The sequence below is a fragment of the Ranitomeya imitator genome, chromosome 3, assembly GCF_032444005.1.
Source record: "Ranitomeya imitator isolate aRanImi1 chromosome 3, aRanImi1.pri, whole genome shotgun sequence".
NCBI lineage: Eukaryota > Metazoa > Chordata > Amphibia > Anura > Dendrobatidae > Ranitomeya > Ranitomeya imitator.
The window spans coordinates 800,042,772-800,186,950 of NC_091284.1; the positions used below are offsets into that span (position 1 = coordinate 800,042,772).

General features: G+C 47.6%; 2 protein-coding genes and 1 non-coding gene across 5 annotated transcripts; all 3 read right to left on the reverse strand.

The window, feature by feature from the left end:
* Positions 1-21,236: 21,236 nt before the first annotated feature.
* On the reverse strand, positions 21,237-111,517 carry CEP295 (centrosomal protein 295). Of its 3 annotated transcripts, XM_069759228.1 has the most exons (30): positions 111,395-111,517; positions 88,580-88,721; positions 86,645-86,845; positions 78,570-78,694; positions 76,523-76,616; positions 64,556-64,672; positions 63,761-63,901; positions 63,380-63,563; positions 62,861-63,028; positions 62,577-62,765; positions 56,649-56,755; positions 55,128-55,301; positions 52,900-52,997; positions 52,619-52,725; positions 51,870-52,510; positions 51,018-51,144; positions 50,058-50,261; positions 49,734-49,937; positions 43,752-43,846; positions 43,016-43,133; positions 42,418-42,597; positions 41,608-41,762; positions 41,402-41,519; positions 35,572-36,122; positions 25,403-25,534; positions 25,050-25,149; positions 24,475-24,666; positions 23,675-23,783; positions 23,371-23,470; positions 21,237-22,102 (listed from the first exon to the last, which is right to left on the reverse strand). In XM_069759228.1, the coding sequence occupies exons 2-30, from the start codon at positions 88,700-88,702 to the stop codon at positions 22,070-22,072; spliced, it is 4,887 nt and encodes a 1,628-aa protein (XP_069615329.1). In that variant the 5' UTR covers positions 88,703-88,721; positions 111,395-111,517; the 3' UTR covers positions 21,237-22,069. The 3 variants fall into 3 exon arrangements, with proteins under 3 accessions (XP_069615329.1, XP_069615328.1, XP_069615330.1); XM_069759227.1 differs by having other exon boundaries at positions 51,870-52,725; XM_069759229.1 differs by having other exon boundaries at positions 51,870-52,725; positions 88,580-88,716; positions 111,395-111,456.
* Positions 43,605-43,673, reverse strand: LOC138673262 (small nucleolar RNA U2-19). Its single transcript, XR_011319916.1, has one exon. It is a non-coding gene; the product is annotated as a small nucleolar RNA U2-19 (small nucleolar RNA).
* LOC138671774 (uncharacterized) lies at positions 98,852-109,242 on the reverse strand. The gene is made up of 4 exons (XM_069759922.1): positions 107,368-109,242; positions 105,925-107,273; positions 99,525-99,627; positions 98,852-98,919 (listed from the first exon to the last, which is right to left on the reverse strand). Exons 1-4 carry the CDS (start codon positions 108,236-108,238, stop codon positions 98,852-98,854), a joined length of 2,391 nt encoding a protein of 796 aa, XP_069616023.1. The 5' UTR covers positions 108,239-109,242.
* Positions 111,518-144,179: the final 32,662 nt, after the last annotated feature.

Here is a 144,179-nt window from a genome sequence, read left to right on the forward strand (position 1 = left end):
TCGACTCTGCCCTCTCTTTCAAGCCACATATCCAAGCCCTTGCCTCCTCCTGTCGTCTCAAACTCAAAAATATTTCCCGGATCCGTGCTTTCCTTGACCGCAACACTGCAAAAACGCTAGTGCATGCCCTTATCATCTCCCGCCTCGACTACTGCAACCTCCTACTCTCTGGACTCCCCTCTAGCACTCTGGCACCACTCCAATCCATCCTACACTCTGCTGCCCGACTAATCCACCTGTCCCCCCGCTATTCCCCAGCCTCTCCCCTGTGTCAAGCCCTTCACTGGCTTCCTATCGCCCAGAGACTCCAGTTCAAAACCCTCACACTGACATACAAAGCCATCCACAACCTGTCTCCTCCATACATCTGTGACATGGTCTCCTGGTACCTACCTACACGCGACCTCCGATCCTCCCAAGACCTCCTTCTCTACTCCCCTCTCATCTCTTCTTCCCATAACCGCATCCAAGACTTCTCCCGTGCTTCCCCCATACTCTGGAACTCTCTACCCCAACACATCAGACTCACGCCTACCATAGAAACCTTCAAAAAGAACCTGAAGACTCATCTCTTCCGACAAGCCTACAGCCTGCAGTGATCCTCAACCTACTGAACAGCCGCACAGCCAGCTCTTCCCTCTCCTAGTGTATCCTCACCCACCCCCTGCAGACTGTGAGCCCTCGCGGGCAGGGTCCTCCCTCCTTATGTACTTGTGTGCCTTGTTATCTGCTCATGTTTAATGTAATTGTCTATATTTGCCCCGTATTCACATGTAAAGCGCCATGGAATAAATGGCGCTATAAAAATGTATAATAATAATAATAAAAAAATAATAATAGAGTAGGAGGCTTCTTAAAGGGACTCTGTCACCTGAATTTGGAGGGAACAATCTTCAGCCATAGGGGCGGGGTTTTCGGGTGTTTGATTCACCCTTTCCTTACCCGCTGGTTGCATGCTGGCTGCAATATTGGATTGAAGTTCATTCTCTGTCCTCCGTAGTACACGCCTGCGCAAGGTAAGATTGCCTTGTGAAGATTGATCCCTCCAAATTCAGGTGACAGAGTCCCTTTAAAGAAAAACTAACCGGTCTTTGAGAGCCAGAATTCTTGCTGGTTGGTAGGTGATCAAATACTTATTTCATGAATAAAAATGCAATTTAATTATTTTTAAATGTGATTGTTTTTTTATTTTTTAACCCTTTCACAACATGTGCCGTACTATTACTGCGCATGCCGTGTCACCCCCTTTGATGTGGGCTCCGGCGGTGAGCCCACATCAAAGTCGCGACACGTCAGCTGTTTTGTACAACTGACATGTACGCGCAATAGCGGTGGGTGAAATCGCTATTCACCCGCCGCTATCAACCTGCTAAAAGCCGCTGTCAAACGCAGACAGCGGCATTTAACCAGTGCTTCCGGGCGTAAATGATGTCATCGCCGACCCACGTCACATGATCGGGGGTCGGCGATGCATCAGGATGGTAACCATAAAGGTCCTTGAGACCTCTATGGTCATACCTCCCAACTTTTGAAGCTGGGAAAGAGGGACAAAGTTTGCGGCGCGCAACACGGCAAATTTTAGGCCACGCCTCTGACCACACCCATTCACTAGTCACACCCATATCCACATCAACCACACCCATTTAGCACTGCTGATCACACTGTTCATAAAGAATAATTATAAACAAAAAAATATGGCCACACATGATGCCCTATACTGTATAATGGCCACACAGTGCTCCATACTGTATAACGACCCCACATGATGCTCCATACTGTATAATGGCCACACAGTGCTCCATACTGTATAATGGCCACACATGATGCTCCATACTGTAACGGCCACACATGATGCTCAATAAAGTATAATGACCGCACATGATGCTCCATACTGTATAACGGCCACACGTGATGCTCCATACTGTATAATGACCGCACATGATGCTCCATACTGTATAATGGCCACACATGATGCTCCATACTGTATAATGACCGCACATGATGCTCCATACTGTAACGGCCACACATGATGCTCAATACTGTATAATGACCCCACGTGATGCTCCATTCTGTATAATGACCGCACATGATGCTCCATACTGTAACGGCCACACATGATGCTCAATACTGTATAATGACCGCACATGATGCTCCATACTGTATAACGGCCGCACATTATACTTCGTACCGTATAATGGCCACACATAGCTACTCCTACACACGCGGCTGCGCTCCGTACACTTTGCACACATGGCTCCACTCCATACATCTCATACACACACACGGCTCCGCTCCGTACACCTCGTACACATTCAGCTCCGCTCCATACACCTCATACACACACGGCACTACTCCGTACACCTCATACACACACCGCTCCATACACATTGCACAAGCTGCTCCGCTCCGTATACCTTGCACACACACGGCTCCGCTCCATACATCTCGTACACACACGGCACTACTCCGTACACCTCATACACACACCGCTCTATACACATTGCACACACTCCTCCGCTCCGTATACCTTGCACACACACACAGCTCCTCTGTGTACACCTCATACACATACGGCTCCTCTCCATACATCTCGTACACACGCTGCTCAGCTCCGTATACCTCGTACACACGTGGCTCCACTCCATACACCTTTCACACTCTGCTCTCATCCGCACACCTCTTACACACACGACTCTGCTCCATACACCTTTCACACGCTGCTCCGCTCCGTACACACGCGGCTGTGCTCCGTACACCTTTCACATGCAGCTCCGCTCCGTACACCTCTTACACACGACTCCGCTCCGTACACCTTAACCCCTTACCGGCATCGGACGTACTATACCGTCCGATGCCGGCTCCCCTGCTTTGATGCAGGGCTCCGCGGTGAGCCCGCACCAAAGCCGGGACATGTCAGCTGTTTTGAACAGCTGACATGTGCCCGTAATAGGCGCGGGCAGAATCGCGATCTGCCCGCACCTATTAACTAGTTAAATGCCGCTGTCAAACGCAGACAGCGGCATTTAACTACCGCTTCCGGCCGGGCGGCCGGAAATGACGTCATCGCCGACCCCCGTCACATGATCGGGGGTCGGCGATGCTTGTGAATGGTAACCATAGAGGTCCTTGAGACCTCTATGGTTACTGATTGCCCGTCGCTGTGAGCGCCACCCTGTGGTCGGCGCTCACAGCACACGTGCAATTCTGCTACATAGCAGCGATCAGCAGATCGCTACTATGTAGCAGAGCCGATCGTGCTATGCCTGCTTCTAGCCTCTCATGGAAGCTATTGAAGCATGGCAAAAGTAAAAAAAAAAGTTAAAAAAAATGTGAAAAAAATAAAAAAAACATAAAAGTTTAAATCACCCCCCTTTCACCCCAATCAAAATAAATCAATAAAAAAAATATCAAATCTACACATATTTGGTATCGCCGCGCTCAGAATCGCCCGATCTATCAATTAAAAAAAAGTATTAACCTGATCGCTAAACAGCGTAGCGGGAAAAAAATTCGAAATGCCAGAATTACGTTTTTTTGGTCGCCGCAACATTGCATTAAAATGCAATAACGGGCGATCAAAAGAACGTATCTGCACCGAAATGCTATCATTAAAAACGTCATCTCGGCACGCAAAAAATAAGCCCTCAACCGACCCCAGATCATGAAAAATGGAGACGCTACGAGTATCGGAAAATGGCGCAATTTTTTTTTTTTTTTTTTTTTTTAGCAAAGTTTGGAATTTTTTTTCACCACTTAGATAAAAAATAACCTAGTCATGTTAGGTGTCTATGAACTCGTACTGACCTGGAGAATCATAATGACAGCTCAGTTTTAGCATTTGGTGAACCTAGAAAAAAAGCCAAACAAAAAACCAATGTGGGATTGCACTTTTTTTGCAATTTCACCGCACTTGGAATTTTTTTCCCGTTTTCTAGTACACGACATGCTAAAACCAATGATGTCGTTCAAAAGTACAACTCGTCCCGCAAAAAATAAGCCCTCACATGGCCAAATTGACGGAAAAATAAAAAAGTTATGGCTCTGGGAAGGAGGGGAGCGAAAAACGAACACGGAAAAACAAAAAATCCCCCGGTCATGAAGGGGTTAAACATGCTGCTCCGCTCCGTACACACGCGGCTGTGCTCCGTACACCTCGTACACACGACTCCGCTCCGTACACCTTTCACATGCTGCTCCGCTCCGTACACCTCGTACACACGTGGCTCCGCTCCGTACACCTCGTACACACGTGGCTCCGCTCCGTACACCTCGTACACACGTGGCTCCGCTCCGTACACCTCATGCACATGGCTCCGTACACATCGTACACACACACGACTCCGCTCCATACACCTTTCACACGCTGCTCCGCTCCGTACACACGTGGCTCCGCTCCGTACACCTCATGCACATGGCTCCGTACACATCGTACACACACACGACTCCGCTCCATACACCTTTCACACGCTGCTCCGATCCATACAACTCGTACACACACGGCTCTGCTACATCCACACTGTAAACACCTCCTGACCTCACACATACACTGCCTTACCCTCCTCCGGCGCCATGGCAACCAGCAAAGTCCTGTACACGGAGGTCCTCCTCCCGATCATGTGACCCCTGACTCCTCCCATCCTGTGACCTCATCACAGGTCCTGTGCACAGAGCAGCCATCATGTGGTTTGCTGCTCTGCAGGCCGGGTGCAGGGACTCGGAGCTCTCAGCTGACCGGGTGATATCACATACCTCCCAACCAGTGCGGGACAATTAATGTCCCGCCCGGGATCGCGGGGCTGTCAAAATCAGGACAGTCCCGCTGGATCCAGGACGGTTGGGAGTTATGTCTATGGTTACTGATGCCGGCCTGCTGTGAGCGCCCCCAGCACACCTGTATTTGAGCTACATAGAGAACTGATGATCGCTGCTATGTAGCAGAGCCGATCAGGCTATGCCAGCTTCTAGCCTCTCATGGAAGCTATTGAAGCATGGCAAAAGTAAAAAAAAAAGTTAAAAAAAATGTGAAAAAAATAAAAAAAACATAAAAGTTTAAATCACCCCCCTTTCACCCCAATCAAAATAAATCAATAAAAAAAATATCAAATCTACACATATTTGGTATCGCCGCGCTCAGAATCGCCCGATCTATCAATTAAAAAAAAGTATTAACCTGATCGCTAAACAGCGTAGCGGGAAAAAAATTCGAAATGCCAGAATTACGTTTTTTTTGGTCGCCGCAACATTGCATTAAAATGCAATAACGGGCGATCAAAAGAACGTATCTGCACCGAAATGCTATCATTAAAAACGTCATCTCGGCACGCAAAAAATAAGCCCTCAACCGACCCCAGATCATGAAAAATGGAGACGCTACGAGTATCGGAAAATGGCGCAATTTTTTTTTTTTTTTTTTTTTTTAGCAAAGTTTGGAATTTTTTTTCACCACTTAGATAAAAAATAACCTAGTCATGTTAGGTGTCTATGAACTCGTACTGACCTGGAGAATCATAATGACAGCTCAGTTTTAGCATTTGGTGAACCTAGAAAAAAAGCCAAACAAAAAACCAATGTGGGATTGCACTTTTTTTGCAATTTCACCGCACTTGGAATTTTTTTCCCGTTTTCTAGTACACGACATGCTAAAACCAATGATGTCGTTCAAAAGTACAACTCGTCCCGCAAAAAATAAGCCCTCACATGGCCAAATTGACGGAAAAATAAAAAAGTTATGGCTCTGGGAAGGAGGGGAGCGAAAAACGAACACGGAAAAACAAAAAATCCCCCGGTCATGAAGGGGTTAAACATGCTGCTCCGCTCCGTACACACGCGGCTGTGCTCCGTACACCTCGTACACACGACTCCGCTCCGTACACCTTTCACATGCTGCTCCGCTCCGTACACCTCGTACACACGTGGCTCCGCTCCGTACACCTCGTACACACGTGGCTCCGCTCCGTACACCTCGTACACACGTGGCTCCGCTCCGTACACCTCATGCACATGGCTCCGTACACATCGTACACACACACGACTCCGCTCCATACACCTTTCACACGCTGCTCCGCTCCGTACACACGTGGCTCCGCTCCGTACACCTCATGCACATGGCTCCGTACACATCGTACACACACACGACTCCGCTCCATACACCTTTCACACGCTGCTCCGATCCATACAACTCGTACACACACGGCTCTGCTACATCCACACTGTAAACACCTCCTGACCTCACACATACACTGCCTTACCCTCCTCCGGCGCCATGGCAACCAGCAAAGTCCTGTACACGGAGGTCCTCCTCCCGATCATGTGACCCCTGACTCCTCCCATCCTGTGACCTCATCACAGGTCCTGTGCACAGAGCAGCCATCATGTGGTTTGCTGCTCTGCAGGCCGGGTGCAGGGACTCGGAGCTCTCAGCTGACCGGGTGATATCACATACCTCCCAACCAGTGCGGGACAATTAATGTCCCGCCCGGGATCGCGGGGCTGTCAAAATCAGGACAGTCCCGCTGGATCCAGGACGGTTGGGAGTTATGTCTATGGTTACTGATGCCGGCCTGCTGTGAGCGCCCCCAGCACACCTGTATTTGAGCTACATAGAGAACTGATGATCGCTGCTATGTAGCAGAGCCGATCAGGCTATGCCAGCTTCTAGCCTCCCATGGAGGCTATTGAAGCATGGCACAAGTAAAAAAAAAAATGTTTTTAAAAATATGAAAAAAATATAAAAAATATAAAAGTTTAAATCACCCCCCTTTCGCCCCATCCTAAATAAAACAACAAAAAAAACCTACACATTTGGTATCGCCGCGTTCAGAATCGCCCGATCTATCAAGAAAAAAAAGCATTAACCTGATCGCTAAACAGCGTAGCGAGAAAAAAATCCGAAACGCCAGAATTACGTTTTTTTGGTCGCCACGACATTGCATTAAAATGCAATAACGGGCGATCAAAAGAACATATCTGCACCAAAATAATATCATTAACCCCTTAGCGACCGCCGATACGCCTTTTAACGGCGGCCGCTAAGGGTACTTAAACCACAGCGCCGTTAATTAACGGCGCTGTGGAAAAAGTCCATAGCGCCCCCCAGAGGCCGATTTTCTCCGGGGTCTCGGCTGCCGAGGGTAGCCGAGACCCCAGAGAACATGATTCGGGGGGTTTTTAACCCACCCCGCATTTGCGATCGCCGGTAATTAACCGTTTACCGGCGATCGCAAAAAAAAAAAAAAAGCGATCTCTTTTTAATTTCTCTGTCCTCCGATGTGATCGCACATCGGAGGACAGAGAAAAGGGGTCCCAGGTGGCCCCCCAATACTCACCTAGCTCCCCCGATGCTCCTCGTGTCTCCCGGTGGGCGCCGCCATCTTCAAAATGGCGGGCGCATGCGCAGTGCGCCCGCCGGCCGGCACCGGGAGAATCTTTGGGGTCTCGGCTGCCGGGGGTAGCCGAGACCCCAAAGAGCACGATCGGGGTCGGTATTACCGACCCCTGTTTTGCGATCGCCGGTAATTAACTGTTTACCGGCGACCGCAAAAAAAAAAAAAGTAAAGTGTAAACAGAGAAATAGGGGGATTCGGGGACCCTAGCATACTCACCTAGGTCCCTGGATCCTCTTGCTGCTCCTGCTGGCCACCGGCAGCAGAACATGGCGGACGCATGCCCAGTGCGCCCGCCATCTGTCTCCATCTGCCGGCCGGCAGGAGAACAGCAGTTGGGGCTAAAATTAGGGGTAGGGTTATGGTTAGGGGTAGGGTTAGGTTAGGGTTAGGTTAGGGGTAGGGTTAGGTTAGGGGTAGGGTTAGGGTTAGGTTAGGGGTAGGGTTAGGTTAGGGGTAGGGTTAGGTTAGGGTTAGGGGTAGGGTTAGGGGTAGGGTTAGGGGTAGGGTTAGGTTAGGGGTAGGGCTAGGGTTGGGGCTAAATTTAGGGTTAGGGTTGGGGCTAAACTTAGGGTTAGGCTTCTTTCACACTTACGTCGGTACGGGGCCGTCGCAATGCGTCGGCCCGACATACCATAAAGACACAGATGATTGGCCTCGGGGAGACCAAAACATCCAACACCGCGGAGACACCATCACGTGTTTCTCAACGCAGTGATTCCAGAACACTGCCCCCATCCCTTATGGGAAATATGCAGATGCATGTAAAGAAGCTGCGGAGACACCATCACGTGTTTCTCGACGCAAGCAGTGAATAGCCAGGCCTTTCCCCGGGAAGGAACAACCACGGGAAGGGCAGCATCCTATGAAGGAAAGCCACCTATGCCAAGCATGGTATCCATCCACAGACAGCTGTTTCGGGGTTTTTGCCCCTCATCAGTGTGGAGTAGGAATCTGGCTATTAGGAGCAGTGCCTAGTAAAAAGGCTATAAAGACACAGATGATTGGCCTCGGGGAGACCAAAACATCCAACACCGCGGAGACACCATCACGTGTTTCTCAACGCAGTGATTCCAGAACACTGCCCCCATCCCTGGCCTGGCTATTCACTGCTTGCGTCGAGAAACACGTGATGGTGTCTCCGCAGCTTCTTTACATGGCCCGACATACCGACGCACGTTGTGAAAATTGTGCACAACGTGGGCAGCAGCTGTAGTTTTTCAACACATCCGCTGCCCAATCTATGTCCTGGGGAGGAGGGGGCGGAGTTACGGCCACGCATGCGCGGTCAGAAATGGCGGATGCGACGTACAAAAAAAACGTTTCATTGAACGTTTTTTTGTGCCGACGCTCCGCCAAAACACAACTGATCCAGTGCACGACGGACGCGACGTGTGGCCATCCGTCACGATCCGTCGGCAATACAAGTCTATGGGCAAAAAACGCATCCTGCGGGCACATTTGCAGGATCCGTTTCTTGTCCAAAACGACGGATTGCGACGGAATGCCAAACGACGCAAGTGTGAAAGTAGCCCTAGGGCTAGGGTTAGGGTTGGGGCTAAAGTTAGGGCTAGGGTTGGGGCTAAAGTTAGGGTTAGAGCTGGGATTAGGGTTAGGGTTTGGATTAGGGTTCGTATTAGGGTTAGGGTTGGCATTAGGGTTACGCTTGGGATTAGGGTTAGGTTTGGGATTAGGGTTAAGGTTAGGGTTGTGATTAGGGGTGTATTGGGATTAGGGTTAGGTTTGAGGTTAGGGTTGAGATTAGGATTAGGGGTGTGTTGGATTTAGGGTTTTGATTAGGGTTATGGTTAGGGTTGACATTAGGGTTGTTTTGGGGTAAGGGTTGTGATTATGGTTAGGGTTAGTGATTAGGATTATGGATGAGGTTGGGATTAGGGTTAGGGGTGTGTTGGGGTTAGGGTTGGAGCTAGAATTGGGGGGTTTCCACTGTTTAGGTACATCAGGGGGTCTCCAAACACGACAGCCAATTTTGCGCTCAAAAAGTCAAATGGTGCTCCCTCCCTTCTGAGCTCTGCCGTGCGCCCAAACAGTGGGTTACCCCCACATATGGGGCATCAGCGTACTCGGGATAAATTGGACAACAACTTCTGGTGTCAAATTTCTCTTGTTACCCTTATGAAAATAAAAACTTGGGGGCTACAAAATCTTTTTTGTGAAAAAAAAAATATTTTTTATTTTCACGACTCTGCATTCTAAACTTCTGTGAAGCACTTGGGCATTCAAAGTTCTCACCACACATCTAGATAAGTTCCTTGGGGGGGTCTAGTTTCCAAAATGGGGTCACTTGTGGGGGGGTTACTACAGTTTAGGTACATCAGGGGCTCTGCAATCGCAACATAATGCCCACAGACCATTCTATCAAAGTCTGCATTCCAAAAAGGCGCTCCTTCCCTTCCGAGCTCTGCCGTGCGCCCAAACAGTGGTTTACCGCCACATATGGCGCATCAGAGTACTCGGGATAAATTGGACAACAACTATTGCAGTCCAATTTCTCCTGTTACCCTTGTGAAAATAAAAACTTGGGGGCTACAATATCTTTTTTGTGGAAAAAAAAAATTTTTTTATTTTCACGACTCTGCATTCTAAACTTCTGTGAAGCACTTGGGCATTCAAAGTTCTCACCACACATCTAGATAAGTTCCTTGGGGGGTCTAGTTTCCAAAATGGGGTCACTTGTGGAGGGTTTCTACTGGTTAGGTACATCAGGGGCTCTGCAAACGCAACATAATACCCGCAGACCATTCTATCAAAGTCTGCATTCCAAAACGGCGCTCCTTCCTTCCGAGCTCTGCCGTGCGCCCAAACAGTGGTTTACCCCCACATATGGGGTACCAGCATACTCAGGACAAATTGGACAACTTTTGGGGTCCAGTTTCTCTTGTTACCCTTGTGAAAATAAAAATTTGGTGGCTAAAAAATCTTTTTTGTGGAAAAAAAAAATATTTTTTATTTTCACGGCTCTGCATTATAAACTTCTGTGAAGCACTTGGGCATTCAAGGTTCTCACCACACATCTAGATAAGTTCCATGGGGGGTCTAGTTTCCAAACTGGGGTCACTTGTGGGGGATTTCTACTGTTTAGGCACATCAGGGGCTCTCCAAACGCGACATGGCGTCCGATCTCAATTCCAGCCAATTCTACATTGAAAAAGTAAAACGGCACTCTTTCTCTTCCAAGCTCTGCGGTGCGCCCAAACAGTGGTTTACCCCCACATATTGGGTATCGACGTACTCAGGAGAAATTGCACAACAACTTTTGTGGTCTAATTTCTCCTGTTACCCTTGTGAAAATAAGAATTTGTGGGCAAAAAGATCATTTTTGTGTAAACAAAAGCGATTTTTTATTTTCACGGCTCTACGTTATAAACTTCTGTGAAGCACTTGGGGGTTCAAAGTGCTCACCACACATCTAGATAAGTTCCTTGGGGGGTCTAGTTTCCAAAATGGGGTCACTTGTGGGGAGTTTCCACTGTTTAGGTACATCAGGGGCTCTCTAAATGTGACATGATGTCCGATCTCAATTCCAGCCAATTCTGCATTGAAAAAGTCAAACGGCGCTCCTTCACTTCTAAGTTCTGCGATGCGCCCCAACAGTGGTTTACCCCCACATATGGGGTATTGGCGTATTCAGGAGAAATTGCATAACAAAATTTATGGTTACATTTCTGTTTTTACACTTGTGAAAATAAAAAAAATGGTTCTGAATTAAGATGTTTGCAAAAAAAAGTTAAATGTTCATTTTTTCCTTCCACATTGTTTCAGTTCCTGTGAAGCACGTAAAGGGTTAATAAACTTCTTGAATGTGGTTTTGAGAACCTTGAGGGGTGTAGTTTTTAGAATGGTGTCACACTTCATTATTTTCTATCATATAGACCCCTCAAAATGACTTCAAATGTGATGTGGTCCCTAAAAAAAAAATGGTGTTGTAAAAATGAGAAATTGCTGGTCAACTTTTAACCCTTATAACTCCCTAACAAAAAAAAAATTTTGTTTCCAAAATTGTGCTGATGTAAAGTAGACATGTGGGAAATGTTATTTATTAACTATTTTTCGTGACATATCTCTCTGATTTAAGGGCATAAAAATACAAAGTTTGAAAATTGCAAAATTTTAAAAATTTTCGCCATATTTCCGTTTTTTTCATAAATAATCGCAAGTAATATCGAAGAAATTTTACCACTAACATGAAGTACAATATGTCACGAAAAAACAATCTCAGAATCAGCGGGATCCGTTGAAGCGTTCCAGAGTTATAACCTCATAAAGTGACAGTGGTCAGAATTGCAAAAATTGGCCTGGTCATTAAGTACCAAATTGGCTCTGTCACTAAGGGGTTAAAAACATTAGCTCGGCACGCAAAAAATAAGCCCTCAAACGACCCCAGATCACGAAAAATGGAGACGCTTCGGGTATCGGAAAATGGCACCTTTTTTTTGTTTGTTTTTTTTTTAAGCAAAGTTTTGAATTTTTTTTCACCACTTGGATAAAAAATAACCTAGTCATGTTAGGTGTCTACAAACTCGTACTGACCTGGAGAATCATAATGGCAGGTCAGTTTTAGCATTTAATGAACCTAGCAAACAAAAAACAAGTGTGGGATTGCACTTTTTTTGCAATTTCACCGCACTTGGAATTTTTTTCCCGTTTTCTAGTACACGACATGCTAAAACCAATGATGTCGTTCAAAAGTACAACTCGTCCCGCAAAAAATAAGTCCTCACATGGCCAAATTGACAGAAAAATAAAAAAGTTATGGCTCTGGGAAGGAGGGAAGTGAAAAGTGAAAATGCCAAAACGAAAAAGGGCCACGACTTGAAGGGGTTAACCCCTTCATGACCTTGGGATTTTTTGTTTTTCCGTGTTCGTTATTCGCTCCTTCCCAGAGCCATAACTTTTTTATTTTTCCGTCAATATGGCCATGTGAGGGCTTATTTTTTGCGGGACGAGTTGTACTTTTGAACGACATCATTGGTTTTACCATGTCGTGTACTAGAAAACGGGAAAAAAATTCCAAGTGCGGTGAAATTGCAAAAAAAGTGCAATCCCACACTTGTTTTTTGTTTGGCTTTTTTGCTAGGTTCACTAAATGCTAAAACTGACCTGCCATTATGATTCTCCAGGTGAGTACGAGTTCATAGACACCTAACATGACTAGGTTACTTTTTACCTAAGTGGTGAAAAAAAATTCCAAACTTTGCTAAAAAAAAAAAAAAAAAAAAAAAAAAAATTGCGCCATTTTCCGATACTCGTAGCGTCTCCATTTTTCGTGATCTGGGGTCGGTTGAGGGCTTATTTTTTGCGTGCCGAGATGACGTTTTTAATGGTAGCATTTTGGTGCATATACGATCTTTTGATCGCCCGTTATTGCATTTTAATGCAATGTCGCGGCGACCTAAAAAACATAATTCTGGCGTTTCAAATTTTTTTCTCGCTACGCCGTTTAGCGATCAGCTTAATGCTTTTTTTTAATTGATCGGGCGATTCTGAGCGCGGCGATACCAAATATGTGTAGATTTGATTTTTTTTTTATTCATTTATTTTGATTGGGGCGAAAGGGGGGTGATTTAAACTTTTATATTTTTTCACTTTTTTTTTTTACTTTTGCCATGCTTCAATAGCCTCCATGGGAGGCTAGAAGCAGGCACAACTCGATCGCCTCTGCTACATAGCAGCGATCTGCTGATCGCTGCTATAGATCGCTGCTATGTAGCAGAAATGCAGGTGTGCTGTGAGCGCCGACCACAGTGTGGGGCTCACAGCCACCGGTCATCAGTAACCATAGAGGTCTCTAGGACCTCTACGGTTACTATCCTGATGCATCGCCGACCCCCGATCATGTGACGGGGGTCGGCGATGACGTCATTTCCGGCCGGAATCGGTAGTTAAATGCCGCTGTCTGCGTTTGACAGCGGCATTTAACTAGTTAATAGGTGCGGGCAGATCGCGATTCTGCCAGCGCCTATTACGGGCACATGTCAGCTGTTCAAAACAGCTGACATGTCCGAACAGCTGACATGTCCCGGCTTTGGTGCGGTCTCACCGCGGAGCCCTGCATCAAAGCGGGGCTTCTGACCTCGGACGTACTATCCCGTCCGAGGTCAGAAAGGGGTTAAATTCCGTCTCACAGTTGGTGTACTTACAATAAAAATGGCAGACCTCTTCATTCTTTGTAGGTAGAAAAACTTGTAAATTCGTCAAGTGTATCAAATATTTATTTCCCCACTGTATGTATGGAGCGTTCTCTTATATAGTGTCCTCTGTTATATACAGCACCGTCCAATATTACATAGTATTGTGGTGTTATGTACAGCATCATTCCTTACATAACAAATTTTTGTTTCTCACATCGCCCACTCTTTATTGCCTAGGGTCTTCTCATGTTAGATATAAAATGACTGCTGATGGAGCAGCCATTGACCAGAAGAGAGATTATGTAATAGAGGACATTAGTATACATAATGACAGAGCATGATGTAATAAGGGACAGTAGTATACATAATGAGAGAGCACTATGTAATAGGGGTCAGTAGTATACATAATGAGGGCACTATGTAACTGTATTATACATAATGAGAGCGCACTATACAATACGGGACAGTAGTATACCTAATGAAAGGGCACTATGTAATAGGGGACAGTAGTATACATAATGAGACAGCACTATGTAATATATACAGCATATATAATCTGTTGCTTGATCCCCAAACACATTTTGTGCACAAGTGCCACAATCTGTCAGTGTTCACTCCTGACCATCAGTGCCTAATAATTGCAATTATCCACCTGAACATGGGCATACATAGAAGTAACAGGCGTCCCATAGTAAAAGTCCTATCATGTCACAGTCAAAGAAGGGCATCTCTCGCAACATTTAAGGAAGGGAGGATAAAAATTGCAGCACTTACAGTTATTTTGCTCCAAACTGAAGCCCCCAAGTTGCCTCACCCATTATGATAACCCTTTCATGACCCCCATAGAGTATTATCCCCCAATCAATATGATCATCCCAAACAGTACGATAGACCCACAAACCCCACTCAGCCGAGGTTGTGAGTGCCGGGATTTTTGCATAAGGTGCTTATACTTAACCCCTTCCCGACCTGTGACACAGCGTATGCGTCATGAAAGTCGGTGCCAATCCGACCTGTGACGCATATGCTGTGTCACAGAAAGATCGCGTCCCTGCAGATCGGGTGAAAGGGTTAACTCCCATTTCACCCGATCTGCAGGGACAGGGGGAGTGGTAGTTTAGCCCAGGGGGGGTGGCTTCACCCCCTCGTGGCTACGATCGCTCTGATTGGCTGTTGAAAGTGAAACTGCCAATCAGAGCGATTTGTAATATTTCACCTAAAAAAATGGTGAAATATTACAATCCAGCCATGGCCGATGCTGCAATATCATCGGCCATGGCTGGAAATACTAATGTGCCCCCACCCCACCCCTCCGATCGCCCCCCCAGCCCCCCGATCTGTGGCCCGCTCCCCTCCGTCCTGTGCTGCGCTCCCCCGTCCTCCTGTCCGCTCCCCCGTGCTCCAATCACACCCCCCCGTGCTCCAATCAAACCCCCCCGCACTCCGATCCCCCCCCGTGCTCCGAACCACCCCCCCTGCACACCGATCCCCCCCCCCTGCACACCGATCCACCCGCCCGCACACCGATCACTCTCCCCCATGCTCCGATCCCTCCCCCCCCGTGCTCCGACGCCCCCCCGTGCCCTGATCTCCCCCCCCTGTGCCCTGATCTCCCCCCCTTATACTTACCGATCCTGGCGGGGTCCGTCAGTCTTCTTCCCCGAGCGCCGCCATGTTCCAAAATGGCGGGCGCATGCGCAGTGCGCCCGCCGAATCTGCCGGCCGGCAGATTCGTTCCAATGTGAATTTTGATCACTGTGATATAATCTATCACAGTGGTCAAAATAAAAAAACAGTAAATGACCCCCCCCATTTGTCCCCCATAGATAGGGACAATAATAAAATAAAGAATTTTTTTTTTTTTTCACTAAGGTTGGAGTTAGAACTAGGGTTAGGGTTAGGGGTAGGGTTAGGGGTAGGGTTAGGGTTAGGGTTAGGGGTAGGGTTAGGGGTAGGGGTAGGGGTAGGGTTAGGGGTAGGGTTAGGGGTAGGGTTAGGGGTAGGGTTAGGGGTAGGGGTAGGGTTAGGGGTAGGGTTAGGGTTTCGGTATGTGCACACGTATTCTGGTCCTCTGCGGATTTTTCTGCAGCGGATTTGATAAATCCGCAGTGCTAAACCGCTGCGGATTTATGGCAGATTTACCGCGGTTTTTCTGCGCATTTCACTGCGGTTTTACAACTGCGATTTTCTATTGGAGCAGTTGTAAAACCGCTGTGGAATCCGCAGAAAGAAGTGACATGCTGCGGAATGTAAACCGCTGCGTTTCCGTGCAGTTTTTCCGCAGCATGTGTACAGCGATTTTTGTTTCCCATAGGTTTACATTGAAATGTAAACTCATGGGAAACTGCTGCGGATCCGCAGCGTTTTCCAAAGCGTGTGCACATACCTTTAGAATTAGGCTATGTGCACACGGTGCGGATTTGGCTGCGGATCCGCAGCGGATTGGCCGCTGCGGATCCGCAGCAGTGTTCCATCAGGTTTACAGTACCATGTAAACCTATGGAAAACCAAATCCGCTGTGCCCATGGTGCGGAAAATACCGCACGGAAACGCTGCGTTGTATTTTCCGCAGCATGTCAATTCTTTGTGCGGATTCCGCAGCGTTTTACACCTATTCCTCAATAGGAATCCGCAGGTGAAATCCGCAGGTAAAACGAGGTGCCTTTTACCCGCGGATTTTTCAAAAATGGTGCGGAAAAATCTCACACGAATCCGCAACGTGGGTACATAGCCTTAGGGTTAGGGTTGGGTTGGAATTAGGGTTGTGGTTAGGGTTAGGGGTGTGTTGGGGTTAGGGTTGTGGTTAGGGGTGTGTTGCGGTTAGGGTTGTGGTTAGGGTTACGGCTACAGTTGGGATAAGGGTTAGGGGTGTGTTGGCGTAAGAATTGAGGGGTTACCACTGTTTAGGCACATCAGGGGGTCTTCAAACGCAACATGGCGCCACCATTGATTCCAGCCAATCTTTTATTCAAAAAGTCAAATGGTGCTCCTTCCCTTCCGAGCCCCGACGTGTGCCCAAACAGTGGTTTACCCCCACATATGGGGTATCAGTGTACTCAGGACAAACTGGGCAACAATTACTGGGGTCCAATTTCTCCTGTTACCCTTGAGAAAATAAAAAATTGCTTGCTAAAACATCATTTTTGAGGAAAGTAAAATGATTTTTTATTTTCACGGCTCTGCGTTGTAAACGTCTGTGAAGCACTTGGGGGTTCAAAGTGCTCACCACATATCTAGATAAGTTCCTTGGGGGGTCTAGTTTCCAAAATGGGGTCACTTGTGGGGGGTTTCTACTGTTTAGGCACACCAGGGGCTCTGCAAACGCAACGTGACGCCCGCAGACCATTCCATCAAAGTCTGCATTTCAAAACGTCACTACTTGACTTCCGAGCCCCGACATGTGCCCAAACAGTGGTTTACCCCCACATATGGGGTATCAGCGTACTCAGGACAAACTGGGCAACAATTACTGGGGTCCAATTTCTCCTGTTACCCTTGAGAAAATAAAAAATTGCTTGCTAAAACATCATTTTTGAGGAAAGAAAAATGATTTTTTATTTTCACGGCTCTGCGTTGTAAACGTCTGTGAAGCACTTGGGGGTTCAAAGTGCTCACCACATATCTAGATAAGTTCCTTGGGGGGTCTAGTTTCCAAAATGGGGTCACTTGTGAGGGGTTTCTACTGTTTAGGCACACCAGGGGCTCTGCAAACGCAACGTGACGCCCGCAGACCATTCCATCAAAGTCTGCATTTCAAAAGTCACTACTTCCCTTCTGAGCCCCGACGTGTGCCCAAACAGTGGTTTACCCCCACATATGGGGTATCAGCGTACTCAGGAGAAACTGGACAACAACTTTTGGGGTCCAATTTCTCCTGTAACCCTTGGGAAAATAAAAAATTCTGGGCTAAAAAATTATTTTTGAGGAAAGAAAACGTATTTATTATTTTCACTGCTCTGTGTTATAAACTTCTGTGAAGCACTTGGGGGTTCAAAGTGCTCACCTCACATCTAGATAAGTTCCTTTCGGGGTCTAGTTTCTAAAATGGGGTCACTTGTGGGGGGTTTCTACTGTTTAGCCACATCAGGGGCTCTGCAAACGCAACGTAACGCCCGCAGAGCATTCCATCAAAGTCTGCATTTCAAAATGTCACTACTTGACTTTCGAGCCCCGACATGTGCCCAAACTGTGGTTTACCCCCACATATGGGGTATCAGCGTACTCAGGAGAAACTGTACAACAACTTTTGGGGTCAAATTTCTCCTGTTACCCTTGGGAAAATAATAAATTGCAGGCTAAAAGATCATTTTAGAGAAAATAAAATTTTTATTTTATTTTCATGGCTCTGCGTTATAAACTTCTGTGAAGCACTTGGAAGTTCAAAGTCCTCACCACACATCTAGATTAGTTCCTTTGGGGGTCTAGTTTCCAAAATGGGGTCATATGTGGGGGATCTCCAATGTTTAGGCACACAGGGGCTCTCCAAACGTGACATGGTGTCCGCTAATGATTGGAGCTAATTTTCCATTTAAAAAGCCAATTGGCGTGCCTTCCCTTCCGAGCCCTGCCGTGCGCCCAAACAGTGGTTTACCCCCACATATGGGGTATCAGCGTACTCAGGACAAACTGGACAACAACATTTGCGGTCCAATTTCTCCTATTACCCTTGGCAAAATAGGAAATTCCAGGCTAAAAATCATTTTTGAGGAAAGAAAAATTATTTTTTATTTTCATGGCTCTGCATTATAAACTTCTGTGAAGCACCTGGGGGTTTAAAGTGCTCAATATGCATCTAGATAAGTTCCTTGGGGGGTCTAGTTTCCAAAATGGGGTCACTTGTGGGGGAGCTCCAATGCATAGGCACACAGGGGCTCTCTAAACGCGACATGGTGTCCGCTAACAATTGGAGCTAATTTTCCATTCAAAAAGTCAAATGGCGCGCCTTCCCTTCCGAGCCCTGCCGTGTGCCCAAACAGTGGTTTACCCCCACATATGAGGTATCGGCGTACTCTGGAGAAATTGCCCAACAAATTTTAGGATTCATTTTATCCTATTGCCCATGTGAAAATGAAAAACTGAGGCGAAAAGAATTTTTTTGTGAAAAAAAAAAGTACTTTTTCATTTTTACAGATCAATTTGTGAAGCACCTGAGGGTTTAAAGTGCTCAATATGCATCTAGATAAGTTCCTTGGGGGGTCTAGTTTCCAAAATGGGGTCATTTGTGGGGGAGCTCCAATGTTTAGGCACACGGGGGCTCTCCAAACACGACATGGTGTCCGCTAACGATGGAGATAATTTTTCATTCAAAGAGTCAAATGGCGCTCCTTCCCTTCCGAACCTTACCATGTGCCCAAACAGTGGTTTACCTCCACATGTGAGGTATCGGTGTACTCATGAGAAATTGCCCAACAAATTTTAGGATCCATTTTATCCTGTTGCCCATGTGAAAATGAAAAAAATTGAGGCTAAAAGAATTTTTTTGTGAAAAAAAAGTACTTTTTCATTTTTACGGATCAATTTGTGAAGCCCCCGGGGGTTCAAAGTTCTCACTATGCATCTAGATAAGTTCCTTGGGGCGTCTAGTTTCCAAAATGGGGTCACGTGTGGGGGAGCTCCAATTTTTAGGCACACGGGGGCTCTCCAAACGTGACATGGTGTCCGCTAAAGAGTGGAGCCAATTTTTCATTCAAAAAGTCAAATGGCGCTCCTTCCCTTCCAAGCCCTGCCGTGCGCCCAAACATTGGTTTACCCCCACATATGAGGTATCAGCGTACTCAGGACAAATTGGACAACAACTTTCGTGGTTCAGTTTCTCCTTGTACCATTGGGAAAATAAAAAAAATGTTGCTAAAAGATAATTTTTGTGACTAAAAAGTTAAATGTTCATTTTTTCCTTCCATGTTGCTTCTGCTGCTGTGAAGCACCTGAAGGGTTAAAAAACTTCTGGAATGTGGGTTTGAGTACCTTGAGGGGTGCATTTTTTAGAATGGTGTCACTTTTGGGTATTTTCATCCATATAGACCCCTCAAACTGACTTCAAATGTGAGGTGGTCCCTAAAAAAAATGGTTTTGTAAATTTCGTTGTAAAAATGAGAAATCGCTGGTCAAATTTTAACTCTTATAACTTCCTAGCAAAAAAAAATGTTGTTTCCAAAATTGTGCTGGTGTAAAGTATACATGTGGGAAATGTTATTTATTAACTATTTTGTGTCACATAACTCTCTGGTTTAACAGAATAAAAATTCAAAATGTGAAAATTGCGAAATTTTCAAAATTTTCGCCAAATTTCCGTTTTTATCACAAATAAACGCAGAATTTATTGACCTAAATTTACCACTAACATGAAGCCCAATATGTCACGAAAAAACAATCTCAGAACCGCTAGGATCCGTTGAAGCGTTCCTGAGTTATTACCTCATAAAGGGACACTGGTCAGAATTGCAAAAAACGGCCAGGTCATTAAGGTCAAAATAGGCTGGGTCATGAAGGGGTTAAAGGGAACCTGTCACCTCCAAAATCGAGGGTGAGCTAAGCCCACCAGCATCAGGGGCTTATCTACAGCATTCTATAATGCATTCTGTAATGCTGTAGATAAGCCCCCGATGTATCCTAAAACGTAAGAAAAAGAGGTTACATTATACTCACCCAGGGGCGGTCCCGGTCCGGTCCGATGGGTGTCGCGGTCCGGCGCCTTCCATCTTCATCAGATGACATCCTCTTCTGGTCTTCACACTGCGGCGCAGGCGTACTTTGTCTCCCCTGTTGAGGGCAGAGCAAAGTACTGCAGAGTGCAGGCGTCGGGAAAGGTCAGAGGCCCAGCGCCTGCGCACTGCAGTACTTTGCCCTCAACAGGGAAACAAAGTACGCCTGTGCCGGATCCGCAGCATGAAGACAAGAGGACGTCATCCTATGAAGATGGGAGGCGCCGGATCAGACCGCCCGCGTGAGTATATTATAACCTCTTTTTCTCATCTTTCAGGATACATCGGGGGCTTATCTACAGCATTACAGAATGCATTCCAGAATGCCGTAGATAAACCCATGCTGCCGGTGGGCTTACCTCACCCTTGATTTTGGGGGTGACAGGTTCCCTTTAATACTGAATAAATCGAGATGTGTAAAAATTTTGGATTCTATTTCTTCGCCAGTTGCAGACCATTAACCCATCTATCCATCCTGTGGTTTCTATGACCTTTTCTTCTTGGTATTGTATACGTCAGTGTTGAGGAGTGCAGATACGCTGCGATCACCTCCAGACATTATGGGGTCTGCAGGGAACAGCAGCGAACATGGATTCTGCCTTCTTTACATGTTTAAGGATTTTTTTCAACAATTTTACAACTGCTTAGAGGGAAGGGATTGATATTTCGTTATTATTGAAGTGTTATTTATCCACGCCAATTCCTCGCCGCTCGGTTGGTCTCTTCCCAGACCAGCAGTGGTCAACCACTTTGCATTTTTAGAAACTTGAAAATATGTTCAGCAAGATGTCTCCACATGGAAAGACACGTGCTCGATCTTGTGAGCATTTACACATAAGGACCCAATGGAGTCTGTCTGGTTTTCTTCATTGTGTCCCAGTTTTCCAGCATATTGTGCTTTTTGGGCCGGGAAGGAGACGTCGGATGGATCTTCTGACGAAGATCTTAACAGAACCTAAAATCCTGGAAACTTCATTGTCGTGAACAAAACACAACGTGACTTACACACAAACATTTAATAAAAGGAAAATTTTTAAAAAAAGAATTAAATAGTGAGAACGCTGAATGTCACAGAATCGTTACACCCCATAAATAAAATAATCACATTATATAAAACTTCTTTACATAAAATACAATAACGCTTGTAAGAAGTGACAATACAGATGAGGTTCTGATAAAATCTACGGAGAACAGAATGATTGAGGCCGGTCTGTTACCAGCCTGGAAAGACAACACTGGAGGGCGCTATAAAGGGCTTTCTCTTCTGACCACATCATAAGGTAACATTGATGGCCGCCCAGAAGCAATTTACCAGGCGACATGAAAACTCTGTGTAATATACGAGTAGAGGACAGACGGGGGAGTACGATTGAAGGATCAAACCACATCTAGTCGTGTAGCAAGAAGGCGCAGTGTACAACTGCAGGGTCTGACTACGAGAGAGCTTGTTTGTAGTCTGTAACCATGGAAACACACAAGAGCTGTAAACACAAAGCTGCTAAATGTCTCCGTTACCATGCACTGCAGCGGCAGAAGTGTCTCCCATGTTATATATTAGATGGAGACCTTCAAAACATAGGAGGAGGGCGCTTCCTATTACAATACTACGAGCCTTGTGATCAATAATCAAAATGGGCCGAAACGTGGAGTTACACGCCATCACACTCTGGATATAGCCGCCTCCATTGTTTCTTATGACCAAGTGCACTGGATGTAAGTAATAAGATGTGTCGTGGCATCAAAGGGTTAAGGCTTGTAGATTTCTTCTTACAAGTTCTCATTTGCTCGCACTTTCCTGAGTCTTCATCATTTTTTTCTTCTTTTTTCGAAGTTCTCATTTTTTTGCTCTTAACTTTTCCAACGTTTTCTGCAAGTGATAAAATTTAGCACAATCAGCCAAAGTGTGCTGTATACGCGCTAATCAATACCCTCAGGAATAACAATATAGTATAGGAAGGAGAGTTCCCCCAATCTAAAAACTTCATTTTATCGGATTTAGTAAAAGTTAACAATAAATGACAATCACAAAAATAAAGAGCGCGTGCAAACCAGTGCTCCAGTAAAAATTGGTTCGGTCTCGCCAATGGAAACGGACAAAGGTCCATGCAGGATCTCCGCTAATTCATCCAGGGTAAATGGTCCACGAGGAGAAAAAAAAAAGAGGTGGAGGGGGGGAGAAAAGTATATAGGTTGTAGATCTTCTATGTCCCGGTCGGGGGGGGGGGACAAAAATATATAGGTTGTAGATCCCCTATCTCCCGGTCGTGCCCCCTGCAGTACTGCTGCCATCACAAGGACAGGCCCCAAGTGAACCCTGCTATGGGCAATCCACCACCAAAATGAAATATGCAATTAGGTCTCCTGACACGTTTCCTCCCCAGTTTCGAGGATTCATCAGGGGAGTTTTAGTTAAATATGAGCCTATGCCCCCCCAAAAAAAATTCCCAAGGAAACTAAAGTATTAATATAAATATTGTAATTACAAAACAGCAAAAGAGGCCGAGCACACTTAAAAGGGTTATCCAGGACTTAAGGGTTTTTTGCTTTGGGGCTAAGAACCTACTGACAGGAAGTTGCTGACTACCTGCCTGCTCTGCGACGATCTGACTTGGGTCAGAGCGATCACTGACGGCTCCTACAGGCGATTCTGGTGACCTCACGTCAACAGAGCAGATCCTTCTCTTTCAATCTGCAGACAGGATGTCTTTGCCGATATCATGCTGATTGACAGTCGGCTCCCTGTTACCCAACTGCGGGGAGCCAGCTGTCCATCAGCATAACGCCCTGTAGTAGTGGAAGTCCCCAACAATTGCTCAATGACCAGCGCTGATGAGCGTTGCTCAGGAGGCCGAGGGGCACAACTCCTGCATGCAGTGTGAACACAGAGCACCGTACAGCCTGAATAGAAAGTCAATGGATCCGTACAGCGCTCCTGTGTGTGCACTTCAGCCTCCTGAGCAGTGCACATCAGAGGTGTTTGAGCAAATAATGAGAGTCCCAGAACCTCACCCATCAACAACTCGTGTAAGGGGGCATAAAAAAATCCAAAATGATAGGTGCACTTTCAGGTAATGAAGTGGTGACAAATACATACACAGATCAGATACATGAGACCAAACCCTAATAATTCCTCACCTTCTTAAACTCTCGTGCTTTCTCGCGATTCTTTGCATACGTTTCCTGCCGCATCTTCTCTTCTCTCTGAGTTTTAACCTCATGGAGCTGATTATAGAGCCTGGAGGGGACAAATACACAGGATATAACAATGCATGTGGTGCCACAGAGGTCATCCACGTTATGTCCCTGCTTCACATGCTTCAGAAAATCCAGCCTCCGATTTCTCCATTTAAAGAGATGTCCGCTTTAGGAACTCTGTGTGTTCTCCAGAAAACTACAAATCTGAAGCATCTCTTCTTACACCCCTGCAGGCAATGGTTACCGTATAGTGCGCTGGTGCATCGCTATCTCAGACAGTCTGCGATCTTCTGGGGTGCACACTCGGACCTCAACCACTTTCTTCAGCTGTCCTCCAATAGAAGAAACCAAACCTGTGAAAATAACGTAAAAAGTTACAGATATTTTACAACACATCAATAGAGAAGGGAAAAAAAATTAAAATTTGCGCCGTCCTTGAGATATTAACACTTGTTTACAGCTCATTGCCTAAAGGTACCGTCACACAACGATTTCGTTAACGATATCGTTGCTTTTTGTGACGTAGCAACGATATCGTTAACGAAATCGTTATGTGTGACAGCGACCAACGATCAGGCCCCTGCTGGGAGATCGTTGGTCGCTGGGGAAAGTCCAGAACTTTATTTTGTCGCTGGATCTCCCGCTGACATCGCTGGATCGGCGTGTGTGACACCGATCCAGCGATGTCTTCACTGGTAACCAGGGTAAACATCGGGTAACTAAGCGCAGGGCCGCTATTAGTAACCCCATGTTTACCCTGGTTACCGTTGTAAATGTAAAAAAACAAACACTACATACTTACATTCCCGGTGTCTGGTCAGGTCCCTCGCCTTCAGCTTCCCGCACTGACTGAGCGCCGACCGTAAAGTACAGCGGTGACGTCACCGCTGTGCTGTGCTTTACGGCTGACCGGCGCTCACCAGTCAGTGATATTTTTTTTTCCACACACACACACACACACACACACACACACACACACACGTGGGAATTGCCCTTGAGATGAATTCTACCGTGCTGTAATGGAGGTGGAGTAGAAGATCTCACCGGAGCCGCTCTGTGGGTCTCCCTGGATGTCGGACACATGGGATAGGTCAGGCATCTGATCTTCCTCCTTTGGACTTCTGTCTTTCTTCATTTCTCGGACTCTTTGTGCAGAATTCTGAATGAAATGTCTCTTCTTTCTCATTAAGGCTTCCTGCAGATTTCCCGGAGTGGACGTAAACTCAAGACTCATTTCTGAAGAGACACACGAATATAACGGATAAGGTGACCACTGATCCAGTGTTTTCGGCTTCCCCTCTCTTTACCCCTCTCTGACATGACCAGTGAGTGTGTCAGACGACCGAGGCAGGCGGCAGCGGCATATAGGGGGAAGAAGAGGGGACACATTCTCATTTCAATGTTCAGGACACATGTAACGGGAAGGAGGTTGGTGTTCATGATGCCAACAGCTTCACATGAGGCCCGGCCATCTCTGGTTCAGCACCGCGGGACCTGCATGGTGTTCTCCAGCCCTGTGGCGCCTCCAGCAGCAGCTGTACAAGGAGCTATAACAACCCCCATCTGGGCTCAGTCCCTCTTCCCCCGCTCCTCTGAACATGATGGCGGTATTTAGTTACCTGCAAATTGCTGAGATAAAGACATAGTGACCGTAGACTGATCTGCTCCATCATGAAGGCCTGAAGTGTCCACCTCTGGTTGGAGCGGCTGAAAAGTGCTCTGCCAAGAAATAAGAGGGTGTGATCTTGTTATAATCGGGAGGACATAATAATATCAGTCATAAGTTATAACTTATTGGCTGAAGTGATGAGAATCATGTGATCGCCTGCGCTTTTGTGCTTCGAGCTGACATTTTTATTGATTTAATTTTGAAGGCACATACATTGGTTTGATGGGGTTTTTCTAGATTTATTTTTTCTTAAATTTTTTTAAAAATTAATTTCGATAAAAGAAAAGCTGTAGAGCGCTTTACCTGGGACGTGTTCACACCCTGATGATCTGCACTCAGGGAGACAGGAGGCTCAGATGAGACCACACTGCTGTCATTCAGGCTGATGAGAGTAAGATCTGGTTCCTCCAGGATTCCCCGCATCGACTCCGAATCCTGAATCAAATAAAATATATATACCGTATATACTCGAGTATATGCCGAGATTTTCAGCCCATTTTTTGGGGCTGAAAGTCCCCCTCTCGGCTTATACTCGAGTCATACCCAGGGGTCAGCAGGAAAGGGGAGTCTAATAACACTCACCCACTCCTGGCGCGGTCCCTGGTTCTCCAGGCGCCGGCAGCTTCTTCCAGCGTTGAGCGGTCACATAGTACCGCTCATTACAGTAATGAATATGGACCCAACTCCACTCCCATAGGGGTGGAGCCGCATATTCATTACTGTAATGAGCAGTAACAGTGACCACTCAGTACAGGAAGAAGCTGCAGCGCCGAAGAACCAGGGACACCGCGCCAGGCGCATGTGAATATAATGGGGAGGGGGAGCACTGCGCAATATTCACCTCTCCTTGTTCCAGGCGCTGCTCCGTCTTCCGCGTCCTCTGCAGTGACGCTCAGGTCAGAGGGCGCGGTGACGTGGTTAGTGCTCGCCCTCTGCCTGAACGTCAGTGCAGAAGATGCTGAAGATGGAGCAGCGGCTGGAACAAAGAGAGGTGAGTATAGCAAGTGCCGGGGGCCTGAGAGGGGAGTATGTTATTTATTTTTTTTTTTTTATCGCAGCAATAGCATATGGGGCAAAGATCTGTATGGAGCATCTTATGGGGCCATAATCAACGTTTGTGCAGTACTGTATGTGGCAACTATCTTTATGGAGCATCTTATGGGGCCATTATTAACCTTTATGCAGGATAATATGGGGCATATTTTAATATGGAGCATCTTATGTGGCCATCATGAACTGTAAGGAGCATTATATGGGGCTCCTGATTCAATATAGATATTCAAAAACACTTAACATACTGATGTCTCAATTAATTTTACTTTTATTGGTACCTATTTTTACTTTTGAAGTTTACCGGTAGCTTCTGCATTTCCCACCCTAGGCTTATACTCAAGTCATTAAGTTTTCCCAGTTTTTTGTGGCAAAATTAGGGGTCTCGGCTTATACGCGAGTATATATGGTATGTACTCATATCTATGTATCAAAAACACAAAAGAAAGGGAAGCAACACTAGCCCATATAATGAAAGAAAAACAAACTTTATAGAGAATCATAAATATACATGATAAAAACTGAAGGTAAACTAAATCAAATTTGCAGACGATGCAAAGCTAGTAGGGATAGCCAACACTAGAGAAGATGGAGAACGGATTCAGAAGGATCTAGAGAAGCTTGAACAATGGGCAGTTATTAATAGAATGGTATTTTTCAGGGAGAAATGCAAGACTACATCTGGGCAGGAAAAATGAAAATTACATCTACAATGGGAGGAATAGAACTAAGCAACATCACGTGTGAAAAAGACTTGGGTATACTAATAGATCACAGACTGCACAGCAGTCAACAGTGTGATGCAGCCGCAAACAGTTGACGTCCCGATGGGGGCAGGCTTTGCAGCACTGAGATTCTCTCGTCCCCAAGCCCCATATAATGCTGCATAAAGGTTGATTATGGCCCCCATAAGATGCTCCATAGAAACATATGCCCCATATAATGCTGCATAAAGGTTGAGTATGGCCCCATAAGATGTTTCCACATAGAAAATGTGTTCCATATAATGCTGCATAATGGTTGATTATTGCCCCAAAAGATGCTCCATAAATAGGGATTTTTGTGTACTCACCGTAAAATCCTTTTCTCCGAGCCATTCATTGGGGGACACAGACCATGGGTGTATGCTGCTGCCACCAGGAGGCTGACACTAAGTAATACAAAGAAAAAGTTAGCTCCTCCCCTGCAGTATACACCCTCCTGCTGGCTCCCAGCTAACCAGTTCGGTGCAAAAGCAGTAGGAGATCAATAACGACATATAAGCGTAAAGCATGTCACATTATATATAAGAGTATAACATATCAAAAGATAAAAACAAAGCATAAGCTAATAACAGGGTGGGAGCTGTGTCCCCCAATGAATGGCTCGGAGAAAAGGATTTTACGGTGAGTACACAAAAATCCCTATTTCTCCTTCGCCTCATTGGGGGACACAGACCATGGGACGTCCCAAAGCAGTCCCTGGGTGGGGACAACATCACTTCAGGCCGTGTAGCCGCTACTTACAAGTGCGCCACCGCGGCCTGCAAAGTCCACCTGCCCAGACTCACATCTGTGGAAGTGAGTGAAATATAGTGCTTCAAGAATGCATGCGGCCTGGAGAAATTCGCAAGCCTGCGGTCGTGCTTGCCGACGTCTGGCGCCTAGAGCCCTCAGACAGGGAGATAGGCTGGCATCTAGCGCGAAAGGACTCCTGGATGGAGAAAAGAATCCACCAGGCTAACGTGGCCGAAGAAAAACGGCTAAACCCTTCCTGCGACAGTCAGGAAGCCTACTTACCATCGAAAAACCCGAGTAAAATGTCCAACCTTTGGAAGGACGTCGTCCTCGATACGTACCCACTCGGAGCACTCGCTTCTTCCAGATTATGGAGAACCCATTCCGCTTTGTGGACTAGAGCCGAAGGAGATGAGAGGACGATGCCCCTGCAACAGTGGAGATATAATACCCCTTGGCAACGAGGGAAGGGGATGGCTAGAGGGCAACCTTGCCTTGAAGGTAATAAGGAAAAAAGATAAAGAACAGAGCGTCGAGATCTGAAGACTCATCAGGAGGACAAGAGCGCAGAGAAAGAAGGGGAGAGACCCTCCCTGATAGAAAAGTCTATCCGGATCAGAAAAGGAGTCCACTGTAAGATGCCCAGGACCATTAAGGTCCCACGGATTTAACGGTACGCGGTAGGGAAGAACTACAGGTTGAGGCCTGCAAGAAAGACCATATTTCCAGCTTGAGACAATAAGCCGGAAAAATACTAGTACCGCAAGCGAGAAAAAAACCTGACATGGTCAGTGCGGGTCTCCCGGGATCACTGGGGCCCTACCCGCTTCCGAAAAGGTTTCAAACGCAGTGGAAGAGGGGTTATGAAAATTGGTACCATGGAAGAATAGATCATGCACTGCAATGGTCTTGGATCGCGAGGCCAAACCATGAACTGGAGTACATTGGCGTTCAGTTTGGACGCCATCCGAACTACCTCTGGAGTACTCCAGTGAAGGCAGGTCCGATGGAAGATTTCCGAGTGAAGTTCCCACTCACTTGAGGAAAAACCCGGACGGCTGAATATGTCTGCCGCCCAGTGTTCTACTCCAGGGAATGTACTGTTGAGATCACCGAAGATAGAACTCGGCCCATCAGAGAGTGCGAGGTACCTTAGCCATGGCGCTTGACTGAGGGTACTTGCTAGATGGCTAACTTGGGGCACAGCCGAGGCATTATCCAACTGAAGACCCGCCAGAAGGCAGAGGGCCTGCTGAAGGAATAGCCGTACCGTTCGGATCTACAGAGAGATGATCGGGAGAAGAAAACTGGCAATGGTATCTCCCAATAGCCTTTGGGCCAGGAGAAGGCTCTGGAAGAGAAAGGAGCTCAGAGACTACCCTTTGAGAGCCTGATAGACTTGCAGAAAACGAGCGCAGCGAAGGAAACTGCTTCCGTAGACGTCCTTTCCCTCAGAACCCTCCTAGCGAATTGAAAGAACCGAGGGAATGAGAGATCGAGTGCGCAAGCTCCCTGTAGAAGGGCCACGACCTAGACCCGAGAGAGAATAACCATCCTTCTTGGGCAGGATCATCCTCAAAGAGGATCTGCTGGGCTGAGAATGAGGAAAAAAAAAAAAAAAAAAAACTTGTCTAAGTTTAGCTGCTAGCCCAATAGAGAGGTAATTGCAAGTGATATGGACGACTCAGCGTAGTCCTAGGAGAGCGGCTACAAAGTCGACCAAATAGGGCAGGACGACCATGCTTCTAAGGTGCAAGAAGAACATGACAACCGTCATGACCCTTGCGACCACTCTGGTGTGGTAGCCAGGCAGAAGGGCCAGGTCGTGAAAATACTGTTCGCGAATGGAAAGGCGAAGAGATTATAGTAGAGAGGAGAAATAGGTATGTGAGGGTAAGAATCCCGAATGACGATGGATGCCAGAAAACAACCACGTTTCTCTGTTGAAGAAGTGGCTGAGCGGAGGAACTCCATCCGAAAAAAGAAAGGGCCCTGTCAAAGGTTGTTAGAAGTTTGGGGTCCAGGAATGGAGATACTTTTCATTCCCTCCATTTTGGAACCAAGATCCCTTAGATCTAGACTGTCCTGGCCAATGCTTCCACTGCTGGTTGAGCCTGAAGAAGAGATACGATCCCTTGCTAGTCTCCCGCTCAGAAGATTTGATTGGCCAGCTATACTGTGGAATGAAGTAGATAAGGTCTGGGACCCGGAGACTTTCATTCTCTCCCTTTGGTCAAGCAACCCATGTGGCGGCTAAGGAAGGGTAGAGCGCTGAACCCGAAACCACAAGACGGAACGAACTAGATTTGCTATCCGACCGTCTGTGGAATCTTAATTGATGATACACCTGCCAGGATACTGGTAGGAATACCGCAAGAAATTCTGCCCGGCGAGTCTGCCAAGTGACAGGATGCGGGACTGTAACCAGCAGGTCTCTGCCATCGTCGTGCAGAGAAGAAAATAAGGAAAAACCTCGATCCACCATCTTCTTAACAGGGAAGTGGAGAGGAATCGTCCATTTTCTTGCATCTGATACAAAGGGGGGAAAACCTCCTTGTTGGGACGCCACAAATGTGGACGCCACATCCCCAGAATTGAGGTTTCCGAGTGGACAGGGCAGGTTGTGGCGATAGACCTGGATGCAGAAGAAGATACATGGAGGCGACACTCCGTGTGCTCGTCTGTTGAAGGTGTGGGGGGAAATCGGAGCCCTTTAAGGGACCCGTCGCCCATAAAATTCCGACCAGGTATGGTATCCTACTTAGAGGTCTTCCAGTGCATCACCGTCAAATGTTGATGGAGATTTTCTAGAACCTGTACGTTTTTCTAGAATACTTGCGGCCCCTGCTAGCCGACGGCTCCCATTGTAGGAGAGGGAGCATGTGAGTGCTCCAGAGCTCAGTTAGGGTGACCAGCTTAGGATAGATGATGTGCCCTTAAGACCAGTAAATACTGGTCATGCGCCTTTAAGGCTAGGGGTTACTGGCCATGAGCCTTTAAGACCAGGGAATACTGGTCTTGTGCCTTTTGTAAGATGACATACTGTTCATGTGCCTTTAAAAGCAGGGCATGCTGAAATCCAGGAGATAATGGTCATGTGCCCTTAAAACCAGGGTATGCTGGTCATTTGCGTTTAGGACCAGGGCGTACTGGTCCTGAGCCTTTAAGTCCAGGGCATAATGGTCACGTGCCTTAAAGACCAGGGCATACTGGTCGTGTGCCTTTAAAAGCCAGGGCATACTGGACATGAGCCTTTAAGACCAGGACGTACTAGTCATGTGCCTTTAAGACCAGGGCATACTGGTTATTGCTTTTAAGACCAGGGGATACTGGTCACGTGCCTTTAAGACCAGGGCATACTGGTCATGTGCCTTGAAAACCAGGACGTACTAGTCATGTGCCTTTAAGACCAGGGCATACTGGTTATTGCGTTTAAGACCAGGGGAAACTGGTCACGTGCCTTTAAGACCAGGGCATACTGGTCATGGCCTTGAAAAACCAGGACGTACTAGTCATGTGCCTTTAAGACCAGGGCCTACTGGTTATAGCGTTTAACACCAGGGGATACTGGTCACGTGCCTTTAAGACCAGGGCATACTGGTCATGTGCCTTTAAGACCAGGAAATACTGGTCACGTGCCTTTAAGACAAGGGCATACTGGTCATGTGCCTTTAAGACCAGGGTATACTGGACACGTGTCTTTAAGACCAGGGGATACTGGTCACGAGTCTATAAGACCAGGGCATGCTGGTCACGTGCCTTTAAGACCAGGAATACTGGTCATGAAAGGAATGTTGGAACAAGTGCCTTAAAGACCAGCAAAGCTGGTAATGTGCCTTTAAGAACAAGAATGCTGGTCATGCTCCTTTAAGACCAGGGATGCTGGTCATGTGCCTTTAAGACGAGGGCATACTTGCCATGTGCCTTTAAGACCAGTGCCTACTGGCCCTGTGCCTTTAAGACCAGGGCATACTGGCCTGATTAAGTACTAAGGAAAAGGAGACCGGCTTCTGGCAGAGCAGAGAATGCTGGGGATGTGACCCTTTTAAAACTAGGGGACCCTTAAGACCAGGGAATGCTGGTCCTGGGTTTAATAAAAAGGCATGGAAAGCTGGGGATGCACCTATGGGCCCAGCGACTACCGGGCAGAGTATTAAATACCAGGGAATGAGTCATGAGAGCTTCATTGCTGGGAACTCACAGCTCTCTGTTTGCAAGCCTGCACACTGTACTATACATTCTGTAGTTGCAGGAGCACCAGAGATTGCAGCCTTAAGTATATAAAAAAACAGGGAAAGCTAGTCCCTTAATGCTGCCGGGATGCGTGCCGGGGGGGGAGATATTGGGGCGATTCACCTTACTCAGGTTCTGAGTCCCCCGTCTGGAATAGCGCTGACTTCAGCGCTGAAAAACCGCCGGCCGCAGCCCCCTCCAGAAGAAATAGTGACCGCAATGGAGGAGGAAGAAGATGGCCGCCGAGATCTCGTCTGGAACGAGAAGCGCCTGAATAGGGGGGCGGAGCCGCTAGAAGGGAGCAAGCGGTGGGCGGGGCTTCCCGGGATGCGGCCTAAACAGGGCCGAAGCCGGGGACTAAATTTATGGCTTTGGCCGGCGCGCACCCGCAGACTGAGGGGAAAAGAGCCGCGAAGCTCTGTGGGGACCCTGTCGCTATGGAGCCCTCCTCTGACCGCCGGAAAACCCAAATCTCACGGAGCACTTACCCCAATATGGAGGGGTGGCAGATGCTGCAGGTAGGAGCTGTGCCCGGGTAGATAGGACGGTGCAGGGTTGGGGAGCCTCCATCCACCATCCCTGCAGAAGAGGGGTGGAGAGGAACCGTCTGCCTCCTTCCATCATCCGCTTTTTCAGTGGTGATGCAGTGGGGGCTGCTCGGACGCCACGCTGGAAGGTGCCTCTGTACAGCCGAGGGTAAAACCTGGTGGACAGGGCTGAATGTCCGGCTATAGGCCTGGCTGCAGAAGAGGATACTGAAGGTGAAACTCCAGTGCTCGTCTGATAAGGGAGGGGGGAGATCGGTGCCCTAGAAGGGGCCCGTCGCCCCTAAAATCAGCTCAGGCAGTGGCTTCCCACGTCGCAGGAGAGGATACGGAGAGGTAAAACTCCCGTGCTCGCCTGTTGATGGTTCGAGGAGATCGGAACATGAAAGAATCCGTCGCCCCATTCGACCGTAGTAAAAAGTAAAAAACGGTAAAAAAGAGTTCTTTGGGTCTGAATAGCAGACCTGTCCGTGTGCCTCCTACGGACACTAAGCAAGAACTGGTTAGCTGGGAGCCAGCAGGAGGGTGTATACTGCAGGGGAGGAGCTAACTTTCTTTGTATTACTTAGTGTCAGCCTCCTGGTGGCAGCAGCAGCATACACCCCATGGTCTGTGTCCCCCAATGAGGCGAAGGAGAAAAACATTTGCCCCATATGCTGCTGCTACGACCAAAAAAAAAAGAAAAAAATGACATACTCACCTCTTGTCCTGAGCAGGCGGGGACACCGGCTCTTGCGATATTCACCTGTCCCCATTCCACCGCCGGGCGCAGCTCTGTCTTCCGCGTCCTCTGCGGTGAATGTTCAGGCAGAGGGCGGGGCGCACAATAAACACGTCATCGTGCCCTCTGACCTGAACGTCACAGCCAGAGGATGCGGAAGACTGAGCGGCGTGCTGCGGTGGAACGGGGACAGGTGAATATCGGAATGCTTACCCTCCCCCGTTATACTCACCTGCTTCCGGCGCGGTCCTTGGCAGCTTCTCACTGACAGATGGTCTCCGGGAGCAGGCAGCTTCTTCCTGTGTTCAGCGGTCACATCGTACCGCTGAACACAGGAAGAAGCTGCTGGCGCCGGAGAAACAGGGACATGCAGAGACGCGCCGGGATCAGGTGAGTATGATGGACAGCTGCCGCTTCCCCTCTGACCCGGAGGGTCCGGCGATGACCCACTGGTGGTACTGCGCAAGGGCCTGGTACCACCAGCGGGTGCCATATTGGAATACCCATCACTTTGGTATACCAATAAGGCGGTCGTTGTACTTCCAATGCGGCGCAGTGGATTGTGGGATTCGAGGACGTCCAGATGGAAGTGGATGACAGACAAGTTAAGGCAATTATATAAATAGATACAAGAACGGAACCAATATCACACGACGAGGGATATTATTACAGGACTTGGAACCTAATGGCACGACAGACATTATTACAGGACAGGCGGCCAGAATTACTACATGTAAAACAATAATACTGTTTAGTGCAAAAAAAAACAACAACTTTTTTCAAAATTAAAGTATGAAAAAATAACGTAAAAATATTTGGCAACAAAAAATGCTGTTTTATGTAAAAACTGGAAAAAAAAAAAGAAGACCTGTACCATAACCCATATAAAGAACAGCATTAAAAAGAATAAAAACAATCCAAAAATTAAAGAAAACAAATGATGATCAAAAGTCACATAGAAAAATAATGGTGTTACTGAAAGAGTCATCTTCTCTAGCAAAGACCGTGGGGCCCTTCATAGTCACATCTTTTCTATTTGCGGCCCATTTACCCGGCTGGGTGCGAGACCCCTGGCTCAGCTCCTACACCGCAGCCTAATATTAGTGAAATGGGGTCGTGTTACACTTGCCACGTTGCCGCAGCACCAACGCATTCACTGACCCGACGCTGTGATGTAGCAGCCGCAGAGCGCAACGTGGTGTCACAGCAAGAAGTTGCCACCGCCTAAATAAGCTGTTCAGACATTTTTTTGTGCTTCACTAAACTTTTGTTTTTTTTTATTTTTCTTTTACGCCATTTATCATATGGTAATAGTGACCCGGTAACACGATTCACCACGTCAGTACAATTAGGACCAAAGTGTGGATGGAGCCGGGTGAGGACTCGCTTTGATTTTATTTTCATGGAGAGTTGAGGTTTTCGTTGATGTCACTTTCGGCTACTGTCAAGGTTTTGATTGCTTGTTTTTTTTTGGGGGGTGGGGGTTGAGGGGGAAGAAGCAAGGACCAAAAAAAGTCAAGGCTTTCTTTTTTTACGGTCTTATAAAGTAATTTGCTGTGCGGGTTAACTTACATTCTATATTTTTACGGATCAGACGTTTACCGATGACGCGATAAAACAAGAAACACTAAGCATATTTTGTAAGGGGGAAAATGGGTCAGATTCTATTTTTTTTTACTATCGAAAAACGTTATTTGTACTTTACCTTTTCTTTATCCATATGGGACATGAACCTGCGATCGTTTGATCACTTTCTCAATATACAGCAATATTTCAGTATACTCAACATGTTACTCTGCCCATCCACAGGCATATGAGCCATGGGGGTCTCCAGCACATCCCCGAATGCCATGACAATCTATTAGCACCTCGCAGTCGCCTCGTCAAGGGCCGATACGAGCTGCTGCATGTGCGTCTTAAAACATGGCCACTTGAACGCAGCTGTCGGTGATTGATAATGGCATTAAAATGATAACACAGCAGTCATCAGACCTAGCTCCGATCGCTGCTGGCACCGGCTGAGCAACAAAATTACCGGCTACTAGTCCGCGAGTGTGGGGACCGGACATGTGTGCTATGAAGGCGTTAAAAATGAGCCCATGATGGTCCTAAAGTAAAAAAAATAAAAACATGTTCTGGACCCTTTCTGCTGATGTCTTTGCTTCCTTCCTATACCAGTGGGGGCATAAAGAGCCCACTGCAGCTAATCAGATGCTACTGAATGGCTGCAGCCAATCACTTGACTTCTCCCTGTGTCTTTTTAGGCTCCACAGAGTTGTATGGAGCGGTCACATGGCCAAGTGGTCCTCCAATGCTTATAGACTATGGGGGGTTTCTGAGGCCTGACCCATGCCTATAGAGAATAGACGAGTGACGTTTTATCTCCACCAGGAATACGATAGACTAGGTTTTTGGTCATTTACTTACCCAGGTACGGATAAAGCTTGGCAGGGAACCAGCAGAAGAACCTATAGTTAGGCTGGATAAGGACTGAAGAGCAGATCTGGAGTGAGACGTGTGGGCCAAGACTTCGGATTTTGGGGTCCGATTCAGTGAACCAGTGAGATTAGAGCCTTCATCAATATCTTTAGGGTCCTCACTACCTGCGCTCACTTCTCCATGCTGATCTTCCGGTACGGTGGGCAGCTCCTCGAAGTGAACGCTTTTCACGCTGTTCCTTTCCAGGGATTCAGAAACCGGATGTTCAGACAGTTCAGAATCATCTGCCGTCATCTGTGCTGCCGCAAGTTCATGGAAAGATCCGCTCTCCTCGGCTGCACTCGTAAGGATGGTAGAGGAGCGCTCACCAGCAAAAGGTCTGCGAGTGGCATCGAAAGACTGTAAGGCACCGTTCCGCCAAGGATCTTCACTGACCTGATCTTGACCAGAAATGACACAGGACGGCTCATCACGGAGGCTTAAGTTTGGCTCATTAAGCGTGCTTTCCGGGTGTAATGGAAGAAAAGATCCAGAAAAATCTTTAAAATAAATGCAAATATAAAAAATAAATAGTTTATTAATTAAGAACCTGTATAAATTACCATTACTGCATATAAATGTGGCATTCACACCCATGGCAGCGTTCACACTAGACTGGATAGACTGACCAACCAAAGCATTTGCAGAAAGTGTTTCCGGCTGTGGCCACTAGATGGAGCTCAGGAGCAGTGTAGATCAGTAATTCAGTATGCAGTGAGCTCCCTCTAGTGGCGGCAGCAGGAAACCAAAATCTTAGGTTTTAAAACTACGTCTATACCGTAGGCCTCCGATCTTAGAAAATGAAGCATCAGCAAATGCACACATGGCCCTGATTAGTCAATAGGACCAGAGTATAAGGCTGGGCTTATATCAGTGTTGGGGCATGCATGCAGTGGACAGATCTGTGTCCTATAACCCCATTGGTTTTACAGGAGTATGCCATGCTCTGGTACTAGAGTCTCAGGTCATGTGCATAATGTGACATTTCTTCTGGGAAATGAGAAATTTGACAAAGTTTCGAATACAGATGTGAAACAAAACTTAGGCCTTCAAAGACATTTTCCATTTTTATGCAGCTAAAGGTTTAAGGCCATGTAAGTAGCCTTTGCACAGAATATGTCTTTATATTGTTCATTTGCTTCCTAAATGCAAAGTTAAGCAACTTTCAAAATAGTCTTCATTTAACATTTTCATCTCTTATCTAGATCAGTGGTCTGCAAACATGTTACAATCCATCAGTGCTCCTGACCGCTCTCTCTTCTCTCAGTGTTACAAGTAGCAGAAAGTAGAAGGAGGGGGTTATACAGAGTTTTCCAAAGCACGGAGAGGGTAGAAAGGATCTAGAGTATTACTTTAGAGAGAAAACAGGTTACAGATGAGAGAGAAAGCACAAGAGGAAATATGTGCAGGAAAGAAGCTGTACTGAGACATGCAGACCTCACATCCAGCCTATATTCCTGTGAGAGATGCTCCCAAAGTAAAAGAATCTGAAACTTGGAACAGACTGCAAAACTACATATCGGCGGGGTCTAAAAATGAATGAAATCAAGTTCGTAGACTGAAAGTGCAATTCTATTAACTAAAGGTAACCACTAATATGTAAAAAATCATTTTACCCCTGTCAAAGTGTCCATAGCCGTTAAAGTACCTTCACAGCTGGGGTCCAACTATGAACTAGGATGCATGGGGTCCTACTGTCTACTAGGCTCCAGTACAGGAGCAGTCACTATACGACTCATTCCCCCACTAAAGACAGGAGCATGCCACTCCGCCTGCATAGATATGGTCTCCTTACACCGGCACGTCACTCTCAATAAGGAGATGTTACCACTTTGCCCTTAACCCCAGAGGCTTCTCATCCAGCCAAATCAGACCTTCTGCTTTGCACTAATGATAGGCAAACACCCGAAACACGTGTCTGCAGTTGGAGGATCTGGGTTGACTTTTTTCTTTCCCCAAGTAAGGTACGTCAAAGGGTCAATTTTCACTTTTAGGATTGTTACATCCCATAGATGGCACTAGAGTTCTAGTCCTCTTCCTCTCTAAAGAGACAATTTGCTTATTCAGTTTTCCAGAGGAGCATGCATGGTCTATAAGTCTCTTTACGATGGCTTGGCGCTCTCCACTGTGCCATGAAGAGTTCTATGGCTTACTAATAGACTTTGGAGTTTAGCACCATTTTTCAAGGTCTCTGCTTGCACATATACCGTATATACTCGAGTATAAGCCGAGATTTTCAGCCCAAATTTTTGGGCTGAAAGTGCCCCCCTCGGCTTATACTCGAGTCACGGTAGCGGTGGGGTCGGCGGGTGAGGGGGTGAGGGCGCTGAGGTATACTTACCTAGTCCCAGCGATCCTCGCGCTGTCCCTGCCGTCCCACGGGCTTCAGCGCTGCAGCTTCTTCCTCTCTTCAGCGGTCACGTGGGACCGCTCATTACAGAAATGAATAAGCGGCTCCACCTCCCATAGGGGCGGAGCCGCTTATTCATTTCTCTAATCAGCGGTGCCGGTGACCGCTGATAGAGAAAGAAGCTGCGGCACCGAAGACCAGGCAGAGGGACAGCGCGAGGATCGCCAGGACTAGGTGAGTATGTTATATTCACCTGTCCACGTTCCAGCCGCCGGGCGTCGCTCCATCTTCCCGGCGTCTCCATCTTCCCGGCGTCTGCGCTCTGACTGTTCAGGTCAAAGGGCGCGATGACGCATATAGTGTGCGCGGCGCCCTCTGCCTGATCAGTCAGAGCAGAGACGCCGGGAAGATGGAGGCGCCGGAACGAGACGCCGGGAGCTGCAATCAAGGGAGGTGAGTATGTGTTTTTTTTTTTTTATTGCAGCAGTAGCAGCGGCAGAACAGATTAATGTGGAGCATCTATGGGGCACAATGAACGGTGCAGAGCACCGTATATGGCACATCTATGGGGCACAGTGAACGGTGCAGAGCACCGTATATGGAGCACATCTATGGGGCACAATGAACGGTGCAGAGCACTGTATATGGAGCACATCTATGGGGCACAGTGAACGGTGCAGAGCACCGTATATGGAGCACATCTATGGGGCACAGTGAACGGTGCAGAGCACCGTATATGGAGCACATCTATGGGGCACAGTGAACGGTGCAGAGCACCGTATATGGAGTACATCTATGGGGCACAGTGAACGGTGCAGAGCACCGTATATGGAGTACATCTATGGGGCACAGTGAACGGTGCAGAGCACCGTATATGGAGCACATCTATGGGGCACAGTGAACGGTGCAGAGCACCGTATATGGCACACCTATGGGGCACAGTGAACGGTGCAGAGCACCGTATATGGCACACCTATGGGGCACAATGAACGGTGCAGAGCACTGTATATGGCACAGCTATGGGGCACAGTGAACGGTGCAGAGCACCGTATATGGCACATCTATGGGGCACAGTGAACGGTGCAGAGCACCGTATATGGAGCACATCTATGGGGCACAGTGAACGGTGCAGAGCACCGTATATGGCACACCTATGGGGCACAGTGAACGGTGCAGAGCACCGTATATGGCACACCTATGGGGCACAATGAACGGTGCAGAGCACTGTATATGGCACAGCTATGGGGCACAGTGAACGGTGCAGAGCATCGTATATGGCACACCTATGGGGCACAGTGAACGGTGCAGAGCACTGTATATGGCACACCTATGGGGCACAGTGAACGGTGCAGAGCATCGTATATGGCACACCTATGGGGCACAGTGAACGGTGCAGAGCATCGTATATGGCACACCTATGGGGCACAGTGAACGGTGCAGAGCATCGTATATGGCACATCTATGGGGCACAGTGAACGGTGCAGAGCATCGTATATGGCACATCTATGGGGCACAGTGAACGGTGCAGAGCACCGTATATGGCACACCTATGGGGCACAGTGAACGGTGCAGAGCATCGTATATGGCACACCTATGGGGCACAGTGAACGGTGCAGAGCATCGTATATGGCACATCTATGGGGCACAGTGAACGGTGCAGAGCATCGTATATGGCACACCTATGGGGCACAGTGAACGGTGCAGAGCACCGTATATGGCACATCTATGGGGCACAGTGAACGGTGCAGAGCATCGTATATGGCACACCTATGGGGCACAGTGAACGGTGCAGAGCACCGTATATGGCACATCTATGGGGCACAATGAACGGTGCAGAGCACTGTATATGGCACAGCTATGGGGCACAGTGAACGGTGCAGAGCACTATATGGGGCACAGCTATGGGGAAATATGAACGGTGTAGAGCACTATATGGCACAGCTATGGGGAAATAATTATCTATTTTTATTTTTGAAATTCACCGGTAAATGCTGCATTTCCACCCTAGGCTTATACTCGAGTCAATAAGTTTTCCCAGTTTTTTGTGGCAAAATTAGGGGGGTCGGCTTATACTCGGGTCGGCTTATACTCGAGTATATACGGTAAGTCAAATGTACAAAAGTACGTGCCCCCTCCACATTTCCCCTTCAGGAGATTTTCTGACCTCCGCTTCCGCATCCACAGAGGGTAATATGGAGTCGGCCCCTCTGCAGATATAACGGTTTCCTCTCTTCTGGGAAGCTTTTCTGCAAGATTTTGGAGGCGTCTGTGGGAATTTTTGCCCCTTCATCCAGAAGAGCATTATTGAGGTCAGATACTGATGTTGGGGGGAGGCCGGGCTCAGTGTCTACATTAGAGTTGTTGGATGGGGCTGAGGTCCGGGCTCTGTGCGGCCGCTCATGTTCTTCCACCATACTCCCCCAACCATGTCTGTATGGAGCTTGTGCTCTGGGCGCAGTCATGGGGGGCAGAAAAGGGTCTTCCCCAAACTGTTCCCGCAAAGCTGGAAGCTACAATTGTCCACAATGTCTTGTCCTGCAGTATTAAGATTTCCCTTCACTGGAGCTGAGGGGCCGAGGCCGCCCCCTGATAACAGCCCATAGTATTATCCTCCTCCACCATCTGTACAGGGGGCATGGTGCAGTCAGGGGGTAACGTTCTCCTGGGATCACCAAACCCAGACTCCTCCATCAGACGCAGATAGAGAAGTGTGATCCGTCACTGCACAGAACACGTCTCCTCCAGAGCCCAGTGGTGGCGGCTTTACACCACTATATCCGACGCTCAGCATTGTGCTTGGTGATGTACGGCTGCATGCAGCTGCTCGGCCAGGAAGCTCACGGCGGGGGCGCAGTGTTTGTGCTGATCTTAATACTAAAGGGGGTCTGGACTCTGCAGTTATGGAGTCAGCAGAGCATTGGTGACTTTTCTGCCCCCTACTCCTCAGTTACAGGATCTCCACTTCGTGGCAGAGTTGCTGTGGCACCACACCAGGGATTTAGGGGGTGTTTGGGCAAACTACTGGATGTAATTCAACTAGGGAAAAAGTGATTAAGCCGTTTGTCGTAACACTTTTGCCCATATAGTGTATATACCATAGGAGCTCAGATCAAGTGTATGAACCCTCATATATAAAATGATCGGGGACAACAGATGTCATCACAGCTCAGTTTGACAGCAATAAAAACAAAAAGAAATCAAAACATCCAACATACACTTTAATATTAATATATATTATACATATACACACACACGCACCACTTACCTCCTACCACTCTCTCTCACACACACACACACACACACACACACACACACACACAGTGAGCTCAGATCAAGTGTAGAAAGCCTCATTGCATGAAATGCTGGCGACAGCTCTGTGTTCATCACGGCTCCACTGCTCTTTGCAGCACATCGGCTCTGCTCGCTCACCTTCTTTCGCCGGCCTCCGAGGTGACCGCCTCGCTAGCACATGTGAGTGGAATAAGCCGCTAGAGGATGGAGAACTTCTATACGGCTGCGGTTCTCTGTGGCTGCTGTTACTGGAGCTCTGGAAACAAAGTACAGAATACAATTATCCGATTGGGATGAAACGCGATAGCAGCAGATCATCTGAAACGGACACAGAGAAATCGTACCCGACTCAGGTCCGGCAGGCTTTGTGGAGTGATGGTGGCATCTGATCGGGCATAGGATGGAGTGGAAATATCAGAGTCCAATTTTGGATCCAGTGAGTGAAAAGTATCAGACAGGTGGTCAGCCTGAGATGAAATATCAGTGGCAACAGAAGGAGCTGGAATAAGTGAGGAGAAGGGAAAAGTGTAAAACACCGAAAAGTTTAACTTTGCTTTCCTGTAGTGAAATGGGAACCATGCAGACATCTTGCTGCAGCTGCATCCCCCTCCTTTCCCCTCCTGCCATTACTGGTTTACACTAGGTACTGCAGACTGATGGTAGGTTAAACAAGAAAACACGTCTTCCCCAAGAAGATTTAAAGGGGTTGTCCAGATACTAGAAACTGAAGACCCAACACTAGGATAGGTGATCAGCACTACATGGGTGGGGTCAGTGAGGAGACCTGCAGATCAGCTCCCATTTACATAAATAGAAGCTGATCTGCTGCACACGGGAACGGCTGCTACACATTGAAATGAGCTCATCGGTGGGAGTTCTGGGTTCGGACTCCCACCGATCTGACAGTGAACATGAATATTAGATGCCTGGAGAACATGTTTAATACAGATCCATGTGAAATGTCCCCCAAAGGCCGGAGTAGAGAGGACTGCAGCATGGCATCTTCGATCGATGTTAGTTTCCAGAATATAGTTTTTGGAGAATCTCATCTTCAAGTAGCTGCAGGGCCCTGGTTACACGAGCAGAATGACACACAAAAGCCCACCTGCCCAAAAGCCAATACCCCCATATTGTCCCATCCAGATCTTACTTACAGTGAAAACTGACGTTCCTTCCCAAAGAAGCGCTGAGATCTTTGGTGTATTTCTCTATGATTTGCTGGATGTGGCCATCACTTTTCACGGGACACAAATAATGACTCCATGTTGTTGCCGTTGATGGACTGGTGACGTCCTTATTTTCCTCGATATCTGAGTAGTTACATCTCTGGAGGTCTAAATAGATCATTACGATATACATTTAATACATCGAAAATGTCTTCCCGGCCCCCTGTTCTACGTCTCTCTGAGGAAACCGATACTAAGAGCTTGTAGGTTTTATGTAGACTCGTCAAACTTGTTTCCTTGTAGTTTCCTTGAGGAGACGTAATACCTAGAAATGGAAATCATGGTGCAGCCACAGCCGATAAATAATCCTTACTTGGACCTTGCAATCTGCAAACCTCCAGGTACCTGTGGGGTAATCTAGACGTTCCCTAAATTCGACGCAGTCACGATGATCAGACAAACGATCCATGGGCAATTGAATCCAAAGCAGGAGGAACCGCAAGATGGAGAGATCCAAGCCACATGCCAAAGCGAAGGCTTTGTTCACACCACGTCATAGTCCCCAGCACACGATGCCAACACCAACCTGAGATCACAGGACTTGTGTCGGTCCTCTCGCTGGTCAGGAAGCTGCCGGATGATATGGTTGTCGTGGACAAGTAATCGCAGGCTGAAGTCGGGCTCCTTCCTTGTCCAGTTGGCCCCTGCACAGAAATACGGATTTATACCATTCCCCAAACCACAGAGCATTTAACATCCACCAACAGTCTGAGCTCAGATCAAGTGTAGAAACCACCACAAATAGTGTCTGGTGAGAAGAAGATGCATCATGGCTCAGATTAGACACAGGACGGATACACCCGTACAACAGGGGCACTTCCACCGGTACCTGGTGGTATGAATGTCTCCTGACCGTCGCACATCTACACGCCGGTGAGTTTAGCTGCATTCTCGGTTTTGCCATGGAAGAAGTTCTAGGAAAGTATCAGAACTGCTTCTGCAGAAAACCGCAACTGTTGGATGTCGTAGATTTCCAGATCGATGAGGAATTCCATGACAACATCACAAAAAAAGGTGCAGCACCGCGACGGCAGGGGTCACAACTGTACTTGTGAAGGTGCCCCCAACACTCTCACAGGACCCAACACCAGGCTCACACGATAAAACCATCGGCTTCTCCACTCTGGATACATCACGTACCGAGGTCACCGATACTCAGATTTGGCTATTTTTCATCACTGATCATTTTTCAGAAAAAATGACCTCAGATAAGTCAGAGTTAACAGTTTATAGATCCCCATGGGTGCTGTAGTTTTACTTACGAGGCCAGAAGCGCCTTCCTCCATAAAAAGGCGTTTAGAGGATGTGTCCTCGTCACTGCTAAGGATCTCGTGCAAAACTGGAAGAACAGAACGATCTGAAGAAAAAAAAAAAAAATAGATGGAGCTGAAAATGCCTCTGAAGCTGAAGGTCATTATTACATCACTGGATTATTTGGCATAAAAAGGGCAAAGATTATATTTTATGATCTATACAATGAACATGATATTTAACCCCTTCCAGGCATGCGTTGTCCATGTTAGAAGTAGGTGTATGCAGCGGACTGAAGAGCTGAGCCTGCACCACGTCTGCCGATACCATTAGGCTATGTCCGCACGGCGCAATTTTTTTTTCCCTAAGGCTATGTGCACACGTTCAGGATTTCTTGCAGAAATTTCCTGAGCAAAACCGGACATTTTCTGCAAGAAATCCACATGCGCTTTATTTTTTGCATTTTTGACGCTTTTTTTTCCAGAGCTTCCCAATGCATTAAATAGCGGGAAAAACGCGACAAAGCCGCAAAATTAATGAACATGCTGCGTTTTTTACTGTGATGCATTTTTTTGGGCGTAAAAATAGAAAACCGCATTTAACCTCTGCATGTGTACCAACTTAAGTTAAGCTCAATTTTGTGTTTTTCTTCTGTGTATTGTTGCATTCTGTGCAAGCCGGGGTGTGGCCTCCCTGTTTCTGAGCTAGAGACTATATAAGCCTTCCCTAGTCTAGTGTTTCACTGTTTGGGCTCAGTCCTTTCGTCTGCCCTTATTCACACTGAGGTCAACATTGACACATGGTAAGGCTTTAATATTAGACAGTGTAGGACTGTCCCGATCAGAGTTACCGTGATGAGGTGGGATGGCTTTTGTGCTATTTATTTTTAATCAAAAAACAGTATTACTAAAAACTACGGTATGTGTTATTTAAATGCACTTTTGCTTTTTTACTTAGTTACATCAGGGTTTTCGTTTACTTTTTTCTCTTGTAGGTTTTAATGTTTTGTGGCCAATGTGAACATGCGTTTAACCTCTGCATGTTTTTGCAGTGTTTTTGTCAGGATAAATTTGTCTCTTGTGCATGCTGAACGCTTAGTGTAAAAAGAAAAATAAATAAAATAAATCAATCTGATTCTACTTTAATCAGGTTTTGGCACCAAAAAACAAACAATAAAAATGCAGCATAAACGGATATCTGCATTTTTGCACCACTCACTGCTTTCAATGAGTGAAAAGCATAGCAAAAAAAATGTCAAAAAACATCACTGAAGACGTGCGTTGGTAATGTGAGCTGGAGTTTGGTAGGCTGTATCTTTTTGGAAATTTTGATCAATGAGCCATTTTGAACAGTCTACCTCACACGGATTTTCTGATAAACATCTATTTTGTTCAAAGATCTACAAAACATTTAATCACCCGACTTTCCCCCTTTTATATTTACAGAAACAAACATTCAACTTCTCCGCATCCACAAAGTTCAATCTGTCAAAATAAAACAACATTTAAACTAATATGGGAACGCACAAAAAAAAAAAAAAAACACGCTAAGGCCATGTTCACACAGTGCGTTTTTTACTGCGGAACCGCAGCGGTTTTGCCGCTGCGGTTCCGCAGCTGTTTTCCATGCAGGGTACATAACAATGTAACCCTATGGAAAACAGTCACTGCTGTGCACATGATCCGGAATTTCGTTTAAAAAGCCGCGCAGAATAGCTGCGGCAAAAAAGAAGGAGCATGTCACTTCTTTTTCCTGAACGGCAGCGGTTCTGCACCCATAGACCTCCATTGTGAGGTCAAAACCGCAGTAAAACCCGCAGATCAAAAATATATCTGCGGGTTTTACTGCGATTTGATGTGCAGAACCGCTGCAGCAGGAAGTGCGGGGGAGCGGGCGGAAGTGCGTGGGCGGAGTGTGGCTGCCCCCCCGTGCTCCGATCCCGCCCCCCGTGCTCCGATGCCCCCCCCCCCCCCGTGCTCCGATGCCCCCCCCCCGTGCCCTAATCTCCCCCCCTTATACTTACCCGGCGTCCCGGTGTCCAGCCGGCCGTCTTCTCCCTGGGCGCCGCCATCTTGCAAAATGGCGGGCGCATGCGCAGTGCGCCCGCCGAATCTGCTGGCCGGCAGATTCGCTCCAAAGTGCATTTTGATCACTGAGATATAACCTATCTCAGTGATCAAAATAAAAAAATAGTAAATGACACCCCCCCCCCCACTTTGTCACCCCCATTGGTAGGGACAATAAAAAAATTAAGAATTTTTTTTTTTTTTTTTTCCCACTAAGGTTAGAATAGGGGTAGGGGTAGGGTTAGGGGTAGGGTTAGGGTTAGAAAACTGCATTAAAAAAAAGGATCAAAAAACGCATCAAAAAAGGACAAAAAAGGACCAAAAAAAGGACCTGCGTTTTCTGCCAAGAGCTGCAGTTTTTTAAAAAAAACAGTCCTGAAAAAAAAAGGATGGAAATCCTGAACGTGTGAACATACCCTAAAGGTTTTTCTGTACCTGCTTTTGACTGAAAACATACAACAAAAAGTGATCAAAACATAAATAAAAACGGCGACCCAGTAGAAAAAAAAAAGCACACGTTCATTGATGGAAATTTAAAAGGTTCTCAGAAGTAGGCAATAGACACCACACTTAACAAAAAAAAAAAAAAATTCCGTGTTTTTCTTTTCCACCACTAGAAAAGGATATTTTTGTGTACTCACCGTGAAATCTCTTTCTCTTAGCTTCTAATTGGAGGACACAGGACCATGGGTGTTCTGCTGCTGTCCACTAGGAGGCGACACTATGCATAATCTGAAAAAGATTAACCGTGGCTCCTCCTCTGCAGTATACACCCCTGGACGGTGTCAGCCTTCTCCAGTTTTGTGCAAAAGCAGTAGGAGGAACGTAACATGAATAACATAGGCATGCCTATAAGAAGGCAACTATGTACGAGCTCAAGAAAACAATATGAGAACTCAACAGTAACAACGGCCTGGAAGGGCAACAGGGTGGGAGCTGTGTCCCCCAATTAGAGGCTAAGAGAAAGAGATTTTACGGTGAGTACACAAAAATCCCCTTTACTCTGTCGGCTCATTGGAGGACACAGGACCATGGGATGTCCCAAAGCAGTCCCTGGGTGGGAAGCAATGGACGAATATTGTGCAGACAGGCCCCTACACTTGGGGCACTGCCACCTGCAGAACACATCTACCCAGGCTCGCGTCCGCTGAGGACTGGGTATGAACCCTGTAGCGTTTAGTAAACATGTGAAGGCTAGTCCAAGTGGCCGACTTACACACTTGTTGTGCCGAATGGCCCAGGAGGCCCCTACCGACTGTGTAGAGTGTGCCGTAATACCGGCTGGAAGTGGAGAATTCTTAAGGCGGTAGGCCTCTTGTATGGTGGATTTGATCCACCTGGCAAGGGTAGCTTTGGAAGCTGGCAGAGCCTTGCAGCCGCCTTCCGGAAGAAGGAAAAGAGAATCAGACTTCCGGAAAGACGCAGTCCTAGACAAATATATACGCAATGCCCTGACAAGGTCAAGCGTATGCAGAGCCTTCTCCACTCTATGAACCGGGACCAGACAAAGGGAAGGCAGAGAAATTTCCTCATTGAGGTGGAAGTTGGACACAACCTTAGGAAGGAAGGATGGGACCGTACGGAGAACTACCTTCTCCTGGTGAAAAAAACAGGAAGGGCCGTCTGCAGGAGAGTGCTGTCAGTTCAGACACCCTGCGTAGCGAGGTGATTGCCACCAGGAAAACCACCTTCTGGGAGAGAAGGCGGAGCGGGACCTCCTTAAGGGGCTCGAAGGGTGTTTCCTGCAATGCTGTCAGGACCAGGTTAAGGTCCCACGTTTCTAGTGGTTGCCTTTGAAAAAGCACTGAGAGGGCTGACACTTGGCTCTTAAGCGAGCCCAGGGACAGCCTGGCCTCCAGACCCGATTGGAGAAAACCAAATAGTTTGGGGAGGGAATAAGGGAATGGGGTCTGGCCACGAGATTCGCACCAGGTAAAGAAAGCTTTCCAGGTACGGTAATAGATCTTGGTAGAGGCTGGCTTCCGTGCCCTGATCATGGTCCTAATGCAGAGGACCCTACAGGGGCGGCTACGCAGAGGATCCTATAGGGGAGCCTTATAGGGAATATGGATTCACAGCCGAGTAAAAAAACCCAGCTGTGATCTTACCCCACCAGTTTGCCCCTAGCTTCAGCGCCGAAGATCCACAGTCCCGTGCTCCCCGGAGACTGGCCAGCCTGGTCCTGCTGACCGGGAGATGCAGGGTTAATCCTTGTCCTGCAGCAGAAATGGCCGCCGAGAAGAAGAGGAAGGGGGTGGAGAGCTGAAAAAGGGCGGCAGAGCTGTGTAAAAAACGCGCCCTTTCTGTCTCGATCCGCCCCCTCTATGACACTGTAGAGTGTCATATTTGCGGAGAGGAGGCGGCGGCTTCAGCTAGGCTCCAGGCCGGCGCAAAAGTCCAGGAGGGGGTCGGATCTTAACCGGACCCCCCCCGGATTTAAAGGTAGGATAGCGGTGGGGCTATAAGCGGAAGGGGGGCCCGGTGAGGGGTCTCCCTGAGGCACTATAGAGCTGGTGCTGCCGCAGATACAGGGGCGCAAGGAGCCCTGTGTCTCTATTATGCCATGCCTGCCTGCACTCCCCCCGGCCCCGACAGGAGCCCGCAGCTGAGCTGGGGTCCCTGGATGCAGGTGCAGTGTGCTGGCCCATTGCTGGGAGCTGCAGAGTGCTGCCTGTGCAGGCCCTACCTGAGGCGTCTCAACCTAATGCCCCCAGAGGGATTAGGGAGGGCGCTGCTGTCACCATCAGGGGGTTTTATCCTCGCCTCGACCCAGAAACTAAAAGGAATTGGGGAAGGAGGGGGAGGGATCTTGACTTCGAACCAGCACCCGAGGGGAAGGAGCGACATGGGGAATAGCCATCTCGACTTCAACCGGTCTCACAGGAGACCCACTTTTCTTCATCTGTAATCCCGTTGGAAAAAACGGAGTAAAAAAATGTTTTAGGTGTGCCTCCTATGCGACACTAAGCAAAAACTGGAGAAGGCTGACGCCGTCCAGGGGTGTATACTGCAGAGGAGGAGCCACAGTTAATCTTTTTCAGATTATGCATAGTGTCGCCTCCTAGTGGACAGCAGCACAACAACCATGGTCCTGTGTCCCCAAATGAGGCGACAGAGTAAGCTTGTTTGTCATCGCCATAAATCATGATGACGGTAGCCTGTTTTAAGATATTAGACAGTAACAGTTCAGCTTATATTAGCCTTGTATTTTCTGTAATTTTCCAAACACCTGGAACGCATAGCTCCTTTATCAATCTTTAGTGGGAAAGCGTATGTTTATAGTATCATCCAATTACTGCATAGTTTTGTTATCCATTGTTTAGTGAGAAATGTCGTGTTTAAACATTTGGTACCAGGAGAGCCAATGTTGATTGACGTCTAAAGAGTAGGCTACTCCGCCAGATGGATACTATATCGGACAAACAGAACTTGGTAGGGGCATGTGTGATACTTGGTTACGAAAGCATTTGTTTCTAAACAAGATATAAGTTGGGAAAGACTTCAGCTAATACAGAAGCCCTGTTAACTGGTGGCCTAAAAAGGGGACGCCCATGACGGTACAGTGTGGATCCCAGGAATTTCTCTGTCTTCACTGTTCTGCTTCTCACAGCTGATGATCACAGACAGATGATGTGCTATTCTAGGTGAAGTTTTTCCTGTGTAGTGTGCAATGTAAGTACTTCACCTTTGTGATTTATATTATGCAAAAGTGTATGCAATATCACACTTTTTACTATTTTCTCTAATCATTTAATCATTCTAATAAAATGAATCACCTTGTGTAAAGCCGTATCCGCCCCCTTTGAATACTTTTCTAATTTTACAGTACATTACATGGTAAAATAAATGGGTGTCCCCCGGGCGTGCACATTATTCCTGCTCACTGTAGGGTTAATGTTCCTTCAAAGACATGTTGCATTATCTCACCTGTGACGGCTGAGTCATGGGACCCCTCTAACGCCAGGGTCTCTCGCCACGATAAGGTCCCCCGACTTTGGTTTGCAGTCTCGTCGCTGATGCTGGCCGATAGCCGGGACAGCTCGCCTTGCAGTAGAGTGGAGTCACTGCTCATCCTAGTGATGTCGGGATGACATTGCAGAGCATCGCCGTGTCCTGATCGCTCATTCCGACCTAAAGGATATTGAGCATAGAAAACTATGTCAGTATTTCGCAGAAGAAAAAAAAAATGAATGAACCAGAAGGCAACATGGTATCTGGACAGAAAACCCAAGGAAATACTGGGTTCTCTACCAGTTTGGCTTTCTCGAAGTTCAGAAATCCCTGTGCTGGAGCGTCGTCCGCTGCCACTGGGCGTCTCCACCTCCATGATGGCGCTCAGCTCGTGCTGCTGCAGGAACGGCCCCAATTTGGTCTTTGTGACCGGCGGCTTGGAAGGTCTCCACTTCTGCTCCCTTCCGGCAGGTCTCAGTAGGTAACCATTACTGGACTCAAAATCTAAAAACACAAGGAAAAAAAAGGTCTTTGATTTCTTTCCTGGAGTGAAGACTTACCAAACATTCACATAACCACTGCAGCCAATCACTGGCGTCATCAGTACAGTACATGGCCACGCAGACCAGTCACCGATCGTAGCAGTCTGTCAGTATGGCAAGTGTACACTCCAAAAAATAATGAGTAGTGGTGGTCGCTGTGCTGATGTGTTTGGGAGAATTTAACAGGAATCTAATGTTTGTTTTTCCACATTAGATTGTTATTTTCATTTTTTATGTCAGTATAATATAAAATTTATAATGTATATACAGGTAAGATTGTACAGGAGGAGGTGAGCGGTGACATCACATTGTGAATGATGGATCCTGTGTTACCTACTGTATATAGAGGTGTTATCATTCATTGTACAGGAGGAGGAGGTGAGCTGTGACATCACCTATTGTGAATGGTGGATCCTGCGTTATCTACTGTATATAGAGGTGTTATCAGTCATTGTACAGGAGGAGTAGGTGAGCTGTGACATCACCTATTGTGAATGGTGGATCCTGCGTTATCTACTGTATAAAGAGATGTTATCAGTCATTGTACAAGGGGAGGAGGATGTGAGCTGTGATACCGCCTGTTGTGAATGATGGATCCTGCGTTATCTGCTGTAGAGGTGTTATCAGTCATTGTACAGAAGGAGGTGGTGAGCTGTGACATCACTTAAAGTGAATGACATATTCCATGAGTTTGCAGGCAGCCAAGTGCTTCACTTACTTGTAACCACAGAGTGGACTTCCTTTTCCTCCTCCTCATCCAATGCCTCCAGCAGTGCAGACATAAATTGGTATCGTTCCCGCTCAGGAACCACGGTGAGATCAGCAGGAACTGCCCCCTCTCCAGGCTTAAGAACAAATAAAACACCACAATTATTAAAGGTAACTATAAAAGGATATTTAAGGGGTGTTCTCATCATACAATCCTAAACGCCTGACATGAGGGTATCGAATCCTGCCCAGCTATTTCAGAACTCTCATAGAAGTAAACAGAGAAAGCTGTGCCTGTGCGGCTACATCACCACTCACATCGGCACAATAAGGGCCCCGCTAATGACATAGGTGGGTGTGGGTGTGTGTGTGTGTGTGTGTGTGTGTGTGTGTGTGTGTGTGTGTATGTGGGGGGGGTGTCACGGAAGTGACAACCGCATCAATCAGACATTTACCATATCCTGTGGATTTACAATAAATGTCTAAGACTTTGCATTTTCCAGTTTTTCCTCTCCTCCTCTGAAGCATCACAACGGTTTTAAATGGTTTGCTGACATCACCGTATGACGGCTTCTTTTATGCGCGATGAGTTTTAGTTGTGAATGACACCATTCATTTTACCATATAATGTGCTGGGAAAAAAAAGTGGGATGAAATTGTGGGAAAAAAACAAAACACTCAAAAAGAGTCCCCCAGCTGCTATTGCAACCTAACAGTGTGATGAATGGGGAAAAGATGGCGGAAATCTATTAGGCCTTTTAGATGCCACTGTGAAGCTTTGACAGCGGCATAGAGGCTAGACTGGTGCGACAGGAGCTAGCGTAATGTATGTTGCCTAGGGGTTTAATATCCAACATCTCACCTCTGCAGGGCCAAGGAGCTTCTCCAGAGACTCTTGATGCCTTTGAATCTGTTCCTCCAGCTCCTTCTGCTTATGTAGGAGATGTTGCTCTTGACTCTTCTGCTTGGACAGTAGAGATTCTCGTTGCTCGTCCAGCTGGATCTGCATTTCCTTCAGGTGGTCCTGCTGGTTACGGATCTCTGCAGCAGAAGATAGAAGCCTCTCCCGGAATTCTTGAACATTGGAAAAGTCTTCTAGGAGTGGAGGACATCTGCGGTTTACTTGTTCTTCAGGAAACATGAAGGAGATGTTTGGCTCGGAGAAGTCAGTCTCAGGTAGTCCTAAAGACAGTGCTCTAGGAAGCGGGAGGTACGATGTACCGGAGGAGGAGTCGTGCTCTCCTGGACTGGACGCTGAAGACAGTTTTTCAGAACCGGTTACAGTAACTCGGGCTTCATTTGGACTGTGAGATAATAGTCCCTGAGGACTTCTCCCTCCAAAAAGGTGCGGGTGTGAGGAGTCCACACTAACAGGACTCTCGGTTCTAAGTTTATCACTTGCAGATGACGGAGCAGGCTCGAGTGTCTGTGAACCATTTCTAGGACTTATCTGTTGTGCACTTACTAGTCCTTGTGGCTGCTTTTCTATAGTCGGAGATTGAGCTGATGAGGATAGTAAGGCAGGAGGTGACGGAGCAGTGTACGGCCGGTCATTTTCTGATGACTTAGTTTGCAGAATTTGAGCACCTCTTGTGCTTTCTTCACCCCTACCTGGACTTTCTTTGTACGACGTGGATAAGTGAGGATACCGATTCTTCAGCAGTAACTGGTATTCCTGCAAACGTTTGCGTGCATCATCCAGGGATTGCTGGTGAAGCCTAAAACATGAGAAGTACAAAAACCTAAAAATGTAGAATAACGTGAAGAAAGAATATTCATTGGGGTACATATATTTATAGCTTGCTGATATTACCCCCAGAGAGTAAAAGGAAGGGAAAGCATCCATGACTGCAAGACGAGTCGCAATGGAAACAGCTTTTCTTAATATATACCTATTCTGTTCTATCAAGCGCTGCTGGTATTCCCGAATCATCTGAATATGCAAACTTTCAGCTGACGTGTTTAATTGGAAGACTGTGCTTGCAGATTCCTAGAGGAAAAAAATTAAACAAAATGAATCCATAAAACAAAAAAAAAGTGACATTCCACAAGTAAAGCGTGTTTGTTGTATAGGTATAATGCATAACATTGTGTATAGTAAAATATATTCGGCTCTCCTTTATGAAGGATTTTACAAGGACCATATGTGGAGCACAGGATTTAGTCTCTGCCAGACGTGGAAGCAATGCAGTAGTGTAGGTGTCCCCGGCGCTGTGCTCTGCACTCCTCCTGCACTGGCTGTGAGCACAGCGGCCGGAAAGCAGAGCGGTGACGTCACCGCTCTGCTTTCCGGCTGACCGACGCTCACAGCCAGTACAGGAGGAGTGCAGAGCACAGCGCCGGGGACAGACAGCGGTCGGTAAGTATGTAGTGTTTTTTTTTTTTTTTACTTTTACGCTGGTAACCAGGGTAAACATCGGGTTACTAAGCGCGGCCCTGCGCTTAGTAACCCGATGTTTACCCTGGTTACCAGTGAAGACATCGCTGGATCGGTGTCACGCACGCCGATCCAGCGATGTCCACGGGAGATCCAGCGACGAAATAAAGTTCTGGACTTTGTTCAGCGACCAATGATCTCCCAGCAGGGGCCTGATCGTTGGTCGCTGTCACACATAACGATTTCCTTAACGATATCGTTGCTACGTCACAAAAAGCAACGATATCGTTAACGATATCGTTATGTGTGAAGGTACCTTAAGCGACGCTGCAGCGATACCGACAACGATGTCGATCGCTGCAGCATCGCTGTTTGGTCGCTGGAGAGCTGTCACACAAACAGCTCTCCAGCGACCAACGATCCCGAAGTCCCCGGTAACCAGGGTAAACATCGGGTTACTAAGCGCAGGGCCGCGCTTAGTAACCCGATGTTTACCATGGTTACCAGCGTAAACGTTAAAAACACTACATACTTACCTTCAGCTGTCTGTCCTCCAGCGCACTGCTTTCCTCTGCACTGTCAGCGCCGGTCAGCCGGAAAGCAGAGCGGTGACGTCACCGCTGTGCTTTCCGGCCGGCCGGCGCTGACACAGGATGCAGGAGGAGTGCAGAGAAGCACAGCGTCGGGGACAGACAGCTGAAGGTAAGTATGTAGTGTTTTTAACGTTTACGCTGGTAACCAGGGTAAACATCGGGTTACTAAGCGCGGCCTTGCGCTTAGTAACCCGATGTTTACCCTGGTTACCAGTGAAGACATCGCTGGATCGGCGTCACACACGCCGATCCAGCGATGTCAGCGGGAGATCCAGCGACGAAATAAAGTTCTGGACTTTCCTCAGCGACCAACGATCTCCCAGCAGGGGCCTGATCGTTGGTCGCTGTCACACATAACGATTTCCTTAACGATATCGTTGCTACGTCACAAAAAGCAACGATATCGTTAACGATATCGTTATGTGTGAAGGTACCTTTATTGAACAATCGAACAATGAGGGGATTACCTTCCCCTAATCCTGTGGGACAATGCCCTGAAATAAGAGCTGGCCCTGGCTCCTGTCAAAAGTATGACTCTATAAAACGTCAGCCAAGGAGCCACGGTTACAGATGGTGGATTACCCAACAGCTCATCACTTAGCCCACAAAGACTTTGGAGAACCCAGGTTGGGACGTTCAGGTCACCTAGCCAATACTGTACTTGGTCAGCATCCTAAGCTTGCCGCTACCTCCTCTCTGAGGGTGCCTGCAGAACGCAGGGTGCTGCTGGTTGGGATAGTTGGCCCTGGATGCCCCAAAGTCACAGAGGTTCTAATCCCAGGCGAGCCAGTGGAAGGGTGAGACTCTAATTTGCACCATCTTGTGTCCTTGCTGGGAATGTACTATATGTTGTTGACTGTTGGTGACCCAATAGTCTTACGGGAGTGTTGTACCTTCACCGTGGGTTATCGGAGTGTTCTGCCCACTGGAAAGGAGTATGGACGTTAAATAGGGATGGGCCCCGGCCCGTGCAGTCTTTCTTAAGACAGCCAGGCCTGTGGACGAGAGCACCCATTGACCCTCGTGTCTCCATAAGCGTGTTTTAACAACCACATCCACATGGTTTGTCCATAATCTGCAGTGTGTGAATTCAGACTAACTTCCAGCAAACAGAAGGCTTACTTTGCATTAAAAGAAAACAGGCCGGTACCTTTGGTTTTCCATCCACCACTGCTGGCTCTGGTTCTTCCTCCTTTGCCGTTACACTGCTCCTCTGTTCCCCTTCCCGCATTCTATGGAATTCGGCCTTTAAGCTTTCTCTCTCGTCTTCCAGTTTCCGTATCAATTCCAGTTGCTCCCGCTTCTGGCGCTCCAGTTCTTCCATCTGTAAAAGCATAATTACAGTAATCAAGAGTAATCTTTCATTAATACATTTACGTAGATGAAGCAATTGTTATCCTAATCACCGGCCCATCACCGTAATAACATGCCCCGACACTCTACGCCATCTGTATTGTGAGCCGATCTAATAGAAAGCGTAGGAGCGGCCGAGCTACACAGAAAGTGAAGGCGCAAGACGTCCTCAACTTTGACCACAGCGGCGAGTGGTTAATGCTATATCTGTAGGTACAGACAAATCACTTTAGTACGCTAGAAATTAAAATTACAAAAGCAGGAAGGAAAAGTTGTGGGGTCATGGAAATCACAGGACAGATAGACGTGTTACTGATCTGCAAATGAGGGGGAAAAAAATGAAACCAAATTTTCAAAACCGCTCGATTTATTGAGCTTCACGTCCCCAAGTCCCGGCACTTGCAACCTCGGCTGCGATCAATGAAGTTATTAATGGTTGTTTGAGGAATGTTCTGCAGCTCGGAGCAAATCATCAAGATCCACTGCTGGCAGCTTTTGTGTAAAATCACCGAGTAATGATGTCCTAGATGTGCTCAATTGGAGACAAGTCCAGAGGTGCTGCAGGCCTGGGTGGCACATTATGGCCACACAGGTTGCTCACAGTAACATGAACAACATGTACAGTGGCTTGAGGACGTATTCAAACACCTCACTCTGCCTCCTTGGCTTTTTACCTATACACTCCAGATCGTCCTCGTTCTCCCAACCACTTGGGAGAACTATGTTCACAATGTCGGGGTGAGAAACCAAAGTCCCTCGGATCCGCCAAGTGGCGATTACTGGCGTATTGATAAACATAAGGCATCGCACAATCATCCCACAAGACTTGATCTGATTTTGAGGTTTGATCTGGCTAAAAAACAATTACGTAGCTTCCCATCTGGCGTTTAGGACCGTCCCAACTGCCACATATTGGAGCTCAGGGCTTAAAAATGTGATCATGTGCAGATCTTGGAGACACCGGCTGCATCCTCGATTCCCATAACATTGTGAGAGTCATCTGTGGTGCTGCCCTCGAGGAGTGTAGCTTACAATTTTTTTTTTTTATGGGGATTCCTATAAGGATCAAATGGCTTAAAAGGCTACACAATCATAGCAATAGCTTGGTAAACAGAGGGGTAAAATAGAAGTTTTTGTCAGGCTCACATTGAGAAAAAAAAAAAATATTGTACCTAAAAGTGGACAACTTCTTTTAATCTACTATACTAGTACCGATTCGACCAAAGAGCACATTTTAGACGAGGTGCTGTGCCACCCTCCATGTATTCTGTACAGGAAACTTGTCGCCATTTATAAGAAGCGGTGAAGACTCGGTCACCTTGCTATTCCGCTCGGCCTCCATTCTGATGTGCATGGCTTGTTCCTGAGGATGGAGCAGAATAGACTTCCCGGCCAAAACCGTGTTGTCAGTCACTTCATTAGAGTCTAAGAAAAAAAAAAAAAAGATCACTGCACAGAATTGCAGATTTTTATACATAATACATTACACGGGAAGAGTCAAATCTATACGGCCCAGAACATCTTCAAGGAATAAGACAGAATATTAGAGTACGCCTCGGAGTAATGACTTTCCCAGATCTAAGGCCTCTGTTCACATTTTATTTCAGTCTTTGTTGACCTTTTAAGGGAACGACAGGGGCTGTCTATCATTTTTGTGCTATCTATTTGGGGGAGGTCCATTGGAGATCCACATTATCATGCAGAACACAGACCGTCAGCAGGCAGCTTTATGCCTCTGAACCCGCTTGTGCCAGACAGAGCGATGTTTCCCTGCCGTTTCCGCCTTGAAGGCTGTACCTTCCCCTAAAATACCATACGGCTTAGATATGTAGGAGAGCAATAGAAAGACATGAAACAAGCAACAAGAACAAAAGCTGGGAAGAAATCGATGTTCCAGGACAACCAGAACCGATCCAGGGGAGGAAGAAACAGAACATGGTGGGATCTGTGTCCCCCAATACATTCAACGAGAAATCAATAATACAGGAAGCTACACATAGAAAAAAAAAAACACAGCAGAAAAATGAAGAATATACTGGTAGGATGAGCACGAGGACATCTCAAGAGAAACTCTACACTCACCTGCGGAATGACAAGGGCCTACGAAGGGTGTAAAAAGTCAGGAACCTGTACCAAAAGGAAAAGGGGGATTTTTTGGTACTTTCTGTAAAATCTCTTTCTTGAAGCCTTCATTGGGGGACACAGACAATCATGGGTGTATGCTGCTGCTGCTAGGAGGCTGACACTATGCAAAAACAAGGAAAAAAGTAGCTCCTCCCCAGCAGTATACACCCACCGACAGGCACCAAGTATCTCAGTTGGTGAAAAAAAGCAGTAGGAGAAGCGACCAGAACTCAGAACATATAAGTACCAACTCAACCAGGGCGCTTAGACCCAAACACGGTACTAGAAAAACCAGCAGGGAGGGTGCTGTGTCCCCCAATGAAGGCTCCAAGAAAGATTTTACTGTAATTACCAAAAAATCCCTCTTTCTTTATCACTTCATTGGGGGACACAGACAACCATGGGACATCCAAAAGTAGTCCCAAAAGAAGGGTGGGGATAAAACACAGAGAAAGGACTCAGGTCGGCCGGTGAGCAACCGCCGCCTGCAGTACCTTCCTACCAAAACCTGCATCAGACGAGGCCTGGGTATGAACCCTATAGAACCTCGTAAAAGTGTGCAAGGATGACCAGGTTGCGGCCTTGCAGACCTGCAAGGCAGACGCTTGGTGACGAACAGCCCAAGAAGCTCCAACAGCCCTGGTGGTGTGAGCTCGCACCCTTGGATGGGGCCGTTTGTCATGGACGCGGTAGGCTTCCAATATCGCTGAACGAATCCAACGAGAGATCGTGGACTTGGACGCCTGAAGACCTTTCTGGCGACCTTCAGAGATGACAAACAGGGAATCGGACTGGCAAAAGGTGGCAGTTCTAGAAAGATAGATCCGTATGACTCGGACCACGTCCAGTTTGTGAAGAAACTTCACCTGAGGATGAACTGTGGAAGGGCAAAATGAGGGAAGAATGATGTCCTCATTGATGTGGAAAACAGATACCACCTTGGGAAGGAAAGAAGGGACAGGCCTGAGAACTACCTTGTCCTGATGAAGACTCAAACGGAGCATGGCAGGATAAGGCTGCCAACTCGGAGACCCTCCTTATTGATGTAATAGCAATCAGAAAGGCCACCTTCCAAGAAAGAAGGGAAAAAGAAACGTCCTGAAGAGGTTCGAAGAGTGCAGCCTGTAGAACACCCAGAACCAGGTTGAGATCCCAAGGTTCCAACGGGGAATGGAATGGAGGAGCAAGATGAGCAACTCCTTGGAGAAAGGTCTTTACCTGAGGGATGGAGGTTAGATCCCTCTGAAAAAGAATGGACAAAGTGTAGACCTGACCCTTTAGGGTACTAAGGGACAGCCCCAAATCGAGACCTGCCTGGAGGAAACCAAGAAAGTCCGGAAGGGAAAAAGACATCGTCCTGCACCATCGGAAGAAAGCCTTCCAGTACCTGTGGTAAATGCGGGAAGAAGGTTTTCTAGCTCTGATCATGGTCTTAATGACCTGGTGAGAAAAACCGGACTCCCTTAGGACCGCGGCCTCAACAGCCATGCCATTAAACTCAGAGACTGAGAACTCTGGTGGAAGAGCGGACCCTGTGAGAGAAGGTCTGGGAGTCTCCAGGAGGTATCCAAGAGCATGTTCACGAGTTCCGCATACCAAGGGTGCCTTGGCCAGTCTGGCGCCATCAGGATAACCGGAATCCCCTCTGACTTTATCATCTTTACAACCCTTGGGATCAAGGGAAGAGGGAACAGGTAAGGGAGCTGAAACTGGGACCACGGAATTACCAGGGCGTCGTGGCCAATGGCCAGATGATCCCGGGACCTGGCTACGAACCGAGCTACATTGTGGTTCATCCGAGACGCCTTGAGGTCGACGTCCGGAGTGCCCCAACGTTGACATATCTGATTGAAGACCGACGGATGGAGAGACTACTCGCCCGCTGCCAGGCCTTGGCGGCTCAAGAAATCGGCTGCCCAATTTTTGACCCACGGAATGTGAATGGCTGAAATAGCCGGAACGTGACGTTCCGCCCTACGCAGAATCTTTGCAGTTTCCGCCACCACCTGATTGCTCGAGTCCCGCCCTGGTGGTTACGTATGCCACGGCCGTGGCGTTGTCCGACTGAATGCGGATGGGCCCGCCTGTCAGGAGAGACTGCCAGTGAAGTAGGGCTAGAAAGATTGCCCTTATCTCCAGGAGGTTGATGGGAAGAAGAGCCTCCTGGGCGTTCCAGCGACCTTGCGCTGTGCGTTGTCGGGAGACTGCTCCCCATCCGAGGAGACTGGCTTCGGTGGTGATGACCTGCCACCGAAGGGGAAGGAAGGACCTCCCTTTGAGTACTGAGGAGGACAGAGTCCACCAGGTTAGGGACTGCCTTACTTGGGGAGGCAGATGAACTGGAGGGTCTAGGGAGGTCGTGGACTTGTTCCAGGTGGACAGAAGAAACAGCTGGAGGGGGCGAGTGTGGAACTGGCCGAAAGGCACGGCTTCCATGGAGGCAACCATCTTTTCCAGGACTCCCATACAGAATCATAGGGGACGGGGGCTGGGTGTTTTAGAGATCGGACTGCCTTGTGGAGAACGGAAAACTTGTCCTTCGGGAGAAAGACCCGAGCCAAGTTCTTGTCGAATTCCATGCCCAGGAATGTCAGACGCTGGGATGGAATCAGAGAGGACTTCTCTCGGTTGATGATCCAGCCGAGATGGGTCAGAGTGTCCAGAGAGATTTGAAGGCTTCGAGCACAGTCTCGATGGGATGAGTCCTTGATCAGCAGATCGTGAAGGTAAGGGATAATGATAATCCCCCTGGAACGAAGAATGGCCATGACAGCCGCCATGACATTGGTGAAAACCCTGGGGGCAAACGCCAGGCCGAAGGGAAGGGCTGTGAATTGGTAGTGATCGTCCGAGATTGCAAACCGAAGGAATCTCTGGTGCCGCACACAAACAGGAACGTGAAGGTACACATCCTAAATGTCTACAGAGCAGAGAAATTCTCCCGGTTCCATAGCGGCGATCACCGACCGTAGGAATTCCATCCTGAAGTGGCGGAGTCGAACGTGACGATTCAGCATTTTTAGGTCCAGAATTGGATGGAGAGAACCATCTTTTTTCGGGACTACGAAGAGATTCGAATAGAATCCAGAAAACCGTTTGACGGAATGGGAACGACTACACCAGCAGTGACCAGGGAGGATACTGCCTGGAGAAAACCGGGTAACTGGGACTGATGCTTTGGTGGACGAGAAAGAAAGAAGCAACTTTCTGGGAGGGAAGAAAATTCAATCTTGTAACCGGAGGTAACGATCTCCTGGCGTCCTTGAAGGAGAGAAGCCTGCCTCCCACCCTGGAAAGACTTTCAGGTGGGAGCGACCAGTCACTTAGAACAGGACCTGTAGGAAAGGGACTCAAAGGACCTTGAGGGTTGGCCCTTAGGCCTCCAGCTGGGAGCTGGTTTGTAAGAAGGTTTCCTTCGTTCACCTGAGGCAGAGGGACGCTCCTGCTGTGAAGAGGATTCTGATGATGGAAATGGACGAAAGGGCCTAAAGGGCAGAGGGTTCTTTTTGTTGAAAAGACGCTTGGGTCTAGACTGAGGGAGAGAGGTGCTTTTGCCCCCGGTAGCGTCCGAAATTATCTGGTCTAGACGAGCCCCAAAGAGCCTAGAGCCTTGGAAGGCTAAGTTGGTGAGGGACCTCTTGTAAGTAGTATCTGCACACCATGCCTTCATTCAAAGGATGCGGCGTATAGCCACGATGTTGCTACTTACTCTGGCAGAACAGGATGCCACATCCAAGGAGGCAGTCAAAACATATTTGCCAGCGTGGCCAATCTGGTTTGCCAATTCGGCCAGCTTGTCCTGAGAAGCCGAAGCTAAGATGCCCTGGCGAAAGATCTTGGCCCAGGCGGAGATGGCTTTTGCCACCCAGGTGGGAGGCGAAATTAGGGCAGAGGGATGCTCCAGATGCCTCAAAGGCAGATTTGGCTAGTGCCTCTATCTGCCTGTCTGTCGCGTCTAAGAGACGCACCATCCGGTAAGCACAGAACCGTCTTAGAGGAAAGACAAGAAACCGGTGGATCCACCTTGGGGGACTCTGCCCACCTGCCAAGAAGATCGGCACTGAAGGGGTATAAGACGTCTAAGTGTTTCCTTCCCGGAAAACGCTTTTCCGTATGCTCCCAGTGCTTTGACAGGGTAGACTCAAACTCCTCGTGGTTCAGAAAGGAGCGAGAGGGGCGTTTTACCCGCTTGAAAGAGAAGGAAGGATCCTGGGGAGGAACCTCGTCCTATTTAAGTTTGAGGGTAAGAGAGATAGCCGAGATAAGACTATCAACCATTGCCTGCATACTGGAAATCTGGTCTGAATCAGAGTCAGACCCAGACTGTGAATCTATATCCGACCCAAGGTCCTCCTTCGAAGAGGGGAATTGGGAAGAGGAAAGCAGCTTGGGTGCTGCGGAGGGACCCGGAGAGCAGGTAGAGGAGCCAGACAGAGTCCTCTTTCTAGAACGGCTGGCTGGCTGGTCTGTCTCTTTGAAGGTCGATATCAGGTGCGTGCAAATCGCCATGAGAGACGTTCGGACCACTGGTGGCTGCAGACAGGTGTGGAAGTCGTTCAGGCACCTGGACCAGAGACTGGGATACCTTTGTCAGGTCAGAGACCGACTGGGACATGGCAACGGCCCACTCTGGGGGAGGGGGTGCACTCATCCTGGGAGTCGGAGGGTTCCTGAGGTGCAGACATGGTAGGAGGACTGCAGGACTGGCAGAAAGGTGACGACTGGCCTGCTGACCACTTTTTCTCGCAGCGGATCTAGGATAGATCCCACACTCACAAATACTCGGAGATCACCCAAGCATGCCCGGAAATCTCAAGTAACGAGCACACTCGCTCATCACCAGTTACAAGCCATGGACTGTATCCCCCAATAACATGGAGCAGAAACTGATATGTCTCTGCAAAAGAAAAGCACAACAGACACTCATGTGAACAGGTCCATAAACTACAATGGATCTGCAGTCCATCTGAAAAACGGACGTCTGAACGAAGCCTTCGCAAGAGAAAGCTGAATAATATTGAGCAGGATGTGAGCTACATTTCACATGGTTTTAATTGAATCCAAGTACAATGGAATAAAGCAGCGAGGCCGCCACCAGACCGCCACGATCAGGAGGAATTACCAATTGCAGACTTGTGTTTCGCCTCTTGGATGACATCTGCAGCTTCCTGATGGATGGGCAGAGAGCCGGACTCCAGTGTGTCGCTGGCCTCGTCCGACGTCTCGGCTTTGGCGTTCCATTCGTCCTTCTGTGTCCGTATTCGGTTTAATAACCTTTTCAGCACTTTCTTAGATTGGGATTCTCCGGTTTCTAGTAAACAAGAAAAATAAAAATGAAGAAAAAGTTCTCAAAAACACAACACTTCTGGTATGTAAAAACCAAGAAGGTAAATTCTGCCTCCTTACCGTGCTGCTCTTCTACCGATGAGACGTCCTCCGTTCCTCCAGAAAGGCGCTCCACCCCAGACACCGCTTCTGGCTCCGCGGTCAGATCCAGGTCTTCATCCACACTGGTCACAGAGGGATCGGGCAGGGGCTGGGGTTTTAACTGTAGGACCATGTCACCTCTTATTTCTTAAGAGAACAAAAACTAAGAATTAAAGGGGTGATCTCCCCGTTTTGTTTTTTTAAACAAATGCTTAAAATTGTGAGGGAACTGGATGGTAAGTGATCAATTCCTCAACAGCACGGTCACAGAAGTCGAAAAACTAAGCCCAAATAAAATAAAATTTAAAAAAAGCTTTACTCACTCATCACTTCAACAACGCTGCAGCCAATCAGTGAGCTCAAAGGCTCTGCCCAAATAGACAGTATGAGCTACTTAAAGCAACTGCAGCGCTGTTGACGCGACGTTGCGGATAACTCCGCTTAGGAGAGGAAACCTGCTGCTCAGGTTGAATGGAAACAGGCTGAGCATGCCCTTACTTGCATTTCTCGTATACATGTCCTCGAACGCAGACTCGAGCTCCCTCTGCCAGTCCTCCCTGATCTCTGCTCGGCGGTAGGCCGGCTCAAACAGCTGCTGCGGCATCTTCGCTACGATCTGTCGCCGTCTGGATAGGTCATCCTGCTGCATCTGTTCCAGATCTTTCATTAGCCTGTCCCTGTCCTGGGAAAGGAAAAATTGAAAAGCTGCATAAACCCAAACCGTTCTCGAGAGGACTTTAAAATTGATGGCTTATCCCTTGGAAGGGTCATCAACGTAAGATCAGCGGGGGAGCACCCCACACCACCGATACCAGCAAACAGTGAACGGAGCAGCTCACTTCCCATTGAAGTCTACCAGACCACCTTTATATCACGGACCTGGGTGAGCTGAACCATTTTTAAGGCGTGAGATCCACGGAGGACGGCCTTCTCCATCTGTTCCCGCCTTTCACGGTCTTCTTCCTGTTGAAGTGCATTCAGCCGCTTCTCTTCCTCCACGGCTGCAGAGCGGGCGTCAGTCTGGAAAGTAATAAACATGGTCAGAAAATGATGAATTAGTGCTTACTGCTGGTCCAGCGGCGGTCAGCAACCTGCGGCTGGCTTTCCAGCTGCTCCAAGACTATAACTCCCAGCATGACCGGCTGGAGATTGGTTGTAAATTGTGTGCGATTTTAGATCTGCGGCAGACCGTTTTAGCGTCCAATTCGCTATTGCATTTGTGCCATTTTCATCATTGTTTTTCATTTTCACCTTATTATTCCTTTAACTTCCACCTTTTAAAGGCGTTCACCTGGTTTTTTTTTTTATTCACCATTATGGGAAAAGCTTGGTGTTACTAGGTGGTTTTCTGGCAAATTCATCAATGGTGACATACAATAAAAAAACAAAAAAAAAAACTTGGCAACATTTTCGTGCACATTTACTAATCACCCGAGTAATTTTAGAAGTGTCAGAAATTTTTAGTGCAAATGTTACCACATTTTAGCAGCATATGCAACTTTTTGTGCCCCAAAAATATTAGAGCATTTCCTGATTTTTGCGTAAAATTTAGGAACCGTATGTGACAATCTGAACAATTTGGCACCAAATTAAAAGGCAATGACAAACCAATATGGCAGCCATCAGGGCTCCTCCGGGAGATCCCACAATGCGATGGCCCCGGCTATAACTCACCTGCTCAGTATCCATCTCTCGGTCCACATAGGCTTCAGGTAGGTGGTAGTGGGAAGTGGAGAAGTTCTCTACATTGCAGACCTTCACCAATGGCAGACGCTGCGCAACTTCAAGGTTCTGTTTGAGATACGGAAGGGTCAGATATATTCAAGTGATATACAGGCAACTCTGCACATTATATATACCGTATTTTACAGAATATAAGACGCACCTAGGTTTTAGAGGAGGAAATTAGGAAAAATTGAAGCAAAAATGTGGTCAATTCTGTACTTAATGTCCTATCCCCTCTCCTGGTATATATGGTCCTCTCATCGACATCCTGATACACATGGCCCCTCATCCCTACCCTGATATACGTTGCCTATCCTGGCAGGAATGAACGCCCTCATCCCTATCCTAGTATGCAGGGCCCCATCCCGGTCCTGGTATGAATGGCCCCATCACAAAACATAAAAAAAATAAAAATAAATACATTACACTTGCTCCGGTGCCAACAGCTGCTTTATGCTTGTAAGCAGCGCATGGCAGGGACATCAAGCGTTACTTGCAAGCCAATGAGCAGCTACCGGAACACTCACTGCTCCCCACGCCCGGACTGTGCGTGCAGAGAGAAGTGAATATTCATTGCTCTTCAGTAGCGCGCACAGTGTCAGCCGCCGGCTTCCTGTAGCTGCCGGCGGTCATGTGTGCTGCTACTTAAGAGAAATTAATATTCACCTCTCTGGGCGTGGAATGTAGTGAATACGCATTTATCTTAAGCAGCACGTACAGGAGTTAGGCGCAGCCGCTGACTTCTGCCTGCTGTGACCCGCTGCTCCGCCGAAGCCGCTCCCCCATCTCCCCACCACAGCCAGTACATCCGGACTGTAGGAGATATCCCATTTTCCTCCATTTTTAAAAGAAAAAGGTGCGTCTTATTGTCCGAAAAATACAGAAGGTGTATAAAATGTATACATTTAGCATATAATAGATTCATCTATTTTTTATTTTAATATATTAAAATTCTATAATATAATAAAATATATCTATATATAGCTACTATATAATTGTCTAAGGGTCACTCCCGTCTGTCTTTGTCTGTCTTACTGTCACGGATATTCATTGGTCGCGGCCTCTGTCTGTCATGGAAATCCAAGTCGCTGATTGGTTGTGGCAAACAGCCACAACCAATCAGCGACAGGCACAGTCCGGAAGAAAATGGCCGCTCCTTACTCCCCGCAGTCAGTGCCCGGCACCCGCATACTCCCCTCCAGCCACCGCTAACACAGGGTTAATGCCGTCGTAATGCACTCCATAACCGCTGCTATTAACCCTGTGTGTCCCCAACTTTTTACTATTGATGCTGCCTATGCGGCATCAATAGTAAAAAAATGTAATGTTAAAAATAATACAAAAACAAAAAACCTGCTATTCTCACCCTCCACCATCTTCCATTCCCGGCGATGCATTGCGAAATTACCCAGAAGACTTAGCGGTCTTGCGAGGTAATTTCGCACGGCATCCTGGGAACGGAAGATGGTGGCAGCCGCGCGTGTATCGCCAGAGCTTCGGTGGATCCCAGGGAGTGAGTATATAACTATTTTTTATTTTAATTATTTTTTTTTAACAGGGATATGGTGCCCACACTGCTGTATACTATGTGGGCTGTGTTAGATACCGCGTGGCTGCTATATACTGCGTGGGCTGTGCTATATACTGCGTGGCCTGTGCTATATACTGCGTGGCCTGTGCTATATACTGCGTGGCCTGTGCTATATACTGCGTGGCCTGTGCTATATACTGCGTGGCCTGTGCTATATACTACGTGGCCTGTGCTATATACTACGTGGCCTGTGCTATATACTACGTGGCCTGTGCCATATACTACGTGGCCTGTGCCATATACTACGTGGCCTGTGCCATATACTACGTGGCCTGTGCCATATACTACGTGGCCTGTGCCATATACTACTAGGCTAGGCTCACATTGCGTTAGGGCAATCTGTTTAGCACATACGCTAGCGGATTGCGCTAACGCAATGTCCCAAAAGGGATCGCGTTTGGCGATGCCGCTAGCGCAGATACCCGATCTGCGCTAGCGAGGAACGGACCTCGGACGCTGCAAGCAGCGTCCGCGGTCCGTCCGAAACTAACGGGACATCGCTAGCGCATGCCAAAAATGGCATGCGCTAGAGATCCGTTAGCAAATTGCAGTCAATGGGTGCGCTAACGGATCCGTTACATAGCGCTAATTGCTACAATTGCGCCATGTAACGGAGTCCGCTAGCGGACACCCATTAACGCAATGAGAACCTAGCCTAAGGCTATGTGCACACGTTCAGGATTTATTGCAGAAATTTCCTGAGCAAAACAGGACATTTTCTGCAAGAAATCCGCATGCGTTTTTTTCGTGGTTTTTTTTTGCGCATTTTTGACGCTTTTTTGAGCATTTTTGGCGGATTTTTCCGGAGATTTCCCAATGCAATGATATAGTGGGAAATCCGCAAAAACAGGATTTTTGGTTGCTTACCGTAAAATCTGTTTCTTGAAGCCTCCATTGGGGGACACAGGAACCATGGGGTGTATGCTGCTGCCACTAGGAGGCTGACACTATGCAAATAAAAAAGTTAGCTCCTCCTCTGCAGTGTACACCCCACCGACTGGCATTATACTCTTCAGTTAGTGAGAAAGCAGTAGGAGATAATGAAACAAGGTTGAAAAACCATAAACACAAACTTGAGAACTGTAACGTGAGAACAGTCATAGAACAGATAACAACAGAAAACATTGGGAGGGAGCTGTGTCCCCCAATGGAGGCTTCAAGAAACAGATTTTACGGTAAGCAACCAAAAATCCTGTTTTCTTTATCGCCTCTCATTGGGGGACACAGGAACCATGGGACGTCCCAAAGCAGTCCCAAGGGCGGGAAAAACAGACTTCCATCAGGTCAGAGGACTCACCACTGCCGCCTGCAGGATCCTTCTGCCTAGGCTGGCGTCCGCCGATGCATAGGTATGGACCTTGTAAAATTTGGCGAACGTGTGGATGGAAGACCAAGTTGCCGCTTTGCAAAGCTGTAGGGCGGAAGCCCTGTGGTGCACCGCCCAGGAGGCGCCGACTGCCCGGGTAGAGTGAGCCTTAATCCCAGGAGGGGGCACTCTGTTCTTGACCCGGTAAGCCTCCAAAATTGCCATTCTGATCCATCGAGCAATAGTCGCTTTAGAAGCCGGCTGGCCTCTGCGCGTGCCATCAGGAATGACAAAAAAGGAATCCGTCTTCCGGAAAGAGGACGTTCTGTCCAGATAAATCCTCACTGCCCTGACGAGGTCTAGCTTGTTCAACGATCGCTCCAGAGGATGAGTCGGAGCTGGACAAAAGGAAGGTAGAACGATGTCCTCGTTGAGGTGGAAGGTGGAAACCACCTTAGGAAGAAAAGAAGGTGGGGTTCGGAAGACCACCTTGTCCTGGTGAATGACCAAAAACGGAGGGCGGCAAGACAGTGCCGCCAGCTCGGAAACGCGGCGAATGGACGTGATGGCCACAAGAAAAGCCACCTTCCAAGATAAAACTGATAAAGGAATCTCCCTAAGAGGTTCAAAGGGAGAAACCTTTAAAACGTCCAGTACCAGGTTTAGGTCCCATGCCTCCACAGGGGCCCTGTACGGCGGGACGGCATGGGCTACCCCCTGAAAGAAGGTCTTAACCTGTGGCCGAGAGGCCAAGGTCTTCTGAAAGAGGATGGAAAGCGCCGAGACCTGACCCTTCAGGGAACTAAGAGCCAGGCCCGAATCCAGCCCTGCCTGAAGGAAGGCCAAAAGAGAAGGCAGGGAAAAAACCATATGCGGAACGCGGTTGGACTCGCACCAACGGAAGTAGGCCTTCCAGGTGCGGTAGTAGATCCTGGAAGAAGAAGGCTTCCGAGCCTGAATCATGGTGTGAATCACCCGGTCCGAAAGGCCGGACGCTCTTAGAACCGCGGTCTCAACAGCCACGCCGTTAAACTGAGCGACCGAGAATTCGGGTGGCAGATCGGACCCTGGGACAGCAGATCGGGCCTGTCTGGAAGGCGCCAGGGAGCGTCCGCGAGAAGGTTGACGAGCTCCGCGAACCAAGCTCTCCTGGGCCAATCCGGGGCGATCAGAATGACCGGCACCCCTTCCGCTTTGATCTTCTTCAAAAGTTTGGGAAGTAATGGAAGGGGTGGGAACAGGTAGGGCAGCTCGAACTGTGACCAGGGAATGGCCAGAGCATCGACGCCCACTGCGAGAGGATCGCGGGACCTGGAGACGAACCGCGGAACCTTCCTGTTGATTCGAGACGCCGTGAGATCCACATCCGGAGTTCCCCATCGAAGACAAATCTGATGGAAGACCTCCGGATGCAAGGACCATTCCCCTGCCGCGAGACCCTCGCGGCTGAGGAAGTCTGCGGCCCAGTTTTCCACGCCAGGGATATGCACCGCGGATATCACCGGAACCGTTGCCTCTGCCCAAAGGAGGATCTTGGATACCTCGGCAAGGGCCAAGGAGCTCCGAGTCCCCCCCTGATGGTTGACATATGCCACAGCCGTGGCGTTGTCCGTCTGGACCCGGACTGGAAGGCCCCTGAGGATCCTTTCCCAATGGCGGAGGGACAGAAAGATGGCCCGAATTTCGAGGACGTTGATCGGCAGAGAAGACTCCTGCGGCGACCAACGGCCCTGAACCGTCAGGTGGCGAAAAACCGCACCCCAGCCGATCAGGCTGGCGTCCGTTGTCACCACCTGCCAGTGAACCGGAAGGAAGGACCTGCCCTGGGAGATGAGAGGTGACGTCAGCCACCAGTTGAGAGACCGCTTGACCCGAAAGGAGAGTCTGATCGGCCGATCCAGGGAGAAGACCGACCTGTCCCACTGAGACAGAATGGCTTGCTGAAGGGGTCGAGAATGGAATTGTGCGAAGGGAATCGCTTCCAAGGTAGCTACCATCCTCCCCAGAACCTTCATGGCCGATCGGAGGGAGGGAGGCCGAGGACCCTGGAGCAAGCGTATGTCCCGACAAAGGGTGGATCTCTTGTCCTTGGGAAGGAAGACTCTGGACTGATGAGTGTCGAAAAGCATGCCCAGAAAGATGATGCGCTGAGAAGGAATAAGGCAGGACTTCTTCCGGTTGACCAGCCACCCGAAACGGGATAACGTGTCGAGAACTATGGACAGGCTTTCGTGGGCCTGAGCAAAGGACGGAGCCTTGATGAGGATGTCGTCGAGGTATGGAAACAGGACCAAGCCTCTGACTCTCAAGATGGCCATCAGTGCCGCCATGATTTTCGTGAACACCCTTGGCGCGGTTGCGAGGCCGAACGGCAGGGCGACGAACTGAAAATGATCTTGTTGCACTGCGAAGCGCAGGAAACGGTGATGTCCGGGAAATATCGGAACATGTAGGTAGGCGTCCTGGATATCTATAGAGCATAGAAATTCCTGAGCCTCCATGGAAGCAATTACTGAACGAAGGGATTCCATCCTGAAGTGTCTCAGGTGAACCCTCCTGTTCAGCAATTTGAGGTCCAGAATGGGACGAACCTTGCCGTCTTTTTTCGGTACCACAAAGAGGTTCGAGTAGAAGCCCGTGTACCGTTCCTTTTCTGGGACGGGAACGATTACCCCGGATTTGAGCAGAGAAGCGATGGCTGCGAAGAAGCCCGGAACCAGAGCGGGATCTTTTGGAGGACAGGATTGGAAGAAACGATCCCTGGGTCGGGAGGCGAACTCTATCTTGTATCCCGAGGATACAACTTCCCTGACCCATGCATCCTCCACTGCGGAAATCCAGACGTCCCTGAAACGGAGAAGACGGCCCCCCAACCTGGGAGTTGGGCTGGAGTCTTGCCAAGAGTCATGCGGAGGTGGATCTTCCAGTCCTGGGCCTGGACGATCTACCCTGGGAAAAGCGAGGACGCCAGGACGGAGTGGGCCTGAAGGACACCGCCTTCTTCTCTTGACGTGCCTGTGGCCTCTGTTGCTGCTGGGAAAAGGAGTTCGACGCAGCGAAGCGCCGAAAAGGCCGAAAAGAGCGAAACTGTCGTCTAGGAGGAGGGCGACGAGGTTTAGCCTGGGGGAGAAGAGAACTTGTACCCCCGGTGGCGTCCTTAATGATTTGGTCCAGCTGGGAACCAAAGAGACGAGAGCCCTGGAAGGGCAGACTAGTGAGGGACTTTTTGGAGGACAAGTCCGCCTGCCAGGCCTTGAGCCAAACGGTCCGGCGGATGGCAACGGCATTGCTGGAAGCCTGAGCCGCACAAGACGCGACATCCAGGGAGGCGGAAACCAGGTATTCACCAGCGTGGGAAATCTGGTTGGCAAGTTCCGCCAATTGCGCAGGAGGTGCCCCGTCAAGGATACCTCGCCGTAGATCCTTGGCCCATTTTGAGATGGATTTTGAAGCCCAGGTGGAAGCAAAGGCTGGGCATAGCGCTGCTGAAGCCGCTTCAAAGGCAGATTTTGCGAAGGATTCTATAACTCTGTCGTTAGAATCCTTCAGAGACGCTCCGCCGGACAGTGGAAGCACCGTGTTGGTGGACAGCCTGGAAACAGGGGGATCCACCGAGGGAGAGACCGTCCAATTGGCGGTAAGTTCTGGTGAAAACGGATATAACACCCCCAGGCGTTTTCCCCTCTGAAAACGTCTGGTTGGATTCTCTCTCTCTCTGGACAAGATTTCCTCGAATTCCGGATGAGGAGCGAAAAATTTAGAAGGTGGTTTGGCCCGTCTAAACGAAACCGCCTGATCTGCGAGTTCCGTAGAGGGATCCTTGATGCCACAGGTTTGGTTTATTGCCCCAATGAGGTTCTGGACTGTCTCACTCATGGTGGCGATTTGGTTAGGATCCAGCTCCGAAATATCCTCCGAGGGCGCATCAGATAATGCCTCGCCTGACTCAGGGGAGGAGGATCGGTGGGACACCAACCGCAGGGGAGGGCCGAGCGGCGAGATGGAGCGCGAAGAGGACTCAGACCGACGTTCCTGTCTGGACCTTTTGTGGCTTATCAAGGAGGGCTCGGGCGGCGGTTCCTGCGACCCGCTGGCCACTGCAGGGGTCTGCAGGGGTAACCGATCCAGCGCGGACACTAGGGTTTGAGATACCCGTGTTAAATCGGCCACCGATTGTGACAGAGAGGCGGCCCAGCCTGGGATGGGGGGATCACTCTCGGGCGGAACAGCCGGGGGATCCTGGGCGGTGGGAACAATTGGGTTGCTGCAGGACTGACACAGCGGGGAGGACTGACCTGAGGGAAGTTTGCTGTTACAGGACGAACATGCAAAGTACGTGACTAAGGCAGTAGATGAAGAAGTAGGGGGGCGAGAGCGGCCCCCTTTAGAGGTAGACATTTTGAGGGACCCTGAAGATGCCAGTGGGTTAGGGGACAGTGGGCAGAGGGGGGTGTCAGTCTGCAGTGCAGCTACTCACGGACCCGGTCCTGGGAGATGTCCCACTTGTCGATGAAGTGCCCTGAGGAGCTGAATTCAGCGCAGATAGAGCTGCCCACAGAGGATGCGTACGAAGGTGCGGGTGCGCTTGCGAGGGCTGGTGCTGCTGCCGGTACAAAGCGGTGCTCACACCAGACGAGTGTCCCAGGAGGAAGGGGGCGGAGCCAGACGCAGGGGCGCCGGTAGGCAGGGCACAGTAAGTCGGGCGGGAAAAAGCCCGCCCGCAGAGCCGGAAGTGAGGGGCCCGAAAACCGGAAGTAGGCCCCGACAGAAGCCGGGGCCTAAATTAGGGGCCGGCGGCCGAGGAAAGGAGCCAAGGCGCCGGAATAGAGCGCCCTAAGAGACAGCTAGCGGCGCGGTCGCCCACCAGGCTGCGCCGCTGAGGGGCGCCCAGAGAAAGACCTCCTGCGGCGCCGGGGCAGAGCGCCGCAGGGAGAAGCGGCGCGACAGCCTGCAGGGCTGCCGCACTGTGGATGGTGCCCCATGAAGAGCCGCAGCACCGAGTGGTGCGCCGCAGGGGGGAACGTATGGCAGCCCAACGTGCAGGCATACAGAAGAACGGCGCAGCAGCCTGTAAGGGCCCAGCGCCGGAAAGAAGGCAGAGGGCCCCCGTATCTGAATTGGGGGAAGAGGTGCTGTGGGGGAAGAAAGCGCACCTACGGATGTCGCAGCGCGACACAACAATCCCGGCCGCGTCACTGTATGGACGCATCATGGTGTTGACAGGTATGAAAGGAGGCTGGGAGCCCCTAACAAGACCCCCCCCTATAAAAGATGTGGGATGGGACTGGGGAAAATACTCACCTAAAACATCCCACGCCGAAACTAACCTGACAGGAAGGGTATGAGACGTCCAGGGAGCTGATGGACGTCCTCGTCTCCGCAACCGACAGGCTCTGGTGGGCGAGTGGGTGGGGGACGGAGCCAGGACCGGACTTCTGAGCACGCTTGTGTGCTAGGATCTTGGTCCTGGAGAGGGATCTATGAGGATACGGGGTGGCAGTACACGCCGTACTCATAGTCCGCTTGTGGGACTACAGGTGTGACTGCTCACCCTGTATCCCTCCGGAAAAACCTGAAAAAAAAACGACGCACATTGAGGTAGATAAGGGTCTAATGAAAGACCCGTGTCCACCTCCTACTGACACTAAGCTAAACTGAAGAGTATAATGCCAGTCGGTGGGGTGTACACTGCAGAGGAGGAGCTAACTTTTTTATTTGCATAGTGTCAGCCTCCTAGTGGCAGCAGCATACACCCCATGGTTCCTGTGTCCCCCAATGAGAGGCGATAAAGAAAAATCCGCAAAATTAATGAACATGCTGCATTTTTTACTGCGATGCGTTTTTTTCGCGGAAAAAAACGCATCATGTGCACAAAAATTGCAGAATTCATTCTAAATGATGGGGTGCATAATGTAGGCTGTTTTTTTGCGGTTTTATAGCGTTTTTATAGCGAAAAACCCGAAACAACCGCGAAAAATCAGCAACGTGTGCACACAGCCTAAGGGTCTGTTACCGAAATCCCGCGTCGCTGATTGGTCGCACCTGGCCGGCCTCGACCAATCAGCGTTCATAATTTAACTACATACATATACTAGAACGAGAATAACATGGAGGACAGTCTGCGAGGGCGAGAATAACATGGAGGACAGTCTGCGAGGGCGAGAATTAAATGGAGGACAGTCTGCGAGGGCGAGAATAACATGGAGGACAGTCTGCGAGGGCGAGAATAACATGGAGGACAGTCTGCGAGGGCGAGAATAACGGAGGACAGTCTGCGAGGGCGAGAATAACATGGAAGACAGTGTCTGAGGTAGAGAATAACATGAAGAACAGTCTGTGAGGGAGAGAATAACATGGAGGACAGAGTGCGAGGGAGAGAATAACATGGAGAACAGTCTGTGAGGGAGAGAATAACATGGAGAACAGTCTGTGATGGAGAGAATAACATGGAGGACAGTGTCTGCGGTAGAGAATAACATGGAGAACAGTCTGTGAGGGAGAGAATAACATGGAGAACAGTCTGTGATGGAGAGAATAACATGGAGGACAGTGTCTGCGGTAGAGAATAACATGGAGGACAGTGTGTGAGGGAGAGAATAACATGAAGGACAGAGTGAGGGAGAGAAAATCATGGAGAACAGTGTGAGGGACAGAATAACATGGAGGACAGTCTGTGAGGGAGAGAACAATACGGAGGACAGTGTGTAAGGGAGAGAATAAAACTTTTCCCCATTTTTAAGTTTATCATATGGTAAAATAAATGGAGTCTTTGAAAACTATAAATCATCCTGTAGAAAACAAGCTGTCATACAGCGATAGATGACTAATAAAGTTTTGACTCTGACAGGAGAAAAACAATGGCAGTGTGTCCAATGGGTTATAACAAATGTAAGCACCAATGTTTATATGAATACTAGATGGTGGCCCAATTCCAACGCATCGGGTATCTACTATATAATCGTCTAATTCTGTCCGTTTGTCTGTAATGGAAATCTCGCGTCGCTGATTGGTCTCGCCAGCTGCCCGCGATCAGCGACTGGCGCAGTCCGGCCGCGAATTGGCGTGGGATTTGAACCACGCTTCGCTGATTGATTGTGGCCAGCCGGGCACGATCAATCAGCGATATTGGCGCGGGATTTAAACACCGCTTCACTGATAAGGTATATATTTTAACCAGGAAAATCCTGTGTATTAACTGCATTAGTCTTAAATCTTCATAAATAAACTACATACATATTCTAGAATACCCAGTGCGTTGGAATCGGGCTACCATCTAGTGAGTGAGTGAGTGTGACAAATTATATATGTATATATACACACACAAACATATGTATATACCGTATTTTTCAGATTATAAGATGCACTTTTGTTCCACCAAATTTGGGGGGTGCGTCTTAGAATCCGAATCTGTGTGCTGTAATGTAGAGGGGGGGGAGCAGCTGTCAGGGGGCTGGGGTGGGCTGGCTGCGGGCTGCAGAGACAGCGGGAGGTCGCTTACGCCCACTCATTAGCCTCATGTAATATTCACTGCACCAGCTGTCCATCACCTCGGTGCTGAAGCCCGCCGAGTTGGTTGACAGGGGAGCGGAGTATATTGCATGTGCCTGCACCCTCCCCCCCTCCAATCATGGATATGGCCCTCCCTGTCACTCTATATTCCCCATAGTGCCAGCAGCACTGGGGGGGCCATATAGTGACTGGGGGGGGCATGTGCCAGCACAAGGATGGGGATTATATAGATACCAGGATGAGGGCCATATATATGATTTGTAAGTTGGACACTGGCATTATAAGACAGGCCCCCATGTAACATAAAAAAAAAATTGTCTCTTTTTCTTCACCAAATTTGGGTGTGCGTCTTATAATCAGGCGAGTCTTATAAAGCGAAAAATACGGTACATACACACACTTATGTATTTGAATCAAACGCTTTTTCTCAGTACAAAGATATGGACATTAAAATAAAAATTGGGCATAAACGTCCAGAAACTCTAACTATAAAATGATTTAACACATGCAGTGAACAGTATAAAAGACAATGAATATTGAACCCCTGACACCCTGTTTTTCGGTTGCTGTACCTCCCTCCAAAATAAAAAAAACAACACAGCTCACCACGAATACTACAAGTCCTAACTCAGCTCCAGGTATAAACAAAAATAAATTATGATTTACACTAAAAAGAGAATTTAAGAAAAAAAAAAAAAAAAAAGACCGGAAAAACAAAAATTGCTCACATGTTCAAAGGGAACCTTTCACCCCCAAAATGGAAGTTGAGCTAAGCCCACCGGCATCAGGGGCTTATCTACAGCATTCTGTAATGCATTCTGTAATGCTGTAGATAAGCCCCTGATGTATCCTGAAAGATGAGAAAGAGGTTAGATTATACTCACCAAGGGGCGGTCCGGTCCGGTCCGATGGGCGTTGCGGTCCGGGGCCTCCCATCTTCTTACGATGACGTCCTCTTCTTGTAGTCACGCTGTGGCTCCGATGCAGGCGTACTGTCTGCCCTGTTGAGGGAAAGCTCAGAGAGGCCCGGCGCCTGCGCACTGCAGTACTTTGCTCTGCCCTCAACAGGGCAAATCAGTACGCCTGCACTGGAGCCGCAGCATGAAGACAAGAAGAGGACGTCATCGTAAGAAGATGGGAGGCCCCGGACCGCGACTCCCATCGGACCGGACCGCCCCTGTGTGAGTATAATCTAACCTCTTTCTCATCTTTCAGGATACATTGGGGGCTTATCTACAGCATTACAGAATGCATTACAGAATGCTGTGGATAAGCCCCTGATGCCGGTGGGCTTAGCTCAACTTCCATTTTGGGGGTGAAAGGTTCCCTTTAAGAGGTTCAAGGTTTGTATTAGAGTAACACAAATAATTACCAAACTGCTCTTACTCAGTAGTAAAAAACAAAACAAAAACCAAAGTATAGAATAATAAAAAGCACAAACACGAGCCCCATTATCTCTCTGCTAAATGTGGTCTGATTATTCAGGAGGTTTTTTCAGTTCTGGTTTTACCTGCAGCGGATCTGGCGGAGGAGGGGGGAGTCCGGCTATTTTGGCTGCACGCTCCTTCTCGATGCCGAGAGCCTTTTTCCGCGCCCTGATGTGCCTGAGAGAAGGCAGAGGACAGGATTAGGACACGGCGCGGAGGCTCCTGCTATTCTCCTAGTCACAACTATACATGAAGGCCGCTGACACTAATAGGCCTTAAATTACCGCCTCCCATAAATAGCCCCGCTTGGCCTTTTACAGCCTCGTTTCCCGGCATATTCAACGTGGTCACAAATCGGCTGAGAAAGAGCGCGATAGTAAAAAGCGCTACAAGCTCTCCTGTCAGACCGTGAGAAGGAGCTCACTGACAGATTCTCAGTTAACTCACTCTCCAGCCGGCAATAGACTATGCAACACAGGCTACAGAAAGCAAATGGTGCAAGGTTTTTGATGAAACAATTGCAATAAATAACTCCAACTAAATACATTTACAGTAAGTAATGTGTCCCCAAAGGTGGACAATCCTGCGGCGTTTTAGCCCTGAGCTGCATTAACAATTTTTCAGGCTTCAGAGCTGTACTCTCCCAGAGTCCCTTACCTGCTCAATGTCTGGAATACGTGTTCTAGCTGATATGCATTCTAGATAATGAGACGTCGTAAAGCAGCCGGCTGTATATGAGCCCCAATGATCGGCCACATGACGGTAAGACCCCAGAACAAGGCGCTGCTCTGACTACAGCTCCGGATCACAACCAGATAAGGAACTTCATTAACTGGATGAAGTGTAGGCGGCGGTAGGGATTCCCATCCTGGACAGGGCGAGACCCCCTACCAGGGTGGATTTGATTTAAATCTAACTGATTTAAATCACGATTTAAATCACTAGTCAGTAAGGCTTGATTTAAATCAGTGATTTAAATCAAAGTTTCTACCTAACTGAATTTGACTCCGCAGAGGTCCCAGCCTCTTCTTCACGGCAAAAATGTTACAACATGAACAGAGTTGAGAAAAAGACCTTAATCCCATTGTTCTACAAACCTATGAATACAGAATTAACCCCTTCAGTGCCAAGTCCAAGAAGTTAGACAATATATTTCTGATTGTTTGGAGTAGAATAGATCTGCACAACACAAGAAGAATGTGAATCTAAGTGTGAGGAGGAGGAAGGGCAAGCAGACAAGAAAATGAAAGTGAAACTTTGAGCACAATACTGCAGCATAGCCACAGACAGACAAGTCTGGATCTGTTTGTGTGTACGATCTGAGGTTTATTACATTCTTTCCTTATAATGGCAGCAGGCCGTAAAAGAGACCCAGTTTGGGAATATTTTAATGAAGCTCCTTCGCCTATCGGTAAGGCAGGCATGCGTGCAAAATGCAAACGATGCAACAAAGAGATGCATGGCCTGGTGGCGCGAATGAGGCAACATGATGAGAAGTGACTCATCTTCATCACCGCACTTCTCATGATGTTGCCTCATTCGCGCCACCAGGCCATGCATCTCTTTGTTGCATCGTTTGCATTTTGCACGCATGCCTGCCTTACCGATAGGCGAAGGAGCTTCATTAAAATTGGACTTGGCACTGAAGGGGTTGATTCTGTATTCATAGGTTTGTAGAACAATAGGATTAAGGTCTTTTTCTCAACTCTGTTCATGTTGTAACATTTTTGCCGTGAAGAAGAGGCTGGGACCTCTGCGGAGTCAAATTCAGTTTTGAGAACTGCGTAAGTAAAGCGAGCGTCTGTGATAATATAGGAGAGAAACTGCCCACTAATCCTACAGAAACCTCTGGAAGAGCATGGCATTGTGAATGTTACACATATACAGCCTTTATTTTACTGAGTTAAACAACCCAGCTTTATCTCATGATGGAAGAACCTTTGGATGGTAAAATATTTTCCTCAAAAAGCAGTTTATTGGAAAAAATCCGATTTAAATAAAAAAAATCCGATTTTTTTTATTTTTTAAAAAAATACATTGATTTTTATCCACCCTGCCCCCTACTGGCGTCATACCATCTGATATAGGTGCAAGGGTCCACAGCACAAGGAGGGTGCGGGGGGCACTCACCAGGACTGCGCCCTCAGCTGCTTCTCTTTGTGTTGTTTTAACTCTTTCAATGCCTCTCGGTGTCTCTTCTCGGCTTTTTCTTTATTTGCAGCATTTTTCATTTCGATCGCCTTCACATCGGGCTCCTTGACGGGAAGAAGAAAAAAAAACAAAACAAAAAAAGCAAAATTAAATAAAGAACATTGACCCCTAACTGACCGGGCGATTTTATTATTTTTTTTTCCCACTCTTCCAAGATCCATAATTGGTTTTTTTTCTGTCCCTATAGTTGTAGGACGAATTGTACTTTTGAATGACCCTGTCCAATTTACCATGTAAATGTACTGAAAAATGGGAGGAAAAATAAATTCCAAGTGTGGTGAAAGAGAGAAAAAAAACGCAATTCTGCAATTGTTTTTTTGGGTTTTCTCATTTACCATGTTCACTACGTGGTAAAACTAACCTGGCAAAAGGAAATATGATTCTCCAGGTCAGTACGAGTATGCAGATACCAAACATGCATCGTTTTTGTTTTGTTTTTTTTATTTAAGTGGTGAAAAAAACATTTCTGAAATTTGTAAAAAAAATAAAATAAAATTTAGCGCTTGTCGCCATTTTCTGAGTACTATGTACACCAAAAATCAGGGTGTCCTATTAACGCCGGCTAAACCTTGGGGATATTGATAATTGCTCAGGTCATTTGTCTGTAATGTGGACAACCCCTTTAATAGTCAGAAAATCAGATGCCGGATTAATGTAATTGTGCACCAGACAAGGTGTCCCAGCATCAGAATATTCCTGACACAACTGGGAGATATTATATCCAAAACTAAAACACAAAAGCTTCCTTTCCTTCCATCCCTGGAGCGAGAAAAGGAGATTTTTGTGTACTCACTGTAAAATCTCTTTCTCTTAGCCTCTAATTGGGGGACACAGGACCATGGGTGTTCTGCTGCTGTCCACTAGGAGGCGGCACTATGCATAATCTGAAAAAGATTAACCGTGGCTCCTCCTCTGCAGTATACACCCCTGGACGGCGTCAGCCTTCTCCAATTTTGTGCAAAAGCAGTAGGAGGAACGTAACATGAATAACATAACCATGTCTATAGGAAGGCAACTATGTATGAGCTCAAGAAAACAATATGAGAAGTCAACAGTAACAACGGCCCGGAAGGGCAACGGGGTGGGAGCTGTGTCCCCCAAATAGAGGCTAAGAGAAAGAGATTTTACGGTGAGTACACAAAAATCTCCTTTACTCTGTGGCCTCATTGGGAAACACAGGACCATGGGACGTCCCAAAGCAGTCCCTGGGTGGGAAGCAATGGACAAATATTGTGCAGACAGGCCCCTACACTTGCAGAACACATCTACCCAGGCTCGCGTACGCTGAGGACTGGGTATGAACCCTGTAGCGTTTAGTAAACGTGTGTAGGCTAGTCCAAGTGGCCGCCTTACACACTTCTTGTGCCGAAGCCTGGTGCCGAATGGCCCAGGAGGCCCCTACCGCCAGTGTAGTGTGCGCCGTAATACCGGCTGGAAGAGGAGAATTCTTAATGCGGTAGGCCTCTTGTATGGTGGATTTGATCCACCTGGCAAGGGTAGCCACCTTCCGGAAGAAGGAAAAGAGAATCAGACCTCCGGAAGGAGACAGTCCTAGACACATATATACGCAATGCCCTGACATGGTCAAGCGTATGCAGAGCCTTCTCCACTATGAACCGGGATCGGACAAGGGGATGGCAGTGAAATTTCCTCATTGAGGTGGAAGTTGGACACAACCTTCGGAAGGAAGGATGGGACCGTACAGAGAACTACCTTCTCCTGGTGAAAAAAAACAGGAAGGGCCGTCTGCAGGAGTGCCGTCAGTTCAGACACCCTGCGTAGCGAGGTGATTGCCACCAGGAAAACCACCTTCTGGGAGAGAAGGCGGAGCGGGACCTCCCTAAGGGGCTCGAAGGGTGGTTCCTGCAATGCTGTCAGGACCAGGTTGAGGTCCCACGTTTCTAGTGGTCATCTGTAGGGGGGAACCAACCGGGAAACCCCCTGAAGAAAAGTCCTTACTTGCGGCTTGGTAGCAATGCGCCTTTGAAAAAGCACTGAGAGGGCTGACACCTGGCTCTTAAGCAAGCCCAGGGACAGCCTGGCCTCCAGACCAGATTGGAGAAAACCAAGTAGTTTGGGGAGGGAATAAGGGAATGGGGTCTGGCCACGAGATTTGCACCAAGTAAAGAAAGCTTTCCAGGTACGGTAAAAAAATCTTGGCAGAGGCTGGCTTCCGTGCCCTGATCATGGTCCTAATGACGTCCGGCGAGAGCCCTGCCTGGGTTAGAACCAAGGTTTCAAGCGCAACGCCATCAAATTGAGGGCCCCTGATTTCTGGGTGTAGAACGGGCCTTGTGATAGAAGATCCGGGCGGTCGGGGAGGTGCCAGGGGGCGTCTGCTGTAAGTTGTACGATGTCGGCGTACCATGAATGTCTGGGCCAGTCCGGTGCAATTAGGATGGTTGGAACTTCCTCTTGCTTGATCTTCCTCACCACTCTGGATATCAGGGGGAGAGGTGGAAAAATGTACAGAAGCTGGAACTGGGTCCAGTCCTGAACCAGAGCGTCTGCTCCGAGCGACCGCGGATCGTGTGTTCTGGCCATGAAGTTGGAGACCTTGGTATTGAAGTGGGATGCCATTAGGTCCACATCCAAGGTCCCCTAGCGATGGCAGATCTGGCGAAATATTTCAGGATGGAGAGACCACTCTCCCGAATCTAGTCCTTGTCGGCTGAAGAAGTCTGCTTCCCAGTTGTCCACACCTGGAATGTGGACCGCCGAGAGAACCGACCCTGTGCCCTCCGCCCAGTGACACTTATCGCATCGCCTGGGTACTGCGTGTCCCCTCTTGGTGATTCACATATGCCACAGCCGTGGCATTGTCCGACTGTATTCTGATGTGAGAGGCTGCCAGTAAGTGATGGAAGGCCCTCAATGCCAGTAGGATGGCACCAATTTCCAGGATGTTGATGGGCATGGTCGCTTCCACTGGGGACCACTTGCCCTGTGGTGTAGGTGCACTGCACCCCACCGGTCAGGCTCGCATCGGTGGTCAGAACCTTCCATTGACCTGCGAGAAAGGATTTCGCCTTTGCTAGCGAGGTTGGCTTGAGCCACCAGTGCAGGGACCTCCTGGTTGACGATGTTAGCCGGAACTCCCCTGTCGAGAGAGAAAGGGTTCTTGTCCCAGGACTTGAGAATGGCTAGTTGGAGAGGCCTGAGGTGAAACTGGGCAAAAAGGACCGCTTCTATTGCTGCCCCCATCCTGCCGAGGACTCTCATGGCAAACCGGAGAGATCGAGGGGGTTTGCTGAGGAGAGTGCGAACTCCTAGGCGGAGAGCCAGTGCCTTGTCCTTGGGAAGGAGCACTAGACCCCTGGAGGTGTTGAATAGCATTCCCAGGAAGGTCAGAGACTGACTCGGGGTTGGTGATGACTTTTGTAGGTTGACTAACCAGCCCATGCGACTCGGTGTCGATTGTGATTGAAACGCTGAGCTCTCAGTCCTTGAAGGTGGGAGCCATGATAAGTAGATCGTCCAGGAATGGAACAACTACTATGCCTCTGGAGTGCAGGACGTCCATGGTGGCTGCCATGACTTTGGTAAACACTCTGGGAGCCGTGGCAAGTCCGAACGGGAGAGCCACGAACTGGTAGTGGTCCTGGTCGATTGCGAATCTGAGAAACCTCTGATGGGAAGGTGCAATCAGTATATGCAGGTATGCGTCTTGTATGTCTATGGAGGCGAGATATTCTCCATTCTCCATGGACGCAATGATGGACCGAAGGGACTCCATGCGGAAGTGACGGACCCGTACATATTTGTTGGGCTGTTTTAGGTCCAGTATGGGCCACACGCTGTCTCCTTTCTTGGGGAATAGATTGGAGTAGAACCCTCGGAAGCGCTCGGCCGTGGGGACCGGTACTATGACTCCTGCTTGAAAAAGCGAGGAGACTGTTAGTCGGAAGGCACGAGCCTTGGCTGGTGGTTTTGGGGGGACAGAGAGGAAGAATCGGTCTGGTAAGTTGGAGGTGAACTCTATCTTGTATCCGGAGGACACTAGTTCCCTGACCCACCTGTCTTCTGTAATAGGCAGCCAGACTTGATGAAAGAGCAAAAGTCGCCGCCTACGGGTGTGGTGTCTTCCGGAGTCCGTGAGTCATGATGAAGAGAAAGTCTGAGATTTTCCTCCTCTGGGCTTAGGTTGGCCTGCTTTTGACTGCCAGGTCTTGTCCGACCTTTGCGTCGATCGTGAGTTGTCCCTGCGTGGGGAAAGGTTACGATTTTGTGCTGGACGCGAGACCGACCGGCCCGAGGAGTTCCGAAAGGATCGGAATCGAGTTTGGTTACGCTTCTTGTAAGTGCGTTTAGGTTTCAGTTGGGGGAAGAGAGGTACTCTTACCCCAGGTGGCGTTGGATATCATTGTGTCCAACTGTTCACTGAAAAGTCGCCCACTGAGGTAGGGGAGGTGCGTGAGGGACTTCTTTGAGGCTGCGTCCGCTTTCCATTCCCGCAGCCAGAGGATACGTCGAATTGTGATAGCGTTTGATGCTATCCCCGCTACACCCCTTGCTGAATCCAGAGCTGCATGAAGCATGTAATCTGCTATGACTGCTATTTGAACCGCTTGGTCCGACAGCTGCTTGGAGGCCAGCTTGTAAATTTTTGCCCAGCCCAAACTGAAGCGAATGAGGGAGCCAGGGATGCCCCCGCAGCCTCGAAAATTGAACGAGCCATGCGTTCTACCTGCCGGTCTGTTGTGTCCCTGAGGGTTGAGCTATCTGGCAGTGAAAGGAGGGTCTGTGCTGCTAGTCTAGAGACTGGGGGATCCACTTCGGGTGGGTCTGTCCATTCCTTGGTATCTTTCTGCGGTAAGGGGTACCTTGCCTCCAGATATTTGCGATTAGCGATTTTTTTTCCTCAGGCTGTGAGAGCTGCTTTTTAAAGGGCCACTGTCACCCCCCCTCCAGCCGTTATAAACTAAAAGAGCCACCTTGTGCAGCAGTAATGCTGCATTGTAACAAGGTGGCTCTTTTAGTTTTTTGTTCATGTATTCCCAAAATAAAGCGCTTTGAAACTTATCCAAAATACCTCTCTTTGTCCATGGAGGCGGGTCCTCACTCCCCAGCTTGAACCGGTACTCTGCCGTCACTCACATCTTCAGGGGCTTTCGGCACCGCCCCCCTCCGCGCTTTTTTCGCTTCAAAACCAGCGCCTGCGCTGTGTACAACAGTGTGGGGCAGTAAGCTCTGGCCGTCTGGCGTCCCAGCCAGGCTTGCAGACTGCGCCTGTGCGGGCAGTGCGGCCGCCCACCTTGGGAATCCCAGCCCCGCAGTGTGTTATGCAGAGTGCGGGGCTGGGATTCATAGGCAGGGCAGCCGCACAGGCGCAGTGTGCAAGCCTGGCTGGGACGTCAGACGGCCAGAGCTTACTGCCCCACACTGTTGTACATAGCGCAGGCGCCGGTTTTGAAGCGAAAAAAGCGCGGAGGGGGCGGCACCGAAAGCCCCTGAAGATGTGAGTGACGGCAGAGTACCGTTTCAAGCTGGGGAGTGAGGACCCGCCTCCATGGACAAAAAGAGGTATTTTGGATAAGTTTCAAAGCGCTTTATTTTGGGAATACATGAACAAAAAACTAAAAGAGCCACCTTGTTAGAATGCAGCATTACTGCTGCACAAGGTGGCTCTTTTAGTTTAACGGCTGGAGGGGGGTGACAGTGGCCCTTTAAGGACCGCCTTAAACTCTGGGTGGTTAGAGAAAACCTTAGGCGGCTTCAGAGGTCCTTCAAAGGAAATCTTGTGTTCTGGAGCCTCAGAAATGTCCAGCACCCAATGGATGGAAGAGATTAAGTCCTCAACTAGCGCTGTATTGCTAGGAGGGATTGGGATCAGGGACCCCTCCGTTTCCTTGTCTGAGTCGGAGTCACAGATGCCTTCCGAATCCTGTGTATCACTGAGGCGTCCCCTGCTGGGTGAGCTGGGGCGGAGGCCTTCTCTGGTCGGGGATTGCGGAGATCTGCATTGTCTGCCCCTGGAAGGGGACGGTCTAGATGACCTGGCACTACGGTGTCTCTCCCTAGAAGGGGATGACCGTGTGCTATGGAATGACGCAGATGGACTTGACCTATGGGTCCGCTTGCGTCCTGACCTAGACGTGGATGTGCCAGGGTCGTCCTGTCCCCGAGACAAGCTCTCCCTTTGCTGGGTAACGGTCATAGCCGAGGCATGACTCTGCAGAGCCTGAAGCAATGTGGAGGTTAGGTTATCTATAGGCTGCGTCATAGATTGCGACATCTGAGTGACCCATTCCGGCGTGGCATTAGACACCGAAGCATTAGCAGGGGCTTCATGGGGCTCTGACACAGTAGTCGGGATGCAGTCCTGGCAGTGCGGGTACGTGCTGCCACTGGGGAGAGCGGTCCTGCAGGCTGTGCAGAATGCATAATAGCAGTCCTGCCTGGTTCTCTTGGTCCTTGAGCCCAGCATAGTGCACAGAGTGCAGAGGGGCTGCTATGCAGAGGACCTTACAGGGGTAGCTATGCAGAGGAACCTATAGGGGAGCCTTATAGGAGATATGGATTCACTGCCGAGTAAAACAACCCAGCTGTGATCTTACCCCACCAGTTTGCCCCTAGGTACAGCGCTGAAGATCCACAGTCCTGTGCCCCCCCGGAGACTGGCTGGCCTGGTCCTACTGACTGGGAGAAGCAGGGTTAATCCGCCGAGGGGAAGAGGAAGGGGGAGAAGGGGGCGGAGAGCTGAGAAAAAGGCGGCAAAGCTGTGTAAAAACGCACCCTTTCTGTCTCGATCCGCCCCCTCTATGACACTCTAGTGTCATATTTGTCATCCGGGGGGCGGAGAGGAGGCGGCGGCTTCAGCTAGGCCGAAGTCATGACCTAAATTAGATGCCTGATGCCCAGAAAGGTTCCGACCTGGCGCGAAAGTCCGGGAGGGGGTTGGATCTGAACCTGACCCCCCCCCCCGGATTTAAAAGCAGGATAGCGGTGGGACTATAAGCGGAAGGGGGGGCCTGTGAGGGGTCCCCCTGAGGCACTATAGAGCTGGTGCTGCCGCAGAGACAGGGGCGCAGGGAGCCCTGTGTCTCTACTGTGCCATGCCTGCCTGCACTCCCCCCGGCCCCGACAGGAGCCCGCAGCTGGGCTGGGGTCCCTGGATGCAGGTGCAGTGTGCTGGCCCATTGCTGGGACCTGTAGAGTGCTGCCTGTGCAGGCCCTACCTGAGGCGTCTCAACCTAATGCCCCCAGAGGGATTAGGGAGGGTGCTGCTATGACCTTCAGGGGGCTTCATCCTCGCCCTCAACCCAGAAACCAAAAGGAATTGGGGAAGGAGGGGGGTCTCAACTTCGAACCAGCACCCGAGGGACTGGGGAAGGAGCAACATAGGGAATAGCCATCTCGACTTCAACCGGGGCCGAGGAAGGAGCCATGCCGGGAGTCTCACAGGAGACCCACTTTTCTTCATCTGTAATCCGTCGGAAAAAAACGGAGTAAAAAATCTTAGGTGTGCCTCCTATGCGACACTAAGCAAAAAACTGGAGAAGGCTGACACCGTCCAGGGGTGAATACTGCAGAGGAGGAGCCACGGTTAATCTTTTTCAGATTATGCATAGTGTCGCCTCCTAGATGACAGCAGCATAACACCCATGGTCCTGTGTCCCCCAATGAGGCGACAGAGTAATGGCAAATTAATCCCTCGACTACAAAAACAGGATTTAGCCAAAGCGGCAGCGGAGGAGGATTACTTGTAGCTGCTTCTGCAGGATAAGAGATGAAGTAAGAATCAGGAAGAAAAAGAAGACTCATGCTCTCCTGTGTTGAGGAACAACAAGTACCAGCATAGGCAGGATATCGCATTATAATAAGGCCTGATTAGGGTTATAATGGATATTACAAAGCCAATGTCGGACACCTGGTCCTACACACAGGACTATCCCATCTCTGCCCAGCCCGATCCGGCTGATAACAGCGCACAATAGCTCACGCTCAGTGACACAGTCAGTAGGGGTCCCATTCCATTAGGCTGGGGGTCTCACGTTTTCCTTGGCCTGTCTGTGTCCTTCCCCGATGGCGCTCAGCGTGCGCAGGTAGATCTTCTCCAGGGCTTGTAGCTTCTCAGCCTGGGCGGCTTCCCACTTGGCTCTCAGGTCTTCCGCTAATTGCTGCAGCTGCTGATCTCTTCTTTCCTTAACATCTTGGCGGATCTGCTGAGCGATTAACTTCTCCTGCTCCCTGACCTAGAAAGACAGTTAGGAGGTTAAAGCCTAATGGCACTGGGAGGGGTCCGAGCTCTGAGAGCCCCAGAATATCTACTATATCTCACATGTACCAAAGTACACAGATTAGGGCAGCCGAGTACCCGCCCAGGCAGCCTCCCTCCAGGGCACACGGTGTACCCGCCCAGGCAGCCTCCCTCCAGGGCACACGGTGTACCCGCACAGGCAGCCTCCCTCCAGGGCACACGGTGTACCCGCACACGCAGCCTCCCTCCAGGGCACACGGTGTACCCGCACACGCAGCCTCCCTCCAGGGCACACGGTGTACCCGCACACGCAGCCTCCCTCCAGCGCACACGGTGTACCCGCACACGCAGCCTCCCTCCAGGGCACACGGTGTACCCGCACACGCAACCTTCCTCCAGCGCACACGGTGTACCCGCACACGCAGCCTCCCTCCACGGCACACGGTGTACCCGCACACGCAGCCTCCCTCCAGGGCACACGGTGTACCCGCACACGCAGCCTCCCTCCAGGGCACACGGTGTACCCGCACACGCAGCCTCCCTCCAGGGCACACGGTGTACCCGCACACGCAGCCTCCCTCCAGGGCACACGGTGTACCCGCACACGCAGCCTCCCTCCAGGGCACACGGTGTACCCGCACACGCAGCCTCCCTCCAGCGCACACCGTGTACCCACACACGCAGCCTCCCTCCAGCGCACACCGTGTACCCACACACGCAGTCTCCCTCCCGCGCACACCGTGTACCCACACACGCAGCCTCCCTCCAGCGCACACCGTGTACCCACACACGCAGCCTCCCTCCAGCGCACACCGTGTACCCACACACGCAGCCTCCCTCCAGCGCACACCGTGTACCCACACACGCAGCCTCCCTCCAGCGCACACCGTGTACCCACACACGCAGCCTCCCTCCAGGGGACACGGTGTACCTACACACGCAGCCTCCCTCCAGGGCACACGGTGTACCCGCACATGCACCTGCAGTTGTGATACAGTCACAATCCCTCCAGCACACATGGTGTACCCACATGATGTACCCACACACGCAGCCTCCCTCCAGCGCACACCGTGTACCCACACATGCAGCCTCCCTCCAGCGCACACCGTGTACCCACACACGCAGCCTCCCTCCAGCGCACACCGTGTACCCACACACGCAGCCTCCCTCCAGCGCACACCGTGTACCCACACGCGTAGCCTCCCTCCAGCGCACACCGTGTACCCACACACGCAGCCTCCCTCCAGCGCACACCGTGTACCCACACACGCAGCCTCCCTCCAGCGCACACCGTGTACCCACACGCAGCCTCCCTCCAGCGCACACCGTGTACCCACACACGTAGCCTCCCTCCAGCGCACACCGTGTACCCACACACGCAGCCTCCTTCCAGCGCACACCGTGTACCCACACACGCAGCCTCCCTCCAGCGCACATGGTGTACCCACACACGCAGCCTCCCTCCAGCGCACATGGTGTACCCACACACGCAGCCTCCCTCCAGCGCACACGGTGTACCCGCACATGCAGCCTCCCTCCAGCGCACACGGTGTACCCACACATGCAGCCTCCATCCAGCGCACACGGTGTTCCCACACACGCACCTGCAGTTGTGATACAATCACAATCCCTCCAGCACACACAGTGTACCCACATACGCAGAACTCCAAACATCTCAAGTAAAACCAGATCTCTGCACGTTGTCAGCGGCCGATGATCATCCCTTCACCTGCTGCAGGCGCAGCTTCCTCCTCCTCTCCCGTTCCTGCTGTATTATGGACACCTCCTCGTTCGGGCTCAGCCGCAGGGCGCTCAATTTGGCCACCTTCCGCTTCATGGTGTCGGTGGACATCAGACATCGGTCCCCTGTGCTGCAAAATAGGTAATCATATCACATGCGCTTTTACTAGCTATGAGGCGCTAAGAACACCCACCCTCTGATTATAAAAGTAAACTAGATGGTGGCCCGATTCTAACGTATCGGGTATTCTAGAATATGTAGGTAGTATATAGCACAGGCTACGTACTATATTGCACAGCGACGTAGTGTGTAACACAGCCACGTAGTGTGTAACACAGCCACGTAGTGTGTAACACAGCCACGTAGTGTGTAACACAGCCACGTAGTGTGTAACACAGCCACGTAGTGTGTAACACAGCCACGTAGTGTGTAACACAGCCACGTAGTGTGTAACACAGCCACGTAGTGTGTAACACAGCCACGTAGTGTGTAACACAGCCACGTAGTGTGTAACACAGCCACGTAGTGTGTAACACAGCCACGTAGTGTATTGCACAGGTATGTAGTATATTGGTCAGCAACGTAGTATATAACATAGCCACGTAGAATATTGCATAGCTACGTAGTGTGTAACACAGCCACGTAGTGTGTAACACAGCCACGTAGTGTGTAACACAGCCACGTAGTGTGTAACACAGCCACGTAGTGTGTAACACAGCCACGTAGTGTGTAACACAGCCACGTAGTGTGTAACACAGCCACGTAGTGTGTAACACAGCCACGTAGTGTGTAACACAGCCACGTAGTGTGTAACACAGCCACGTAGTGTGTAACACAGCCACGTAGTGTGTAACACAGCCACGTAGTGTGTAACACAGCCACGTAGTGTGTAACACAGCCACGTAGTGTGTAACACAGCCACGTAGTGTGTAACACAGCCACGTAGTGTATAACACAGCCACGTAGTGTATAACAGCCACGTAGTGTATTGCACAGCCACGTAGTGTATTGCACAGGTATGTAGTATATTGGTCAGCAACGTAGTATATAACAGCCACGTAGAATATTGCATAGCTACGGAGTCTATGGCACAGCCACGTAGTTTATAACAGAGCCACGTAGTATATTGCACAGTCGACGTAGTATATAACAGAACCGACACAGCCACATAGTATATTGCACAGCTACGTAGTGACAGTGGTTTTATCGCTTATCTTCCTCCTTCCGATTTTCTATACCCCTCCTAGCTCTAATTTTCAGTTGTCTCTGAGCTAGTGGGTATAGAATAGCTGCTATGTCGTCCACCATACATGTGAGGGATTCCTGCTCTCCTGTCTCTATGGAGCACATGTTCACAAGCAGCAGCATGGAGAGCATTATACAGCAGAACTGAGCAGTGTAGCTGTGAATCCAGCTCTGAAAGCAGCAGCACGGTCTGTGTGTCTGTGCCTTTCTTCCTCACTTTGCTCCATAGACAGCAACAAGCAGAGCAACCCACTTCATTGTGTTGATTATTTTTTTTATTTTTTAACAAAGGTGGATTTTTGCAGTTTATCAACATGCATGAAAAGCTGAGAAGAGGGGGAGAAGAAGTAGTGTCGGATCATAAGTGGAGAAATAAGATGATTTATCTGATAAGATATATTACATAGATTCTTATATTTTCTCCTTCTATTGATAGATGCAGATTTTGATGAAACACAAAAAAGGGTGCTTAAACCTCTGCCAGGGCTAACAACATATAATTTACAGGGAATCTGTCAGCAGGGTATTGCCAAGTAATCTGAGAACGGCATGATGTAGGAGCAGAGACCCTGATTCCAGCAACGTGTCACTTGCTGGGTTACTTGGTGCAGTTGTGATACAATCAGTGTTTTTGTTCTGCGGCTCTAGCAGTGCTCTTAATGCTGAGCTGTGTATGACCCCAGATTGGCAGCTTCCTGTGAGCACTGTGCTAATCAGTGCTGGGGGAGTGGCTGGACCAGGAGGCACCAGACATCTAGTCGTGTAGTGATAATCTCCTGCTGATAAAACACTGATTTTATTAACCCTCCGTCAGGGGCAATATGTTTCATAACGAGTTTAGGGGCATTGCGCCTGTCCGACACAGGCTAGAAAATTGGCTATATTAAAAATGTCAATGCTCTAAAAGTGATCAGTTACCTTAATAGGAATGTAATAAATGAGATTACACATAATCAGGTGGAAAAAAAAATGTTTACTAACTAGAAATATATATAAGGTTGCTGAAATAGTACTGTGCTCAAAATCAGTCACTGTCAGATGTTAGCGGTTCCCCTGTACACTTGCAGAGCAACGAGCAGGATTTGCAGATCATTTTTGCATGAGACAGGCAAATCGCATTTTTGCAATTTTTACATGCATAGTTTGTGAGTCTCCGGAGTCCTGTCTCTACAGTGCAGGTGTGGCATCTCTGTCTTTTGGGTGGTGGGGGAGCTGGCGATTCTTCGCGTTCATGTTCCGTGCGGAATTTCCTCAGCCGCATTTGCATGCTGGAGGGTATTCCGATCGTTTTCGCACTTCTCCTGCGAAGCTCGGCGATGACCAGTTCATGAGCCAACGTTTTTAGATAGAGTCTTCGACGCTGTGATCCCAGCTGGTTTCCTAGGTAAATTACTTGAGAATTTATTCCTGCCACGTTTAGCATGGTGAAAAAAATTACCATTGGCCAACGCCTGACATTTCTGCACACGCTGAAAGTAGCGCACATCTGATCGGCGGCGTCTACGCCGCCCTTGGTTTTGTTGTAAAACGTTATCATTTCCGGCTGATTTTGGGCTTCAGACCGAGGATCGATCGCGTCGTCATCGTGAAGCGAGGATACAAGGACGACATTTTGGGTCTTGCGTGGGACATAGGACGCTAACACTTTGCCAACACTAAATCCAAACATACTGTGGTATTGTTCTCTCCCCTTCGCGTTGATAAACTGTGGCGGCAATTGCGGTTTATTTTTTCGCACGGTACCCACATAGGATATTTGTTTGGATTTCAAAAAGTCAATCAAACCCACATCAGTAAAGCAGTGATCCGCAGTTATATTTCTCCCCGACCCATACAAAGGCTCCGCCATTCGCTTTACCACCTCGCTCGGGGCGTTGCTTACACAATATGGACCTGCCGGCTGTTTCCCCACGTAAACTTCCATATTGTAGGTGTAAGGAATCCTGGAGTCGGCAAGGGCAAACATTTTTAGCCCACATTTGTTCGGTTTAGACGGGATATATTGCCGAAAGCCACATCTGCCACGAAATCCCAGGAGCATTTCACCGATAGTGACATTTTGACCTAGCCAATAGCTTTTTTGACAGGCTTGCACAAATTGTTCAACTATCTCACGAATCGCAGCGAGCCGGTCGTATTTTTTTCGCCCGGTTCTGGTGCTTCTGTCGTCAAAATGAAGACACCGCATTATAATTTTGAACCTCTTTATATTCATTACCAAGGAAAATGTCTCAATGCCGTCCCCATCTCTACCCCAGAGCTCCTCCAAACTCTGTCGCTTCGCCCTATAGGCGCCGGCAAGATATAGCAAACCAATAAACGCCCTCAGTTCAATCACATCAATAGGGTTGACATCTCGCTTTCTGATGAAACTGTCCCTTATGGTGTCCATGTACTGATTCGTATATGTCACGATTGTGACCAGGATGTCATCGGTGAATAAACAGTTCCAGCATTCCATCTCATTTCTAGCATTCCGTGCAGTTCCGATGACACCAGGAAGGAGGCTCAAAATGTTATGCGAGCCTGTGCGAGAACCTTTAGGGGGCGGCTTTTTTAGCCATTTTGTGGTTTTATCTTTGCCCAAATAATATGTTTCTATGTCTTGAGCCTCCTCCTCACTCTCTCCATCTTCATCTGTATCAGACACTTCTGGACATTCTTCCACATCATCTTCTGAATCAATGTCACTTTCTTCCCCTAAATCTTCTGGCTGTAAGGGGTCTGTCTCATCATCATCATCAAGCAGTATATTTTGCACTTGCTCAACATGAAGGGCATTGGACAAGTCAAATATTCTCCTCGCCATTTCAGAAGAAAAGCTGAAGCAAGAGAGAGAATGGGTGTTATACACTCTTATTTCTAACAAAACCTTCTATGACAAATCCACTAGCTATTCATAAAACAAACTAAAAAAACAATTGGGATGAATAAAAACAGCAAATACTAAAGGTACCTTCACACTGAACAACTTAACAACGATATCACTAGCGATCCGTGACGTTGCAGCGTCCTGGATAGCAATATCGTTGTGTTTGACACGCAGCAGCGATCTGGATCCTGCTGTGACATCGTTGGTCGGAGCAGAAAGGCCAGAACTTTATTTCGTCGCTGGATCTCCCGCAGACATCGCTGAATCGGCGTCACAATGTCTTCACTGGTAACCAGGGTAAACATCGGGTTACTAAGCGCAGGGCCGCGCTTAGTAACCCGATGTTTACCCTGGTTACCATTGTAAATGTAAAAAAAAAAAAAAAAACACTACATACTTACATTCCGGTGTCTGTCCACTCGCCGTCAGCTTCCCGCACTGACTGTGAGCGGCGGCCGGCCGTAAAGCAGAGCACAGCGGTGACGTCACCGCTCTGCTTTACGGCCGGCGCTGACAGTGCAGAGAAGCTGAGGCCGGGGGACAGACATCGGAATGTAAGTATGTAGTGTTTGTTTTTTTTTACATTTACAATGGTAACCAGGGTAAACATCGGGTTACTAAGCGCAGCCCTGCACTTAGTAACCCGATGTTTACCCTGGTTACCAGGGGACTTCAGCATCGTTGGTCGCTGGAGAGCTGTCTGTGTGACAGCTCTCCAGCGACCACACAGCGACGCTGCAGCGATCGGCATCGTTGCCTATATCGCTGCAGCATCGCTTAATGTGAAGGTACCTTAGGCTACTTTCACACTAGCGTTAACTGCAATCCGTCACAGTGCGTCGTTTTGCAGAAAAAACGCATCCTGCAAAAGTGCTTGCAGGATGCGTTTTTTTCCCCATAGACTTGTATTGACAACGCATTGCGACGGATTGCCACACGTCGCATCCATCATGCGACGGATGCGTCGTGCTTTGGCGGACCGTCGGCACAAAAAAAACGCATCAAAGCAGGGGATCTGACCTCGGACGTACTATCCCGCCCGAGGTCAGAAAGGGGTTAAAGTTAGGAAGGTCCTGGGAGGATGGTGTTTCCCAGACAAACCACTGAAAATAGAGAAATGAAACTAAGTCAGCTGCGCCTGTCAGATCAGTTGCCCCTGACGGAGGGTTAACCCCTTAACGACCGCCGATACGCCTTTTAACGGTGGCAGTTAAGGGTACTTAAACCACAGCGCCGTTAATTAACAGCGCTGTGGAAAGACTGAATAGCGCCCCCCAGAGTCAGATTTTCTCTGGGGTCTCGGTTGCCGGGGGTAGCCGAGACCCCAGAGAACATGATTCGGGGGGGTTTTTTACCGACCCCCGGGTTGCGATCGCCAGTAATTAACCGTTTACCAGCGATCGCAAAAAAACCCAACAAAAACGCGATTTCCCATTTAATTTCTCTGTCCTCCGATGTGATCGCACATCAGAGGACAGAGAAATGGGATCCCCGATACTCACCTGTCTCCCCCGATGCTCCTCGTGGCGCCGCCATGTTTTTCCGGCAAAAAAATGGCGGGCGCATGCGCAGTGCACCCGTCGGCCGACACCCGGAAAATCTTTGGGGTCTCAGCTGCCGGGGGTTTCTAGTGTTTAGGCACATCAGGGGCTCTCCAAACGCGACATGGCGTCCGATCTCAATTCCAGCCAGTTCTACATTGAAAAAGTAAAACGGCGCTCCTTCTCTTCCAAGCTCTGAGGTGCGCCCAAACAGTGGTTTACCCTCACATATGGGGTATTGACGTACTCAGGAGAAATTGCACAACAACTTTTGTGGTCTAATTTCTCCTGTTACCCTTGTGAAAATAAAAATTTGGGGGCAAAAAGATAATTTTTGTAGAAAAAAATAGAATTATTCTTACCGTTAATTTGGTTTCTAGGAACCTTCCACGACGGCATATGGAGGTTGTCTCTTTGCCCTAATGGGGAACAGGAAACACAAGAGAGGTTAAAAGCACCTCCCATTCACCAGTGACTTATAACTGAAACCATAGCACCGGTTTACCTTCTGAGTCCCAGAATTAATCCAGGAAATATAGAGGGTGGGAAATTAGCGCCGTCGTGGAAGGTTCCTAGAAACCGAATTAACGGTAAGAATAATTCTATTTTCTCTAGTCACCTTCCACGACGGCATATGGAGGAATACCAACTAATTGGCACTAGGGAGGGACAACGGCCTGAAGAACCTTGCGGCCGAAGACTAAATCTCTGTTGGATAATACATCCAACCTATAATGTTTGGAGAAGGTATGGAGTGACGACCACGTAGCTGCCCTGCAGATCTGCTCTGGAGATGCGCCTGCTCTCTCTGCCCAGGAGACCGACGTAGATCTAGTTGAATGGGCCTTGATTCCTACCGGAGGTAGTTTATTTTGAGCAAGGTAAGCCTCTGTTATGGCTTTTTTAATCCATGTAGCAATGGTACTCTTGGCTACCTTCTTCCCCTTATTTTGTCCTGAGGAGTGGACAAAAAGGTTGTGATCAACTCTAAGAGCACTGGTTTGATCCAAATAATGTAGTAGGATACGTCTAACATCGAGAGTATTAAATTTTCTTTCCTCAGAGTTTGCAGGATTATTGCAAAAGGTTGGTAACACTATCTCTTGATGGAATTCAGAGACCACTTTTGGGAGGAAAGAGGGATCAAGACGGAGTACTATTGAGTCTTCTCTAACCAGTAGATAAGGTTCTCTTATTGATAAGGCCTGTAATTCACCCACTCTTCTAGCTGAAGTTATAGCTATCAAGAAAACAGTCTTGTAGGCGAGATTTTGTGGGGAACAGGTAGACAAAGGTTCGAACGGTGGACCTGTAAGGCCTTGAAGCACAATATTGAGATCCCATGCAGGAACTATAACTTGCTTTCTAGGGTTCATTCTGTTTGCTGAGGTCATGAACCTTTTAATCCAGCGATGTCCTGCTAGATCTTGATCAAAGATGGAACTGAGCGCAGAGACCTGGACTTTCAGAGTACTGGGTTTCAGACCAATTTCTAGGCCTCTTTGTAAAAAGTCTAATATCTTAGGAATATCTGGCCTGAGAGGGTCTGGAGGGTTAGGCAGACAAAAAGATGAAAATTTTTTCCAGATTTTATTATAAATAGCATTTGTTACCGGTTTTCTGGATTTTTGTAGAGTAGCTATAACAGGGTTTGATAACCCTTTCGCTCTCAGCACATTGGCTTCAGAAACCACGCCACTAAATTCCACTTCTGAGGATCCGAGTGAAGAACTGGGCCCTGGGAAAGGAGATTGGCCTTTATCGGTAACATTATTGGTCCGTCCACCTGAAGTTGAACAATCAGGTTGAACAAACTTCTCTTGGGCCAAAATGGAGCAACCAAAATAGTTGGAGTCTTTTCTATCCGAATTTTCCGTAGCACCTTTGCAAGAATCGGAATGGGCGGAAAAGCGTACGCCAGATGAAAATGCCAATCTTGAACTAAGGCGTCTACTGCTCTGGGATTTCCTCTTGGATCCAGGGAAAAAAAATATTCCTACTTTCGCATTCTGGTGAGAAGCAAAGAGGTCGACCTCCGGGAGACCCCATCTGTTTACCAGTAAGTTGAAAGTTTGCCGATCCAGACTCCATTCGCCTGGGTGAATATCCTGTCGGCTCAAATAATCTGCCTGAAAATTGGCAGTACCTTTTAGATGAGTTGCCGTCAGGGACAGTAAATGTTTCTCGGCCCAGGCAAAGATTCGGGCAGAGATATTTTTTAGGCTGGTGAATCTTGTACTGCCCTGATGCCTGATGTGAGCCACCGTGGTCATGTTGTCCGAGTATATCTGAACATGTTGTCCAGAGAGTTGATGATTTGCTGCAAGGAGAGCTTCTTCCACAGCTTTGAGTTCTCGGAAGTTTGATGATCTCTCTCTGATTGACGGGTCCCAAAGACCCTGATAAGGAACATGATTTATCATGGCTCCCCAGCCTCTCTTGCTGGCATCTGATTTGATCGTGGTTAACGGGAATTGAATCCAACTCACACCCCTGCGAAGGTTTTCGGACTTCATCCACCACGTTAAGGATGCTTTCACTCGACCTGGAGTGTGAATCCTCTTGTTTAAAGAGCCAGGACGACCATCCCAATTGTCTAGCACATGGGTCTGGAGAATTCTTGAGTGGGCTTGAGCCCAAGCCACCGACTGAATGCAGGCTGTCATGGAGCCTAATAGTGACATTCCTTCCCGAAGTGTGGGAGATCTCATCTCCTTGTATTTTTTGACCTTTACTACTAATGGTAGTCTGTGATCTTCTGGAAGGAAGGACATCTGTTTTTCTGAGTCCAGTATTACTCCCAAAAACTTTCTGGTTTTTGAGGGTTGAAGCTGGGATTTCTTTATGTTCGGTATTCAACCCAGAGACTTCAATATCTCTAATGTGGTTGATACATGAGATACCAGGGTCATTTTGGTGGGAGCCACTATCAGCAGATCGTCCAGATAAGGCACTATACAAACCCCTTGTCTCCGAATGAATGACACGGCTTCCGCCATTACTTTGGAGAACACTCTCGGAGCTGATGAGATGCCGAAGGGAAGGACTCCAAACTGATAGTGCTCCACCTGATGATTCCCCTGAATCGCAAACCTGAGATATTTTTTGTGTCTCGGGTGAATAGGGATATGAAAATACGCATCTTTCAGGTCGATTGTCGCCATAAAGGCGTGCTGATGTATTAAAGGAATGGCTGATTTTACAGACTCCATCTTGAATCTTCGATATTTTACATGTTGATTCAGACCCTTTAGATTTATGATGATACGTACTTCCCCCGATGGTTTTGGTACCATGAATAAACGGGAATAATGTCCCTGACCCCATTCTGATTGTGGAACTGGGGAGATCACATTTGATCTTAAAAGGGTCTCTGAGACCCAGTGTTAGCAGTTTGTGATCCCTCATTGAGGGGGTGGTAATCTTTAGATCCTGAGGGGGGGGGGGGGGAGAAGTTAACTCGATCAATAGGCCCTCCTTGATAACATTGGAGGACCCAGTGGGAGCTGGTGATGTTTTCCCACTGATCCACATATTTTGAGAGTCTTCCCCCCACCGGGTCGGAGTCATTGTTTATCTTGCTGAAATGACTGTTGCTGCTGCTGCTGTTGTTGAGGGACGAAGATATTTTTCCCTCTGCCTTTAGCATAGCTCCACCTGCCGGTCTTGCCTTTACCCCTCGGCTGAGAGGGCTGAGACAGTGGGGCACGAAAAAACAGTTTTCTTGGTTGTTTTTGCTCCGGGAGCGCCTTTTTCTTGTCGGTCGCTTTATCCAAAATGTCGTCTAAAGCTGGACCAAACACATAGTCTCCCTTAAAGGGGATGGCACATAACTTGGCCTTAGAAGTGATGTCACCACTCCATAGTTTAAGCCAGAGGGCTCTTCTGGCAGAGTTAGAGAGCACTAAGGATCTGGCAGCAATTCTAACGGATTCTAGAGAAGCATCCGCCAGAAACCCAGTAGCCTTATGTAAGATAGGGAGAGAATCCAACATCTCACTTCTGGAGGTACCCTGAGAAATGTGCAATTCTAATTTCTCCAGCCAGCAGGAAAGGGTCCTCGCTACACAGGTAGAAGCAATATTAGCCTTAAGGACAGAGGAAGAAGACTCCCAGGATTTCTTCAGGAGACTCTCAATCTTCCTATCCATAGGGTCTTTCAACTGCGACGCATCCTCAAAGGGGAGTGCAGTTCTTTTGGCGACTCTGGCCACCTGCACATCCACCTTGGGAATGTCGAGTTTGACAAGGTCACCTTCTAGAGGAAATCTATGTTTCATCTCAGAAGACATACTAAGGCGCTTCTCAGGGAGTTCCCACTCTTGCTCAATCATATTAATAATATTTGCATGAACGGGGAATCCTGCCTTTTTCTCCGATCTGAGCCCACCAAACATATGATCCTGTATGGACTGTGGTACAGTTTCCTCTTCAAGCCCCATGGTGTTACGAACAGCAGACACCAGGTCCTCAATATAATCCGAGGAGAAGAGGTATTTCCTGACCTCAGCCTTAGGGGATGCTGGATCTTCCCAGCCAGCAGATGAAGAAAAAGAGTGGTCTGAATCCGAATCCGATTCTACGACCTGAATCTTCCTCTTCTTAGCTGGGGAATGTGGTGGCGGAGGCAGGGGTGGAGGAGTGAAGGCTGCCAAGGAAGATTGTACCTCCTGTTTAACAAGAGAGCGTATCTCATCTAGAAGGGATGGTTGCTCGGCTTTTACTATCCTGTCAGTGCATGGCTGACATAGTTTTCTATCCCAGGTAGGAGGGAGCTTTGCAGAACAGACCGGACACTTCTTCCTAATAGCAGCTCTAGGGGCAGACTTTTCTCCCTGAAACAGAGCGGGAGAGAATGAGGAGCTAACCCCTAAAAAAACTACCTCCCGGATCCAGACCCTGCATACTCACAGTAGCAGGGGTAGCGCTGGGCTCTGCAGACGCAGGGCACAAAGAACCATCCATACTGAATAGATTATAGTCTTACCTTCAGTGGTGGTTCAGCAGGCTTTTATGGAGTAGGCTCTCCTAGCACCTGCCTCCAGCGATAGGATTTTCCCCTCCTCCTCCTCCTCCAGGATCCACGTGTGGGACGCCATTGGCACCGACACCGCCGCCGGCGAAACCCGGAAGAGCCGGCTTCAGGGAGATACGAAAAACCGGAAGTGACGCGCGCGATCGCTGACGTCACTTCCGAAACGCCGAATTGCAGCATGGAGGGAGGAAGCCGGGAAGCTCAGAGAGGATCCCGGCTGGAGATCCCGGCCTGCTTTACCCTCGCGGGGGCGCAGGAAGGCCGGGAAGGGTCCCGAGGTACCTGCCAAGCAGGACGACGGGAGCAGCCCACGGAGAGGCACAAGGCGACCCCAGCTGCCCGGCTGAAATGCAGGTAAGACCTGAAGAATGACTGTAGTCACCGGCCACTACAGCATATGGAACCTCTCCCTGTCCCATGGGGAACAGGAAAGACACTGGTGAATGGGAGGTGGGAGGTGCTTTTAACCTCTCTTGTGTTTCCTGTTCCCCATTAGGGCAAAGAGACAACCTCCATATGCCGTCGTGGAAGGTGACTAGAGAAAATGCTATTTTTTATTTTCACGGCTCTACGTTATAAACTTCTGTGAAGCACTTGGGGATTCAAAGTTCTCACCACACATCTAGATAAGTTCCTTAAGGGGTCTAGTTTCCAAAATGGGGTCACTTGTGGGAGGTTTCCACTGTTTAGGCACATCAGGGGCTCTCTAAACGTGACATGGCGTCCAATCTCAATTCCAGCCAATTCTACATTGAAAAAGTCAAACGGCGCTCCTTCCCTTCCAAGTTTTGCGGTGCGCCAAAAAAGTGGTTTACCCCCACATATGGGGTATTGGCGTATTCAGGAAAAATTGCACAACAAAATTTATGGTTTAATTTCTGTTTTTACACTTGTGAAAATAAAAAAAAATGGTTCTGAAGTAAAATGTTTGCAAAAAAAAGTTAAATGTTCATTTTTTCCTTCCACATTGTTTCAGTTCCTGTGAAGCACGTAAAGGGTTAATAAACTTCTTGAATGTGGTTTTGAGCACCTTGAGGGGTGTAGTTTTTAGAATGGTGTCACACTTGGTTATTTTCTATCATATAGACCCCTCAAAATGACTTCAAATGTAATGTGGTCCCTAAAAAAAAAAAGGTGTTGTAAAAATGAGAAATCGCTGGTCAACTTTTAACCCTTATAACTCCCTAACAAAAAAAAATGTGGTTCCAAAATTGTGCTGATGAAAAGTAGACATGTGGGAAATGTTATTTATTAACTATTTTTCTTGTACCACCCGCAGGCCCGATAGTTCCTATGGCGTCTCTACAACTCTGCTCGCTTAATGTCAGGGGGTTTAATGTCCCTGAAAAGCGATCAAAGGTTTTATACGGTATGCATAAGAAACGGGTTGACATACTTCTGCTGCAGGAGACACATTTCCGAGCAGACAGAATCCCTAAGCTTAACCATAAATACTACACACAGTGGTTCCATGGCAGTAACTCTGACTCCAAGTCTAAAGGTGTCAGCATTGCATTGCACAAGTCTTTACAGGCTCAGGTAGTTGCCTCTAAAGCGGATTCTAATGGTCGATGTGTTTTTAAAGCTCAAAATTGCCCATGATTTGTTCACCATAGCTAACATTTATCTCCCCAATCAAGACCAGGTCCGAGCGTGCAGAAAGTACCTACAGGGACCTCTCGGCCTTTGCGGAAGGCTATGTGATTATGGGAGGGGACTTCAATATGGTGTTGGACCGCGCTGTGGATTCCTCTTCGGGCAGGTCAGCGGTGTCCCTCTCACAGCTGGAGAGACTGCGGCGGGCCCTGACGGACTCAAGGTTGGTGGATGTTTGGAGGTTACTACACCCCACTACCCGAGATTATACCTACTTCTCCACAGTACATAATTCCTATAGTAGATTGGATTATTTTTTGATCAGCCACGGGCTCCTGTCTCTTGACCCAAAGTCTGACATTGACACGATGTTGTGGTCAGACCATGCCCCAGTTTTGCTCTCCCTTCGGCTGCCGAGCCTTTCTCCGAGAGAATGGACCTGGTCCTTAAACCCTGGTCTCCTTGGAGATCTAACATGTCAGGCGGCCGTGCGAACAGCAATCTCAGACTTTCTAGATTTTCACAAGCATGACCCCACGGCCATCCCATACCAATGGGAGGCTCTGAAGGGAGTAATACGGGGAGTATTTATACAACAGGGGGCCCGACTGAAGAGAGAGAGGGAGACTAACATTGTGGGTTTGTTGACTCGTATCCAAACTCTGGAGTTGGATCATAAACGGACTAGAGATGCTGGGGTGCTGGCTGATCTCCTCCGGGCACGCTGTGAGTTGAGTGCCTTGTTGGACACGACGTTAGCACGACAGAGGGACCGCTTTCATAAATTTCTGTATAAGTACTCTGATAAACCCGGGAGAGCTCTAGCGAGGTTTTTGCACCCCCGTGCTCCCACCACTTATATCCCTACCATGAGGTCTGCTACGGGTGAACTGGTCCATTTTCCTGAGGAGATTGTGGACTCATTCAGAGCATATTACGACTCTCTCTACAATTTAAGTGGCCCGCTGTCTGATATGTCCCCTTCCGAGTTTCAAGCACGGGTGGACGACTACATCCGGGACACTGAGCTCCCACCTATGTCGGTGGAGGAGTCTGAGGCCCTGGAGAGTCCTCTCTCGGAACAGGAGGTTTTAGACACGATAAAATCTTTGGCTAATGGTAAAAGCCCTGGTCCTGACGGATTCTCCGCCGCCTTCTATAAGTTATATGCGAATTCCCTGGTCCCCTTCATGACCAAACTGTTTAACTCCATCTCGGCCAGCTGCCCCTTTGCCCCCCAAACGCTGATGGCCACAATCACCGTGATTCCTAAACCGGGAAAAGATCCCCTATTGTGTGCAAGCTATAGGCCCATATCCCTCATTAATGTGGATGTGAAGGTGTTCGCGAAAGTGTTAGCTGGTAGACTGAACCCTATTCTCCCTGGGTCCATCCATAGTGATCAGGTGGGCTTTGTGCCGCACAGGGAGGCCAAGGATAACACGGTGAAGACGTTGCTTCTGACCTCGTACATGCGCACAGGAAAGGTACCAGCATGTTTATTATCTATTGACGCTGAGAAGGCGTTTGATCGCCTAGGCTGGACCTTTCTACGTGCCTCCCTGAAGCAACTGGGAGTGGGACCTAACATGTTGGAGAGGATTTTTGCTCTGTATCATAGGCCTACGGCCCGTCTTAGAGTGAACGGTACCCTTTCCCCGCCCATTGACATAAGAAACGGGACCCGTCAGGGTTGTCCCCTTTCCCCCTTACTTTATATCCTTGCGATGGAGCATCTGGCAGTGGCATTACGGAAGACTCCTGATATTGAGGGTCTGCGAATTGGCCAACATGAGTTTAAGATATCCCTGTATGCGGATGATTTATTGCTGTACATTACCAACCCGACCGTGGCTTTTCCTGTACTCCTCCGACAGTTCCGTAGGTTCGGGGAGGTTTCAAACTTTAAAGTCAACTACTCCAAGACGGAGGCGCTCAATATCTCCCTGCCTGATGATCTAGTCTCTCAGCTTCAGGCGTCCTTCTCTTTTAAGTGGAAGACCGATGCCTTAAAATATTTAGGAGTCTTAATACCTGCTGACATTAGCGCAACATATGCTCTGAACTACGTCCCGCTCCTGCAGAAAACTATCTCGGACCTTAAACGGTATGGCAGACCTCAGCTATCTTGGTTCGGACGGGTGGGAGTGGTCAAAATGGATATTTTACCCCGATTCCTCTATCTTTTTCAGACTGCTCCAGTGCAGGTTCCGGATAGCTTTTTCAGGCGCCTGCAGTCAGCTATCAATAGCTTTATTTGGGGAACTAAGAAGCCGCGGACTCGGTTCTCAGTGTTAGTGAGACCCAAGACTAAAGGGGGGGTAGGCCTTCCTGATTTTAAACGTTATTATCAGGCAGTCTTGCTCTCTAGGATTGTCGACTGGAGGTTCGGTGATGCTCATAAACAGTGGGTGCTCCTGGAGAAACTTTTATCGCCCTCTTCTTTGTACTGGCTGCCTTGGCTGGGGGGGACCGGACGCCCACCTGTGTCGAGTTTTGCTCCACTCACACAGATTGTTTTGAGGTTCTGGGATAGATCCTATGTGAAATTACGCCTGACCTCCCGATTGAGCAGACTGAGTCCCCTTTTTGACAATCCGGCCTTTCCCCCAGCAATGAATAGATCTACGTATCTGTGTTGGTCACGACTTGACGGGGTGGGACTGGGTCGGGTGAAGGATAAGCTTGCGGGGCTCTCCGGCATGCGGGGGTTACGAGGTTCTGATCTTACGACACCGCTGTCCTGGCTGGAGTTTCTGCAATTGCGGAGCTTTCTTTCCAGTGTGCCGATGGGGGCGCTGACACCATTTGAGTCCCTGATGCTCCCTACCGAGGGTCCCTCCCATGTGGTTTCGGTGCTCTATGGCCTGGTCTTGAATTCACTTCCCCCTACTACGCTTGGATTTATGGAGGCTTGGGAGAGGGACCTGGGGATCACCTTTTCTGAGGCGGATAGTCTAAAAATACCGGATTACGTACCGGTAATGCTCTTTTATAGAGCCCACGACAGCACCCACTAGAGAGAGGGGATCCGCCCCTAGGAACAGGAAACCTACAGAGAGATAAAAGGGGCGGCCCCCCCTCGCTCCTCAGTTGTTTTACAGAGAATAGGAGGAACCGCCGCCAGGTTTTAGTTAACAGGTTCGGGTATATCCATATATATACATATTTACAACCTCATTATATCTTTCTAATATTTACACCTCACCAAACAAGCACCATGTGCAACTATATACAGAAAAGGGAGGGATGTGAACGGGTGCTGTCGTGGGCTCTATAAAAGAGCATTACCGGTACGTAATCCGGTATTTTCTATTCGCCACGACAGCACCCACTAGAGAGAATTGCAGAGACTATAGACTGGGTGGGTTTACTGAGTCAAGGACCGATACACCAAAAGTTAGATCAGAAGCAGAGGATAGATCTAATCTATAATGCTTATAGAAGGTATTCGGTGAAGACCAAGTTGCAGCCTTACATATAAGGTCTATTGGCACATTTGCCCTTTCTGCCCAGGAAGTCGACAAGGCTCTTGTAGAGTGCGCTCCCACATGCATTGGAGGATCTTTCCCTCCGGCCTTATACGCCAAGATTATTGCCTCTCTGATCCAGCGAGATAATGTGTTCTTTGTGACTCCGGCACCCTTGGTTTTACCCTGAAAAGACACAAAGAGAGCCCTACTCTTCCTCCAGTCCCTAGTTCTCTCTAAATAGGCTAAGACAGTCCTTTTTACGTCTAGGGTGTGAAGTCTTTCTTCTTCTGGAGTTGAGTGGTTCTCATAAAAGGTAGGTAACTGGATCTCCTGGGATCTATGAAAGGTAGAAGCCACCTTAGGGAGATAACAAGGATCTGTTTTTAAAAGTATCCTATCTGATGTTACCACAAAAAAGGGAGGATCTATAGATAAAGCATGAAGATCACTTACTCTTCTAGCAGAAACTAATGCCACTAATAATACCGTTTTTAAAGAAATATTTTTTAGTGAGGCTGCATGGAGAGGCTCAAAAGGTGATTGAGTCAATGCATTTAGGACTATTGATAGATCCCACTGAGGGACCCGAGGTATGCTAATTGGTCTCGATCTCTCACAGGCAGATATAAACCGAGATATCCATTTATTACCTGCTACATCAAAATTAAAAAGAGCTCCTAAGGCTGACACCTGCACTTTCAGAGTGCTTACAGAGAGTCCTAATTCCAGACCTTTTTGTAGAAATTCCAATATTGGAAATATAGGAATATCAGCGGAAAGTTGTGTAGTATGGAATTGAAGGAATTTCCTCCAAATTCTGACATAAATCCTGGTAGTTGAGGGTTTTCTACTTTTCATCAGAGTATCTATTAACCCACTAGAAAACCCCCTGAGATTTAGTAACTGCCTTTCAAACTCCATGCAGTTAAATTCATGCCTTTTGCCTGAGGATGAAGGAACGGACCCTGAGAGAGCAGGTCCTTGGATTGAGGCAGAATCCACGGGTCCGACACTGACATCGCCCTCAGCCATGAGAACCATGGCCTTTTGGGCCAGAATGGGGCTATTAATAGAATTCTTGTTCCTTCTTCTCTTATTTTTCTTATTACCAAAGGTAGTAGATTCAATGGAGGAAAAGCATATGCCAGGTCGAAAGTCCAGGGCACTTGGAGGGCATCGAGTATGTCCGGCTTGTCCTCTCTGTTTAGAGAGGCAAACATCCTGACCTGTCGGTTGGCTCTTGTGGCAAACAAGTCTATTTGAGGAATACCCCATTGCGCTGTTATCATTTTGAAAATTTTTCTGTTTAGCATCCATTCCCCTTGATGAAGGGTGTGACGGCTCAGAAAATCGGCACGAAAGTTGTCTGTGCCCCTGATGTGAACTGCTGATAGTGATAGCAGATGACTTTCGGCTAATTCCATGATGTCTGATGCCAGCTGCCTGAGTCTGTCCGACCGCGTACCTCCTTGATGGTTTAAGTAAGCTACTGCCGTGGTGTTGTCGGAGAACACTCTTGTGTGAGAGCCGCTGAGCTGAGGAAGAAAGTGAAGTAGGGAATAATATATTGCCCTCAACTCTTTGACATTTGAAGAATTATCTAGTTCCGAACTAGACCAAAGATCCTGAACCCACTGATCCTTAAAATGTGCCCCCCAGCCTTTAGGACCAGCATCTGTGGTCACTATACTAGAGGGGGAAATTATCCAGAGAACCCCTTTTGAAAGGTTTTTCTGATTTAACCACCACCTAAGGGAGTGTAATACTTCCGTTGTTAGATAAACTGTTCTATCCAGACAGCCTCTATTCTTAATGTCCTCCTCTAATATAAATTTTTGTAGAGGCCTAGTATGAGCCTGTGCCCACTGGACCGCAGGGATACACGATGTCAGAGAACCTAGTAATGACATGCTCTGTCTGAGTGACATACTACGATTTTCTATTGCTAAAGATACCTTATCAACTATGGAGATTTTCTTATCCTCAGGCAGCTTACAAATCTGGTCAGCTGAATCTAGAAGGAGCCCTAGGAATTTCTGACACTTAACCGGCTGAAGTCTAGATTTTTCCCAATTAACCAGCCACCCCAGGGATTGTAAGGAAACCACTACTTCCCGTAACCTCTGCTCACACTGTAGGGGGTCTTTACCCACAATCAATAGGTCATCTAGATATGGAATGACTAAAGTATCTTTTACTCTTAGGAAAGACATAACTTCCAATAGCAATTTTGTGAAAACCCTTGGGGCCATGGATAATCCGAAGGGCATCGCCTTATATTGTAGATGACGAATTTGTCCCTCTATACAGACTGCTACCCGAAGGAACTGCTGGAATAAATAATGTATAGGAATATGATAGTAAGCATCCTTAAGATCCAATACTACCATGTAACAGTTTGGAAATAAATTCTTTATGGCTGAACGAATGGATTCCATTTTGAATGTTTTAGGCCTTATAAAGGAGTTCAGCTTTCTTAAATTAATTATGGTTCTGAAAGAGCCATCCGGCTTATTAATCAGAAACAAGGGAGAATAAAATCCCCTCCCCCTCTGGGAAGATGGGACTTCCACTAGGACTTGTTTGCGTAGGAGGGTTTTAACCTCTGTTTCAAGTGCCTCTTGCTGAGGCCTGGATCTTAAGGTGGTAAGGAGGAAGGAGTCCGGTGGAGTTCTAATAAAGTCTAATGTGAGGCCTGAAGATATTAATTTAATGGCCCAAGTATTTATTGTTATCTCTTCCCATTGTTGCCTAAACTGTTTTAATCTTCCACCCACTGGAGGAATATAATTACTGGAATTTGTCGGCTGGCTTGAATGGACGTTTATTAAACAGGTTTCCTTTTTGTTTAAAATCCTTATTGTTCCATCTGTCTCTGAAGCCTCCCTTCTTTCCGAATGGTGGCTTCCTGAAGGCCCTTCTGTAAGATGGAACAAAGGGATTAGGGAATCCTTTTTTCCTTTCACCTGCCTTCTTGAGTATATCGTCAAGGACTGTTCCAAATAGGTACTCACCCTGACAGGGTATGGCACATAATTTTGATCTAGATTGGGCATCTCCTTTCCAGTTTTTTAGCCATAAAGCCCGCCTAGCCATGTTGGAGATATTAGCTGTTCTGGCCGCCAGTCGTAGGGAGTCAATAGAGGCATCTGATATAAAGGCAGCCGCACCCTTGATCAAAGGGATAGACGCTCGTAACTTCTCCCTGGATACACCATTTTTAATATTTTGCTCCAGCTGATCCAGCCAGACTAACATTGATCTGCCAGTACATGTGGCTGCAATTGCCGGTTTGAATGCCGTGACACAGGCCTCCCACGATTTTTTAAGGAGCGCATCTGATTTTCGGTCCATGGGATCTGTTAAGGAACCTGCATCTTCCACGGGCAAGGAGAACCGGCGAGATGTAGATGCAACTGCAGCATCGACCTTTGGTATTTTGGTCCATGTACTTAAATCTTCGTCATCAAATGGGTAGCGCCTTTTACAGGGTATTGGTACAAAACCTTTTTGACCTTTACCCCATTCCTTTTTAACGAGGTCCTTTATGGCCTGGTTTATTGGAAACACGTGGCCTTTCCGTTGGGAAAGACCAGCAAACATGATTTCCTGTGGTGTTTGGGGTTCTTTTGACTCCGATACCCCCATCGTATTTCTCACCGATTTAACCAAGTTGTTTATGCCTTCAGTTGGAAAGCAAACAAAGTCTTCTTCCCCTGAAGAATCAGACAGTTGAGAGACCTCAGAGTCGACCTCCCCGCTCTCTGCTGACGTGTCGGCTCTAGGTGAGGATACTCTTCTTTTCTTTTTCTCGGTATTAATCGAGGAAGAACCGCCTCCTAACGACTGAAGTTCTTCCCTAATTATAAGCCGTATCTCGTTCATTTTCACCGATTCCTCCTGCCGTAAGGTGTTATCTATACATGTCTGACACAGACTCTTAGTATAGGAGTCAGGCAGGGGTTCGGTACATATAGCACATTGTTTGTGCTTACTCTTTCCCGTCCTTTTTGCCTAAAATAATACAAGCAAAGGAATCAATATATACTTCAGTGAAGTATGCGTACACTCACCCAGCGTATTAATTTTACCGGCTGCGGGGTTGCCTTAGTTTGGGATGTGGAACGGGATGATTTTCTTCCCGATTTATCAGTGGAGTCACTTAACTTAAAGTGTCCACTGCTGTTTTTCCTGGTTTCGCTACTAGGTACTAGTGGCTCTTCCATGGAGTGCACACGGACCTCCTCTTGGGATGACATAATGCACACTGACTGCACTTCTCATCCTGACTTTTATAGTGTAGCCACTCCTGCATACATCCCCATCCTGTTTTTTTTTTTTTTTTTTTTTACTCACAAGACCGGCATCCAGACGCTGGGATCGCATGGGGGAATCCAATATGGCGGTTCCCCCGGAAATGGTACTCTGACACCGCGACCCCGGAAGTTCAAGCTTCCTTCCATGGGACGCCGACGCTACTGCGCATGCGCCCGCGTCTCTGCAAACCGGAAGCGCTCTCAGCGCTGCTTCCCACCATGTCGCCTCTTACCTCTGGAGGGAACGGAGGGAAGATTCCCCAGGGATACCACACCGCTGCTCAGCTCCACTCAGGAGGGCATTCCACAGGTATCCACACTGCGCCGTGCCTTTCATTAGTACTTACCCAACGGTGTCCCAGCAGGGAGACCGTTGGTACCTTCAGGCTTCCCTGTCAGCCGCACCAGATGAGGGGGGAGCCCGCAGGAACATTCCCCCGACACTGTCTACCTGCTCTGGGACCCCTGTCGCTCAGCAGAGTCGATACAGGCGGTAGCCCAGGCAGGTCTTCCTCTTCTTAGCCATAGAGTTCTTCTCTGTGGGTTCCCTTCTAGGAACAGGAAACCAACTGAGGAGCGAGGGGGGGGGCCCCTTTTATCTCTCTGTAGGTTTCCTGTTCCTAGGGGCGGATCCCCTCTCTCTAGTGGGTGCTGTCGTGGCGAATAGAAAATCTTCACTCTTGCACATAAGATGACGATGTCCAGTCAGGCGCAGGAGAGGAATTATAAATTACTGACACGCTGGTATAGGTGTCCCGTCCTTCTCCACAGGATTAACCCGGAGATCTCGGACGCCTGCTGGAGATGTGGCTCTGCCACGGGCTCTATGCTTCATGTTTGGTGGTCCTGTGGTCCCCTGCAACCCTTCTGGAACTCAGTCTTCGATGCCTTTCATTTGATGACTGGGGTCCGCCACGAGCCCTCCCCCCAAATGGCACTACTGTCCCTGATACCCAGTTCGATAGCTTCCGTTAAAAAGGGGATCCTGAGATTTTGCCTCATAGCTGCTAGGGCAGTAATTCCCCGACATTGGAGGTCCACTGAGGTCCCCTCCACGGAGGAATGGATAGCTGAAATGGATAGATTACATCGTCTAGAGTCGCTGGTGGCGGGTGATGGTGATGCTGCATATGTCCAGGGACGCACCTGGTTCCTCTGGCAATCCTTCAAGGAAAGCACAGGGTTCCTGACTTGGCTGCGTACATACTCATAATTCTCAATACGTGGGCGTATACATTGCTGGGTCTCCCTTAATCCCCCCTTCTTCCCCTTTCCCCCCCCCCCCTTTTTTTTTTTTTTCTCTCTCTTCTTCTCTTTCTTTCTTTTTCTCCTATCTCTACAATTGCTTTTCTCACAGGTTTTGTATCCTGTATCCATGTCCCGAGGTGATTCTCAAGATGAGAAGCATGTACCCTTTATGTGCCAGAGTCCTTGTTCAACTACACTTGTGCTGTGTGCTCAGAGGCGTAATGTATAGTTCTGGACATTGTAATGATTCATTTTATTGTTTTTCCTGTTTAAAATTTCAATAAATATATTTACTGAAAAAAAAAAACTATTTTTCGTGACATATCTCTCTGATTTAAGGGCATAAAAATACAAAGTTTGAAAATTGCAAAGTTTTAAAAATTTTCGCCATATTTCCGTTTTTTTTTTTCATAAATAATCGCAAGTAATATCGAAGAAATGTTACCACTAACATGAAGTACAATATGTCACGAAAAAACAATCTCTGAATCAGCGGGATCCGTTGAAGCGTTCCAGAGTTATAACCTCATAAAGTGACAGTGGTCAGAACTGCAAAAATTGGCTCGGTCATTAAGTACCAAATTGGCTCTATCACTAAGGGGTTAAAGCTACAACAAGCAGTGATACATCGCTGGAATCAGGGTCTCTGTCTCTACATCGTGCTGCTCTCAATTACATACCAAAAACTTGTTGACAGATTCCCTTTAGAGGGTCTGTCCCTTACTGGACAAAGCATTCAACTGTGGAATGGCCGCAGCCTTTCAGTATTCCATTAGAGTGTACAGCAGGAGACTGCAGCCGGTGACTGGCTGCAGCGGTCACTGGGGGAAGAGCTTAGAGATGGCAGCAGTGTTTCCACCCATCCAGAAGGTATTTACATGTTATGCCGCAGACTGCAGCTATTGAGAAGGGTTTTTCCAGTTGTTGGTATGAAGAGGTGATCACATCTGCCATCATTGGAAGTCAATGGGAAGGGGTACTGGAAGCCCCCCCGAAGGATGTGGTCACATGATAACGGCCTCACTGTTTACACGTAGCCACGGTAACCGGGAGCGATGCCAATGTTATTCCTTCTATTGGGGGGTGCAGGTGGTGATACAATGTGGCAACATTCCAAACCCCCCCCCCCTTACACCTCTGCTGTGTGATGTAACAACCACAACAGTTGGCAAAATTGATTTTTTGTTTTCATTTTTTAGGGGCTTTGCATGTCACCTATGTAGGATCTCTGCAGATTCAATAGGGGGGACTACAAGCTCCAGCGTTCTGCAGCTGGGACTTGTAGTATCACAAAATCGGGAAAGACCAGGCAATATTGACCACACTCCCCCCCCCCTCCAAAAAAAAAAAAAGTAAATAGAAACAATTCCCCCCAAAATACAAACTATCCCATGCAGTTCCTGTATCTGGCCACAGGGAGGCGGTATATACATAACACGCTATAACTCCCTACACACAGCACCGGGCGCTTCCATACCTGGCTCCAGCTGCCGACTGCTGCTCGCCGTAACACCGACTAGACGGCTGTTTTCCGCTTCACGAACCGTCACTTCCGCTCTTCAAAACAAGCCGCCAATGCCCGAGCCGAGCGGCGGGAAGTGTACGCAGGCGCAGAGAGAGAGAGCGGAGAGCTCGGAGGACGAAAGGGGAGGGGCTGCTAAGGACTGCCAGAGGCGTGTAAGGACGAGCCACGCCCACTTTGTGCTCCGGTTGTTGCTCTATGCCTATTACCATAAGGTTTAGCGAGAACAGTCACCATAGAGTTGATAACGAAGGCCAGAAGGGAATTGCGCATGCGTAAAAGTAGCGCCGCGCATGCGTTGTGAGAGCGGACGCGTGATTTTCGTCACTGCTCAGCCTTCACACTATTAATCTATGGGAAAGCATTCAAAATGGGAAATTAAAGGGGCTGTCCATTACTGAGATTTGTTTTGCATTTTTAGTTTCCTTTCTTTCGTCCAAGAACCATAACCTTTTTTTTCCCCGATTTACACTGTTGTATCAGGGTTCATATTTTTTTTTTAAGTTTTTTTTTACTGTATGTAACCATTCACAATGACAGGCGTCGTGTGCGGGGAAAGCTGCAGGCTCAGCGCCGGAGCCCGCATCAATGTCGGGGACACGACGGGTGACGTAAATATACGTCACGTGTCGTCAAGGGGTTAAGTGGTGGGAAAAAAATTGGAAATGTATTTAAAAAAAAACAAAAATAGTTTGTGTCACCATTTTTCTTGAGCCGGTATGTTTTCATCTTGCGGTTGATCTTTCTGTGCGGCCTTATTTTTGTTCATTGTGACCGATGTGTTTATTGATCCCATTCTGGGGTGAATACAATGTGTCGTGGTGAAAGAAAAAAAAAAACGCAGCAATTTTTGCTTTTTGCTTTTTTTTTTTGGTTTATAGTTTTGATAGACCAGACTTTTATGGAATCAGCGATACCACATATGTGTAGTTTTTTTTTTTTGTTTTTTTTTTAAGATGTTTATTTTAAATAGGGGGGGGAGTGGGTCATTTGAATTTTTTTTATATATATATCATAAAAGTTTTTTGTTTTTTTTGTTTTTTTTCTAGCCTCTTTAGGGGGACTTGAACCAGCGGTCGTCTCGATCATATAGTCAAAAAAAGATTAAGTTTTAAAAAAATGTATAAAATTGAAATCACCCCCTCGTTTCCTACATAAAAAAAAAAAATTGATATTGCCGCATCCGTAAAAGTCCGGTCTATACAAATGTAAAATTAATTAACTCGTAAAGTAAATGCTGTAATGCAAACAAAAAAAAGCCACAATTGGGGGAGGGGGGGGGGGTTTCGCTCCTTCCTAAAAAAAAAAAAAAATGCAATAAAAAGCGATTCACAACTTTAGATGTAAAAACCCTCAGCTCAGGGCACAAAAACACAGCTCTCAATGGGAAAAATAAAGACACAATAAAGAAAATGCCGACACAAACAAAAATATTTTTGGACAAACGTCTGAAATTTTTAGACCACTCAAAAAAAACAAACTTGCACGTTAACGTTAGTAAACTCCGAATTTAGCAGAATAACAAGCAGCAAAATAAGGAAATAGGATGAGATAATAGGATTCCACCAGGAGGTGGCAGCAGAGATCAGATAACGGTGCGCCTTACACCTGTCATGTCTAGGTTGTGTTCAAGTAAATTCTGGTGCTCAGTGGTCCCTGCAATCTGTGTGTCAGGAATCAGACCTCCCCCTATCCTCCATACTAGGAATACTCTTCTGTGTGTAATGCCGGGTAATTAAGCATCAGATTCTGTGCGGCTCAATGGGTACTCCGAGCATGAGGGACAATCACTCATTATTTATAGACCCCGAATAAATAATATACATACCTCCCAACTTTTGAAGATGGGAAAGAGGGACAAAGTTTGCGGCGCGGCAAATTTTAGGCCACGCCTCTGACCACACCCATTCATAACAGTCACACCCATATCCACGTCCCAACCACACCCATTTAGCACTGCTGATCACACTGTTTCATAAAGAATATAAACAAAAAAATATGGCCACACAGTGCTCCATACTGTATAATGACCCCACATGATGCTCCATACTGTATAATGACCCCACATGATGCTCCATACTGTATAATGACCCCACATGATGCTCCATACTGTATAATGGCCACACAGTGCTCCATACTGTATAATGGCCCCACATGATGCTCCATACTGTATAATGGCCCCACAGTGCTCCATACTGTATAATGGCCCCACATGATGCTCCATACTGTATAATGGCCCCACAGTGCTCCATACTGTATAATGGCCCCACATGATGCTCCATACTGTATAATGGCCCCACAGTGCTCCATACTGTATAATGACCCCACATGATTCTCCATACTGTATAATGGCCCCACAGTGCTCCATACTGTATAATGGCCCCACATGATGCTCCATACTGTATAATGGCCCCACAGTACTCCATACTGTATAATGGCAACACATGATGCTCCATACTGTATAATGGCCACACATAATGCTCCATACTGTATAATGACTGCACATGATGCTCCATACTGTCTAATGGCCACACATAGCGCTCCATTCTGTATAATGGCCACACATGATGCTCCATACTGTATATTGGCCGCACATGATATTGCGTACCATATAATGGCCACACATAGCTGCTCCTACACACGCGGCTGCGCTCCGTACACTTTGCACACACTGCTCCGCTCCGTACACGCGCTCCGCTCCATACACCTCGTACACACGCGGCTCCGCTCCGTACACCTCGTACACATTCAGCTCCGCTCCATACACCTCATACACATTCAGCTCCGCTCTATACACCTCATACACACACGGCTCCACTCCATACACCTCGTACACACGTGGCTCCGCTCCGTACACCTCTTACACATTCAGCTCCGCTCCATACACCTCGTACACACACGGCTCCACTCCATACACCTCGTACACACGTGTGTTATGATCTGGTAATTCAGTACCACAATGGACATAGAAGTCAGAGCACACACAGTGACCTGACAATAACCCAAAAATATAGAACAAGCTCTGAGACGTGGAAACTGCTGACCGCAATCCCTAATCCTCTCCAACCACACTAGAGGCAGCCGTGGATTGCGCCTAACGCTCCCTATGCAACTCGGCACAGCCTGAGAAACTAGCTAGCCTGAAGATAGAAAATAAGCCTACCTTGCCTCAGAGAAATACCCCAAAGGAAAAGGCAGCCCCCACATATAATGACTGTGAGTTAAGATGAAAAGACAAACGTAGAGATGAAATAGATTTAGCAAAGTGAGGCCCGACTTTCTGAACAGAGCGAGGATAGGAAAGGTAACTTTGCGGTCAACACAAAACCCTACAAACAACCACGCAAAGGGGGCAAAAAGACCCTCCGTACCGAACTAACGGCACGGAGGTACACCCTCTGCGTCCCAGAGCTTCCAGCAAGCAAGAAAAAACAAATAAGCAATGCTGGACAGAAAAAGCAGCAAACAAAATAGCAAAAGCAGAACTTAGCTATGCAGAGCAGCAGGCCACAGGAACGATCCAGGAGGAGACAGGTCCAATACTAGAACATTGACTGGAGGCCAGGATCAAAGCACTAGGTGGAGTTAAATAGAGCAGCACCTAACGACTTCACCACATCACCTGAGGAAGGAAACTCAGAAGCCGCAGTACCACTCTCCTCCACCAACGGAAGCTCACAGAGAGAATCAGCCGAAGTACCACTTGTGACCACAGGAGGGAGCTCTGCCACAGAATTCACAACAGTACCCCCCCCCCTTGAGGAGGGGTCACCGAACCCTCACCAGAGCCCCCAGGACGACCAGGATGAGCCATATGAAAGGCACAAACAAGGTCGGGAGCATGGACATCAGAGGCAAAGACCCAGGAATTATCTTCCTGAGCATAACCCTTCCACTTAACCAGATACTGGAGTTTCCGTCTTGAAACACGAGAATCCAAAATCTTCTCCACAATATACTCCAACTCCCCCTCCACCAAAACCGGGGCAGGAGGATCAACAGATGGAACCACAGGTGCCACGTATCTCTGCAACAATGACCTATGAAATACGTTATGAATGGAAAAAGAATCTGGAAGAGTCAGACGAAAAGACACAGGATTAAGAACCTCAGAAATCCTATACGGACCAATGAAACGAGGCTTAAACTTAGGAGAGGAAACCTTCATAGGAATATAACGAGATGACAACCAAACCAGATCCCCAACACGAAGTCGGGGACCCACACAGCGTCTGCGATTAGCGAAACGTTGAGCCTTCTCCTGGGACAAGGTCAAATTGTCCACTACATGAGTCCAAATCTGCTGCAACCTGTCCACCACAGTATCCACACCAGGACAGTCCGAAGACTCAACCTGCCCTGAAGAGAAACGAGGATGGAACCCAGAGTTGCAGAAAAACGGCGAAACCAAGGTAGCCGAGCTGGCCCGATTATTAAGGGCGAACTCAGCCAAAGGCAAAAAGGACACCCAGTCATCCTGATCAGCAGAAACAAAGCATCTCAGATATGTTTCCAAGGTCTGATTGGTTCGTTCGGTCTGGCCATTAGTCTGAGGATGGAAAGCCGAGGAAAAAGACAAGTCAATGCCCATCCTAGCACAAAAGGCTCGCCAAAACCTCGAAACAAACTGGGAACCTCTATCAGAAACGATATTCTCTGGAATGCCATGTAAACGAACCACATGCTGGAAGAACAATGGCACCAAATCAGAGGAGGAAGGTAATTTAGACAAGGGTACCAAATGGAGAAGCGATCACAAACCACCCAAATGACTGACATTTTTTGAGAGACGGGAAGATCTGAAATAAAATCCATAGAGATATGCGTCCAGGGCCTCTTCGGGACCGGCAAGGGTAAAAGCAACCCACTGGCACGAGAACAGCAGGGCTTAGCCTGAGCACAAATCCCACAAGACTGCACAAAAGAACGCACATCCCGCGACAGAGATGGCCACCAAAAGGATCTAGCCACTAACTCTCTGGTACCAAAGATTCCAGGATGACCAGCCAACACCGAACAATGAACCTCAGAGATAACTTTATTCGTCCACCTATCAGGGACAAACAGTCTCTCCGCTGGGCAACGATCAGGTTTATTAGCCTGAAATTTTTGCAGCACCCGCCGCAAATCAGGGGAGATGGCAGACACAATTACTCCCTCTTTGAGAATACCCCCCGGCTCAGATAAACCCGGAGAGTCGGGCACAAAACTCCTAGACAGGGCATCCGCCTTCACATTTTTAGAGCCCGGAAGGTACGAAATCACAAAGTCAAAACGGGCAAAAAACAGCGACCAACGAGCCTGTCTAGGATTCAACCGCTTGGCAGACTCGAGATAAGTCAAGTTCTTATGATCAGTCAAGACCACCACGCGATGCTTAGCTCCTTCAAGCCAATGACGCCACTCCTCAAATGCCCACTTCATGGCCAGCAACTCTCGATTGCCAACATCATAATTTCGCTCAGCAGGCGAAAACTTCCTGGAAAAGAAGGCGCATGGTTTCATCACCGAGCAATCAGAACTTCTCTGTGACAAAACAGCCCCTGCTCCAATCTCAGAAGCATCAACCTCGACCTGGAAAGGAAGCGAAACATCTGGTTGACACAATACAGGGGCAGAAGAAAAACGACGCTTCAACTCTTGAAAAGCTTCCACAGCAGCAGAAGACCAATTGACCACATCAGCACCCTTCTTGGTCAAATCGGTCAATGGTTTAGCAATACTAGAAAAATTGCAGATGAAGCGACGATAAAAATTAGCAAAGCCCAGGAACTTTTGCAGACTTTTCAGAGATGTCGGCTGAGTCCAATCATGGATGGCTTGGACCTTAACAGGGTCCATCTCGATAGTAGAAGGGGAAAAGATGAACCCCAAAAATGAAACCTTCTGCACACCAAAGAGACACTTTGATCCCTTCACAAACAAAGAATTAGCACGCAGGACCTGAAACACCGTTCTGACCTGCTTCACATGAAACTCCCAATCATCCGAGAAGATCAAAATATCATCCAAGTATACAATCAGGAATTTATCCAGGTACTCTCGGAAGATGTCATGCATAAAGGACTGAAACACTGATGGAGCATTGGCAAGTCCGAATGGCATTACTAGGTACTCAAAATGGCCCTCGGGCGTATTAAATGCAGTTTTCCATTCATCGCCTCGCTTAATACGCACAAGATTATACGCACCACGAAGATCTATCTTGGTGAACCAACTAGCCCCCTTAATCTGAGCAAACAAATCAGATAACAACGGCAAGGGGTACTGAAATTTAACCGTGATCTTATTAAGAAGGCGGTAATCTATACAAGGTCTCAGCGAACCATCCTTCTTGGCCACAAAAAAGAACCCTGCTCCTAATGGCGACGATGACGGGCGAATATGCCCCTTGTTGTGAATTCTGTGGCAGAGCTCCCTCCTGTGGTCACAAGTGGTACTTCGGCTGATTCTCTCTGGGAGCTTCCGTTTGTGGAGGAAAGTGGTACTGCGGCTTCTGAGTTTCCTCCCTCAGGTGATCTGGTGAGGTCATTAGGTGCTTCTCTACTTAACTCCACCTAATGCTTTGATCCATGCTTCCTGTCAATGTTCCAGTGTTGGACTTGTTTTTCCCTGGATCATTCCTGTGGCCTGCTGCTCTGCATAGCTAAGTTCTTCTTTGCTATTTGTTTGCTATTTTTTCTGTCCAGCTTGTCTAATTGTTTTGCTGGAAGCTCTGGGACGCAAAGGGTGTACCTCCGTGCCGTTAGTTCGGTACGGAGGGTCTTTTTGCCTCCTTTGCGTGGTTTTCTTTAGGGTTTTGTGTAGACCGCAAAGTTATCTTTCCTATCCTCGCTCTGTTAAGAAAGTCGGGCCTCACTTTGCTGAATCTATTTCATCCCTACGTTTGTCTTTTCATCTTAACTCACAGTCATTATATGTGGGGGGCTGCCTTTTCCTTTGGGGTATTTCTCTGAGGCAAGGTAGGCTTATTTTCTATCTTCAGGCTACTTAGTTTCTCAGGCTGTGCCGAGTTGCATAGGCAGAGTTAGGCGCAATCCACGGCTGCCTGTAGTGTTGTTTGGAGAGGATTAGGGATTGCGGTCTGCAGAGTTCCCACGTCTCAGAGCTCGTTCTATTATTTTGGGTTATTGTCAGATCACTGTATGTGCTCTGACCGCTATGTCCATTGTGATACTGAATTGCCTATCACAACAGTACAGGAAGCCAAAAGTGCTAATGATTCTCAATAGAGGGAAAAAAGAAGTTCTGAGACCATTTTTTTTTCTTTGCACTGTGTTTTGCCTTTTTTTTCCCCTAGACATTTGGGTGGTTCAGGACACAGGTGTAGCAATGGACATTAAAGGTCTGTCTTCATGTGTGGATCAGCTCACGGCAAGAGTTCAAAATATTCAAGATTTTGTGGTTCAGAATTCTTTGTTAGAACCGAGAATTCCTATTCCAGATTTTTTTTTGGAGATAGAACTAAATTTCTGAGTTTCAAAAATAATTGTAAACAATTTCTGGCTTTGAAACCTTGCTCCTCTGGTGACCCAGTTCAACAGGTTAAGATCGTCATTTCTTTTTTGCGTGGCGACCCTCAGGACTGGGCATTTTCTCTTGCGTCAGGAGATCCTGCATTAAGTAATATCGATGCGTTTTTCCTGGCGCTTGGATTGCTGTACGATGAGCCTAATTCAGTGGATCAGGCAGAAAAAAATTTGCTGGCTCTTTGTCAGGCTCAGGATGAGATAGAGGTATATTGCCAGAAATTTAGAAAGTGGTCCGTGCTCACTCAATGGAATGAATCTGCGCTGGCAGCTATATTCAGAAAGGGTCTCTCTGAAGCCCTTAAGGATGTCATGGTGGGATTTCCTATGCCTGCTGGTTTGAATGAGTCTATGTCTTTGGCCATTCAGATCGGTCGACACTTGCGTGAGCGTAAATCTGTGCACCATTTGGCGGTATTACCTGAGATTAAACCTGAGCCTATGCAGTGCGATAGGACTATGACCAGAGTTGAACGGCAAGAACACAGACGTCTGAATGGGCTGTGTTTCTACTGTGGTGATTCCACTCATGCTATCTCTGATTGTCCTAAGCGCACTAAGCGGTTCGCTAGGTCTGCCACCATTGGTACAGTACAGTCAAAATTTCTTCTGTCCGTTACCTTGATCTGCTCTTTGTCATCGTATTCTGTCATGGCGTTTGTGGATTCAGGCGCTGCCCTGAATTTGATGGACTTGGAGTATGCTAGGTGTTGTGGGTTTTTCTTGGAGCCCTTGCAGTGTCCTATTCCATTGAGAGGAATTGATGCTACGCCTTTGGCCAAGAATAAGCCTCAATACTGGACCCAGTTGACCATGTGCATGGCTCCTGCACATCAGGAGGTTATTCGCTTTCTGGTGTTGCATAATCTGCATGATGTGGTCGTGTTGGGGTTGCCATCGCTACAAGCCCATAATCCAGTATTGGATTGGAAATCCATGTCGGTGTCCAGCTGGGGTTGTCAGGGGGTACATGGTGATGTTCCATTTCTGTCAATTTCATCATCCACCCCTTCTGAGGTTCCAGAGTTCTTGTCTGATTACCGGGATGTATTTGATGAGCCCAAGTCCGATGCCCTACCTCCGCATAGGGATTGTGATTGTGCTATCAATTTGATTCCTGGTAGTAAATTCCCAAAAGGTCGACTGTTTAATTTATCCGTGCCTGAGCACACCGCTATGCGCAGTTATGTGAAGGAATCCCTGGAGAAGGGGCATATTCGCCCGTCATCTTCGCCATTAGGAGCAGGGTTCTTTTTTGTAGCCAAGAAGGATGGTTCGCTGAGACCTTGTATAGATTACCGCCTTCTTAATAAGATCACTGTTAAATTTCAGTACCCCTTGCCATTGTTATCTGATTTGTTTGCTCGGATTAAGGGGGCTAGTTGGTTCACCAAGATAGATCTTCGTGATGCGTATAATCTGGTGCGAATCAGGCGAGGCGATGAATGGAAAACTGCATTTAATACGCCCGAGGGTCATTTTGAGTATCTAGTGATGCCATTCGGACTTGCCAATGCTCCATCAGTGTTTCAGTCCTTTATGCATGACATCTTCCGAGAGTACCTGGATAAATTCCTGATTGTGTACTTGGATGACATTTTGGTCTTCTCAGATGATTGGGAGTCTCATGTGAAGCAGGTCAGAACGGTTTTTCAGGTCCTGCGTGCTAATTCTTTGTTTGTGAAGGGATCAAAGTGTCTCTTTGGTGTGCAGAAGGTTTCATTTTTGGGGTTCATCTTTTCCCCTTCTACTATCGAGATGGATCCTGTTAAGGTCCAAGCCATCCATGATTGGACTCAGCCGACATCTCTGAAAAGTCTGCAAAAGTTCCTGGGCTTTGCTAATTTTTATCGTCGCTTCATCTGCAATTTTTCTAGTATTGCCAAACCATTGACCGATTTGACCAAGAAGGGTGCTGATGTGGTCAATTGGTCTTCTGCTGCTGTGGAAGCTTTTCAAGAGTTGAAGCGTCGTTTTTCTTCTGCCCCTGTGTTGTGTCAACCAGATGTTTCTCTTCCGTTCCAGGTCGAGGTTGATGCTTCTGAGATTGGAGCAGGGGCTGTTTTGTCGCAGAGAGGTTCTGATTGCTCAGTGATGAAACCATGCGCTTTTTTTTCCAGGAAGTTTTCGCCTGCTGAGCGAAATTATGATGTGGGCAACCGAGAGTTGCTGGCCATGAAGTGGGCATTCGAGGAGTGGCGTCATTGGCTTGAAGGAGCTAAGCATCGCGTGGTGGTATTAACTGATCATAAGAACTTGACTTATCTCGAGTCTGCTAAGCGTTTGAATCCTAGACAGGCTCGTTGGTCGCTGTTTTTTGCCCGTTTTGACTTTGTGATTTCGTACCTTCCGGGCTCTAAAAATGTGAAGGCAGATGCTCTGTCTAGGAGTTTTGTGCCCGACTCTCCGGGTTTATCTGAGCCGGCGGGTATCCTCAAGGAAGGAGTAATTGTGTCTGCCATCTCCCCTGATTTGCGGCGGGTGCTGCAAAAATTTCAGGCTAATAAACCTGATCGTTGTCCAGCGGAGAAACTGTTTGTCCCTGATAGGTGGACGAATAAAGTTATCTCTGAGGTTCATTGTTCGGTGTTGGCTGGTCATCCTGGAATCTTTGGTACCAGAGAGTTAGTGGCTAGATCCTTTTGGTGGCCATCTCTGTCGCGGGATGTGCGTACTTTTGTGCAGTCCTGTGGGATTTGTGCTCGGGCTAAGCCCTGCTGTTCTCGTGCCAGTGGGTTGCTTTTGCCCTTGCCGGTCCCGAAGAGGCCTTGGACACATATCTCTATGGATTTTATTTCAGATCTTCCCGTTTCTCAAAAGATGTCAGTCATTTGGGTGGTCTGTGATCGCTTTTCTAAGATGGTCCATCTGGTACCCTTGTCTAAATTGCCTTCCTCCTCTGATTTGGTGCCATTGTTCTTCCAGCATGTGGTTCGTTTGCATGGCATTCCAGAGAATATCATTTCTGACAGAGGTTCCCAGTTTGTTTCGAAGTTTTGGCGAGCCTTTTGTGGTAGGATGGGCATTGACTTGTCTTTTTCCTCGGCTTTCCATCCTCAGACTAATGGCCAGACCGAACGAACCAATCAGACCTTGGAAACCTATCTGAGATGCTTTGTTTCTGCCGATCAGGATGACTGGGTGTCCTTTTTGCCTTTGGCTGAGTTCGCCCTTAATAATCGGGCCAGCTCGGCTACCTTGGTTTCGCCATTTTTCTGCAATTCTGGGTTCCATCCTCGTTTCTCTTCAGGACAGGTTGAGTCTTCGGACTGTCCTAGTGTGGATACTGTGGTGGACAGGTTGCAGCAGATTTGGACTCATGTAGTGGACAATTTGACCTTGTCCCAGGAGAAGGCTCAAAGTTTCGCTAATCGCAAACGCCGTGTGGGTCCCCGACTTCGTGTTGGGGATCTGGTTTGGTTATCTTCTCGTCATATTCCTATGAAGGTTTCCTCTCCTAAGTTTAAACCTCGTTTCATTGGTCCGTATAGGATTTATGAGGTTCTTAATCCTGTGTCTTTTCGTCTGACCCTCCCAGATTCTTTTTCCATACATAACGTATTCCATAGGTCATTGTTGCGGAGATACGTGGCACCTATGGTTCCATCTGTTGACCCTCCTGCCCCGGTTTTGGTGGAGGGGGAATTGGAGTATATTGTGGAGAAGATTTTGAATTCTCGTGTTTCAAGACGGAAACTCCAGTATCTGGTTAAATGGAAGGGTTATGCTCAGGAAGATAATTCCTGGGTTTTTGCCTCTGATGTCCATGCTCCCGAACTTGTTCCTGCCTTTCATGTGGCTCATCCTGGTCGGCCTGGGGGCTCTGGTGAGGGTTCGGTGACCCCTCCTCAAGGGGGGGGGTACTGTTGTGAATTCTGTGGCAGAGCTCCCTCCTGTGGTCACAAGTGGTACTTCGGCTGATTCTCTCTGGGAGCTTCTGTTTGTGGAGGAAAGTGGTACTGCGGCTTCTGAGATTCCTCCCTCAGGTGATCTGGTGAGGTCGTTAGGTGCTTCTCTACTTAACTCCACCTGCTTTGATCCATGCTTCCTGTCAATGTTCCAGTGTTCGACTTGTTTTTTCCTGGATCATTCCTGTGGCCTGCTGCTCTGCATAGCTAAGTTCTTCTTTGCTATTTGTTTGCTATTTTTTCTGTCCAGCTTGTCTAATTGTTTTGCTGGAAGCTCTGGGACGCAAAGGGTGTACCTCCGTGCCGTTAGTTCAGTACGGAGGGTCTTTTTGCCTCCTTTGCGTGGTTTTCTTTAGGGTTTTGTGTAGACCGCAAAGTTATCTTTCCTATCCTCGCTCTGTTAAGAAAGTCGGGCCTCACTTTGCTGAATCTATTTCATCCCTACGTTTGTCTTTTCATCTTAACTCACAGTCATTATATGTGGGGGGCTGCCTTTTCCTTTGGGGTATTTCTCTGAGGCAAGGTAGGCTTATTTTCTATCTTCACGCTACTTAGTTTCTCAGGCTGTGCCGAGTTGCATAGGCAGAGTTAGGCGCAATCCACGGCTGCCTCTAGTGTTGTTTGGAGAGGATTAGGGATTGCGGTCTGCAGAGTTCCCACGTCTCAGAGCTCGTTCTATTATTTTGGGTTATTGTCAGATCACTGTATGTGGTTTGACCGCTATGTCCATTGTGATACTGAATTGCCTATCACAACAGCCCCTTCTCCAAGGACTCCTTCACGTAACTCCGCATAGCGGCGTGCTCAGGCACAGATAAATTAAACAGTCGACCCTTTGGGAATTTACTACCAGGAATTAAATCGATAGCACAATCACAATCCCTATGCGGAGGTAGGGTATCGGACTTGGGCTCATCAAATACATCCCGGTAATCAGACAAGAACTCTGGAACCTCAGAAGGGGTGGATGACGAAATAGACAGAAATGGGACATCACCATGTACCCCCTGACAACCCGAGCTGGACACAGACATGGATTTCCAATCTAATACTGGATTATAGACTTGTAGCCATGGCAACCCCAACACGACCACATCATGCAGATTATGCAACACAAGAAAGCGAATAACCTCCTGATGTGCAGGAGCCATGCACATGGTCAGCTGGGTCCAGTACTGAGGCTTATTCTTGGCCAAAGTCGTAGCATCAAATCCTCTCAATGGAATAGGACACTGCAAGGGCTCCAAGAAAAACCCACAACGCCTAGCATACTCCAAGTCCATCAAATTCAGGGCAGCGCCTGAATCCACAAATGCCATGACAGAATAAGATGACAACGAGCAGATCAAGGTAACGGACAAAAGAAATTTTGACTGTACCGTACCAATGGTGGCAGACCTAGCGAACCGCTTAGTGCGCTTAGGACAATCAGAGATAGCATGAGTGGAATCACCACAGTAGAAACACAGCCCATTCAGACGTCTGTCTTCTTGCCGTTCAACTCTGGTCAAAGTCCTATCGCACTGCATAGGCTCAGGTTTATGCTCAGGTAATACCGCCAAATGGTGCACAGATTTACGCTCACGCAAGCGTCGACCGATCTGAATGGCCAGAGACATAGACTCATTCAGACCAGCAGGCATAGGAAATCCCACCATGACATCTTTAAGGGCTTCAGAGAGACCCTTTCTGAAATAGCTGCGAGCGCACCTTCATTCCATTGAGTGAGTACGGACCACTTTCTAAATTTCTGACAATATACCTCTATCTCATCCTGACCCTGACACAGAGCCAGCAAATTTTTCTCTGCCTGATCCACTGAATTAGGTTCATCGTACAGCAATCCGAGCGCCAGGAAAAACGCATCGATATTACTTAATGCAGGATCTCCTGACGCAAGAGAAAATGCCCAGTCCTGAGGGTCGCCACGTAAAAAAGAAATAATGATCCTAACTTGTTGAACTGGGTCACCAGAGGAGCGAGGTTTCAAAGCCAGAAATAGTTTACAATTATTTTTGAAACTCAGAAATTTAGTTCTATCTCCAAAAGACAAATCAGGAATAGGAATTCTTGGTTCTAACATAGAATTCTGAACCACAAAGTCTTGAATATTTTGTACTCTTACCGTGAGCTGATCCACACATGAAGACAGACCTTTAATGTCCATCGCCACACCTGTGTCCTGAACCACCCAAATGTCTAGGGGAAAAAAAAGGCAAAACACAGTGCAGAGAAAAAAAAATGGTCTCAGAACTTCTTTTTTCCCTCTATTGAGAATCATTAGTATTTTGGCCTCCAGTACTGTTATGATCTGGTAATTCAGTACCACAATGGACATAGAAGTCAGAGCACACACAGTGACCTGACAATAACCCAAAAATATAGAACAAGCTCTGAGATGTGGAAACTCTGCTGACCGCAATCCCTAATCCTCTCCAACCACACTAGAGGCAGCCGTGGATTGCGCCTAACGCTCCCTATGCAACTCGGCACAGCCTGAGCAACTAGCTAGCCTGAAGATAGAAAATAAGCCTACCTTGCCTCAGAGAAATACCCCAAAGGAAAAGGCAGCCCCCACATATAATGACTGTGAGTTAAGATGAAAAGACAAACGTAGAGATGAAATAGATTTAGCAAAGTGAGGCCCGACTTTCTGAACAGAGCGAGGATAGGAAAGGTAACTTTGCGGTCAACACAAAACCCTACAAACAACCACGCAAAGGGGGCAAAAAGACCCTCCGTACCGAACTAACGGCACGGAGGTACACCCTCTGCGTCCCAGAGCTTCCAGCAAGCAAGAAAAAACAAATAAGCAATGCTGGACAGAAAAAGCAGCAAACAAAATAGCAAAAGCAGAACTTAGCTATGCAGAGCAGCAGGCCACAGGAACGATCCAGGAGGAGACAGGTCCAATACTAGAACATTGACTGGAGGCCAGGATCAAAGCACTAGGTGGAGTTAAATAGAGCAGCACCTAACGACTTCACCACATCACCTGAGGAAGGAAACTCAGAAGCCGCAGTACCACTCTCCTCCACCAACGGAAACTCACAGAGAGAATCAGCCGAAGTACCACTTGTGACCACAGGAGGGAGCTCTGCCACAGAATTCACAACACACGTGGCTCCGCTCCGTACACCTCTTACACATTCAGCTCCGCTCCATACACCTCGTACACACGTGGCTCCGCTCCATACACCTCATACACATTCAGCTCCGCTCTATACACCTCATACACACACGGCTCCACTCCATACACCTCGTACACACGTGGCTCCACTCCGTACACCTCTTACACATTCAGCTCCGCTCCATACACCTCGTACACACACTGCTCCGCTCCATACACCTCGTACACACACTGCTCCGCTCCATACACCTTGTACACATTCAGCTCCGCTCCATATACCTCGTACACATTCAGCTCTGCTCCATACACCTCGTACACACGCGGCTCCCCTCCATACAACTCATACACACACGGCTCCGCTCCATACACCTCGTACACACACGGCTCCACTCCATACACCTCATACACACACGGCTCCCCTCCATACACCTCTGTTGTGATAGGCAATTCAGTATCACAATGGACATAGCGGTCAGAGCACATACAGTGATCTGACAATAACCCAAAATAATAGAACGAGCTCTGAGATGTGGGAACTCTGCAGACCGCAATCCCTAATCCTCTCCAAACAACACTAGAGGCAGCCGTGGATTGCGCCTAACTCTACCTATGCAACTCGGCACAGCCTGAGAAACTAACTAGCCTGAAGATAGAAAATAAGCCTACCTTGCCTCAGAGAAATACCCCAAAGGAAAAGGCAGCCCCCACATATAATGACTGTGAGTTAAGATGAAAAGACAAACGTAGGGATGAAATAGATTCAGCAAAGTGAGGCCCGACTTTCTTAACAGAGCGAGGATAGGAAAGATAACTTTGCGGTCTACACAAAACCCTAAATAAAACCACGCAAAGGGGGCAAAAAGACCCTCCGTACCGAACTAACGGCACGGAGGTACACCCTTTGCGTCCCAGAGCTACCAGCAAAACAAATAGACAAGCTGGACAGAAAAAATAGCAAACAAATAGCAAAGAAGAACTTAGCTATGCAGAGCAGGAGGCCACAGGAATGATCCAGGGAAAAACAAGTCCAACACTGGAACATTGACAGGAAGCATGGATCAAAGCATTAGGTGGAGTTAAGTAGAGAAGCACCTAACGACCTCACCAGATCACCTGAGGGAGGAAACTCAGAAGCCGCAGTACCACTTTCCTCCACAAACGGAAGCTCCCAGAGAGAATCAGCCGAAGTACCACTTGTGACCACAGGAGGGAGCTCTGCCACAGAATTCACAACACACCTCGTACACACACGGCTCCACTCCATACACCTCATACACCGCTCCGCTCCATACACCTGACCTCGTACACACATGGCTCTGCTACATCCACACTGTACACCTCCTGACCCCACACATGAGGCAGCTACTTACCTTATCCAGCAGCACCATGGCAAGTTTGCAACCAGCACAGCCGAGTCCTTCAATCCACGGAGGTCCCGATCATGAGACCTCTGACTCCTCCCCTCCTGTGACCTCATCACAGGTCCTGTGCGCACAGTGCAGCCAATATGTGGTGTGCTGTGCTCAGGCTGCTCTGCGGGATGAGGCTGACCGCCTGATATTGCAGCACACCTCCCAACCACTGCGGGACAATTAATGTCCCACCCGGGATCGCGGGGCTGACTGTCAAAATCGGGACAGTCCCGCTGGATCCGGGACGGTTGGGAGTTATGAATATATCACTCAGACCTTGCAGGGCTGAGAACGCCCACAAAATGGTCTCTGTAACCATTAGGCCGGGGTCACACCAGAGAGAAATACAGATGGGTGAGAGGCGCAAAAACAACGCATTACACTAGAACCAATTTTTCTCTATTGGGCAGCTCCTGTCTGCCGTATATTTCTCTGCCGTATTTTACGGGCTGAGAAAATCACAGCATGCTGCGTTTGTCAGCATATTCCGAGAAAAATCCACCAATGAAAGTCTATAGGGGTGAGAAAAATACGGATTACACACGGACCGTGCGTGTGACTTGCGAGAAGTACGCACATGCCTATAGAAAAGCCAAGAATTCAGTGCGGTGTACAGTAAAATCACACTGACAGCTTAGAATAGAATAGATAAAATAAATGTCTACACATAGTATAGGGATATATATATATATATTTATTTATTTATTTTTTATGTATATATATATATATATATTTCATATAGAGCTAGATAGCAGAAAAGCTATCAAATTCTAAAAAGCTATCAATTCAGAAAAGCTATCAAAAGCTGACAAATTCAATTGTCGGCGTTTGCTAAGTCCTTACCGAACCCGACAGGATATGAGACATGGTTACATACAGTAAACCATCTCATATCTGTTAGATTTTTTATATATCCCTCACTAATAATGTTAGAAGTGTTTGTGTGTAAAATATGGGAGCTGTGTTAAATTAAAGGGTTAATTCACGGAAAAAACTTGCGAGTGGGAAAGCCAGTGGCTGAGAGCAGATATTAATAGCCTGGAGAGGGACCATGGTTATAGACGCCCCCCCCCACCCCCTCTCCCCCCCGGCTAAAATCTTCTGCCCCCAGCCACCCTAGAAAAGGCACATCTGTAAGATGTGCCTATTCCGGCACTTGGCCACTCTCTTCCCACTCCCGTGTAGCGGTGGGATATGGGGTAATGAGGGGTTAATGTCACCTTGCAATTGTTAGGTGACATTAAGCCAGGTTAATAATGGAGAGATGTCAATAAGACGCCTATCCATTATTAATCCAAAAGCATTATTAATCCAAAAGCAGCATAGAAAGCAAAAAAAAAAAGAACAAAAATCAAAAGAATAAACATATTCTTATCTATTTAAACGACTTGCTGCTCATTTGTTCAGGCGTTTAAGCTTCTTTTAGATGCTGAAGCTTCCAAAAGATGGTAATGCAAAATGGCTAGAAGAAGTAACATACATTCTTCAGGCGTGTTCTGCTCGAATTACGCTCAATACTTACAATACAAGTCAAAATAATGATGCTAAAAAGACGCCTGGACTTTTTTTTTGGGGGGGGAGGGGGTTAGCATTGCCACCACAAAAATATATCAGATTTCTTTACGGAGCTTGAAAAATTAGCAAAATTAAAAAAACACTCATTGGCTACGTGTCTTTTTCAGGTGGTATCTGCCTGAAAATGCGCAGCGAAACCACCTAAAAAAAATGGACATAATGCTCAAATGACATTGCTGTGCACATGTTCCGTCTTTTCTTACTTTTTTTAACCGCTTCAGGGTTCAGAAACTCAAAACTGAGAGCAAAAACATCAGCAAAACCGCTTCAGAAATGTCAGCTTTTTTCCTGAAGGGGTTTTTGCGGAGAAATCTTCCACTGTTGTTTTCAAAACATTAAAGATATTGTGTGCACATAGCCTCTGTAGAGTTTTTGGAGAAGAAATTCTACAAATCCACCTGAAAGCTCCTGAAAAACTTGGAAGTTCGGCTCAGTTTCTGTACCAAAAACTCTTCTATTATACAGGCTTTGTTTAGAGAATGAACATGACACTTCTTTTAATTGCTCCAGGGTTTCCAAACCTTGAAACGGTAAAAAGAAGTAACAAACTACTGAACCCTGTGCACAGCAACATTGTTTTGAGATTGCTGCGCTTTATGTCCATTGTTTATGTGGTACTTTTCATGCAGATTTCGGGTGAGATCTGTCTGAAAATGATGTCTTGTGCACAAAGCCAGTTTATTCTCTAATAGCTCAGCCCAGAAAAAAAAGAATAAACACATGCACAGCAATATCACCAAGACTTTCACATATTCTGTCTCTTGTAACTTCTTCAGAAGCCATGATGTGGCTGAAAGACGTAACCTGACCATTGTCCAGGCAGCTTCTGCTTGGACGTGAACACTATATTATATGTAAAATAGAAAATAAAAGACGTCAGTGGAAAAGCTGATATAAAAACAACGAAAAACACAACAAAGAAGACTCTTAGGAAAAACACCGCCGACGTCTTCCTGAAGCTTCTTTAGCAAAAATGGCAACACACCAGTACAATTGCACACCTCCACTTTGCTAAGTACCTTTTAGGTACTCCTCACGCACTCTGGCATACACAGGGTAACATAACGAGGCTATACTTTCCCTCTTTGAGGTTGAGGGTACTCCTCACGCACTCTGGCATACACAGGGTAACATAACGAGGCTATACTTTCCCTCTTTGAGGTTGTGGGTACTCCTCACGCACTATGGCATACACAGTGTAACATAACAAGGCTATGCTATCCCTCTTTGAGGTTGTGGGTACTTCTCACACACTGGCATACACAGGGTAACACAACGAGGCTATACTATCCCTCTTTGAGGTTGTGGGTACTCCTCACGCACTCTGGCATACACAGTGTAACATAACAAGGCTATACTATCCCTCTTTGAGGTTGTGGGTACTTTTCACACACTGGCATACACAGGGTAACACAACGAGGCTATACTTTCCCTCTTTGAGGTTGTGGGTACTCCTCACACACTGGTATACACAGTGTAACATAACAAGGCTATACTATCCCTCTTTGAGGTTGTGGGTACTTCTCACACACTGGCATACACAGGGTAACACAACGAGGCTATACTTTCCCTCTTTGAGGTTGTGGGTACTCCTCACACACTGGTATACACAGTGTAACATAACAAGGCTATACTATCCCTCTTTGAGGTTGTGTGTACTTCTCACACTCTGGCATACACAGGGTAACACAACGGGGCTATACTATCCCTCTTTAGGGTTGTGGGTACTTCTCACACTCTAGCATACACAGGGTAACACAACGAGACTATGCTATCTCTCTTTGAGGTTGTGGGTACTTCTCACGCACTCTGGCATACACAGGGTAACACAACGAGACTATGCTATCTCTCTTTGAGGTTGTGGGTACTCCTCACGCACTCTGGCATACACAGGGTAACACAACGAGACTATGCTATCTCTCTTTGAGGTTGTGGGTACTTCTCACGCACTCTGGCATACACAGGGTAACATAACAAGGCTATGCTATCTCTCTTTGAGGTTGTGGGTACTTCTCACACACTGGCATACACAGGGTAACATAACAAGGCTATGCTATCTCTCTTTGAGGTTGTGGGTACTTCTCACGCACTCTGGCATACACAGGGTAACATAACGAGGCTATACTTTCCCTCTTTTAGGTTGTGGGTACTTCTCACACACTATGGCATATACAGGGTAACATAACGAGGCTATACTTTCCCTCTTTCAGGTTGTGGGTACTTCTCACACACTGACATACACAGGGTAACATAACGAGGCTATACTATCCCTCTTTGAGGTTGTGGGTACTCTTCACACACTCTGACATACACAGGGTAACACAACGAGGCTATACTTTCCCTCTTTGAGGTTGTAGGTACTTCTCACACACTGGCATACACAGGGTAACACAACTAGGCTATACTTTCCCTCTTTCAGGTTGTGGGTACTTCTCATACACTGGCATACACAGGGTAACACAACGAGGCTATACTTTCCCTCTTTGAGGTTGTGGGTACTCCTCACGCACTATGGCATATACAGGGTAACATAACGAGGCTATACTATCCCTCTTCGAGGTTGTGGGTACTTCTCACACTCTGGCATACACAGGGTAACATAACGAGGCTATACTTTCCCTCTTTGAGGTTGTGGGTACTCCTCACGCACTATGGCATATTCAGGGTAACACAACGAGGCTATACTTTCCCTCTTTGAGGTTGTGGGTACTTCTCACACTCTGGCATACACAGGGTAACATAGCGAGGCTATACTATCCCTCTTTGAGGTTGTGGGTACTCCTCACGCACTATGGCATATTCAGGGTAACACAACGAGGCTATACTATCCCTCTTTGAGGTTGTGGGTACTTCTCACACACTGGCATATACAGGGTAACACAACGAGGCTATACTATCCCTCTTTGAGGTTGTGGGTACTTCTCACACACTCTGGCATACACAGGGTAACATAACGAGGCTATACTATCCCTCTTCGAGGTTGTGGGTACTTCTCACGCACTCTGGCATACACAGGGTAACATAACGAGGCTATACTATCCCTCTTTGAGGTTGTGGGTACTTCTCACACTCTGGCATACACAGGGTAACATAACGAGGCTATACTATCCCTCTTCGAGGTTGTGGGTACTTCTCACGCACTCTGGCATACACAGGGTAACATAACGAGGCTATACTATCCCTCTTTGAGGTTGTGGGTACTTCTCACACACTGGCATACACAGGGTAACATAACGAGGCTATACTATCCCTCTTTGAGGTTGTGGGTACTTCTCACACACTGGCATATACAGGGTAACATAACGAGGCTATACTTTCCCTCTTTGAGGTTGTGGGTACTCCTCACGCACTATGGCATATTCAGGGTAACACAACGAGGCTATACTTTCCCTCTTTGAGGTTGTGGGTACTCCTCACACACTGGCATATTCAGGGTAACACAACGAGGCTATACTTTCCCTCTTTGAGGTTGTGGGTACTTCTCACGCACTCTGGCATACACAGGGTAACATAACGAGGCTATACTATCCCTCTTTGAGGTTGTGGGTACTTCTCACACTCTGGCATACACAGGGTAACACAACGAGGCTATACTATCCCTCTTTGAGGTTGTAGCTACTTTTAGAGCAACAAGGAACAGACTTATTACATTTTCAAATACGAAAAACAGCCCAGTAAACCACAAAATAATGCTAGAAAAAATTTCAGGAGAAAAAAGGTCTTCCTGTTGAAAGAGTTGTTGGGTTCCCCCGTCTGTAAAAAAAAAAATCGTTGTGTGCATATACTCTCCGGGATGTAGGAGATCGGTGCGCCGCACTACTTCCATCATTTTATATCACGGTTTCAACTTTGTTTTGAAATTTTATGACATTTTTTGCACATGCTGCAGAGAAAATCCACGGCGTCTCAACTTATGTTGTGGATTTCAACTCCTGCACAGCAAAAGGGAACAAGGAGACCCTTTTCTTAAAAAACTTCGAGTCACCCCTCTTTTCCCAATAAAAAAATTGAAATAAAATTAAGCATATTGGGTATCGCTGCATGCACAAAAGCCCGATCTGTCATAATATAAAATTAACACCTAAGGAAAATGTAGTAAAAAAAAACCCAAAATGCCAGAGTTGCCATATTTTAGTCTCCAAACTCACCTCCCCATAAAAAAATCAAATAAAAAGCTATAAAAACATTTGTACTGCAAAATGGTATCAATAAAAACAATAGTTCGCCACGCAAAAAAAAAAAAAAACAACCCTCCCACGCCTCCATTGATTAAAAAGTGTCGACAGATAATATTTTCTTTTACAAATTAAAAAAAAAACTTTTACCACTTAAGGAGAAACCGTCGCCAGACCCCTAAAGGGACTATTAAGTATAGTGGAAAAGTAGCAAAAAAATTTAAAAAATATGAAAAAGATAAAATCAATACAAAATTTCAAGTCATCGCCTCATGCCGTAATAAGAAATAAAGCAATTAAGAAAAAAAACCCCACATATTTGGTATCGCTGCATTCGTAAAAGTCCGATCTATCAAAATATTAAAAAATTAATCCGATCTGTAAACGGCATAACAAGAAAAAAAAAATAGAAACCTCAGAATTACGATTTTTTTGGCTGCCGCAATTTTGCAATAAAATCTAATAACAGGCGATTAAAACAACATATTTAGTCGAAGATGGTTTCCGTTAAAACGTCAGCTCAGCGCGCAAATAATAAGCCCTCTCCCGGCCCCAGATCCTTAAAGTTTTGGGAAAATGACGACACAGGAAATTTTTTTTTCTTTTACAAATTTTCAAAACATTTTTCACCACTTAAATAGTAAAAAACTCTAGATGTTTGGTATCTGCGTACTCGTACTGACCTGGGGAATCATATTGTCAGGTCACTTTTACTGTATAGTGAACATGGTAAATAAAAAGACACCCCCCCCCCCCCAAAAAAAAAAAACATCTATATATATAATTGTCTAAGGGTTTTTCCGTCTGTCTGTCTTCCTGTCTGTCTGTCTGTCCTGGAAATCCAGTGTCTCTGATTGGTCGAGGCCGCCAGGCCTTGACCACTCAGCGACGGGCACAGCGATGATGATGTCATAAAGGACGTAGACATCCCGCGTCTCTGATTGGTCGAGGCCGCCAGGCCTCGACCAATCAGCAATGGGCACAGCGACGATGATCTCATAAAGGACGTAGAAATCCCACGTTTCTGATTCAGCGACGGGCACAGTATCGACGTAGATGTCATAATGGTTGCCATGGTGACGATGATGTCATAAAGGTTGCCTCGACCAATCAGCGACGGGCACAGTCTGCCGCGAATTCTGGAATCATCATTGTCCATATACTACGGGGACATGCATATTCTAGGATACCCGATGCGTTAGAATCAGGCCACAATCTAGCATGGAGAGAAAGGTCCCACTTCTAGAAGTATTTTGTATCGACGTAGAAATCCCACATCTCTGATTCTAACGCATCGGGTATTCTAGAATATGCATGTCCCCGTAGTATATGGACAATGATGATTCCAGAATTCGCGGCAGACTGTGCCACTCGCTGATTGGTCGAGGCAACCTTTATGACATCATCGTCGCCATGGCAACCATTATGACATCTACGTCGATACTGTGCCCGTTGCTGATTGGTCGAGGCCTGGCGGCCTCGACCAATCAGCGACGGGCACAGCGACGATGATGTCATAAAGGACGTAGACATCCGCTTCTGATTGGTCGAGGCCACCAGGCCTCGACCAATCAGCAACAGGCACAGTATCGACGTAGATGTCATAATGGTTGCCATGGTGACGATGATGTCATAAAGGTTGCCTCGACCAATCAGCGACTGGCACAGTCTGCCGCGAATTCTGGAATCATCATTGTCCATATACTACGGGGACATGCATATTCTAGAATACCCGATGCGTTAGAATCGGGCCACAATCTAGTATATATATATATCTATATATATAATTGTCTAAGGGTTTTTCCGTCTGTCTGTCTGTCTGTCTGTCCTGGAAATCCCTGCTTTCTGACCAATCAGCAACGGGCACAGCGACGATGATGTCATAATGGTTGCCATGGCGACGATGATGTCATAAAGATTGCCTCGACCAATCAGCAACGGGCACAGTCTGCCGCGAATTCTGGAATCATCATTGTCAATATATTACAGGGACATGCATATTCTAGAATACCCAATTCGACGGGCACAGCGACGATGATGTCATAATGGTTGCCATGGCGACGATGATGTCATAAAGGTTGCCTCGACCAATCAGCGACGGGCACAGCGACGATGATGTCATAATGTTGCCATGGCGACGATGATGTCATAAAGGTTGCCTCGACCAATCAGCGACGGGCACAGTCTGCCGCGAATTCTGGAATCATCATTGTCAATATATTACAGGGACATGCATATTCTAGAATACCCAATGCGACGGGCACAGCGACGATGATGTCATAATGGTTGCCATGGCGACAATGATGTCATAAAGGTTGCCTCGACCAATCAGCGACGGGCACAGCGACGATGATGTCATAATGTTGCCATGGCGACGATGATGTCATAAAGGTTGCCTCGACCAATCAGCGACGGGCACAGTCTGCCGCGAATTCTGGAATCATCATTGTCCATATACTACGGGGACATTCATATTCTAGAATACCCGATGCGTTAGAATCGGGCCACAATCTAGTATATATATATATATACATATATATATATATATATATATATATATATATATATATATATATGTATATATATATATATATATGTATATATCTACTTTATAATTGTCTAAGGGTCACTTCTGTCTGTCACGGATATTCATTGGTCGCTGCCTCTGTCTGTCATGGAATCCAAGTCACTGATTGGTCTCACCAGCTGCCTGTCATGGCTGCCGTGACCAATCAGCGACGGCCACAGTCCAATTAGTCCCTCCATACTCCCCTACAGTCAGTGCCCGGCGCCCGCTCAATACTCCCCACAGTCACCGCTCACACAGGGTTAATGCCAGCGGTAACGGACCGTGTTATGCCGCGGGTAACTCACTCCGTTACCGCCGCTATTAACCCTGTGTGACCAAGTTTTTACTATTGATGCTGCCTATGCAGCGTCAATAGTAAAAACAGCTAATGTTAAAAATAATAATAATAAAAAAATCATTATATACTCACCTTTCGCGATGCTCCGGTGACCGCTCCCTGCAAGCGGCAGGTTCCAGTGGCAAGGATGGTATGGAAGAAGGACCTGCCGAACTACAAAGGGCCCTCGGAAGGTGAGTATATGTATATTTTTTTATTTTTTAACGTGTGACATACGTGGCTAAGCAATATACTACGTGGCTGGGCAATATACTACGTGACTGGGCAATATACTACGTGACTGGGCAATATACTACGTGGCTCGGATGGTCTGAGGGATCTCCTCCCAGACCTGGACTAAAGCATCCGCCAACTCCGGACAGTCTGTGGTGCAACGTGACATTGGTGGATGGAGCGAGACATGATGTCCCAGATGTGCTCAATCGGATTCAGGTCTGGGGAACGGGTGCCAGTCCATAGTTTCAATGCCTTCATCTTGCAGGAACTGCTGACACACTCCAGCCACATGAGGTCTGGCATTGTCCTGCATTAGGAGGAACCCATGGCCAACCGCATCAGCATATGGTCTCACAAGGGGTCTGAGGATCTCATCTCGGTACCTAATGGCAGTCAGGCTACCTCTGGCGAGCACATATAGGGCTGTGTGGCCCTCCAAAGAAATGCCTCTCCACACCATTACTGACCCACTGGCAAACCGGTCATGCTGAAGGATGTTGCAGGCAGCAGATCGCTCTCCACAGCGTCTCCAGACTCTGTCACGTCTGTCACATGTGCTCAGTGTGAACCTGCTTTCATCTGTGAAGAGCACAGGGCGCCAGTGGTGAATTTGCCAATCCTGGTGTTCTGTGGCAAATGCCAAGCATCCTGCACAGTGTCGGGCTGTGAGCACAACCCCCCATCTGTGGACGTCGGGCACTCAGACCATCCTCATGGAGTCGGTTTCTAACCGTTTGTGCAGACACATGCACATTTGTGGCCTGCTGGAGGTCATTTGCAGGTCTCTGGCAGTGCTCCTCCTGTTCCTCCTTGCACAAAGGCTGAGGTAGCGGTCGTGCTGCTGGGTTGTTGCCCTCCTATGGCCCCCTCCAAGTCTCATTGTTTACTGCCATGTCTCCTGGTAGTGCCTCCAGCCTCTGGATACTATGCTGACAGGCACAGCAAACCTTATTGCCACAGTTCGCATTGATGTGCCATCCTGGATGAGCTGCACTACCTGAGCCACTTGTGTGGGTTGTAGAGTCCGTCTCATGCTACCACAAGTGTGAAAGCACAACCAACATTCAAAAGTGACCAAAACATCAGCCAGAAAGCATTGGTACTGAGATGTGGTGTGTGGTCCCCACCTGCAGAACCACTCCATTATTGAGGGTGTCTTGATAATTGCCAATAATTTCCATCTGAACAGCATGTGAAATTGATTGTCAAACAGTGTTGCTTCCTAAGTGGACAGTTTGATTTCACAGAAGTTTGACTTACTTGGAGTTAGATTCTGTTGTTTAAGTGTTCCCTTTATTTTTTTGAGCAGTGTATATATATATATATATATATATATATATATATATATATATATATATATATATATATATATATATATATATATATAATGTGTATGTATTAGTATATTTATTACCATAATCAAACTGACCTGGAAATTTGGAAATTCATGTTACCAGGTAATTTTTACCGCACAATAAATGTTTCTAAAAGCGAAAACCCAGAAAACACAATAGTATTAGTGCATTTTGTTTTTACTAATTCAGCTTTTTTTCCAATTTTTCAATACATAATATGATAAAATAAATGGTATAATTCAAAACTACACCCATCCCGGCAAAAAAACCCTCATACAGTGATGTTGAGTAAAAAAAAATTAAAAATTTATAGTTCTTGGAAAAAGGGTGGAAAAATGCACAAAAAATAATAGTGTGGGAAGGGGTTAAGAAGCGTTATCGGAAGTAAATGTTCCTGTAAACTCTGCAGTGTAGAGAAGCAGGTCATCCGTGACAGTAAACTGTTAGCAATGGAGGACAGGATAACAGGTGCGAGCCGCCGATCAATACTGTGTCAGGCTCTGACGGATACTGTTACGCTGTGTCAGTGATTGTCGTTCCTGAAGTCCTCGCCCTGCGCTCCGCTCCATGCATCTCTAGCTGCCGTCCCCTGTGCACAGCTCCGCTACACCAACAGCAGAGACCAGTGTGTGACACATGTTTGTCTGGCACAAAGTGGGGCCCCAAATACTAACATATTGCACCATCATACAGAACCATTTCATCTGTATTTACATGCGCTGAGTTCAGGCCGTTAAACGAGTGTGATCGACAATATTGAAGCAGTTCAACACTTGTTTCCCGGCCTCTTTACATCGGCTGAGGAAGAATGATGGGCACAGAACAATCACTAATAGATCAATCTGTCTCAATACAGTATCATGTTATCAGCAGCACATCTGCAGTTTACACCGACTATGTGCTGCTGAGAACTATTATTTCTATTCTGGCATAAACAATCCAATCACAAGATGAATAGCCATGCTCGTTTAATATAATGCTCCCCTTAGCATTATGCACCTCCCATAGTCCTACATATAGTATAATATGCCCCATACTCCTCCATATAGTATAATGCACATCCCATAGTCCTCCATGTAGTATAATATGCCCCATAGTCTCTCACATAGTATAATGCACCTCCCATAGTCCTGCATATAGTATAATGTGCCCCATACTCCTCCATATAGTATAATGCACATCCCATAGTCCTCCATGTAGTATAATATGCCCCATAGTCATCCACATAGTATAATACACTTCCCATAGTCTTCCATAGAGTATAATGCACCCCATAGCCTCTATATAGTATAATACACTCCCCATTGTTAGACACCGGGACTCTTCCGCTGCTCAGGATCAATCCCAAGCCTTATCTGTGTGGTTTTAACGCAGTGCGTTCGCTAGTTTTTTTTATCCGTCATTATTTACACTAGCAGCAGTTATTCATCTCTGCACAGTGGACCCCGGGTTGCGATTGCACTTTATAGTTTAATTTATTTTAGTGCACTCCGCCAACCCTAACACCCCTTAGTCTTCAATATAGTATAATGCATCCCATAGTCCTCCATAGAGTACAAGACACTCCCAATCGGATAATGCACTGCATAGTTCTTCATATATTATAATTCATTCCTCATAGTCCTCCATAAAGTATAATGCATTGCTCATAGTCCTCCATACTGTGTAATGCAGCCCCCATAGAGTATAATGCAGCCCCATAAAGTATAATGCAGCCCCATAGAGTATAACGCAGCCCCATAGAGCATAATGCAACCCTCATAGAGTATGACTCACCCCTCATAGAGTATTACAAAGCCCCCATAGAATATAATGCAGCCCTCATAGAGTATAAACATCCCCCATAGAGTATAATACAACCGCCATATGGTATAATGCAGCCCCATAGAGTATAACGCAGCCCCATAGAGCATAATGCAACCCTCATAGAGTATGACTCACCCCTCATAGAGTATTACAAAGCCCCCATAGAATATAATGCAGCCCTCATAGAGTATAAACATCCCCCATAGAGTATAATACAACCCCCATATGGTATAATGCAGCCCCATAGAGTATAATGCAGTCCCCATAGTCCTCCAGTAGTATGGCCACCATATACTCACTGATTTAAAAATAAATAAATACATACTCCCCTCTCTTCGTTCCCCCGCTGCTCAGGTCTCTGCAGTGCGTCTATTCAACAGCTCCACTGCTCAGCACAGTGTGGAGTGCGATGAAGTGACGTGGGGGAAAGATGGGAGAGGAAGCGTCACCTAGAGTTGATTGAGCGATACCATGAGAGGGGCCGGAGCTGGCACTGGGTCCCACTGACTCACAGGCCCCATAGCGACTACTGGCTAGGGTGCCCTAAAGAAGTAGGGGCCCTAGGCAAATGCCTAGTTTTCCTGCCCCTAACTCAAACCCTGGCTGCTATGTACAGCACAAGCGATCAGACAATTTTATCCTCAAGTCTCCTAAGGGGAGTTTTAAATCCTTTACCTCCAAGGCTGTTTGCACCTTCCTGACCAGGCCAGAGGTAATAACTCTGGAACGCTTCAACGGATGCTACGGATTCTGAGATTCTGTTTTTTTGTGACATATTATACTAAAATTTCTTCGATATGACTTGCCTTTATTTGTGAAAAAAATGGTAATTTGGCAAAAATTTTGAAAATGTTGCAATTTTCAAACTTTTAATTTGTATGCCCTTAAATCAGAGAGTCATGTCACACAAAATAGTTCATAAATAACATTTCCCACATGTCTACATTACATCAGCACAATTTTTTAAACATAATTTTTTTGTTAGTAAGTTATAAGGGTTAAAAGTTGACCAGCAATTTCTAACTTTTTCAGCAAAATTTGCAAAACCATTTTTTTAGGGACCACATCACATTTGAAGAGATTTTGAGGGGTCTATACGATAGAAAATACCCAAGTGTGACAACATTCTAAAAACTGCACCCCTCAAGGTTCTCAAAACCACATTCATGAAGTTTATTAACCCTTCAGGTGCTTCACAGGAATTTTTAGAATGTGGAAGGAAAAAATGAACATTTAACTTTTTTTCACAAAAATTTTATTTTAGACCCATTTTTTTTATTTTCACAAGGGTAAAATGAAAAAAATGAACCTCAAAATTTATTGTGCAATTTCACACTGAGTACACTGATACCCTATATGCGGGGGGAAAGCACTTTTTTGGCGCATGGTATGGCTCGGAAGGGAAGGACTACCATTTGATTTTTTAAATGTAAAATTTGCTGGAATAATTAGCGGGTGCCATGACGCGTTTGGAGAGCCCCTGATGTGCCTAAATAGTGGAAAACCCTCCACAAATGACACCATTTTGGAAACTAGACCCATCAGGGAACTTATCTTGAACTCCCAGGTGCTTCTCAGAAGTTTATAACATTGAGCCGTGAAAATTGAAATTATGAATATGCGGCTCCACCCCTATGGGAGGTGGAGCCGCATATTCATGACTGTAATCGGCGGCCCCACGTGACCGCTCATACAGGAGAAGCTGCGGTGAGGACAGGACGCTGCGAGGGAGCCGGGTGAGTATTTTATTAACAGCGGGCGGGCGCACAGGGGTTGGGAGAGGGGTGGGGACAGGGATCTTTATTTTAATCACGAAAAAAAAAAGGATTTTTCATATCTTCTCGCCAGCGAACGCTGCTGGAAAGAAGATATGAATGGCGGCTTCAGCACCACATGGGGGCGACAGCACTTACTGTAGCGTTGTCTCCTGCACGGCACACGGACTGCACACGGACAGCGTCCGTGTGCGGTACGTGTTTTACACGGACCCATTGACTTTAATGGGTCCGTGTAATCCGTGCGCTCCCACGAACACTGACATGTCTCCATGTTTTGCACACGGACACACGGTCCGTGAAAACACACTGACATGTGCAGAGACACATTGATTTCAATGTGTCTACGTGAGTCAGTGTCTCCGGTACGTGAGGAAACTGTCACCTCACGTACCGGAGCCACTGACGTGTGAAACCGGCCTAAGGAAGTGTTAGGGCGAGATAGAAAGTTAGAATATTTCTATCACCGATTCTCCTGACATAAAACTATTTAATTGTTGTGGCGATACTTGGGGGCATGTTCTCCAAAGTGTGCAACATCCATTATTAGTTTACTTGTTCCCACTTTTGGGGATCGTTTTCTCATTTCTATTCTTTGGGGGTTGTTTTTAAGCGCTGCACAATATGTTAGCGCTATGTAAAAATAAAGATTATTATTAAAGGAATTAATGATTAAAAGTTACATTTTAACGGGTATTTTTACAGAGCCGTTTAGCCACATCTAGTGTGTAGTGATGAGCTCAGGTTTTCCAGAGCATGCTCGGGTGGTCTCCAAGTATTTATGACTGCTTGGAGATTTAGTTTTCATCCCCGCAGCTGGATGATTTACGGCTATTAGCCAGCCTGAGTACATGTGGGGGTTGCCTGGTAGCTAGGGAATCCCCACATGTAATCAACCTGGCTAGCAGCCGCAAATCATCCAGCTGCAGCAAGGAAAAGTAAATCTCTGAGCAGTCATAAATACTCGGAGATCACCCGAGCGTGCTCTGAAAAACCCGAGCAACGAGTATACTCGCTCATCACTACTAGTGTGCAATGAGCCATTTAGCCACATCTAGTGTGCACAGAGCCGTTTAGCCACATCTAGTGTGCACTGAGCCGTTTAGCCACATCTAGTGTGCACCGAGCCATTTAGCCACATCTAGTGTGCACCGAGCCGTTTAGCCACATCTAGTGTGCACCGAGCAGTTTAGCCACATCTAGTGTGCACCAAGCCGTTTAGCCACATCTAGAGTGCACGGAGCCGTTTAGCACATCTAGTGTGCAACGAGCAACCCAATTAGCATATTTCATGAAAGTTCAGTTTCCGCAGAAAGGAGGCAATGATTACACGGTAAGAGGCAATTTTTATAGGGCCGATATCCCCTAAAAGGCTATTTACTTACTTCATACCGTCAGTTTGGGCTAACATGCCTATGGATGTAAAATACGATGTCATAAACGCTCCTGAGGTGCAATGTATAGGTGTCCAAACACTCATGTCCATATTATGTACCGATATATTCAGACTGGTCTGAGTGCCAGCAAATATGTATAGACACTATGGGCGTCTACAGCGGACGTCACTACTCATCTACTTATTAAATCCTTGGTGAATCCACGCTCCACTAGTCACGCACTGTATTAGTGACTCGCACCCAGGATCTTATTTAGTCCCTGGAGTTATAAGCATAGATGTCATCGCCGGTTACATATTGCCGTTGAACAAGTCAGCTGACATTTTCTTACAAAGGATCGGAGCTAAATATGAAATATATTCACATACTGGGCCACTAATAGCCCTTAGGGGCCACGTAGGCACTGACCATAGGAGTATGTTTTGTGATACAACCCACAGTATACATATTATATGCCACGACATTGTGTCTGTGAATGGATGGAGAAAATATGATGTCTGGGTAAGGATCGGCATCAGTCTCCATGAGATTGGTGACTGGCCTCAATGTCTATGCAGGGGACAGCAAAAAACGCAACGTCTAAGGCCACGTTCCCACAATGAGCTTTAGTTGAGTTTTTTATGTTGCAGAATTTCTGCACCTATTATTTAAATGATGTTTTTATTGCATTTTTTTGCAACATACGTTTTTATTGCGTTTTTGACGCTGCGGTTTTTGTCTCTTGTTGGTGTGTCATGCTTTAAATAAAGCTGTTTTGTTTTTGAAAACTTTCTAGACATACTTAAGTGAGGATTTCATATGGTTTTCATGCATTTGGGACCTTAAAACACGTGAATTTCTTTTTACCTACGGAATTTCTGCACCCAATACAAGTCTATGGGGAAAATTTGGACGGAAAACTCAGCGCACACCCGCAAGAGAAAGTTATATGTTGTGGATTGGAAAAAAAAAATGTAATATAAATATATATGCAATAAGAAAAAACATAGAAGACCAGAATTTTGGCTATAATTTGTGATAATGTCGTATTGCAGTACATAGAACAAAATGGAGGATACTGTTATAGAATGGGGCAAAGGATCGGGAACATTACTAAATAAAGGGACCAAGATGATGGACATTATTACTGGAAGGGGCCCAGGATGGGGGGACATTATACAAGGAAGGGGCTCAGAATGGAGAACATTGTTATAGGACAAGGCCCATGATAGGTGATATTATAACAGAAAGGGGGGCATTATTATAGGAAGGGGTCCAGTATGGGGGACATTGCTAAATAAAGGGACCAGGGTGATGGACATTATTACTGTAAGTGCAGCGCCCCAGAGTTCTGGTCGTTACAGTAATGTCGCTCTGCCGCTAAGGGGAGTGATGTTATGTCTGATTGCACTAAAGGAGTTCACCTGACCAGGTATCACAGTCACACATTACACTTCACACTCCGGCCACCAGGAGGAGCAAAAGGCACTATGTATTAGGCCACTCCTCACACTGGTAAAACTGGGGGTCGGATAGGAAGTTAGAACAGAACGCAG

Coding starts and splice junctions, on each gene's coding strand:
- CEP295 (XM_069759227.1), bottom strand. CDS start 88,702: ATGTCCACCGACACCATGAAGCGGAAGGTGGCCAAATTGAGCGCCCTG. Junction 49,938..50,057: donor ACTTCGAGAAAGCCAAACTG/GTAGAGAACCCA, acceptor AATATCCTTTAG/GTCGGAATGAGCGATCAGGA. Junction 43,847..49,733: donor CCATGACTCAGCCGTCACAG/GTGAGATAATGC, acceptor TTTTTTCTTCAG/ATCGTTCTGTTCTTCCAGTT.
- LOC138671774 (XM_069759922.1), bottom strand. CDS start 108,238: ATGAACGAGATACGGCTTATAATTAGGGAAGAACTTCAGTCGTTAGGA. Junction 99,628..105,924: donor CAAATGTCAAAGAGTTGAGG/GCAATATATTAT, acceptor CCTGCATTTCAG/CCGGGCAGCTGGGGTCGCCT. Junction 98,920..99,524: donor CTTCCTGCGCCCCCGCGAGG/GTAAAGCAGGCC, acceptor CTTGTTAAACAG/GAGGTACAATCTTCCTTGGC.